This window comes from Phacochoerus africanus, chromosome 9 (assembly GCF_016906955.1).
Source record: "Phacochoerus africanus isolate WHEZ1 chromosome 9, ROS_Pafr_v1, whole genome shotgun sequence".
NCBI classification, from domain to species: Eukaryota; Metazoa; Chordata; class Mammalia; order Artiodactyla; family Suidae; genus Phacochoerus; species Phacochoerus africanus.
Genome location: NC_062552.1, coordinates 39,047,188 through 39,191,366, shown reverse-complemented (window position 1 = coordinate 39,191,366; position 144,179 = coordinate 39,047,188). Strand labels below are relative to the sequence as shown.

Genomic DNA, 144,179 nt, shown 5'->3' with positions numbered 1-144,179 from the left:
TAGGCTGCCTTTAAGTTCAGGCTTTAATTAAGCAATTTAGCAGATTATTACTTCCTTTCCCAGGTGCTGGAGCAAACACATTAAGTCCCAAATCCTGGAGGAGTGTCTGTGGCCATGCGTCTGGCCAAAGTGGGTCTTACATCCCACCCTCCTGGGTCTGTTTCCCTTAGAACCCTCTCCCACGCATGCTCCCGTGGCTCCTGCCCAGGCAGTTTGGCAGGGCCCGTCACTCTTTCTGTCTGGGCATTCTCCTGTTAGCGTGGGCCTTGTGCTTCTCCACCCAAGCTGGGCTGGGATCTACCTCACAAAAGGCCTGGGGTCAGGAGGGGTGGAGGTGAGAAGGTTTCTGAGGCTCATGTCCTGGGAGAAAGAATCACAGCAAGAGGATGTCTCCATAGATAAGACTTCAAGGGAATATAGAGGGTTCAGAGTTCTCAGCCATGTCTCTGTCTGCCCAGATGTCCCCCAAATGTCCCCATTCCATCTCAGAGTCTCACCCTTTCTCCATCAACACCCTCACTTGAGCGTAAGAAGCCTAGAGGGTTGAGTGTGTATGTATGCATTTATTCATTTATTTTTATAAAGCTGCACCAGGGGCATATGGAAGTTTCCAGTCCATGGATTGGATTGAATTTGAGCAACCTATGCTGCAGCTGTGGCGATGCTGGATCCTTTAACCCACCCACCATGCCTGTCTGGAGATCAAACCTGTGCCTCTGCAGCGACCTGAGCTGCTGCAGTTGGATTCTTTTTTTATTTTTATTTTTACGTCCGCACCTGTGGCATATTGAAGTTCCCAGGCTAGGGATTGATTGGAGCTTCCGCTACCGGCCTACCTCACAGCCACAGCAATGCTTGCTCTGAGCCTTATCTGCTACCTACTCAGCAACTTGTGGCAACACCAGATCCTTAACCCACTGAGCAAGGACAGGGATGGAACCCTCATCTTCCTGGACACTATGTCAGGTTCTTAACCCAATGAACCACAGTAGGAACTCCTCCAGTTCGACTTTTTTTTTTTTTTTTGGTCTTTTTAGGGCTGCAACCATGGCATATGGAGGTTCCCAGGCCAGGGGTCAAATTGGAGCTGTATCTGCCAGCCTGCACCACAGCTCACAGCAATACCGGATCCTTAGCCCACTGAGTGAGGCTAGGGATGGAACCCGTGTCCTCATGGATACTAGTCAGATTCATTACTGCTGAGCCATGATGGGAACTTCCAGTCTTATTCTTAACCCACTAGACCACAGCAGGAACTCTGAGGGCTGAGTATTTAATCAGCCTTACGAGCCCTCTGTCTGTAGAAAGCAAAGGACTCCTTCAGGGTCCCGTCAAGGAGTCCTAATTTCTCATTCATATTCCTCATCAGGCACTGATAACTCCCAGTTCTCCTTTTTCCTGCACGAGTTCTCTGAGGCCATCAGAACCCAGATGACTCCATGCCACAGTGAAGAAGAGCCAGAGCCGTTTCACCTCCCATCTCCCCACCCAGCCGTGCGGTACCCCACGCTTCATCCCAGGCCACCTCCAGTGATGGTGTGAGTGGTGGTGATACCTCTGCACGCAGTGGATTACCTGGGTGCGTTTTCCCCACTACGAGGAAGCTTCCCTTGTACTCCTTAAATTTATGAGCAATCCAATCCCAGTATTTGTTTGACTCTGTTCCTGGAACCGATTCCTGGATTGATGAGTAGGGGCAGCGAATAGATGACATTATTTTGGGTAATTTGAGGGAATTAATCAAAGGACTGCTTACAGCGTGAAGGGAAGTCCCGAGGGACAGTGCAGAACCTGGGACTTGTCACTGGCCTGTGGAGTGAGGAGAGGGAACAATGGCAGGCCCCCAAGGCCAGAGAGCCATGAGGAGGGACTCTGCAGCCAGCAGTGATCCAGAAGGGAGGGAGAGTGGAGAGTAAATGCCCTGACCGCCTTCTTTCTTCTGTTGGATCCACAGTTGGCCGAACCCAAAGCCAGAGGGTGAGGGAGCCTATTGCAAGTGTCTGCTGATGTCAGTGTCCAGGAGGCTGGGGGGACAAGGGTGGAGTGAGGACCCAGAGGGGCCAACAAGAGAGAGCCAGTGGGGAGTTGCTGTTGTGGAGCAGCGGAAACGAATCCAACTAGTATCCATGAGGATTCGGGTTCCATCCCTGTCCTCTCTCAATGGGTTAAGGATCTGGCATTGCTGTGAGCTCTGGTGTAGGTTGCAGATGCAGCTTGGATCCCATGTTGCTGTGGCTGTGGCTTAGGCTGGCAGCAGTAGCTCCGATTTGACCCCTAGCCTGGAAACTTCCATATGCTGTGATTGCCCACCCCACCCCCCACAAAAAAGAGAGAGAGAGACAGCATAACCACCCAACTGATAAGAATATTAATAGTTGTCCTTGTTGGGCATCATTCATTATCCCATTTAATCTGTTGGACATTCCCGTGAGGCACTGTCATCACTCTCCTTTTACTGATAGAAATCGGAAGCACAGAGAAGTGGAAATCGCTTGCTCCAAAGTCCCACAGCTTGTGAGAGCCAGAGGTGGCCTTAGGACCTGAGCTTGATCTGGCTCCAGAGTTAGGCATGGGCCAGCCCTGCAGGCTGACCCGTTGACCATAAGAGCAGCTTACACATGTGATCAAAACTGCTTCAAAACCCGTCTAAAGCATAGTCTGCTGATTTCAGTTGGCACATGACATTGTTACCACACCAGGCACTGCACTGCATTATTTATAGAGTAAATTCTATGATATCCATCATAATTATAATGATTTTATTCTGTGACTTTTTTCCTGAGTCAGCTGTGAGCCCCTTGAGGACAGGGATCTGTACACCAAGCAGTTGGCACCCTGCATGGCACATGGCAGGCTCTCAGTCAATGCTCGCAGTGACTTGAATTCTTTCTTTTCTCCTTGTGTTTATTGTAACAGTAGATTCGGTCAAGCAGGCATTTAGTTAACATTTTCTGAGCATCACTAGGTCTCCACAGGTGCTGGTCTGGGCACATTATGATACTAGGTGAGTAGGACTCATGGACTAAGTAAGAGAAAACTTGTAGGGAGTTCCTGCTGTGGCTCAGTAGGTTAAGAACCTGACTGCAACGGTTTGGGTTGCAGGTTTGATCCCCAGTCTGGCACAGTGGCATTGCCACACCTGTAGCACAGGTTGCGGCTGGGGCTCGGATTCAGTCCCTGGACTGGGAACTTCCATATGCCACGGGTGCAGCTGTAAAATTAAAAAAAGAAAAAGAGAGAGAGAGAAGGAGAGGCAGCATGTGAATGAGCAAGGGACTGTGGAATCGTAGAAAAAGTATCAGTTAATTCCATTTTTTTTTTTTTTTGCTTTTTAGGGCTGCATCCGATGCATATGGAGGTTCCCAGGATAGGGATCAAATTGAAGCTGCAGCCACCAGCCTATGCCACAGCCACAGCCATGCCAGATCTGAACCGTGTCCGTGACCTACAAGGGCAATGCCAGATCTTTAACCCACTGAGCAAGGCCAGGGTTCACACCTGCAAACTCATGGTTATGAATCGGATTTGTTTCCACTGAGCCACAATGGGAACTCCAGGATCAGTTAATTCTGATGGTAACGATGGGAGAGGTGGACCTACTGAGCAGCCTTTGAAGGATGAATGGGGCTCCAATTAATGAGGGAGAGGGAGGGGCATTTCCTGTTGAGAGGTGATGTTGAAAATCATGGGTGAGGAGTTCCCGTCGTGGCGCAGTGGTTAACGAATCTGACTAGGAACCATGAGGTTGCGGGTTCGGTCCCTGCCCTTGCTCAGTGGGTTAACGATCCGGCGTTGCCGTCAGCTGTGGTGTAGGTTCAGACGCGGCTCGGATCCCGCGTTGCTGTGGCTCTGGCATAGGCCAGTGGCTACAGCTCCGATTCGACCTGGGAACCTCCACATGCCGTGGGAGCGGCCCAAAGAAATAGCAAAAAGACAAAAAAAAAAGAAAAAAAAAGAAAATCATGGGTGAAAGATGGCTAATGAGTTATAAATGAACTCAGAGGTGTTTGGAGCCTGTCTCTACACCAGAGGTTGAATATGGCCTTGCTACCCCCTGCAGACATGACCTCTTGGTCTCCGGGGTCCTCACTGATGCAGGGAAAGGCTGTGGATGGGCCTGGATGGGAGGTATCTTTGCGCCTGCCCACGGGCTCACTCGATTTTCCTTCTTTTGCCTCCCTGCCTTCTGCATGCACATCTTCAGCAGAGCACAGTCTCAGAATGGCTGCCCAGAGGGCAGAGGCCCCTACACCCCATCAAGAGGCAGCCTGGGTTAGCAGTCAGTGGGCTGAGGATCCAAACCCAGCCCTTTCCACAAGCTCTGTTTATCTCTCTGTATATAAGTGGGTTGGGGAATTCCTGTTGTGGCCCAGTGGGTTAAGAACCCGTCATAGTGTCCGTGAGGATGTGGGTTCAATCCCTGGCTTCAATCCGTGGATTAAGGATCTTGCATTGCTGCAAGCTGCAGCATAGGTCACAGATGCATCTTGGATTTGGTGTTGCCATGGCTCAAGCTGCAGCTGCAGTTCTGATTCGATCCGGTCCGGGAACTTCCATATGCCACAGATGCGGCCGTGAAAAGAAAGAAAGAAAAAAAAGAATGTTGGGCTCGATTGTGCTTGAGGTCCCTCCTGACAACTCCTAACTCCTAGACTCGTCCTTGTCTATCCTATGTGCTGTGCTAAGGAGAAGATGAAAGAATGAGAGAGAAGAAAAATGATGACACTGAGACAACTCCCCACGTCCCAAACACAAACACATCACTGTCCCGAATTCTGAGAAAATTTAGTCCTTACTCAGCCTGAGAGGATACCCAAGGTCGGTTTTAATCTCGTAAAGATGTTTGCCTCTTGCACTTGGCTGGTAGGAAAGAAAGCAATGGTGGAGCAGAAAACCACAGCCCCTTGGCTAGGAGGTTGGGAGTGGAGAACTGGGGCCAAGGACCTCTGAGAAAGAAAGGGGACCTGGTGACCCAGGAGGGAGTCCTTAGGGCAGGAGTGCAGGAGGTCACCCAGAAACTGATGCCAGCCACAGCGAGAAGGACTTCTTCCTGCATCCGGGGTTCAATTAAAAACCCCATTCAACTCCAGTGTTAACTTCCTGTAATTAATACAGATCCCACAAGTCCAAGAGCACAGTCCCCACAAGACTGCTCTGAATCAGATGCCAGCTGCAAGTTCAGAGGGGTCCCAGGCCACAAGCATTTCTGACTTACTAGGTACGAATTTGGGGGATCACACCCCCCCTTCAGGTTCAATAATTCACTGGAATGACTCACAGAACACAGACCTCAGGAAAGTGTTATTCCTATGATTACGGTTTTATTAGAGAGAATATAGATCAGCTGGACCAGCCAGATGAAGAGGCGCATAGGGCAAGGTCTGGGAGGGTCCTGCATGCAGGGCTTCTGTGTCATTCATCTCCTGCTGGAACCAGGGCATGTCCCCTCCTGATACATTGATGAGTTCACCAATCAGGAAGCTCCACTGAGCTTTGTGTCCAGAGTTGCTTTAGGGGTTTTATTACATAGGCATGGCTGAATAAATCATTGGCTGGAGACTGAATTCAATCTCCAGGCCTCTTCCCTGGACCCTTCATGAGTCAAAGCCCTAACCCTCCAATCACATGACTGGTCAGCACCAATCCTGAAACCACTTAGGGGCCACCATGACTCACCTCCTTGGCATAAACTGTCAGGGCCCACCATGAATATCACTTCTAATACTTGGGAAATGCCAGGGAAAAAGGCCAGTCAAATTCTTCTTTTTTTGGGGGGGGGCGCTGTGCCTTCAGCAATGTGGAGGTTCCGGGGTCAGGGATCAAACACATGCTATAGCAGTGACCTGAGCCACGGCAGGAACAGCTCCAAATCCTTAACCCTCTGTGCCAGCTTCAGATACTTAACCCTCTATGCCACAAGGGAAGTCCTCAAATTCCTTATTATACAAGACTTGGTATGGGCAGTTTCCTCAAGACTGGCTTCTCAAGGTCACCCCTACTAACTTTTAATTTCAACAAGTTATAAACCATTTAGATCCACCAATTCCAGCAATTTTGCCACATTTGCTTTTTTTCCCCTCCCTTTTTCGTCGTGACATTTCACCCATAAATACTTCAGGATGTATCTCTTATAAACAAGGTCATTCTCTAACATAGCCAGAGCACAATTGTGTACGTAATTTAACATTGATATACAGTTAAACTGTATCATCTGTTATTAGATGATAACACTGTCATCTAATACACAGGTCAATTCAAATTTTCCCAAGGGTTAAAATGTCCTTTGTAACTGATTTTCCCCTCATCTAGATCCAATCCAGGATCACACTTTGTATTTTTCAGGCTCCTTTAGTCTGACACAGTTCCTCAGTCTTTTTCCTTCTGTCTTTGTCTTTTATGACACTGACAACTATAAAGTGTCCAGGTCATTTTGCAGAATGTCTGTCATTGTGGTTTGTCTACTCCTTTCCTCAAGTTTAGATTCAGAGTGAACATTTTTGGCAGGAACACTACAGAAGTGAGGCCGTGTTCCTACACCTGCAGCCCCTCTCAGTGCATCACTTCAGGAGACATCTGATGCTAGTTTGTTCTATTACTATTAATTAAGCTTTGCTCACTTGATTAAGGTGGTGAGTGTCGGATCTGGCTAGTTTCTGATAAACTTAGAAACCTGAGCTTTATTGACACTGACTTCCTAAGCAGGTGGAAGGAAGCTGTAGCAGCCTGGTCCACCTTCATTTTCTCTCTTCCACTATGGGAACACCAGCAATTGTCTTGAAGGCAGGGAATGGGGAGAGAGCCGTGGTGTCACTTATTCCCAGTTCTTCTGAAACCACTTGCAGACATTTCCTCTGTTATTTTCTGTCTGGTGCTGCAGGAGCCCCGGATGGAGGTTATCCTCCTGCCACGTATCTATGCAATAATCCCTGTACTCTATGCACTTCAGCGTGTGCATGAAAGCCGGTATGTTCGTGATGCCCGTGCATTTGTGAAAACTCGTGTCTTTTTACCTATATCTCCGTGTCAGCATGCACGTTCCATTCTGTGCAAGACTTCGGGGTTCTAAAGTTTTCAACGTTAGCGGCTCTTGGGCAGGGTAAGCCTTAAGTGTGAGCGAGGCGTTTCTTCGCGGAGCTGGTCGTCCAGTGCTCCCCCGCTCTCTGGGCTGCTTGGTACGGTCTATGCTCCCCCCTTCACTTCCTCCTACAATGGTTGCATCCATCCCTCCCGGAAGAGAAAAGCGCAGGTTCGGAGCCGGTCATGGAACAGCCAGACAGTTCGAGCCCTACCGGCGGAGTTCCTGCACTGGAGAAGTCAGCCCCGGCCTCGGTGACCCTGGCGCGTCTTCTGCAGCTGGTGCAGCAGGGCCAGGAGCTTCCGGGCCTGGAGAGGCCTCTTGTCGCGGCGACCCTCAGCGAACCCACGGCGTCCCAGCTCCCGCGGAGGCCCAAGCCCTGGGAGGTCTCAACCGAGGCCCCAGGGCCGCCCTTCCAGACCGCGGGCCACAGGCCTGCCGACCCTCCCTGTGGGCAGAGGAATCGCCTGGAGGAGCCTGACTCGGAGAAGGGTACTACCGGCGCCTTACTAGGTGGAACTTAGTGGATTCTTGAGGTTTGAGATCCTTTATAGCTGTGAATGAAAAACGCCTGTCAAATCTGCGAGGGATGCTGCAGCCATGAAGCCATCAGCCAATACTGCCGCCCACCCAGCGGCAGACCCAGATGGCTGCCTGCTGCCAAGCCCTGAGCCAACTGCGGCCACCCGGACGGGGGCACACTGAGGGAACTGAGACTGGGAACAAACAGGATACTGCCCCTGGAAAGCCAAGTGCATATCAAAGGAATGATTTAAGTGAGCCCAGACTCTGGCATCTTCCCATACATTGAAAAGTGCTAAATTCATTAACTTGAGATGTCTGGTTTTCTTTAATTAACACTACTCTTTTGATGGTCTGACTACCTGGTTTTTGTTGCAAAACTCCTGTATATCCTGGCGTCTCCCTTAGCTCTTTGGAGCTATTTGCGAGGCTGCCTTCTGGCCTTGAGTCCTCAGAAAGTCCACCAAATAAAGCATAATTTTCAAGTTTTAGGTTGTGCGGGGGTTTTTTGGTTGTTGCTGTTCTTTTTGTTTGTTTTCAGTTAACAGTTTTGGTCACCATGAAGGGACCCAGAGCAGACTTCTCTGCTTCACCTGAACTCTAGGAAGAGGCCTCTTGTGCCCAACCCCCTCCTTGGAGAGGCCAGGTGAATTTGGGTAAGTCCCTCCTGCTTCTCTGATTTCCCAATTAATGGTTCATGATCCTGAGTTTTATTTGATGGTGTCTATATTGCTTACTCCCCAGTTGAAAGATACTGGGGAATGACCCCTTCCCCAGTTGATAGATGCTAGGGGAGCTCAGTTGAAAGACACTGGGAGAAAATGCCCCACCAGCTGAAAGATAACTCGGGGAGATACTGGAATTTGCTTGGTTGAAAACATACTGAGCAGTCTGGGCTGAATGGTTAGGTAGAAGGCTGACCTGACTATTTCCTCAAATTGGCCACCTTAACAAGAATTTGTTGGCCCAGCGGAAATGAATCTGACTAGCATCTGTGAGGATGCAGGTTTGATCCCTGGCCTTGCTCAGTGGGTTAAGGATCTGGTGTTGAGCTGTGGTGTAGGTTGCAGATGCGGCTTGGATCCGTGTTGCTGTGGCTATGGTGTAGGCCAGGGACTATAGCTCTGATTAGACTCCTAGCCTGATTAGATCTCCATATGCCTCAGGTGTGGCCCTAGAAAAAGACAAAAAAAAAAACCAAAACAATAACAAAAAACAGGAGTTCTCTTTCTGTACAACGGGCTAAGATCTGGCTTTGTCACTGCTGTGGTGCAGGTTCGTTCCCTGGCCTAGAAACTTTCACATGCCGAGGGTTCGACCAAAAAACTAAATAAAACCCAAAGCAAACTAAGCCCTTCTAGGGGAACTTCATTTCTCTTCTGTGTCTTTGAGATGTGAATGCTCTACCCCATCTTCGGGCCTTTCATGTTTCTGTGTTTTGTGAACTCAGTCTCTACCATCGAGAAGGTATACTTTGAGGGTACCTTTGGCAGCCAGTTGAATGGACTAAGGGTCTGTGCAGTGTCTTGTCTGATATTACCAACTCTCGGGGGCTTTTTGTCATTTTAAACTCTGATTGCATCAGCTTGCATCAGGAAGGCCTTTACTTTTCTTGGATTATTTTTGGGAATAAATTTTCTGGACCTTGTTTAGGTGGCATCCTTCACACTCTGCTGTGGGGACTGCCTCTTGGGTCTTACTGGTTTGAGTCACACGTTTTGTTTGTTTGTTTTTTCTTGAGGGCTGCACTTGTGACATGGAAGTTCCTAGGTTGAGGGTCTAATAAGAGCTACAGCTGCCAGCCTAAGCCACAGCCACAGCAGTGCCAGATCCGAGCCTTGTCTGTGAACTACACTGCAGCTCACGGCAATGCCGGATCCTTAACCACTGAGCAGGGCCAGGAAGGGAACCTACATCCTCATGGATACTAGTCGGGTTCATTCCCTCTGAGCCACAGCAGAAACTCCTTGAGTCACTTTTAAGATACATCTCCTTAATGGCCAGATGATGGATCCTTTAAGTTGGAAAATTGGTAAAGTTTTACAGGGGGTCTCATAATCAGCTGTTTTGTTGGTACTTGGGAGAAAAGGGTGGAAAATACATATATTTATATAATGGTTAACCTAAGAACTCCCTTAGTTTAAAAATAAATCTAAAAAATTGGTTTGGGAAGCCTTATTGTGGACTATGCTTCCCCTCAGTGGGTCTTACAGATGCTGATAAAAACATTAGAATGATTGATGTTAATTAGGTTGATTAACAGGGAAATGAGGGCTCAGATGCCCTGTTGCTGTGGCTGTGGTGTAGGCTGGCAGCTGCTGCTCCCCTTAGATCCCTAGCCTGGGAACTGCCATGTGCCCCAAGTGCAGCCCTAAAAAGCAAACAACAAAAACAGGAAAGCAAGGAGGAAAAAAACTGAAGGAAAGTCTAGAGACTTTCCCAACAAGGTGGAAATTTTAAGGGGACTTGTCCCAAATGGATAAATAAATCTTTACACAGGGATCCGAGCCCAGTCTATGACCTACACCACAGTTCATGACAACACCAGATCCCCAACGCACTGAGTGAGGCCAGGAATTGAACCCTCATCCTTACGGATGCTAGTTGGGCTCATTACCACTGAGTCACAACAGGAACTTCCAAGAAATCTTTAGACGATGGTTGTTGCTTAAAAACTGGACAAATAGGAGCTCCTGTTGTGGCTCAGTGGTTAACGAACCTGACTAGCATCCATGAAGATGCGGGTTTGATCTCTGGCCTCTCTCAATAGGTTAAGGATCTGGCGTTGCATGAGCTGTGGTGTAGGTCACAGACATGGCTCAGATCCCACATTGCTGTGGCTCTGGCGCAGGCCAGCGGCTATAGCTCTGAATGGAGCCCTAGCCTGGGAACCTCCACATGCTGTGGGTGTGGCCCTAAAAGACAAAAAGGGGGGGGGGGGATAAATAGGAGTTCCCAATATGGCATGGCAGGTTAAGAACCTGACTACAGGAGTTCCCATTGTGGCTCAGCAGTAATGAACCCAACTAGTATCCACGAGGATGTGGGTTTGATCCCTGGCCCTGCTCAGTGGGTTAAGGATCCGGTGTTGCCTGAGCTATGGTGGAAGTCCAATCTGGCATTGCTGTGGCTGTGGTGTAGGCTGACAGCTGCAGCTCGGATTCAGCCCCTAGCCTGGGAATTTCCATATGCTGAGGGTGCGGCCCTTAAAAAAAAAAAGTGTTAGGTGGCTATGGAGATTGTGGGTTCAATCCCCCGCCTGGTGTAATAGGTTAAAGGATCCAGTGTTGGTGCAGTTCAGATTCCATCCCTGGCCCAGGAACCTCCATATGCTGCAGGTGAGGCCATTAGGGGGAAAAAAAAAGATAAATAAAACAGACATTAGTGGGATTAAATCAAAGGTGTGATACTACCCTTGGATGGGCCAGAGGGACCCCATTGGTTCTCAACATTAAAGGGCCCCCAGTAAGTCCACTCTTTTTAACCCAGTTTAAAGATATATATATTTAAAGTGTTGGGAAAAAGTTACATTGAGATGCTTGACTGACAATTACTGGGGGCAACAAGTAGGCCAATTAATGAAGTTAAAAGACTGGCAAGAGGGCCTGATTCCCTTGGCTCAACTCCTCACAAGGGGCCCCAGATCCTTTTATACAAAATAGATAACAAAATAGATAAATGGTTGGGGGATAAAAAGAAAACTTCTGAACTCCTTGTAAGACCAAAACTTGTTGACTGGGTCCTAATGAAAACTAAAATGTATAAAAGTTGATGGAACTGGGGGGAGGAAAGGAGGGGTGAAGTTGGGGTTTGGGATGGAAATGTTCTAAAATTAGGTTGTGATGATGGTTGTACAACGATAAATATAAAATTCATTATTTTTAAAGAGTTACAGAATTAAGATGAAAGTTTATGAAAATTATTTTTTTTGTCTTTTTGGGGGCACAAAATCTCTCTACTATAATTTGTATTAGCCCCTATTACTTCCCAGCAGTAGTTCCCAGGTTTTTTTTTTTTTTGTCTTTTTGTCTTTTTGCTATTTCTTTGGCCCGCTCCCGCGGCATATGGAGGTTCCCAGGCTAGGGGTTGAATCAGAGCTGTAGCCGCCGGCCTACGCCAGAGCCACAGCAACGCGGGATCCGAGCCGCATCTGCAACCTACACCACAGCTCACGGCAATGCCGGATCGTTAACCCACTGAGCAAGGGCAGGGACCGAACCCGAAACCTCATGGTTCCTAGTCGGATTCGTTAAACCACTGCGCCATGACGGGAACTCCGGTTTTTACTTTTTTTTTTTTTTTAAGGGGCCTACTCGTGGCATATGGAAGTCCCCAGGCTAGGGGTCAAATCAGAGCTGCAGCTCCTGGCCTACATCACAGCCACAGCAACCAAGGAGTTGCTGGATACTTAACCCACTGAGCGAGGCCAAGGATCAAACCTGCATCCTCATGGATACACTAGTTGGGTTCTTTACCGCTGAACTCCTAAAAATTGTTACATTTAAATAGGCTTCAGGAGTTCCCACCCGGCCTAGCAGTTAGCAAACTCTATAGCATCCATGAGGACACAGGTTCGATCCCTGGCCTCGCTCAGTGGGTTAAGTATCCAGCATTGCTGTGAGCCGTGGTGTAGGTCGCAGATGTGGCTTGGATCCCGTTGTGGTGTAGGCCAGTGGCTACAGCTCTGATTTGACCTCTAGCTTGGGAATCTGCAGATGCCGTGGGTGTGGCCCTAAAGAAAAAAGACAAAAAGACCAAAAAAAATAAAAATAAATAAATATAAGATGGTTACATCTCTTTTGCTTAATTGTGTTGCGGGATAGACACGTTTCACTGGAAATGCTTCCCTTGCTTAGTGTTAGAAGACGGGGCGTGTATATCTGCCCCTCAGGAAACATTAAACAACCTAAAGGAAACTTGTAGGGTTACCTGAGCCTATACAACATAAAGTAAAAACCTGGAGAGTTCCCATCATGGCTCAGTGGTTAACGAACCCAACTAGTATCCACGAGGATGCGGGTTCAATCCCTTGGCCTTGACCAGTGGGTTAAGGATGCAGTGTTGCCGTGAGCTGTGGTGTAGGTTGCAGACTCGGCTTGTATCCCAAGTTACTGTGGCTGTGGTGTAGGCTAGCAGCTACAACTCCGATTCCACCCCTAACCTAGGAACCTCTACATGCTGCAAGTGTGGCCTTAAAAAGAACAAAACAAAACAAAAAAAAAAGGAAAAACCTGGGAAGTGATATTCAGGGGCTAATACAAATTATAATAGAGATTTTGCTCTGGGTCTTACCTGTGCACCCATAAAGAGGGCCTTTGCTGAATGCCTTCTGCAAGCTTTTGAAAGCATGATAAATTACAACCAAAAATTCCAGAACACGGAACTCTTAAATTTCAGTTTATTATTTTTTAATTTTATTATTTTATAGTTGTACAACCATCATCACAACCTGATTTTAGGACATTTCCATCCCACACCCCCAGCCCATCCCTCCTCCTGCAACCTGTCTCCTTTGGTAACCATAAGTTTTTCAGAGTCTGTGAGTCTGTTTCTGTTCTGCCCATAAGTTCATTGCATCCTTTTTTTTTTAGATTGCACATATAAGAAATAGCATATAATGATTATGTCGCACTAGCTTCACTTGGCGTGAGAAACTCTAGGTCCATCCATGTTGCTACAAATGCCATTATTTCATTCCTTTTAATAATGGCTGAGTAATATTCCATTATGTATATGTACCACATCATCTTCATCCACTCCTCTGTCAATGGACGCTTAGGTTGCCTCCATGTCTTGGCTATTGCATATAGTGCTGCAATGAACATTGGTGTACTTGTATCTTTTCAAGTCATGGTTTCCTCTGGATAGATGCCTGGGAGTGGGATTGCTGGATCACATGGCAATTCTATTTTTAGTTTTTTGAGGAATCTCCACACTGCCTTCCATAGCATTTGCACCAATTTACATTCCCAACAGTGTAAGAGGGTTCTCCTTTCTCCACACCTTCTCCAGCATTTATTGTTTGTAGACTTTTTGACAATGGCCATTCTGACTGGTAGTACCTCATAGCAGTCTTGATTTACTTTTCTCTAATGAGTGATGTTGAACATCTTTTCATGTGTTTTTTGGCCATCTGTCTGTCTTCTTTGGAGAATTGTCTGCTTAGTTCTTCTATCCATTTTTTTAATGGGGTTTGTATTTTGATATTTAAGCTGCAGGAGGTATTTATATATTTTGAAGATTAATCCCTTGTCAGTTGCTTCATTTGCATAAATTTTCTCCCATTCTATAGGTGTCTTTTTATTTTCTTTAGGGTTTCCTTTGCTGTGCAAAAACTTTTTTTTTTTTTTGCAAAAACTTTTAAGTTTAATTAGGTCCAATTTGTTTGTCTTTGTTTTTAATGTCAATATTGATCTAAGAATATATTTCTGTTGTTTATGTTGGAGAGTGTTTGGCCTATGTTTTCCTCTAAGAGTTTTATAGTATTGGGTCTTATATTTAGGTCTTCAATCCATTTTTGAGTTTATTTTTGTGTATGGTGTTAGGGAGTGTTCTAATTTCATTCTTTTATATGTAGCTGTCTAGTTTTCCCAGCACCACTTTTTGAGGGGACTGTATTTTCTCCATTGCATTTTTCTGCCTCCTCTGTCATAGATGAGTTGATCATAGGTGTATTGGTTTAATTCTGGGCTTTCTATTCTGTTCCACTGATCTATATTTCTGGTTTTGTGCCAGTACCATACTGTTTTGATGACTATAGCTTTGTAGTATAGTCTGAAGCCAGGGATCCTGATTTCTCCAGCTCCATTTTTATTTCTCAGGATGGCTTTGGCTATTCTGGGTCTTTTGTGCTTCCAAACAAACTTTAAAATATTTTGTTCTAGTTGTAAAAAAAAAAAAAAAACAGCCAGTGGTAATGTGATAGGAATTGTATTGAATCTGTAGGTTGCCTTGGGTAGTATAGTCATTTTGACAATACTGAATCTTCTAATCCAAGAGCATGGTATATTTTTCCATCTGCTTGTGTCATCTTTGATATCTTTCATCAGTGTTTTATCGTTTTCAGAGTACAGGTCTTTTGTCTCTTTAGGTAGGTTTATTCCTAAGTATTTTATTCTTTTTGAAGTGATGGTAAATGGGATTGTTTCCCTAATTTCTTTTTCTGATCTTTCATTGTTAGTATATAGAAATGCAGTTGTATCAGGTAACTTTACCAAATTCATTGATGAGCTCTGACAGCTTTCTGGTAGCGTCTTTAGGATTTTCAACATATAGTATCATGTCATCTGCAAAGAACGATAGTTTTACTTATTCCTTTCCAATTTGGATTCCTTTTATTTCTTCATTGATTGCTGTGGCTAGGACTTCGAAAACTATGTTGAGTAGTAGTGGCAAAAGTGGACATCTTGTCTTATTCCTGATCTTAGTAGGAATTCTTTCAGCTTTTCACCATTTAGAATGATGTTAGCTCTGGGTTTGTCATATATGGCCTTTTTTATGTTGATGTAGGTTCCCTCTATGCCCATTTTCTGGAGGTTTTTTTTTAATCAGAAATCGGTGTTGGATTTTGTCAAAAGCTTTTTCTGCATCTATTGAGAGGATCATATGGTTTTTATTCTTCAGCTTGTTGATGTGGTTTATTACATTGATTTGAGGATATTGAAAAATCCTTGCATCCTTGGGATAAATCCCACTTGATGATGGTGTACAATCCTTTTAATGTATTGCTGAATCCAGTTTGCTAGTATATTTATTTATTTATTTATTTGTTGCTCTTTAGGGTTGCACCCGAGGCATATGGAAGTTCCCAGGCTAGGAATCGAATTGGAGCTACAGCTGCCAGTCATTGCCACAGCCACAGCCACATGGGATCTGAGCCACGTCTGTGACCTACACTACACACAGTTCATGGCAATCCTGGATACTTGACCCACATACCGAGGCCAGGATTCAAACCTGCATTCTCATGGATACTAGTCAGATTAGTTTCCGCTGCGCCACAACAGGAGCTCCTGTTTTTTTTAATTTCCTCTTAGCTTTCTTCAGTGATCTGTCGGTTGTTTATTAGTATGTTGTTTAGTCTCCATGGTTTTTGTTTTTGTTTTTGCAGTTTTATTCTTGTTGATTTCTAGTCTTATAGCATTGTGGTTGGAAAAGATGCTTGATATGATTTTGATTTTCTTAAATTTACTGAGGCTTGATTTGTGGACCAGAATGTGATCTATACTAAAGAATGTCCCATGTGCACTAGAGAAGAATGTGTATTCTGTTGCTTTTGGATGGAATATTCTATTAATATCTATCAAGTCCATCTGATCTAATGCATCATTTAAGGCCTGTGTTTCCTTATTGATTTTCTGTCTGGATGATCTGTCCATTGCTGTAAGTAGGGTGTTAAAGTCCCCTGCTATTATTGTGTTTATTGTCAGTTTCTCCTTTTAAGGTTGTTAGCAGTTGCCCATTGAGGTGATCCTATGTTGGGTGCATATATATTTACAATTGTTTTATGTTCTTCTTGGATTGATCTTTTGATCATTATGTAATGTCCTTCTTTATTTTTTTTTATTTTTTTTCAGATGGTCAAATATTTTCATTCTTTATTTTTTAATGTCTTTTCTTTTTATTTTTTATTTTTTATTTTCCCACTGTACAGCAAGGGGGTCAGGTTATCCTTACATGTGTACATTACAATTACATTTTTCCCTCAGCCTTTCTTCTGTTGCAACATGAGTATCTAGACAAAGTTCTCAATGCTATTCAGCAGAATCTCCTTGTACATCTATTCTAAGTTGTGTCTGATAAGCCCAAGCTCCCGATCCCTCCCACTCCCTCCCCCTCCCATCAGGCAGCCACAAGTCTCTTCTCCAAGTCCATGATTTTCTTTTCTAAGGAGATGTTCATTTGTGCTGGATATTAGATTCTAGTTATAAGTGATATCATATGGTATTTGTCTTTGTCTTTCTGGCTCATTTCACTCAGTATGAGATTCTCTAGCTCCATCCATGTTGCTGCAAATGGCATTATGTCATTCTTTTTTATGGCTGAGTAGTATTCCATTGTGTATATATACCACCTCTTCCGAATCCAGTCATCTGTCGATGGACATTTGGGTTGTTTCCATGTCTTGGCTCTTGTGAATAGTGCTGCAATGAACATGCGGGTGCACGTGTCTCTTTTAAGTCGAGTTTTGTCCAGATAGATGCCCAAGAGTGGGATTGCGGGGTCATATGGAAGTTCTATGTATAGATTTCTAAGGTATCTCCAAACTGTTCTCCATAGTGGCTGTACCAGTTGACATTCCCACCAACAGTGCAGGAGGGTTCCCTTTTCTCCACAGCCCCTCCAGCACTTGTTATTTGTGGACTTATTAATGATGGCCATTCTGACTGGTGTGAGGTGATATCTCATGGTAGTTTTGATTTGCATTTCTCTTATAACCAGCGATGTTGAGCATTTTTTCATGTGTTTGCTGGCCATCTGTATATCTTCTTTGGAGAAATGTCTATTCAGGTCTTGTGCCCATTTTTCCATTGATTGATTGGCTTTTTTGCTGTTGGGTTGTATAAGTTGTTTATATATTCTAGAGATTAAGCCCTTGTCGGTTGCATCATTTGAAACTATTTTCTCCCAATCTGTAAGTTGTCTTTTTGTTTTCTTTTGGGTTTCCTTTGCTGTGCAAAAGCTTTTCAGTTTGATGAGGTCCCATGGGTTTATTTTTGCTCTAACTTCTATTGCTTTGGGAGACTGACCTGAGAAAATATCCATGAGGTTGATGTCAGAGAGTGTTTTGCCTGTTTTCTTCTAGGAGTTTGATGGTGTCCTGTCGTATATTTAAGTCTTTCCACCATTTGGAGTTTATTTTTGTGCATGGTGTGAGGGAGTGTTCTAGTTTCATTGCTTTGCATGCAGCTGTCCAGGTTTCCCAGCAATGCTTGCTGAATAGACTTTCTTTTTCCCATTTTATGTTCTTGCCTCCCTTGTCAAAGATTAATTGACCATAGGTGTCAGGGTTTATTTCCGGATTCTCTATTCTGTTCCATTGGTCTGTCTGTCTGTTTTGATACCAGTACCACACTGTTTTGACGACTGTGGCTTTGTAGTATTTCTTGAAGTCTGGGAGAGTTATGCCTCCTGCTTGGTTTTTGTTTCTCAGGATTGCTTTGGCGATTCTGGGTCTTTTGTTGTTCCATATAAATGTTTGGATTGTTTGTTCTAGTTCTGTGAAAAATGTCAGGGGTAATTTGATAGGGATCTTTTTTTTTTTTTTTTTGGTCTTTTTAGGGCTGCGCACACAGCATATGGATTGAATTGGGGCTAGGGGTCAAAGCAGAAGAGTAGCTGCTGGCCTACGCCACAGCCATGGCAACGCGAGATCCGAGGTACATCTGCAACCTACACCATAGCTCATGGCAATGCTGGATTCTTAACCCCCTGAGCGAGGCCAGGGATGGAACCTGCATCCTCATGGATGCTAGTCAGATTCATTTCTGCTGAGCCACGATGGGAACTCCCTAACTGGTTCTTGTTGCAAAACTCCTATATATCCTGGCTCCTCATTTACCTCTTTTTTTTTTTTTTTTTCCTTTTATGTCTGCTCCTGTGGCATATGGAAGTTCCCTGGCTAAGGGTCATAGCTGCTGGCCTACACCACAGCCACAGCAATGACAGATCTGAGCTGCAACTGCAACCTACACCTCAGCTTGCAGCAAGGCTGTATCCTTAACCCGCTGAGCGAGGCCAGGGATGGAATCTGCATGCTCATGGATACTAGTTGGGTTCTTAACCTGCTAAGCCACAATGGGAGCTCTTCCGTTACCTCTTAGGAGCAGTCTTTCAAAGCTATCAGAGAGGCTGCCTCCCAGGCTTCAGTGCCCAGAAAGTCCACCAAATAAAACAGTTCTCAACTTTCAGATTGTGTATTTCTTTTCAGGTGACGCAGCTCTCAGATCTGGAAGGCATGACCATGCCCCACAGACATGGACCCTGGATGCTGGTCACTTTACTGTTCCTCTTTTATGCATTTACTGCCCCACCCCCAATCCCTCCATCCCCCACCCCTCAGCTGGACTTAGGCCCCCAGGAGTATCACTAGGGTTGTTTTGTATTTGTATCTCTGCTTTTTAGGGCCACACCTGAGGCATATGGAGGTTCCCAGGCTAGGGGTTGAAATGGAGCTTCAGCTGCTGGCCTACACCACAGCCACAGCCATGCCAGATCCGAGCCGCATCAGTGACCTACACCACAGCTCATGGCAACGCCGGATCCTTAACCCACTGAGCAAGGCCAGGGATCGAACCTGCGTTCTCATGGATGCTAGTCAGATTTGTTTCCACTGAGCCAAGACAAAAACTCCCAAATCCTATTTCATTCCTCGTATGTAATTTCAACAAATCTCGTACTTGACTACTTGCAGTACATAGATATGTTTTCATTTTTATAAATGCTGCTTATGACACAATGAACAGTTCCGATACACTGGGATTCCCACTTAGGAATGTAGAAGTCGGTGTTTATCTCCCAGCTCAGCTTATTCTGGTGGTTGTGGAAATGAATTTGGGATCCAAGTGGCATTTTGATTTTTTTGTTTTTTTCTTTTACAGCTGCACCCACAGCATATGGAAGTCACATTGGAGTTGCAGCTGCAGGCCTAGGCCACAACCATGGCAACACTGCATCTGAGCAATCTAGAGCAGTCTAGCTTGTGGCAACGCTGTATCCTTAACCTACTGAGTAAGGCCAGGGATCAAACCTGAATCCTCAGGGAGACAGTGTCGGGTCCTTACCCTGCTAAGCCACAATGGGTATTCCTCAGGTGGCCATTCTTCAGATAGGCAGTGAAAAAAAAAAGCTTGTCATTTTGGTGCCAAGTTTTTTCAATCAATGAAATCTTAAGACATAAAAAAGAGCCAATCAAGAAAAAAAACCCAAAAACCGATCAACAACCCCTAGAGCCCTAGGCTCTGAGAACCAGCTGTGTCAGGCAGAGGGATAGAGGGTTTAGAGCAGAGAAAAAGATTTACTTTTTTTTTTTTTTTTTTAGGGCCACACCTGTAGCATATGAAAGGTCCCAGGCTAGGGTTTGAACCCCAGCTGCAGTGGCTACCTATGCCACACCACCAGACCCAAGCCATGCCTGCCACCTGCGCTGCAGCTCTCAGCAACACCTGGTTGTTAACCCACTGAGCGAGGCCAGGGATCAAACCCGCAACCTTAGGGATACTAGTCAAGCTCTTAACTGGCTGAGCCACAATGGGAACTCCTGACTTTAATTACCTTCTAAAGTCAGCCTCTTATTTTATTGGAGTACAATTGATTTACAATGTTAATTTCTGCTATACAGCAATGTGATTCAGTTAAACACACACACATATACATACGTATATGTATACACTCCCCACCCTACCCCTGCTCCTGCATGTGTGGCATATGGAAGTTCCCAGGCTAGGGTCTGGCTGTGACAATGCTGGATCCTTAATCCACTGAACCATAGCAGGAACTCCCTATACATTCTTTTTAAAAAATATATTCTTCTCCATTATGGTTTATCATAGAACATTGTATGTGGTTCTCTGTGCTGTATAGTAGGATCTTGTTAGCAGCTTACATCTGCTAACCCCAGCCTCCTCCCCCTTGGCAACCACAAGTCTGTTCTCCTTGTCTGTGAGTCTGTTTCTGTTTTGTAGATGGATCATTTGTTCCCTATATTTTATTTTTGTCTTTCTAGGGCCGCACCCGAGGCATACAGAGGTTCCCAGGTTAGGGGTCGAATCAGAGCTGCAGCAGCCGGCCTCCACCACAGCCACAGCAACGCCAGATCCGAGCCTCATCTGTGACCTGCACCACAGCTCACGGAAACACTGGATCCTTAAGCCACTGTGCCGGGTCCGGGATTGAACCTGTGTTCATCAACATTCCCAAGATGCTGCCAATCCCATTGCACCATAGTGGGAACTCCTGTGACATATTTTAGATTCTCCATATAAGTGATATCATATGGTATTTGTCTTTTTCTTTCTTACTTAGTATAATCTCTGATTGCATCCATGTTGCTGAAAATGGCATTTTATTCTTTTTTATGGCTGAGTCACATTGTATGTATGTACTATACCTTCATCCATTTATCTGTTGATGGACATTTAGGTTATTTCCATGTTTTAACTATCATAAATAGTGCTGCAATGAACATAGGAGTGCATTTATCTTTTTGAATTATATATATATATATATATATTTTTTTTTTTTTTTGGTCTTTTTAGGGCCAAACTCACAGCATATGGAGGTTCCCAGGCTAGGGGTCTAATCAGAGCTGTAGCCGCTGGCCTACACCAGAGCTACAGCAATGCCAGATCCAAGCTGTGTCTGTGACCTACACCACAGGTCACAGCCACGCTGGATCCTTAACCCACTGAATGAGGCCAGGAACTGAACCTGCAACCTCATGGTTCCTAATCGGATTCGTTAACCACTGAGCCACTATGGGAACTCCTTGAATTATAGTTTTTAATGGATACCTCATTAGATACCTCATTATAGTTTTGATTTGCATTTTTCTAATAATTAGTGATGTCGAGCATTATTTCATGTGCTTATTGGCCATTTGTATTTCTTTTTTTTTTTTAATTATTATTATTTTTTCCCACTGTACAGCAAGGGGGTCAGGTTATCCTTACATGTATACATTACAATTACATTTTTCCCCCAGACTTTCTTCTGTTGCAACATGAGTATCCATTTGTATTTCTTCTTTGGAGAAATGTCTATTTAGGTTTTCTGCCCATTTTTCTTTTTTTTTGTCTTTTGTCTTTTTTGTTGTTGTTGTTGCTATTTCTTGGGCCGCTCCCATGGCATATGGAGGTTCCCAGGCTAGGGGTTGAATTGGAGCTGTAGCCACCGGCCTACGCCAGAGCCACAGCAACGTGGGATCTGAGCCGCGTCTGCAACCTACACCACAGCTCACGGCAACGCTGGATCGTTAACCCACTGAGCAAGGGCAGGGACCGAACCCGCAACCTCATGGTTCCTAGTCAGATTCGTTAATCACTGCGCCATGACGGGAACTCCTGTCTGCCCATTTTTCAACTGGGTTGTTTATTTTTTTGTTGAACTGTATGAGCTGTTTTTATGTTTTAGAAATGAAGCCCTTGTCGGTTGCACCATTTGCAAATATTTTCTTCTGTAGGTAGCCTTTTTTTCTTTTGCTTTTCAGGGCTGCAATTGCAAGTGCAGCATATGGAAGTTCCCAGGCTAGGGGTCAAATTGGAGCTGCAGCTGCTAGTCTACACCACAGCCACAGCAACGGCAGATATGCGCCAAGCCTGCAACCTATACCACAGCTCATGGCAATGCCAGATCCCTGGCCCACTGAGCAAGGCCGGGAATCGAACCTGAGTCCTTACGGATTCTAGTCAGATTTGTTACCCCTGCACCACAGCCAGAACTCCTGTAAGTAGTCTTTTAGTTTATGGTTTCCTTTGCTGTGCAAAAGCTTGTAAGTTTGATTAGGTCCCATTTGTTTATTGGTTTTTATTTCTATTACCTTGGAATATATGTGTGTGTGTGTGTGTGTGTGTGTGTGTGTGTGTGTGTGTGTATATATATATATATATATATCTTTTTATGGCCCCTGTGGCATATGGAACTTTCCAGACTAGGGATCAAGTCAGAGCTGCAGCTGCAGCCTATGCCACAGCAACATGGGATTCGAGCCAGGTTTTCTATCTATACCACAGCTTATAGCAACACTGGATCCTTAATCCATTGAGCAAGGCCAGGATTAAACACACATCCTCATGGATACTAGTCAGGTTCTTAACCCACTGAACCACAACAAGAACTCCCACCTTGGAAAATTTTTTAAAGTCAGTCTCTCTTTTTTTTTGGTTACACCCACAGCATGTGGACGTTCCCTGGGCCAGGAGTTGAACTCATGCCACAGCAGTGACAACACCGAATCCTTAACTGCTAGGCCCTCAGGGAACTCCAAAAGTCAGTTTCTTTAAATTGGCCCTGTGGTTCACCTCACCTAGTCTTGTTTCCTGAAACTAGGTTTTCTGTTCTCCCTATTCACAGAACATATCAGGTATTTATGTTGACTGCCATGAGCCCACATTAATAATCTATAGGCTATGGAGTTCCCGTTGTGGTTCCTTGGTTAACAAATCCGACTAGGAACCATGAGGTTGCGGGTTCGATCCCTGGCCTTGCTCAGTGGGTTAAGGGTCCGGTGTTGCCATGAGCTGTGGTGTAGGTTGCAGACGCAGCTCGGATCCTGAGTTGTTGTGGCTGTGGTGTAGGCCGGCGGCTACAGCTCCGATTTGACCCCTAGCCTGGGAACCTCCTTATGCCACGGGAGTGGCCCAAGAAATGGCAAAAAAGACAAAAAAAATAAAAATAATCTACAGGCTAGATAATGGGACTAGCTTTTGTCAGAAATAAGGACAGCCCCCGACCTTATTCCTGGAATGGTATATATCATGGTACGTGGTTCAAAAGTACATAATTTATGCATATATATATATATATATTTTTTTTTTTTTCTTTTTAGGGCTGCACCTGCAGCATACGGAGGTTCCCAGGCTAGGGGTCTAATCAGAGTTACAGTTGCCGGCCTACACCAGAGCCACAGCAACGCTGGCTCCTGAACCTCCTGAGCAAGGCTGGGGGTCAAACACACAATCTCATGGTTCCTAGTTGGATTCGTTTCCACTGTGCCATGATGGGAACTCCCCCTATAATCTTTATTTATATACAATTCTAAGTTAAAAATTGTTTTGCTTAATACATTAAAATTTTTTTTTTTTACTGGCGTTCCTGTTATGGCTCAGCAGTTAAAGAATCTGACTAGCATCCATGAGGACACGGGTTTGATCCCTGGCCTCGCTCAGTGGGTTAAGCATCCAGCGTTGTTGTGAGCCTTGGTGTAGGTTGTAGATGCGGCTTGGATCCGACGTTGCTGTGGATATGGTGTAGGCAGGCAGCTGCAGCAGCTCTGTAGCTCTGTTTCAACTCCTAGCCTGGGAACCTCCATATGCTGTGAGCATATGGAAGGTCCCAGGCTAAGGGTCCAATCGGAGCTGTAGCTGCTGGCCTACACCACAGCCACGTAGGATCAGAGCCGTGTCTGTGACCCACACTGCTGCTCACAGCAACGTCAGATCCCTAACCCACTGAGCAAGGCCAGGGATTGAACCTACATCCTCATGGACACTAGTCTGGTTCATAACTGCTAAGTCACAATAGGAACTCCCTGTTCTGTATTTTGCTCAGCACTCTTAATCCTGTGAGTCAGACAGGTAGACTCTATTAGCCCTATTTTATAGGCAAGGGTGGAAACATTCCCATATATAGTGTAAGAGAGATTTGAGAGATAAACCTTGGGCTTCCACACTCACAACTGCTCTTTTCCCACGACTTTTGAAGTAATCCAACTTCACAGTATTTTACAGTATAAGCAGGTTCACTCCCGAGCCAACTGTAAAATAAAATTCATATTTTATGGCAAGACAAGAAAAATTTAAACAAAAACTCTTCTCTGCCCTGGAGTTCCTATTGTGGCTCAGCGGTAACGAACCTGACAAGTATCCATGAGGATGAGGGTTAGATCCCTGGCCTTGCTCAGTGGGTTAAGGATCTGGTGTTGCTGCGAGCTGTGGTGTAGGTTGAAGATGCAGCTTGGATCTGGTGTGGCTGTGGTGTAGGCCAGTAGCTACAGTTCTGATTGGACCCCTAGCCTAGGAACTTCCATGTGCCACAAGTATGGCCCTAAAAAGACAAATGAAAACAAATATTCCATTTCTTTTTTTCCTTTTTAGGACTGCACCTTCAACATATATTAACTTCCCAGGCTAGGGGCTGAATCGGAGCTACAGCAACACCAGATTCTTAACCCACTGAGTGAGGCCAGGAATTGAACCTGCATCCTCATGGATACTAGTCGGGTTTACCACTGAGCCAAGACGTGAACTCCCTTCCATTTCTTAGATTAATTTTCGTCGACATGTGCTTGGTATAGGCAGCACATATTGGGGACACCTTCCAGAGGACGTCTGGAATCTACCTGGAACCAGTGCTTGGTACCAGGATGGGCCCATTGAGCCCCACTGGCCTCTTGGTACTTCTCAGGTGTTCTGGTGAGTTCTGATATTCTGGTGAGTTTGGGTGATGGCCCTTAAAATTTTGTTTGAGCTGGTATTCACTTTCAACTTGGAGTTTGTTTTTTAGTAAAAACCTCAGGTTTATTCTTGCATTCCTGAAATTCTTCCAGGCTGGTGATATTTAGCTCCTGCCAACATCTATTTTCACACTTGGCCATTGGTTTTTGCCCAAAATGTGTATTAAGAGAATCTGAGCCAACCAAATGCATAAATGTGTGTGCTTGTGCATGACAATGTTTGTGCACACTGTGGGCCTGCAGGACAGGTGTGGACTCCTGAGGGCCAAGCACCCACACCTCCCTGCAGCAACCGGCCAACGGGAGCCACATCAATGCTGTCCACCCCACTCCCACCTTTATTTTTGGGAGCTGAACAGGGCCAACCTCACTTGACATTTGGAGGACTGGAAAGGCTTGAGGGGTTGGCATGGCCTGTGGGTTATGACCCTGCCTTCAGTGCCTCTGTAGTCAGTGGAACTGGATGACTTCCCCTAGGCTGGCAGCCCCCACATGTTCTGCGACCTGTTCCAGCCAGCCTGCCCTCAATCACCCCGAGCACCTCAGCTACAACTTCCTGCAGGTAGGTGGGTGCCAGGCTTGAGGGGGTGGCCCAGGGGTCCTGACAGGCCTGGTGCCCCAACGCATCTCCTGCTGTACAGGTGTGCAACTAGTGCCTTGGCACTGGTGGGTCCAGCAGCCAATGGAGACCCCATGGCTCTGGAGACAGTGGACCTCTCTGTAGGTGTCTGCCAGTGGGATGGCAGTGGGGCTGAAGCTGGACTCCAGACCTTGGCTGCCCCCTCCATTCCCTTCTTAAAGCCCTTAAGAACGCAGCCTGCCAGCACGTGTCTCTTCGAGTCTCCTTGGAGTCCGGGCTGAGAGTCCTACAGAGACCCCGTCTGGCTTACCTGCAGGTGAGGTGATGGCTGTGCTCCAGCAGCACGTGGCCTACGACTTCACAGGCCACCTTGTGGAAGGCTGGGGGCCCTTCGAGGCCCGGGCAAGACTTGGAGTCTTATGGGGCATGGGTGCAGCTACTAGGCAGGATGTAGGGGGTCTGGCAAGAGGCCCAGGGAAGCATAGGTGGCTGATGTTATATTAAATTTGGCTTAACATTTAAAATATTGCTATATGGTCTGAACCAAGCGTTAATGAAATGAGACCAAATTATTCAGGTCTGAAGAATAAAGGGACATTTTGCACCTCCTCCCAGGTGACTGAGGACCCTGCAGAAGTGTCAGAGGATTAACCTCAGGCAGTGCAGGGGTCCAATAAGGGAGACCCCCTAGGACTGTTAAACACTGCTTGTCTTGGGGGGAGGCAGAGGCTGATCACCTGGGGTTTGGAGCACCAAGACGGTTCTAGGCTGTCACTGGGAGAAACCGAGCCATGTGACTCCTTAGGGACCTAGACTCCGAAGCAGCACACATGTGATCCAGCACACTATCCTCAGAAAATGGTTCAGCCCATATCCCCAACCTGAATTAGGCTACAAAATTAATACCGGGAAAGGCCAAACAGCTTGCATGCAAATAGCCACCTGTGGGAATACCAGCTGGGTTTATGTAGGCTTGCAAGTATTTGAGAACTAAAGGAAATTGGGCCCTGAAATGGCCAAATTGCGGTTCTTTTGACACTCCAAAACTGAATTTTTAGCATGCAGTTAAAATAGCAGTCTTCTAGATCTGTATTCGCAGGTTCTACTGGAAGCAGAGGTGTTTTTTCTAAAATTAGATTAGCAGTAGAAAATATTTGTAGGGCTAGCCCCATGGATCCTTTGGAGAAACATCTAAATTATTAAAAATTTTAAAGAGGTTTCATCTTAAACTATTGTGCCAATTTTAAGTGGTATCTGAAAACCCCAAAAGACTTCAAAATCCCCAATAGCCTCATTCAAAGATTTGTTGTAGAAGACTTATGATTAATGAGCAATCATTCTAGTCATCTTCTGAACTGCTTTTCCCACTAAGAAAGGCACTATTAAATGGTTACCTTTATTTTTTTTAATTCTTTGTTTTTAGGGCCATACCTATGGCAATGGAAGTTCCCAGACTAGGTGTTGAATCGGAGTTGTAGCTGCCGGCCTACACTTCAGCCATGGCAACACTGGAGCAAGGCCAGGGATTGAACCTAATGTCCTCATGGATACTAGTCGGGTTCATTACTGCTGAGCCACAGCGGGAACTCCCTAAATGGTTACCTTTAGAAATGGGAACACTGTGAGGCTCTAGGCAGGCCTCTTTAGATCAGAGGCTGAACTGAAAAACAGGTAATTTCTTCAACTCAAGGAGGATCCTCAAAAGTGTTCGTAAGATTAACCAAAATGGGAGGCCACCCGTCTAACTAAAATAACTTCAGCTAAAATTTGGAGACTGACAGTTTTGAGGGGAGGTCTTCGCCCCTAAGCTAAATGATGAAATGAAAAATATCCCCACATAGTTGAATGAGTGTGTCAGTCCTTTTACTTTGAGGAAAAAAAAACCTCTTTTTTCTACAAATCTGGTCTTTACAGGACCAGAAGTGTTTCCAGAAAAAATCTGAAGCCACCAACCCTTTTACTACTTCCTAAAACTTCCCTACTTACTTTTTTTGGTCATACCCACAGTGTGTGTAAATTCCCAGGCCAGGGATTGAACCTGAGCCATAGCAGTGACCATGCCGAATCCTTAACCATTAGGCCACTAGGGAACTCCCTCCTCTAAGTGGCTAGTAAACATTGCAGAGAAAATTTTTCTGGCCTCAGAGGAACTTGTCTTTCTCCTTCTATGCCTTTGAGATGCAAATGTTCTATCTGGTCTTCTCTGCCACCTTCTTAAAATGCAAATTCGGGAAAGGGCGTAGCTAACAGGGAACTTGACTTGACAAATAGAAACCTTTACCTTTTCCATAAATATTAGTAAAAAGGGTTTAGCCATCTCAACAGGTGATCTTGATTTGTTCCATCTGCCAGAAACCCATTATAAATCCAACTGCTTTGTAACTGATGAGTTTTTTACGTTGTTGTGTCTGATTCATGGTTGAATTTTTAGAATGGGAACTGTGAAGTCTCTGTACTTATTTATAGGCATTGTAGATGTGTGGGATTGCCAAAATAAATTTGTAAGAAGCTCTACTTAATTTGGTTAAAGGAATCAAACGCTTTATATAAATATTCAGAAATGTAAAAGAAACTAACCAGAATGAATTTTGGCTTGATGTGATCTGGGAAATCAGTATTGAATTTATATCTGATATTAAAGTTAGCTTAAGCTTATTGGTTTGACTCATATAGACAGGTCTTTAGTCATTAACATTGAGTACAACACTTTTTTTAGGGCCGCACCTGTGGCATATGGAGGTTCCTAGGCTAGGAGTCTAAGCGGAGCCTACGACACAGCCATAGCAACACAAAACCTGAGCCGTGTCTGCGATCTACACCACAGCTCACAGCAATGCCGGATCCTTAACCCACTGAGCGAGGCCAGGGATCAAACCCACGACTTCATGGTTCCTAGTCGGATTCGTTTCTGCTGCACCACAACAGAAACTTCAACATTGTATAACAACTTTTACTGTACCTAGGTTTACTATAAATTAAGTAAGACCATATTCCTGTTACAAAGTTTGTCAGTGGGAAAAATACAAAACATTTAAGTAAACAAAATAGAGGTAAATGACTACTAGAGTTTCCAGGTAAATTTTTTTTTTTGTCTTTTTAGGGCCACACCTGGGGCATATGGAAATTCCCAGGTTAGGGGTTGAATTGGAATTGCAGATGCCGGCCTACACCACAGCCACAGCAACACCAGATCTGAGCTGCATCCTGACCTAAGCTGCAGCTTGCGGCAATGCCAAATCCTTAACCCACTGAGTGAGGCATGGATACTAGTCAGGTTCGTAACCCACTGAACCACAATGGGAACTTTCAACTTTCTGGCATTTTTGATGAACTTTCTTTCCCAAACATAAAATTCTAAATGAAGTTTTAATCTCTAGCTAACTTTGAGGTTTCCCAAAGGATTCCTGGAACACCTCAAAATATTTGTTTTCTCAGAAGAGTAAACTACTTCGACTTATCTGGCATGTTAAGTGGGAAACGTTATTAAATAAGTGGTGACAAAACTTAGGTTATGTCATATGTGTAAAAATTAATATATGCATTCTAGGGAGTTTCCTCTGTGGCACAGCAGAAATGAATCCAACTAGCGACCATGAGGTTTTGGGATAGATCCCTAGCCTCGCTCAGTAGGTTAAGAATCTGGCATTGCCGTGAGCTGTGGTGTAGGCTGCAGATGTGGCTCAGATCCTCAGTGCTGTGGTGTAGGCCGGCGCTGCAGCTCCGAATGAACCCCTAGCCTGGGAACTTCCATATTCCATGGGTGCAGCCCTAAAACTAAAAATGTATATATTCTAGAAATTATATGGAACTCCTAAAATCTTGGTATGTCCTGATAAATGCCATCAGTCATAATTTTAGTGTATGTCCCAGTAATAATGAAGTTTCTTTCCAATTGCATTGTAATCAGTCTTTAACCTTGACTTTTAAAAAATCTTGTCAATTACACCTACGTGGTCAACCAGGTATTTGGTAGAAATGAGGATAATTTTAGAAAAATTGTTTCAGTGAATGTTAAAATTCTAGTTTGGTTGAAGTCTGTATTTACTGGCTAGGACTCACTTCCCAGAGAGATCCTTGTAAAGTTTAGTTAAAATGACATCCTTGTTTTTGAAGTTTATCACAGTAATGTAACTTTGAAGACTGAATTCACCATGACCTGCAGCCAAGATTATTCATACTGAAAAAGACATCAGATAAAGGACTCCTTGTAGCCATGCTGGAAGGGACAATTATCAGGCACCCCCGAATGAACCGAAACTCTTGTTTTTGACACTCAACTTTGACTAAGACCAGCACCACCAGACCAGGAGGAGATGATTTCTGAAGTAGACAGGTGACCCAGACCAGGCTTGTATAATTATTTTGACCACTGCTCAGTTTTACTTATGAACCAAATGTATGTCTTGGGCTCAATCATACACAAGTTTAAAAAAGCAACTCAACTGTTGGGTTTGTGGCCAATTACTTATGTCCAGCACTGCCAGGTTGCCTTGTGGATTGCTCCTCTACAAGGCTCTAATTGGATGGGCCTTAGAAATTTTGTCTTTTCTGCCCATAAACAGTCCCTTATATTAGAGGCTGAATACTGGGTAGCTCCTAACAGGACCCAGTGGGTTTATGGAAAAAGTTTATGACCTTGGGCTCTCCTCAAGTTGGCTGGGGAGATGCACAACTGGTTTCCCTTGGGCTCAAGTTCCCACAAAGGCAGCCCTGGAAACAGATCTTGCCAATCTGGCAATCTGCCTTGACTGTGGGCATGCTTGTTTCTATCAGTTTTCCAATGGTATAACTATCTGGCCACTATATTTGTTAACTCATCTTATGACCTGTGAAGTCTAATTCCTGCTCTGAACAATCCTCTTCCCGGTTTGGTTCAGGATTTTGGCTTAAATCTTTGCCAGTGACATTGTTGCTCCTACTACCAATTTAAACTACCGTTTGAGGAACTTATAAAGTGCTAAGTAGCTCATCTTTCATGCTGGGTGGCACTTGCCTGCACTAAGAAAATGATGTCTGAATTACGTTGAAACTACAGATAACATCTATAGTTTTCTATGTACATAAATGGACAAACACAATGCTCATTTGAGGAAAATTGGCTTAGTTCCTTATTGGACAACCTAGTCCCTCATAGAAAGAACCGGGCTATAAGGACCCAGCGTCAGGAGACCTTGATGGACAGAGTCAGGCAAGCAGCCACCCTAGTTTGGAGGAACCAAATACTTGATCATTTAATGCTTTCTATCAATGATCAATAGGGAGAAATTATGAAATCAAATACATTATTTTTTGGCAAGACAAGCAAAACTTAAAATTGTCTCTGCCCTTTGGCCGCCTCTCTTCCCTCGCTGTACATTGTATCTGTGCATTATGCATCAACCAAACCTTCCCTGTCAGCAGAAGCTGCTGAACATTCTCCTAAGACAACTCAAAGGTAACATTCTTTCTTGATAAGGAATCACAAGACACTCAGATCGGTTTTATGTAAATAGTCAATAATATGTCATATGAGGTAGAGCCCTCTGTCTCAATTGCTTATATAACTGTCTTGACTTTTAGTGGGTGGAACAGCTCTCAGAGCTTTCTGAGATGCTCTTCCTGGGTTTAACCCTCAAATTCAGTTGGGATAAAAATTTCCAATTCTTAGACTAAGTTGTGCTGATGAAAAACTAATTGCCTCATAATCTGGCACATTTTAAGGAATAGCTAATACCGCCAACTCAATCTCATAGTTATGTTGGAGGGCCCCATGAGCCAAAACTGCAGCAGAGCTGATCTTACGGGAACAGGGCACAGATGGTTATGCATGTTTTCAGCTCTTGAGCTGGGCTTGGCACACCCTCACCAATTGCTCAGATGGCAAACTGAGGCAACTGGTGAGTGACAGGAGAGGGAAGGCCCACTTAGGGGTGGACACTGATGACAAATACTAGCAGGATGAGGACCTCTCTCCCCTTTTGGGTCTAACATCTCCAAGAGCCCCAGTGTTAGTCTATAAAATTACCTGTAGTCAGTAGAGGGCAGTATTTCTGAAATCTAGGGCCGTTATTTCTGAAATCTAGAATATATCAGGGAAGAATCCAATTCAGTAGCTTGACTGGGGCCTAAAGATCAAATACTGTTAATTTCATCCATGCCAAACCAAGAAAATGGTTTACTTTTTCCTGATTTGGGTTTAAAGAGGACTGATCATCATGGAAATAAGAAAATTCCATCTTGCAGCCCAGGAGAAATAAAGAGTGGGCATTTCCCTGAGTCACACACAGTACAGGGGCTTAGCTCTCTATTACTGTGTTTTTGTTTGTTTTTGTCTTTTCTAGGGCCAAACCTGCAGCATATGGAGGTTCTCAGGCTAGGGGTCTAATCGGAGCTGTAGCCACCCGCCTACACCACAGCCACAGCCACATGGGATCTCAGCCGCGTCTGCGACCTACACCACAGCTCACGGCAACACCAGATCCTTAACCCACTGAGCAAGGCCAGGAATCGAACCCGCAACCTCATGGTCCTTAGTCGGATTCGTTAACCACTGCACCACAACGGTAACTCCATACTACTGTGTTCTTAATGGAAACAACTCATTTGGGTTGAAGAGCAAGAGCCACCTTGGTAAGCTCTGGTCTATACGTCACAGAACCAGAGGAGACCAGCTAGGTCAGAGCATGGGTAACCAAACTGGTAGAACAGGACTTCGTCACATAAGGCGCCTCAGTCCCTGAGACAGGTCTACAACCACCCTAAACTTCCAAGAAAAAACTGTAGTGTGTTCATGTTTTCCTAGGGAAAGAGTCCTTTCCTTCTCATGGGTTAAAATCCTGAGCTAGAGGAAAAAAAAAAAGCACTAAACTAGTTGCAGGAAAAAGTAAGGAAGCTACCAGATACACCTAGACCCAGCAAAGTGACAGCACATCAAGCTGTCACAGAAGTTAGAAGACAGACTCACAGCAGAGACAATGGAGCATTATTTTTGTGTGCTTCTTTCTAATTGTATTTCAAGTTCTTTCCAAAGCAAGGCCCGAGGAGCCCACAGGTTCAAGTATGCCCCTGGCTTTGGGCCACTGCTGTCTTGTATTCATGCTTGGGTTTTCCTAGAAGATGTGACAAAACAGGACTACGTTCTCCATGGAATGAGTCCTTTGCTGTTTTTCAGAGGTAGATGGCGGTCACTGCAGAAAATACACAGGAACTGTGTATTTCCATGGTACTGTGGGTGGGATGAAAAGTGCCTGCCGTGAACATCATCTTTCTCTGACTCTTCCACTCCAGCTTCTGAAGCTACAGCAGAAAATAATCTTCCTTGAAGATACTGGGTGATAATCCCATAAGACAAAAACACATGCTTCCAATGCATTGTGCTTTCAGGTATTCTGAGGAAGAAAAACACAACTTCACTAACACAAATTTACTGCAACTTGGGGACCTAAGCGTAATAACAATAAAAAGGAATTCAAAGAGAATCAAGAGTCCTCTGGAGGTCCTGTTGTGGGTCAGTGTAACCTGACTTGTATCCATGAGGACGCAGATTCAATCCCTGGCCTCACTCAGTGGGTTAAGGATCTGGTGTTGCCACAAGTGGTGGTGTAGGTTGCAGGCACAGCTCAGATCTGGTGTGGCTGTGGCTATAAGGCTGCCCGGCAGCTGCAGCTCCGCTTCATCCCCCAGCCTGGGAACTTCCATGTGCTGTAGGTGTGGCCCAAAAAAAAAAAAAAAAAAAAAGCCTTCAACGAAAGTGGTAATTTAAACCTTCAGATCCTTTTTGCAATTAGTTTTTTTTTTTTTTTTTGGTCTTTTTGTCTTGTTGTTGTTGTTGTTGTTGCTATTTCTTGGGCCGCTCCCGCGGCATATGGAGGTTCCCAGGCTAGGGGTCGAATTGGAGCTGTAGCCACCGGCCTACGCCAGAGCCACAGCAACACGGGATCCGAGCCGCGTCTGCAACCTACACCACAGCTCACGGCAACGCCGGATCGTTAACCCACTGAGCAAGGCCAGGGACCAAACCCGCAACCTCATGGTTCCTAGTCGGATTCGTTAACCACTGCGCCACGACGGGAACTCCTGCAATTAGTTTTTAATATTGTCTCCCTATCTCCAACTAACTGACCATGGCAACACAGAAGCTTTTTTGGTTACTCTGCTTTCTATCCTGTAACTCTGTACACCAGCCCCATGTCCTAACCAGGCATTCAGGGTTCCATTCCAAGCCCATCTCCATCCATTAGACTTGGGAATACCACCCTCCCTACCCCAACATTATTTCCATACACTTTTAAATGCAGAAAGCCTTTTAAGGGGCAAGGCCAGGCCCATAAGTCAGCCCAGGGGCAGTGTGCGGCCCCACCTCACCTGGGTTTAGTTCAATTGCCGGATGAGCTGATTGATGCGTTCACCACGGTAGCCAGGAGAGCCCACTTCCTTGAGGAAGCCCACTCTATTCTTGGTAGCATGACGGGCCACTGAGAGTTGGAAAGGGCGCAAGAACCCTGAGATCGCCTGAAAATTCTTCCCAGGGAAGGCAATCTCATGAATGAGGTCTTCCAAGCAAATGACACCAAACTTCCCTAAGAAACATAAGGTTCAGATTCCTTTCTTCAACGTCTCCCCAGCATACACGAGGGTCTTAGAGGCCTGAGCTGGGCACTCAGGCAGGTTCTGCTCTAACTGACCCCCAGGATGCTCACTCACCCAGATGCTCCTCAATCACTGTGTTGTCTGTCAGAGGAATGATTTTATTCTTGACCTTGGCTTGTCCCCGTTTTAAGATGAGTTCCCGAACAGACTTCAGATTTGGAAATCTGTGAGGCAGAATAAAGCACAACCTTAGCCCTCCACCCCCCGCATGTACTGGCCACAGTCCTGTAACCCAGCTAAGGAGTCTCCCAACACCCCCCTTCCCAGGAAGTGTCCTGCAACGCACTGCAGCTGGGATGCTGGAGAATACACCTGAAGGAGGTGAAAAACTACATAACTAGAAGTTAAAATTTACAGATACAAATGCTCACCAGGCAAAGATAATTCCCAGGCAAAATTAAAATCCTGGCTTATAGTCTAAGACTCTGGTCTTAGGTGTCCCTATTCAAGAGTTTGAAATTAAACCCAAGACCTTTTTGGATTTTAATGTTGGAAGGAGTATTAGCCTAACTCTGCTTTGAGATTCTAAGAATTAATCTCTCCTCTACTTGGCTTACTCAGCCTTAGCCTGTGGATGACCAAGCCCTGCCATGGCCCATTCTGACCATCATCAGCGGCACTGGCAGCCCCGCTCTGCCCACCCCACATCTCAAGATTCTTAAGGCTGGCAGCTAATTCCTGATGACTGCTCACAACAAACTGCTCCCTCGACACAGCAAAACAAGCCTTGGAGAACAGTACCCTGTGCATCCTAATGTTCTCAACATTTTCAAATAAAACTTAATGTGAACTCACACCAAAAAACCACACTCACCCCCAGGTCACATAAGGTTCCACTATACGAAGCGTTTTTATGGTTTGAGGGGTGACCTGCATAAAGACACCGCTGAAAATCTTCTTCAGGCGAAGTCTTGCAATGGTCCTCTGCACCACTGAACTCACCCCACTGATCCTGAAATGAAGAACAGAGCAAGTCAGGCTGGGTCAGCAAGCACCCACGAAATGTGTGCTACCACCGGGCACCCAGGGGGAGGGCAGGACACAGACCACGCCTCACAGAGCTCAGCTGAGTGCTTATCAGCTATGTAAACAGATCACGTCAATGCAATGCAGAGCAAAGGCTCAGGGGCTATGGGAATACAGATGGTCCCTGAATGTGTGTCTGTGCTGGGTTGTGTGTCAGGCTAAGGAGGCCGGACTTGCTCCTGTGGCAGTAAAAGCTATGGAAGATTTTAAGTAGAGGAAACATGACCAGATTTGTTTCTGACAATCACTGAGGAGCAGTGTGACACCAGAGTCTGGGAAACCCAGCTAGAAAGCTGATGTGATAGTCCAGGAGAGAGATGATGGGCAGTGGTTGGAGGTGCATACATATTTAAAACACAAAGGTTTGTGGTCTGATTGGCTGGGGAGGGAAACAGAAAGAGGCAGAGCTGGGGGTGCAGGTAGGAACGGGTAAGGCACCATCGAATGTGGAACAAGCTGTCCGTACTCTCCCCAGCACTGCATATGCTCAATCCACTCGACCCTGACTACCTCGAGGCTACCTTGATAACCCCACTTCAGGACTTTTTGCATCTATGCCTGGAAAAGCTTCCCCCAACCCTTTGCAGGTCTCAGCCTCAAGCTCCTGCTTCAGAATGCCCTCAACCACTGCACGCCACACGGCGGCCCTCACCCCACATCCAGCCAGCACTGAACCCTCAAAGCAATTAGAGTAACTTCATGTCTATTTGCCTAAGGTGAGGCTCCCTAATCTTGAAAATAGCAATCTGTTTCCTTCAGCCCTGAATTCTAGCACAACTTGCATTAGTGGCTTCAGGCCTACTATCTTTGTCATCTCCCTAAAGACAGGCAAAAGCTGAACCGAGAGGGAGGGAGTGGGGGTGGAGTGGGGATCTGGGTTAATAGATGCAAACTCTTCTTTGGAATGGATAAGCAATGAGATCCTGCTGTATTGCCCCGAGAACTATATCTAGTCACTTATGATGGAGCATGATAATGTGAGAAAAATTATATATATATATATGTAACTGGGTCACTTTGCTGTACAGTAGAAAACTGACAGAACACTGTAAACACCAGCTATAATGTAAAGAATAAAAATCAAAAAACAAAAACAAACAAAAAGACCACCCAAAAAGCCTGAACCAATAGTTTGCCCCAGCCTCCCAGGATCCAGCAAGTTCCCTACCTTTCGATGCGTACAACAAAGGCCAAGGAATGTTTATCTGGCACTTCCAAGCCATGAGGCTTCACTTCCAGTCGTCTGAGGCGCACTCTGTCACGTAGTTGCCGCCAGGAATCATGTAGGAACCATTCTAGTCGTTTAAACTTGAGTTCCTTTCCTTTCCTCTGCTACAGAGAAGACAGACCATCACCACCACTTTATGTCTCTAATTGTCTTTACTTCTGCAACAGTCATTCATTAGTCACTATCGGTAGAGCTTATTTGCCCTCTGTTCTGGAAAAGGGAGCAAACATCCTCTATTTTTTTTTTTTTTTTTTAAATAGCGAACCTGCCACAGACTAGGGGTCAGATGGGAGCTACAGCTGCCAGCTATCATCACAGCGTTGGCAATACCAGATCTGAGCTGCATTTGCGACCTACACCACAGCTTGTGGCAACCCTGGATCCTTAACCCACTGAGTAAGGCCACGGCTTGACCCTGCACCCTCACGGAGACAACGTCAAGTTCTTTTTTTCTTTCCTTTTTGTCTTTTTAGGGCCGCGCCCGCGGCAATATGGAGGTTCCCAAGCTAGGGGTCCAATTGGGGCTACAGCTGCCATCCTGTGCCACAGCCACACAGGATCCAAGCCGCATCTGCAACCTACACCACAGCTCACGGCAATGCCAGATCCTTAAGCCACCGAATGAGGCCAGGGATCGAACCTGCAACCTCATGGTTCCTAGTGGGATTCGTTTCCACCACGCCACAATGGGAACTCCAACATCAAGTTCTTAACCCACTGAGTCAATACAGGAACTCCCATCCCTCTTTTTTCTCTCTTTTTTTTAGTTTTCCCAGCATCATTTGTTTTTTAAAATGATTTTTTACTTTTTCCATTATAGTTGGTTTACAGTGTTCCGTCAATTTTCTACTGTACAGCAGTGACCCAGTCACACACATACATACATTCTTTTTCTCACATTATTCTCCATCATAAGTGACTAGATATAGTTCCCAGTGCTATACACTAGGACTTTATTCTTATATAATGGAAAAACAAGGGAAAAACCCACTCTGGTGGTTTTGTGGATTAAGGATCCAGTGTTGTCACTGCTGTGGCATGGGTGTTGGGGAGGGGAAACAACACCAACATACTCAAGTAAAGGTGAAATTGAGAAAACCTGAGAACTACTGGGGACAGTCCTTGTTGAATAAGCAAAAAACCAATTAGTTTACACACTGTCAGTCAACGTTTATTGGAACATAAGGCATCATAAAGCTCATGCCTCCCAAATATATATTTCTCCAAAACATTTGGCAAATAGCAAAAACTATTTCAGAGTTCCTGTTTTGGCTCAGCGGGTTAAAAACCTGATCAGTATCCATGAGGCTGTGGGGTCAATCCCTGGCCTCACTCAGTGGGTTAAGTATTCTGCATTGCTGTAGCTGTGGTGTAGGCCAGCAGCTGCAGCTCTGATTAGACCCCTGGCCTGGAAACTTCCATACTCCATATATGTGGTCCTAAAAAGAAAAACAAAACAAACAAAAAACGCAAACAAAAAACCTGGTACATTTAAAAAAAAAAAAAAATTAGAGTTCCCAATATGACCCAGCAATGCCACAGCTGTGGCTCAGACTGGAATCTTGGCTCAGGAACTTCCATATGCCATGGATGTGGTTGAAAAAAATAAGTAAAATTTTTAAGTTTTTAGGAGTTCCTGTCGTGGCTCAGCAGAAATGAATCTGACTAGTATCCATGAGGACACAGGTTTGATCCCTGGCCTCACTCATCGGATGAAGGACCCGATGTTGTGGTGAGCTGTGGTATATGTCACAGATGTGGCTGGGATCGGGGCTTGCTGTGGCTGTGGTGTAGGCCGGCAGCTGTAGCTCCAATTTGAACCCTAGCCTGGGAGCCTCTATGTGCCACACCTGCCGTCCTAAAAAGAAAAAAGAAAATTTTTTTTCTTTTAGGTACACAAGCATGTTCTCGAATCCCTTGGTATGAACCCGAAGGAACACTCTCCACTGGCTTTTTCCTTAAACTCTACTCCAGTATTTATTTTGCCTGCAGAAAGCATTTGATACATACTTGCTTTGTTTAGCAAATATGTATCATCCAGCTGATGGGGGAAGCCGACTGTCAGTACCAAATTAGTTCAACATGTGCTGGATAAAACTCACCGAACACAAATTCTCATTCCTTCCACCTGGTTCCCCACTATTACCTCTTTCTTTTCCAAAAGCGCTTGCTTTGCCTGGGTGGCTTTGAGGGCCTGATATGCCTTCCTCTTTTTCAAGAGATTTTCTGGAACCAAAGGGATCTTTTTTCTTTGCCTGAGAGAGAAAATGGAGAAAAGCGATAGTATTTAGGAAACAAATCTTCAATGCATTTTCAAACGATAGCTTGGGCTTCGGAAACATTACTGTCTAAAACCTCCTAAGGACCGCGGTCCCACCCCGCCACCTGTCGTTTCTGACTCCAGTTCTCAAAGCTTTCAAGAACCATGAACCCCTTAGCCACTGGTCCTCGTATGTCAATGGAGCTTTTACAGATACCACCAGCGATGAGATTCCGCCCCGTGGGGTTGGGGCGGGTGCGGACCCAGCTGCAGAGATAATACTTAAATCAGGCTGGGGAAACCCACCCTCCAGCCCGCAGCCTCAAACTCATTCCTCACCCCTTGAGGTAGGTAATCCGAACCTGACGAAGGCCCCCTCCGCCCGCCCCGGCCCAACACTTCCTCCCTCCTCCTTCGATAATCTGGAGCCTTTTCTAAGTCTCTCTTCAATCCACAAGGATCCTTATTTCCCGCCACCGAGAAATAAATACTGAGGATGGCACCGGATGCTCAAGGCACCACCCAGAATCTCAGAGCCCCTGATACTCACTCTTCCTCCGCCATTTTTCCAGCGCAGCTGCTACTGCTCACGCGTTGCCCCACGCATGGGAAGGAACCTCTCTATGGTCACTCGACCATAGAGATGTCTACTCTAGCTCACCCCAGGGCGAGCGGGTAGCCTGCGCCTTCTTAGCAGCAGTGAACTGAAGTTTTGCTAACCCTGATTCCTATCAAAAGTGGCTCAAAGCTTCCTGGGCGCCGCTTAGAAGCTTTTTAGAGCCCCGTCATCGTCAAAGACCGTCCCTTTTTATTTCAGCTGTATTCTCATAACGCCGGAAGCCTGGTCACAAACAAGGAAACGCTTCCCACGGACTTCCGGTAGGGAGTGAGGTGACGGTTTTCCGGTTTCTGCTCGCTAGGCTGCGCTTCTCTAGGAGGGAGACTGGCGGGATCCGGATATCCTTCACCTGGTGCGGAGAGCTTGGGGCTGCAGCTTTGGTTCTGTGTTGGTGGAGGTGTATGTGGACGACTTAGGGTGCTGGCAAAGGCATCTCTTATTCCCTCGGCCTGGCTTCGTCAGTGGGTCCCTGATCAAGTGGGTCCCTCTATCCCTTCGTTTCCCTTACCCAAAAAGTGGACGTAATAGCGGATCTTGCCTAATAGCCTTAGGAAAGTTATATGAGCTACTCCACATAAAGCGCTTAGAACAAAGTCCAGTAAGCAGTTAACACTGTGTTATTATTCCTGCTGCACCGAAAACGAGAAATTGCAACTTGCGATTTCAGAACTCCCTCATAATAGCTCTCACCATCTGGAATAGGTTTCCTTCTCTCCTGCTCTTCAGAAAGAAATAAAAACTCACGTCTTGTCTTTAATGGAAACCTCCAGACCAGTGTGTCTCAAGCATTAATGTGCATAGGAGTCACATGAAAATCTTGTTAAAATCACGTTTTTATTCAGGAGGGGCGGGGAGTCAATATTCTGCATTTTAAACGTGATTCAAAGTGATGGGGATGCTTCAAGTGCATTTTGACTAGAAGGGCTTTTTCTTTTTCTTTTCTTTCTCTTTCTTTCCTTTGTTTTTTGGCGGCCCCCTCAGTATGTGGAAGTTTCTGAGTCAGGGATCAAACCTGTGCCACAGCAGTGACCTGAGCCACAGCAGTGAAACACTGGACCTTAACCCGCTGAGCCACAAGAGAACTCACGACTAGCAAGTATCTTGAGAAGTCTCTCCTTTTTCTGAATTCCTTCAGCATGTTTATTTTTTAAGAATTCCTGTAGTGGCACAGGGGAAAGAATCCGACTAGAAACCATGAGGTTGGGGGTTCGATCCCTGGCCTCACTCAGTGGGTTAAGGACCCGGTGTTGCTATGAGCTGTGGCATAGGTCAAAGAGGTGGCTCGGAGCTGATGTGGCTGTGGCTGTGGCGTAGGCCAGCAGCTGTAGCTCTGATTCAGTGCCTAGCCTGGGAACCTCCATATGCTGCGGGTTCAGCCTTAAAAAAAAAGCAAAAAAAAAAATTTTTTTTAATGTTTCTCGGCATTATAGGCTTTTGGGGCCAGATAATTCTTTGTCCTGTTGGTTGTAGGATATTTGGCAGCATCCCAGGTTTCTACCCACTGCATGCCAGTAGCATCTCCATCCTAGTGGTGACATAGTTCTTGTCTCCAGGCATTGCCAAATGTCTAGCACAGTCTATGTATATTTATTTTAAGGTCTAAGGCAATGTCACTGTTTGACAGTCAGCACTTAAAGGCATCACCACAGACTTTATCCTGTATTGTTTGGTTTATTGTTTCCCTGATTAGACAGGGTTCTCTGAATGCAGGGAAGTCATCACATCTCTGAATCTTCTACAGCACCTCTCACAACAACAGGCACCTGCAGGGGCTGGTTAACCATCTAAACTCAAGGCATCACATTGGTATGTGCTATGCATCTAAGACAACCAGAAAGACAGTGCCATGCGCAGAATCCAGAACCTGATAAATAAATGTCAAAGGACAACATGGCCTTCAGAGTCACCAACTGTGGCTCAAGCCTCATGCTTACTCTTTCAGCATCTCACCATGTGTCTTAGTTTGTGAAAAAGCAAATAGAGAAGGGACACTAAAGTGTAACACATTCATTAAACAGTAAACAAGGAATGAAAATAAGTCATTATTTTGTAATATCCTTTGTCTATAGATAAAAGGTATTTCAGAGGTATTAACAATGCAACAATACTCCTGGCTGAAAAAAGACTTGGAGGTCAGGATTCAGGCAAGGCTTTCCAGTGCCAGCAGATGGTGCTAGGAGAACACTTATTCTCGGTGCCAAAGCCAAAGCCCGACCGGTCCAGAGAGAGAGATGGCGTTGTCTTCAACCCCAAAATGTTCACTAATACATGTTTACTTAGCATTGCGCATGTGCCCTGGGCACTGGGCAAGAATTGAGATTTTTTCTTAAATTTCAAAGTAAGGTTACTAAATGAGAATGGGGCATGGCCATTTGCAACCTGAAGAATCTTGGAGTTCTCTTGTGGCACAGGGAGGGGGTTAATGAGCTGGCATTGTCACTGCCATGGCTCAGGTTGCTGCTGTGGTACAAGTTCAATCTCTGGCCTGGGAATTTCCACATCTTGTGGGTGTGGCCAAAAAAAAATTATTCCTTTTAGCCTGTCCTGTCCTCATAGGCCGCAGTTCTCTTTTTTCTTGGCTACTTCAGTTGTGCATCATTAGGGAATGGCTAAATAAATTATGAAAGACTATGCAATTAAATGCAGTGAGGTAGGTCTTTATGTCCCAAAATCTCAGTAGAGAGTATTTTTTTATTTTTCGGCCTGTTGACATCCATCCCCATTTCTTTTCTTTTTTTTTTTTTGTCTTTTTGCCATTTCTTGGGCCGCTCCCATGGCATATGGAGGTTCCCAGGCTAGGAGTCTAATCGGAGCTGTAGCTGCCAGCCTACGCCAGAGCCACAGCAACGCGGGATCCGAGCCGTGTCTGCAACCTACACCACAGCTCATGGCAACGCCGGATCATTCACCCACTGAGCAAGGGCAGGGACCGAACCCGCAACCTCATGGTTCCTAGTCGGATTCGTTAACCACTGCGCCACGATGGGAACTCTCTCCATCCCCATTTCTTGACAGTATCCCATTTCTCTTGTGGACTGATCTCCTTCACTGTGTACATTATTCAGAGGGTGCGGCATCTAATCCAAATGATGGCCCTCCCAACATATAAATTGAAGGGGGTCTCTTTTCAACTCTTCTCACCTCCCCAAAAGACCCTTTAGGGTTCTCTCCTCCAGGTTTTGAATCTTTAGCAGAATGATTATGGAAGAAATGGAAGAGGTTTGGGGCAAGACTTTTTTTTTTTTTTCTTTTTAGGGCTGCACCTGAGGCATATGGAAGTTCCCAGGCTAGGGGTCGAATCAGAGTTACAGCTACCCGCCTACATCACTGCCACAGCAATGCCCGATCCAAGCTGTGTCTGAGAGCTATACCACAGCTCACGGCAATGCCAGATCCTTAACCTACTGAGCGAGGCCAGGGATCTAACCCGCAACCTCATGATTCCTAGTCAGATTCATTTCTGCTGGGCCACAACGGGAACTCCTGGGGAGAGACTTTTAAGGATTTCCACCTACTAAGATCTCCTGGAATTTTCTTATTCTGGTCTTTCTTAAGCCTGGAGGTTCTTCTATCTTCCCTTTAAAACTTGTCTTTCCTCTAAAACTCCTTTAGGCTGGTTAACCAACCAGACTGGTTTCTGTTGCTTAAAGCCAAAGATTCCAAGCTGTAATTCTCCCAAATATTTGGTTACATTTGAAAAAGCAAGATACAGTATAGCGTGTAGGAGTGTTTCACAGTTGTTTTCTTGTGTTTTGTTTTTTGGCTATAAATGTATGTATCAGTTTTGGAAGGGTATACAAGACAGTGTTGACAGGGGTTATTTTGGGGAAATGGGAATGGGGCCTGGAATGGGAGAAAGACATATGTTGTGGTGTGTCCTTTGTTTTTCACATATGCCTTAGTGTTTTTGTTTGATTTTGTTTGTTTTGTCCTTTTAGGGCTGAAGCATATGGAGGTTCCCAGGCTAGGAGTTGAATTGGAGCTGTAACTGCCAGCCTAAGCCACAGCCACGTCTGCAACCTACACCACAGCTCAGGGGAATGCTGGATCCTTAACCCACTGAGAAACGCCAGGGATCAAACCTGCGTCCTTATGGATACTAGTCAGATTCATTTCTGCTAAGCCACAAGGGGACTCCTATGCATTAGTTTAAGAAAGAGCTCTCTGGGCAATTAGGTTCTTGAGATTTGCCTGTTTTAGAAACCACTTGACTACATTTTTTTTTTTTTTAAAGACTCCTTTCAGAACCAACATTTTGTGGTTCTCTGAAATGACTCCAGGATCCCTTTCCTGAAATACTAGGAATAATATTACTTTCCTTACTGCAGTAAATTATTTCAGTATTGGCTGCATTTTGGGATTGCTTGGAATCCTGCTCTTTTTCACTAAAGAGATGGAGCAGTGCCTTCTCAGTAAGGCGAAACCCCCGCACCCCATATACCCGAAAGCGAATGTGGGCTCCGTTTGCCGTTTCCCATCTGCCCCAAACCTCTTTCTTGGACTATGACCTTTCTTGTAGTTGACTTGGTTTCCCGGTTTCCGTGTTGGCTTCCTCAGAGAGTGACATGGGGTAAGCAGAAGGCGGGTGGGGAAAGAGCAGTCTGACGCGCCTGGAGTTGGGGAAGACAACAGGGACAACAGCTTTGGGTCCCAAGGAGACACAAACAAAGGGAGCAAAAGTGGGAGGGGAAAAGGAGGGAACAGGCTGAGGGCAGCAGCCTGCTGAGGGTGGGGGCAGGCAGCGGAGAGCCAGGGTAGGAAGGAGACACGTGTGCCCCGTGGGCAAGTCCAAATGCAAAATGGAAAACCCCAAAACTTTCTGAATCATTTCAGGGATAAATGGAACATCAGTGTTTTCTAGCTTCTGTGCTTCATCAATAACACTTCACTTTACACCCCAAGAAGTCTTCCTCGTTTATAGGCAAGAACTTGCATGAAGGTGTCTGATTAAGTGTTAGGTGAGGTCCTGGGACCTGTTTCCAGACTCTGCTGCCAGATGCACCTCCTGCGCCTGCCTGCCCCCGACCACCCACTGGACTGCTTGCCTGGACTTTCATAGAGGCGATTTTTCCCTAAGGCTCTCTCTCACCTTTGCAAGTGTTTTCAAAGGCCGGGCTCCAGCACATGCTTACAAGGAATATAGATGAGGGACTCTTATAAAGGCGTTTTACCTGCAGCAGTGTAATTACAGGCTATTCACATTAGAGAATCCACTTTATCCTACAGATGTGCTCCTACAGGTTGTGTGTACACAGAAGTCGATTTCTCCACATGGTTAACACTCTAAAATTCCTTTATCTTCATTTCTGCAAAAAGTATACTTTTTTTGGAGTGTCTTTGTGGTGCAGTGGGTTAAGGATCCGGTGTTGTCACTGCAGCAGCTCAGGTTGCTTCTGTGGCACAGGTTCGACCCCCACATGCTATGGGCATGGCCAAAAACAGTATCCTTTCTTCCTCAAACATAACTCAGGAAACTGCACTAAGAACCATGGAAATTGAGGGGCAGGGGAATAGAGATGGCAGCTCTCTACCAGGTGGCAATCTGCAAGAATTTTAGCTCCCGTTTCTTCTCTTGATGTGTAGTTATTTGTGTGCTTGTTTTCTCTCTAGACCAAGCTCCTAGAGAGTAGTAGAAATCACACCTAATTGAGCCGTGATCCCTAGTACTTAGCACAGAATCTGGAAACTCCTCCATATGTGTTTGTTTTGCTTTTTAGGGCCTCGACCACCGTATATGGAGGTTCCCAGGCTAGGGGTCCAATTAGAGCTGCAGCTGCCAGCCTACACCACAGCCACTCGGGATCCTTACCCCACCGAGCGAGGCCAGGGATGGAACCCACAACCTCATGGTTCCAAGTCAGATTTGTTTCTGCTGCAGCAGACAGGAACTCCCTCCATAAGGCATTTGGTGCCTAAAGCCAGATGCCCCGATTCCTACCTCTGTCTCAAGAGCATGAAGGCTTGAAGCAGAGCCACAGCCTGCACCCAGGTCCCAGCCCCTTGAGGACAGCATGGCTGAGGCCTCCCTGAGCAATGCGGTTTCAGTGCCCCTAGAAGGTGGAGTTTCTTTTTTTCCCCTTCCCTTCCCCCAGTAATCCCCTGGCTACTGTCATCAGGGAGCACTAGGACCCCTCCCGGAGCATGGGCTCCCATCCACCGGGCAGAAGGCTTTAACCAGCCTAAGGGAAGGTATCTGGTCTTTCCTCTGGGAATGTCCCTGCAGAACCCACAGCCTCTGCTCCTAACTAAGCAGCCAGATGATCCTTCTAACTCTTTATCATGGGACACACCATTGCAAACGGCCTGAAGAGGCTGGAATGTCATGTTGGACACACGTTTGTCCTTAGCAGGAAGGGAAGCTCTGTTGCAGGACACCACTGCCAAAGAGGTTAAGGGATCCATTCACTGATGTAACTGTTCTCGCCATAATTATTCGAACTTCCGTTAGTTCCATGAGAACAATTTCCTAAGGGGGTGGCAGTGAGGGTGGGGGTTGGAGGGAGCAATTCAACCATAAAGGAGTATAAATATAAATTCTAGACCCCGAAGAAAAATTTGAGGAAACTTATACCCTCGCCCCCAGAAGTTTCCCCTCTGGTAGTTTCCCTAACATTTTGGGTACAGTCGCACTTGTGAGGGAAGGGCCTTCTGGGGCTGATTTTACAGATAAGGTTACAGAGGTGTTTTCCTAACGCAGTTTGGTCAAATGCATGAAGCCAAAGAGACAGGTGTTAATTCTGGAAAAAGTCTTATGTAAAAGAGCTTTTCATTTTTTACCTATCCCTTCGCTTTCTTGAACCTGCAGAAACAAAAGACGTATAATTATTCAGGGAAACTTCCTGCAGATTGAGGCTCATTTATCTAACTTGTTGTTCCCTCTTCCTTAAGCGCCCGTGTGAGCGGGGGAGGGAGACCAGAGATGTCCAGCACTAAACCTTCTCACAGACCAACTTTAATTTGTAACTGTGTGGAAAGGCTGAGCAATAAAAATCCTATCCCTTTGCTGGCTGGGCTACTTTTTGATAGTGATAAATATATTTAATAACAGAACTCCCACTCAACACTTACCGTTTTCTTCTGGGAAAAGCGGCCATTCCTCTTTGCAAAATCAAGACAATCACAGTTGCACATTTTCCCAAATCTTTGGCTGTATTGCAATGGTTGTTTCATTTTGTAATCTCCAACTAAACATTTCCTAACCATGGATTAACAATATAGTTACTGACTGGTTTCTTTTAACAGTATTTATCCAACATAACAAAATAAACTGCAATTTGTTATACTTTTTTTTACAAAACATTTTATAAATATTTTTACAAAATGTATACAAAGCAATTTCAAGTGAGACATACTATACAAATGAAGGTATTGAAGCAAATAAAGCCCACACCACACTGACAGTGAGTGACGCGTCCTCTTTAAGTCAAGTCAGTCTGTAAGGCCTCCCTAATCTAACAAAATCTACTAAATTCTTCACAGCTAAAATAGTTCTTTTTCTTAATTGCCAGTTTAAAATTTGCTTTTATCTTTAGGCAGTACTTAAGGACACAGAAAATCAAACGCTTAATAACAAATTCACGCTTTTCCACAACAACAGAAAGGGGGAAAAAAAGAAAGAAAGAAAATGATTTTTGTTACTGAGTACAAGTAGTTCTAAAACTGAATTTTGACTAAGGAACCTGAACAAGTGAATGTTGGCCATCCCAGGCGGAGCTCTAACCCTTTCCCAGAGGGGCCTGGACATGCGAGTTATGACCTAATCACAGGAGTAAAATACATTTCGTAATCGTCATTCGTCATTATCTAGAATCTTCCCTCAATAAAAAGTAAACTTACATACAAGGACACAAAAATTTACAAGTTTCATTTTGGTAAATTAGGCTCTCCGTTTGCTAGACAGGTGTCAGGGCTTAAAGAACCCTTTCAGATGGTAGATTGAAAAGCTAGGACTGGGGCGGCAGGGCAGAACAGGGCAGAAAGAGAGGTGACAACGTACATGAAGCTTATCTCGTCTTCTAAGAATTCCATTGATTAAGTAATTAATGTAACTTCATACGTGAAGGCTTCTGGGCACGAATTTCCACAATGAGAAGAATTTGATCGGGAGGGACCATCCTTAAGCCTTGCTAGGAATTAGGGGAGCATGAGGCCTAAGAGAAGAAGGGCCTCTGAAATCATGGGGTTCAGGGCAGGGTGTCACCCCAGGGCTGCCCAAACAGAAAGTTCCAACTGGCAACACCAACTTATCTTTCTAATATGTTACAATACAAGAAAAGGGGGAATCCGCAACTTGGACATTGGCACAAGGAAGGAAAACATGGCAACCGTAAAACGGCCCAGATTTTCCAATTTCTATTGGCTCGGGGGCGGGGGCAGGGAGAAGGTGAAGGCTGGCTGTCTTGAAGGGTTTCTTTGTGCAGGGGATGAAGGGGCGGGGAGAGTCTAGGTCTTCTGTTGCTGTGTTTTCTAGGAATCAGAAGCCTTCCTTTCCATCACAGGCCAACCTGGAAAAGAAATGCCCAACATGATGCCAGTGGGGTCGTCCCCATTCTGGGAACGGCCAGAGGCAGATCCTGGCAACGAGTTAGAGGAAGGGCCAGCGAGTGCTCCTCAAAAGCCAGAGAGATGGACAGAGGAAAGGAGAGCGCGGGTGGGCGTGTGCACACCGCAGCCAAAAAGACCTCCAGATCAGAACAGCCCAGACCCACGCACGCACGCACACCTGTACGTATGAGGGTACACACAACGCCACATGTGGCTTTCCCAGTGCTGGGAGATACTGCCGGTTACAATGACATTGAGGATGAAAGTGACAACAGAAACGCGATGGCCTGGGGCAGGTATACAAGAGAGGAAAATGGGGAAAGCTCCCTGAAAAGAAATATAAATAAATAAAGCACTAAGTCACGTTCACGAACGTGGACATGGGCCAAACACAAACCGTGACAGGGCTGTCCTTTGGCTCTCAAGTGGGAATCCCGTGTCTCAGATCTCTCCTCTCGGTGGCGGGCTGGCCGGCTGGCTACCTTTGGTTTGTCTGTGTTTTGGTAATGATCGCTGCGGGGCGGGGGTGGGAGGCGACTACTGTTCTCAGACAACAAGAAGCAGAAACAAGGCCAAAGTCCCCTTAACGTTTAAACTGAAAAATTACAACATAGTTTTCAAATGAAAGTGCTTTTGATGCGCTTGGCTATTTGTTGTGGGAGAGGGTGCGAAGAGAGGTTAAATGAAACAAAACCCAGCAACCAACAAAAACATACGTTGTATGTTGACTAGATCCAATGATAGAATGCAAAACGCTTGTTTTTTTTTCTCAATAGTTAACATATATATGCTTTTACATATATACATATTATATTCCTCATGGCTCTACCCCGGCTTCCCCTATACACTGTGCCTTTTAACTGGTTTCTCTTTGCCTTTATTTAGCCTGGCGAGATTACCTCGAGTCATGCTGTTGCAACTCAGAACAAAATGTTCCCTAGATGAGATTCAACGTGGATATGCGGAAAAGGTGAGGTTTTGCTCTGGGAGCATCAGAAAAGCACTTGAACGATGAACAAGGAAGCCCTGCGGAGCCCTGCGTGCGCGCTGCGGGTGCCCACGCCTGGGCTGTGGGTCCAGGCAGCCGGGACGGACTGCTCAGAGCCGGCTGAGGGGAGAGCCACGGTTCTCCCGCCCACCACAACCCCAAGACACCACCCCCCAAAGCCAAAATTTGGAGATGCAGTGGGATATTTTTTTTAAAAAGTATCTTCTATCAGTCCCATTTGATTTTCTTTAATAAGTCTTGTTCTTTTCAAATGACTTACGATTGTCAGGATTTTACCCAGGGCCAAGTATACTGTGATCTCACTGAGTTACAGTGTTTTCTTTCTTTTTTTAAATAAAACAAACAAAAAAGGACTCTAAGCACTTTCCAAACACTTGAAATGTGTAGGGCCTATCAGACTGCTTTCTAACAAGGATCAGTCTTCCTAAAGGATTTCCCTGTAACCATGACGAGTATTGCTCTGAAACAAAGGATGGGGTCGAGATTAGAAAGAATAACCTGTGATGAAAGATCAAGCAGGCTGGAGACAGGAGACCGTTTCCATCGCTTTTGCCAGGGAAGGATGTGACTTGTCCGCGGGGCGGGCGGGTCCCGGGCCGGGGCGGGGAGGACTGCGGCTATTAACACTCTAGGATGCTATTTACAGCTGCTTCTAAAATGGAGTCCGTTTCTACGACGCCTTCACTGTGGTCCGGGATGAACTTTTCCAGGCAGTTTTCCTGCGAAGCCATTGGAGAAAAGCTGGGGAAGTCTAACTCCACAGAGCCGCTAACCGTGGGGTCACTCTGGGGCTGCCGCCCAGCCTTTTTGAGTTCCAAGATGTTCTTAAACGTTGTCTCTAAGCTCTTCGTGAGCTGGAGATCCGGCTGCGGCTCGCCGGACCCTCGCATGATATCCGTGTGTAAAACCTCATTCTTTGGAGAATTCCTCAGAGACTTGTCCTGGAAGGAGCTGTTACACGTCAGCTCCAGGTGAGAGTCCGCTAGGATGCTGGAGGGTTTGCTCTCAGGACCGTGGTCTGGTCTGGACAAGTTTTTCCGGTGTCCTTCCGGGCCGGGCGAGCACTCGCTGCCTTTCAGGGAGTCTCTCCGGCTGCCTTTGTCGTCGGACGCACTCTGGTACGGAACTGAGCCCATTTTGTCAAATTTCAAGGCTCTGCCGAGGCATTCGTTTTTTTTGGAAATGCTTCCTTCTGCGGAGACCACGACGTGATTAGGCACTAGATGAAATTGGTCATGATTTGTTGGTTCTGCCATGCCTGGTTTGGCTCGGTCTCTGCTCTGGGCCTTGGCCGGCAGATGCACAGAACTGGCTGCTTTACTGCCTGGCTGGTCACTCCTGCCAAACTGCGTCTCAGGAGCAGCTTTACAGGGTTTGAAGGAACAACAGAAATCGGCCTGAAAACCCTCTGGAAAAGGGAACAAAGAGAACATTAATGAAAGAATGAGAGAAGAAGGCCCTCAGTGGGCCAGTGCAAACCCACCCTCTCCAGCCCGGCCCACCCACCGAGTCAGTCTTTCACAGTCAAGAAGGCTCAGAAGCACAATACCTGCAGGGTGGGGGAGGACAAACCTCTTTGAAAAGATGCTAGAGGGCTCTCTTGCTCTTTTTTGTTTTTGTTTTTGCTTTTTTAGGACAGAACCTGCAGCAAATGGAGATTCCCAGGATAGGGGTTGAATAGGAGCTGTAGCTGCCAGCCTATGCCACAGCCACAGCAATATCAGATCCTTAACCCACTGAGCAAGCCAGGGATCGAACCTGAAACCTCATTGTTCCTAGTCGGATTTGTTTCTGCTGCGCCACGATGGGAACCCCTCAACATTTCTTTTATAGGGCGGTGAAAGTATGTGTAAAAACAATATTCCATGAACTATTTTAATGTTACTTGATTTATTATTTGATTTATTTGTTTTCTTCTTAGGGCCCCACCTGTCCATATGGAAGTTCCAAGGCTGGGGTCCAATCAGAGCCGCAGCTGCCGGCCTACATCACAGCCACAGTAACGCTGGATACTTAACCTCCTGAGTGAGGCCAGGAATTGAACCTGCATTATCATGGATATTAGTTGGGTTCATTGCTGCTGAGCCACGATGGGAGCTCCAAGTTATTTGATTTAAAACTTTTTTTTGGCTATGCATGTGGAAGTTCCCCAGGCCAGGAATCAAACTCATGCTACGGCAGTGACAACAGCAGATCCTTAACTCATGGAGCCACCAGGGAACTCTGGGTTTAAAACATTTTAAAGGCTAGAAAAAAAATAAACAGAACTCATTTTTTTTTTTTTTGCTATTTCTTGGGCCGCTCTAGCGGCATATGGAGGTTCCCAGGTTAGGGGTCAAATCGGAGCTGTAGCCACCAGCCTACTCCAGAGCCACAACAACGCAGGATTCGAGCCACATCTGAACCTACACCACAGCTGACGGCAACGCCGGATCGTTAACCCACTGAGCAAGGGCAGGGACCGAACCCGCAACTTGATGGTTCCTAGTCGGATTCGTTAACCACTGCGCCACGACGGGAACTCCTCATTTTTTTTTCTTTTTATGGGCACACCTGTGGCATATGGAAGTTCCCAGGCTAGAGGTCGAATTGGAGCTACAGCTACAGGCCTATACCACAGATACAGAAACACCAGATTCGAGCTGCATCTGAGACCTGCACCACAGCTCATGGCCATGCTGGATCCTTAACCCACTGAGCAAGGTCAGGGATTGAACCTGCATCTTCACAGACACAATGTCAGGTTCTTAACCCACTGAGTCACAATGGGAAACCCAAGAATTCGTTTTTAAAAGCAGAATGTGGGTCAAACCTGGCACACATGCACTGGCAGGAAGCCAACAGGGTGAGAGAATGGTACCTACAAGGAGCACTGCAGTCTACCAGCCTGTGGGCAGGGACCAAGTTTCACTGATACACCCACCCCCGGGGGGCCTTGCACATAGTAACACCATCCACTGAGGTTTAGTTGCTTCTGGGAAGCCTTCTGACTTTCTTTAGTTCTCAAAAACTAGAGAAAGACTGAGAAGTTTGAGTTGACAATGGGAAGAAGAATCATTTAACTGATGCAAACTATTGCATTTGGAGTGGATGGATAAGTAACGAGGTCCTGCTGTGTGGCACAGGGAACTGTATCTAACCACTTGTAATGGAACATGATGGAGGTTTACATGAGAAAAAGAATGTATATTTACATGTATGACTTGGTCACTTTGCTATAAAGTAGAAATTGACACAACACTGTAAATCAACTATAATAAAAACATTAAAAAAAAAAAAGAATCACTTAATGGAATGGAAAATTGCAGTTGGGATTTTGCAGTACACAGACCTACTCAAGAGTATTCATATCTTGCTCGCCACTCTGGGTTTTTATTCCCCAGAATCCAGGATCCACCTTCAGGCCTCCTACCCCAAAGGTTGGTTCAGTGTCCCCAAAGCCTCGGCTCCTGAACCATGGCAGCAGCTCTCCTCTGCTTTTACTCTGAAGTTTCTTACCGGGGTCCACGAGGGCCAGACGCTTGTCCCGGGAGAGGGCAGCTCTCTCCTCCTGGTTGAACATTCTGTCGATCATCACCATCTCAGCAGAGGGATTGATCCGCTGCAAACGAGAGGCTGTAGTCATTTCAGATGCCTTTTTTTGTTTTGTTTTGTCTTTTTGTCTTTTCTAGGGCCGCTCCCTCGGCATACGAGGTTCCCAGGCTAGGGGTCGAATCGGAGCTGTAGCCACTGGCCTACGCCACAGCCACAGCAACGAGGGATCCAAGCTGCGTCTTCGACCCACACCACAGCTCACGGCAATGCAATGCCGGATCGTTAACCCACTGAGCAAGGCCAGGGATTGAACCTGCAACCTCATGGTTCCTAGTCGGATTCGTTAACCACTGCGCCACAGCGGGAACTCCTCAGATGCCTTTTAGCAAGCATACAAGTACAAACATCTCTCTGTGTCTTTGGGACAAAGGAAGCAATCAGAAAGGAGAATGTGGGCTTGGGTTGCAACTGTGGCTTGGATCTGATCCCTGGTCTAGGAACTCCATACGCCACAGGGTGGCCAGTAAGAAAAAAGGAACCAAAAAGAAAAAAAACAGAAAAGGAGAATGTGGTCTAAAGGTTCTGGTCCCATTTTGTTGCATGTATCCTTGCTACATATATAGGATGTACTTTTTTAAAAAAATTGTACTTTTGGGGAAAAGGTAATTTACAACATTGGTACAAACTTCAAAAGGTACTAAAGGAGATGTGAAAGTAAGCCTTCCTTCTTTGCCTCCCCAGCCTCGTGCCACGCAGTTTAATAAACTTCTCCAGAGATACTTTATGTGCACACTCAAATTTACATTCGTCTTTATTTTTGCACAAAAATGGCAGTAACTACACTGTTCTGTACTTTTTTTTCCCTTGGCTAGGCTCTCAGCACAGAAATTCCAGGGCCAGGGATGGAACCGAAGCCAAAGTAGTAACAAGAGCTACAGCAGTGACAATGCCAGATCCTTAATCCACTGAGCCATCATGGAACTCCTGTTCTGTACGTTTCGTATTTCCTCCTAAGAAATTTTCCAATATGTTGGAAATATTTTCTTTCTTTTTTTCTTCTTTTTATTTTGAGGGCGGCACCCTGTGGCATATGGAGGTTCCCAGGCTAGGGGTTGAATGGGAGCTGTAGGTGAAGCCTACACCACAGCCACAGCAACGGCAATGCCAGATCTGAGCTGTATCTGTGACCTATGCCACAGCTTTCGGCAACACCGGATCCTTAACCCACTGAGTGAGGACCCATAATATCCTCATGGATACTAGTCAAGTTCTTAACCCGATGAGCCACAAGAGGAACTCCTGGAAATCTTTTCAAAAGGATGTTTCACTTTATATTGTACTACGCTATAATTATATTTTTTTATTAAGGCTTTCCTTAGAACTATTTTTGGCTGTATAGAATCACATCTTAACTATAAGAACAACAATTTCAGACTTTGATAGTATAATTTTATTTTTATTATTATTAATTTTTTGCTGCAACTGCAGCACACGGAAGGTCCTGCGTCAGGGATCAAACCCGTGCCCCAGCTGCAACCTGTGCCACAGCTGTGGCTTTTTTTTTTTTTTTAATAAATATATATAAGTACTGTCACACTTTGTTACATTGCACTTTGCAGATACTATGTTTTTTGTTTTGTTTTGTTTGTTTTGCTTGTCTTTTTGTTTTATTGCCTTTTCTAGGGCCGCTCCAGAGGTATATGGAGGTTCCCAGGCTAGGGGTCTAATCGGAGCTGTAGCCACCGGCCTATGCCAGAGCCACAGCAACGCAGGATCCGAGCCGAGTCTGCAACCTATACCACAGCTGGATCCTTAACCCAGTGAGTAAGGCCAGGGATCGAACCCGCAATGCTGGATCCTTAACCCAGTGAGTAAGGCCAGGGATCGAACCCGCAACCTCATGGCTCCTAGTTGGATTCATTAACCACTGCGCCACGACGGGAACTCCCCTGGTTTTTTTTTAATTGAAGGTTTGTGTCAACCCTGAGTCAAGAGAGTCTATCAGCACCATTTTTTCAACATTTGCTCACTTCCTGTCTCTGCAGCCCATTCTGGTAATTATCCCAATATTTCAAAACCTCAGCCAACAAAATGATTACAACTCACTTGAAGGCACAGATGAGGGTTAGTTAGCATATTTTAGGAATGAATTTTTTAAATTATGGTATGCACATTGTTGCTTCAGATGCAACACTATTACATACATTGTAGAGCACAGCATAGTGTAAACATAACTTTTACATGCACTGGGAAACCAAAAAGTTTGTGTGAATCACTTTAAAGCGATATTCACTTTACTGCCATTGTCTATAACCAAACCCACAGTATCTCTGAGGTATGCCTGTAAATATATACATTTTAGTAAAAACACATACATACACATATTTATACTATACTGTATACACGATGTGTATAATGTAGTTTAGCTAATCTCCCAAAGTACTTTTTTTTTTTTTTTGGCTGCATCCACGACATGAAGAAGTTCCTGGGCTACGGACAGAACCCACGCCACAGCAGTGACTGGAGTCACAGCAGTGACAATGACAGATTCTTAATCTGCTAAGCCACTAGGAAACTCCCCCAAGATACATTTTTAAAGCTGATCTAAGACTCAAAGCCACTTAAGAGATCAATTTGCTAACGTCTATATGATTTTAGCACTGCTTCTAAAAATCTCAGACAGGTTTGGTCTATCATTTTCTGAGCTATCTTACTCCTTTCTCTAATTATCTAGTGCTTTAAAAACTAATTTTAGTTTTTATTTGGGGGCGATGAGAATGTTCTGGAATTAGGGAGTGGTGATGGGTGCACAGTCTTGTGAACATACTCAAATCCATCAGGTTGTACATTTAGAAAATAAGCGTGATTTTTATGACACATTAGTGATCTCTCAATTGAAAACAAGACGAAACTAATTTTAATGTCTGTCACCACCTCATCTTTTCAGATATTATTCTGAACGATCTTCACCAACAGTATTGCCAGGCCTCTCCCATGTCTTCCAGCTGGTGAGAGGCAGTAGACAGCCTTGGCGTGTGGGTGGGAGTTCGGTGGTCCTAGTCTGCATCCTAGCTCTGTTAGTTACACTGCAAACTTACTGGCCATATAATGTTGGGCAAATTGAGTAACCAACGCCCTAGCTCCTCACTGGGAACCAGGAAAACAATAGCACTGATTGTGGTCAACCATGTAAAGCATAGCAAATGTAGCTGCTGTTGGTATTAGGTACAGTCAAAGATAAGTTTTTTCCTACAATTTTAAGTGTCACTATCTTTTTTTTTTGGCCACACCATTGGCATGTTTAAGTTCCCAGGCCAGGATCTGAGTCCATGGCACAGCAGTGATAGGAGCTGCTGGAGTTACAACACCAGATCCTTAACCCACTGCACCACAAAGGAACTCCTTAAGTATCTGTGCCTTTTAAACTATGTTGGGAAAATGTAATTCCTTGAAGTTTTTCTCTCTGAATTAGGAGCTGTGACCTGTGGAGTTTAAGAAACAAATGTGCCTGGTAGCAGAACTTTACCATGGCGTCTTCCAGAAGCAGGCATCTGTACTTGTTAAGCATAGCTTGGGTCCTTTTTAGGAGCTGAGTGGCAACTGTTTCGAATTCATTGTCAACTTTAAAAAGAGAGAAAGGAAAATAGTAAGAGAGTGCAAAAAACCACCTGGTCTTTTACTGCTTAGGGCCGAAACGCTTTGCTCTTCCATTATTCAAACACGTCCGGCACTATCTCTTCTTGGTTTAGCTCTTCCTCGGTTAATCATCATGCTTCTGCACTGCTTCCCTCACTGTTCACTGGCCTGTGACCTCAGAAACTCATTACAAATTTTTTTGGTTATGCCACAGTATGTGGATGTTCTCAGGCCAGGGACTGAACCCACACCACAGCAGCAACCTGAGCCACAGCAGTGACAACACCAGATTCTCAACCTGCTGTGCCACCAGGGAACTCCAGAAACTCCTCTTTTTTTCCCCCATTTTTCACCCCCCTGCAGTATACAGGCCAGGCCATATCCCAAGCCAGGGATCAGATCCGAGCCACAATTGCGACCTAAGCCACAGCTGTGGCAATGTTGGATCCTTAACCTACTGTGCTGGGCAGGGGATTGAACGTGCTTCCCAGTTCTCCCAAGACACTGCCTATCCCACTGTGCCACAGTGGGAACTCTCTGAAACTCATTTTTTTTTTGTCTTTTTGCTATTTCTTTGGGCCGCTCCTGCGGCATATGGAGGTTCCAGGGCTAGGGGTCGAATCGGAGCTGTAGCCACCAGCCTACGCCAGAGCCACAGCAACGCGGGATCCGAGCCACGTCTGCGACCTACACCACAGCTCACGGCAATGCCGGATCCTTAACCCACTGAGCAAGGGCAGGGACTGAACCCGCAACCTCATGGTTCCTAGTCGGATTCGTTAACCACTGCGCCACGACGGGAACTCCTGAAACTCATTTTAAAACTAGTTTAACTTTACTCTAATTAGGATACCAAAAACATAATGCCTTTAAGATCATCTATAAAAGAAAACCAGACAAGCAGCAAACATCAGAGAATGATCTACTAATTTACGTGACCTAAGCCACCACTTCCTTCCAATAGCAAGAAAACATGAAATTGTTGAGACCGTGAAGTCCTACTGTCTGGGCTGGGAAGACCTGTTTCACGTAATGACACCAACTGGTCTGTGGCATCTCACAAATCATGGTCCTGTGGTCTGTCCTTTTGTGTCTTCAAAGGCCTCACCTTTTCTACTTCACTTTTCTCAGAGCCTCCACATCCCTGTTTAATGTTGGACGTGGCTGCTCTTCCCGGGACCTCCAGGAAAGGTCATGGGGACTGACTGCTGCTCTGATCAGAGACTCGGCTCAGGGAGCAAGACTGGTGGCAGCCGCGGGGAGATGAAGGCAGAGGAGGGCATGACGGGGTCAAGGCTGGGAAGGGTGGTGCGAAGGAGGGTGAACTCGGCTGCAGCACAGCTGGGAGAGGCAGCGGGGCCTGAGGTCAGAATGGGTCAGGTTCTAGGCTGGGATGAGGGACCTTATCGCTATACTTTTTGCCAGTTTCTTGACATATAGCACTGCTTTTTGGGGGCTATGACATCTATCTAATTCCTAAAACGGATAGTAACAGCTAAGGGTATGTATTCTGCTTAAACACAAGGACTGTGACTAAAGCACCATGCAGAGCACCTAGTCCGGGGCTGTCCTGTCTGCAGCCAGAGTCCAAACAATGCTCTGGATTCACTGCCCTCAAGTGTGTCCATAAAATACTCAGATATGTGGGGATCCTGTCACAGAATGTTGAGAATAAGAAGTCACAACCCTGAACAAGGACTGGGAAATCGAGTACGTTGGGGACAAGTTAGGCCTGGCTACCGTCCAGGGCTACATGGCTCTGGCTCTTCCGTGGGGCGTCCCTAGGAGGGCCTCTGGTGTCAGGGTGGCCCTCTGAGGCTCAGCCTGTTTACCTTTCCTCAGGTCCTCCTCCGTGGGCATGGAGCCCTGGCACACGTGGTAGGAGAGCAGCCTTTGCACCGCGTCGCTCAGTGATCGGAACTGACTCTTGTCGGGTGTCACCGCGTGGGCTTGGTCCCTCTGTAACTGCTGGAGAATGCTGTCAAAGAGAAATTGCCAATGTCGCTGTGAAGCCATGGTAAGAAATCTAACCACAAAGGCTATTTGCATGCAAAGACAATAAGACCCACAGGAACGTTAGTATTATAGCAGAGCAGCTCTGCTTTGTTTTTTTTTTCTTCAGTTTTATACTTTGTATACCATGATGGGCTTAGAGTTTAGTCTAGCCATCTCCACGGGGGACTCAAACTATGACCCTGGCCTCCAAAGCACAGTGTTCCCACCAGCCATTCAAGTTCAGGTGCTCACACAGGCCTTGGCAATGCCTGCCCATTGGTCAGCTAAGGTTATGGTAACATTTCTGTTCTCAACATGGGCCTTTATCACACCATGCTTCTCCTCAGAGACCCTGAGGCCAGTCAAAGGGTAAGCGTGGTTGCTGAAAAGACAAAGAACTATTCTCTTTAAGAACAAAAGGGTAGGAGTTCCCATCATGGCACAGCAGAAACGAATGTGACTAGGAACCATGAGATTGCGGGTTCGATCCCTGGCCTTGCTCAGTGGGTTAAGGATCCGGTGTTGCCGTGAGCTGTGGTGTAGGTCGCAGATCAGCTCAGATCTGATGTTGCTGTGGCTGTGGTGTAGGCCGGCAGCTGTAGCTCTGATTGGACCCCTAGCTTGGGAACCTCCATATGCCACAGATGTAGCCCTAAAAAGTAAAAAAAAAAACCAAAAACCCAACAAAGGGGTAAACAGTAGGCTCAAACTACATTTGAGGTACACACACACACACACACACACACACACATAAACACACACATATATATACACTCATGTATATATATATTCATACACACATATATAGGTCCTAATGGAAATATACTATAGGGAAAGATTTTCAAAGTATACTTTAAAAAATATATAGTATTATAACCTGACTTCTGCTGTATATTTGTTGAAGGTTAGGAACTTAGAAAAATGTTCAAAATGGGTCATTTCCGAAGGTAACTCACAAAGCTCCTTTAGTTAGTTGTTTTGCAGCAGGCCTCTTTTGTCCTCCCGAATGACCATCCACCTAAAGACAAAACACATCTCTTATTAGTCCCTTTTGTGGAAAAAATAAGTAGGATACAGTTACACATAAAGGTCACTATGTTTCAAATATTTTCAACTCCGTATTAAGACCAGATTCTAAGAATGCAGAATCTGCCCTGCTGAAAAATGAAACAAGGATGTCCACAGACCTATGTGGCAAAGTTGCGCTGGATCATGATTATGGAAAGCAGTGCTATCAGTTCCTTGGAAGGATGCAGCTTGGACCTTAAGGCCTCGATTCCCAACTCCCTCTATAAATGCTTCATTACATTTTTGAAGAAACATATTTGTAAGTACTGGCTCCATGAACATCTGAAAATTTAGTAGCTGGTCCTTAATTCATCTTCTCTGTGGTAAGTGAGGGAGCAAGCACTTCTGAGCTCCTGTCACATCTGGCCCAGGTGTGTGATCTACCAGGGCGTTTCCTAGATCACGGTAAGGAACATATATGCCTTAAGTCACACCTGAGAACTGAGCCAGTTCCTTCACTGAGTATTCCAGCAGGTCTAGTCTATTATGAATTTCATTAAATTTTATTTATGTATTAACTGGTGAGTTTGATGGGGAAGAAACCAAGGCCTTAGAAAACAAAACAAAAAATATCCCCCTCCTTTTTAGACCAGTGGATGGGTTAAAAGACCATAGGGACTGACTACTTCACACAATCCTGCAGGAAAGAAAAATCTGTATATAACTAAGAGGAACAGATGTACTTTTGACAAGATAGTGATCATCACCATTCAACAGTAAACTACATTTTTTGAGTGCCAACCATGTGTTGGCTGTTGGTATATTATTAATTCATGAGGAAATGACAGCACTGTAAATAAGAGAGCAATAGAACAGACACGTTCATCCTATCGACATTAACATAACGAGGCCCGGCCCCCAGAGAAGGTCTTCGGAGAACACTTTCGTGGGCACACAGGGCGACGGGGCTGACTGCACGGATGATGCCAGACACAGCTAGCAAGCAGAAGGTGACACGATCGGATTTTCTTTCAATCACGCTGAGCATTAAGAAGCAGTGCAAACTGGCTTCTACCTGTACAGCTGGCTGGCCAGGAGATGATCCAACTACTTTTTCCTGCTGTGGCTGTGTGGTTCCTAAGGACGCCGGTATAACTTTGCTTCCAGAATCCTGCCCTGTTAGCATGAACACATAAGACAATGTTCAACAGAAACAGTAAATCAGGCCCATGGTGTAACCCCAAAAGGCCAAGGTAACACTGACTCTGGAGCATCCGAGCGGGATTTCTTTATCATGGATGCTTATGGTGAGGAAGGAAAGCAGGAAATACATTCATTCATCTACCAAAGCTCTAGAGGCAGAGGTGGGGATTATGAAAGCTCATTTAGGTAATAAATAGAAATAAACACATAAATAAATGGTAATAAATGAAAGCCGTCGGGGTTCCAGTTTCAAATTATCTGAGGTCTAAGGAATCAGCCTCAAACTGGTAATCCGTCAGGACTAATGAACCCCAAAATACCCACAATTTAAGGGAAGAGAGGCCCAACTAGGGGACTGACTAGGAGTGTCCATGCTTTCATCTTTTCTAGCACTGAGTAGTGCAGGTGTTCAAAGCTTTAGAAGAAATGGAAGACACAGCCCAGGGTACTTTTTTACTTTCCATCTTGGGTGAGGGGGAGGGATTCTAACTATACACATGCAAAGCAAGGTGAAGATAGTCACCAAGTCTCACGTGCCATATGATACTAGATGTTATTGTTTCTAAGTAGCACATTTTTTTCATATCATTTACTGTGTTGTAATTTAAAGAGAAGTGCTTTCGTTTTTAGTGGTACATAAAATGGTAGTACAGATGCAAAATGGTATATATTATTTGGGTGGAAAGGAAACAGAAAGAAGAAAGGATCAGAGTGAAGGTGGGGTTGAAAAGATGAAAAGGACGGATGCAGGATGAGGGGTGCGCGAAGTGTTCCCAGGTGCTGGGAGGTCGGGACTGGCTGAGCAGAGCTCACGGCGCAGAATCCTAACCTGGCAGCGCAGTGCTCAAAAGGCCTGGGATGGGAGCTTGCCTCAAGCCCTCTGCAGTCTTGGAAGCAGAAATGGGGGACGTCTGATTCAAACTTTTTTTCTGAGCCTGTGAAAAATATTGCCCAAAGGGAAAAATTAATTTCATAGGTAAAAGCTTTAAGAGATCCCTTAATACGCCCACCAAGCCTGTCACAGACTCTCCAGCATCACTGTCAGGTTAGATTCTCAAACAAAAGTTTAAAAACATTATTCTCCTATCACATCGGGAAAACTGCCAAGATATCATCCTTACTGCTTCGGGAGCACATGACTTTTTTAAAAAAGAAATAAATGGCATTACCCGGCCTGATCTCCCACTTTATCAGACATGACCTTGAACGACTTACTTCCAGCTACTGGACAAAGAAAACAAAATCCATATATACATAAGTAGTACAACTTTAAGAAAAGCAAGGAAGAAATCACCATAAAAGACAGGAGAGGGGGTGAGGCTAGGAGGGTGCAGAGAAGGGGGTGTTTTGAAGGGAATGGTGATATTCTATTTCTTAAGCGGATAGATGCATGAGTATTTGCTTTTTAATTATTTGTTAACTGTACGTGTATGTTTCATACATTTTTCTCTAAATGTGTTTTTTCACAATACAAAAGAGTAAAAAGAAAAACAAAACAAAAAACCTCTGAACAATCTAATCTAATGTCAAAGCTTGAAAATTTGTCGTCACTGAAAGGGATAAAGTAGTGCTGTGTCTAAAAGCAAGGTACTACCTACAGGGGACATGTCTCGTTTGAGCAGGTTCTGGTTGCAGTGTGCCACAGCCCCCGCCTGCGCACCCACCTGTGTGGGGGCTGAATGCTGGCATGAGTGCATTTTGACCTTCCAGTTACTGCCAGTGTGCCTCATGGTGTCCCCTCCCTTGGGACCAAAAGGATCTCTCCTACTGTCCTGCTGTTATGTGGGGCAACACAGAGGTTGGGTGGGGCCGGTAGGGCCTGGGTGGTGGTAGAACCGTAAACTACTGGGCACTCGGTGTGGCCACCACACTGGAGTCCCCTCCATTCACCAGGTCTGTGTCTGGAAAGCTCTGCTGCCCCAGGCGCCATCCTCTTTCCAGATGTTTGCTGGTCACTGTCATTCTCAGTTCTCTTATTTTCAGAGCAGGAATGTTGTCTGCACCCCCGGCACCAGAATGGCCTGACAGCATAGTGAGCGCACAGTAAATAGTTGTTAAATGAAATTCCTACTGGGAATTCCTGTAGTGGCTCAGTGGAAACAATCCAGCTGGTAACTATGAGGTTGTGGGTTCAATCCCTGGCCTTGCTCAGTGGGTTAAGGATCTGGCATTGCCATGAGCTGTGGTGTAGGCCACAGAGGCGGCTCGGATCTGGCATTCCTGTGGCTGTGGCTGTGGCTGTGGCTGTGGCTGGCAGCTGTAGCTCCAATTCCACCCCTAGCCTGGGAACTTCCATATACCACGGGTGCAGCCCTAAAAAGCAAAAATAAAAAAAAAACCTAGAAAAGAAGTGAATGAATTCCATTGCAGCGTAAGCCATAGGGGTCTGGACTTCCTTCTAGTTCAATCCCCCTCCCCAGGAGCCAGCAACTTTCATTCCCCCAAAATTTAGGTTGCCCCAATTGACAATCTTTTCCAGAAATAAAATTTATCATTCTGTGTATTTTTTTCCTCTAAACTCCTAAGAGATTTGCTCTTGAAATGCATTTTCTCCATATTTTGATATTTTGTTAAGAACTTAGCTCTAGGAGTTCCCATCGTGGCGCAGTGGAAACAAATCTGACTAGGAATCATGATGTTGCAGGTTTGATCCTGGCCTCGCTCAGTGGGTTAAGGATCTGGTGTTGCCATGAGCTGTGGTGTAGGCCACAGACACAGCTCAGATCCTGTGTTGCTGTGGCTGTGGTGTAGGCTGGCAGCTATAGCTCTGATTGGACTCCTAGCATGAGAACCTCCATATGCCGAGGGTGCAGCCCCCTCCCCCCAAAAAAGAATTTAGCTCCAAGAACTCTGCTGGGATCAATGCACAATTTTCTTTTTTTTTGGGGGGGAGGGTGCTGTGGCATGTAGTGGCTTGATGCGGGATCTATTTCCAGACCAGGGATTGAGCCCAGGCCACACTGGTGAAAGAGCTGAGTCCTAACCACTAGATTACCAGGGAACTCCCTCAATGGACAATTTTAACTCTTTGGATCCTGTGCATCTCTTGATATCATGTGAACATAGAGAAACCCCCAGTGGATCAGGATCCTCTATATATCTGTGGTACACTTTATAAGACACCAATGACAAATTAGCACGATGACAGTCATTAAATAATACGCATTTGCTGAGTGAGGGAGGCCACTGGGATCTTCCCAGCCCACGCTCTTCTCTGGGAATTGCCCGCCTGCTACAGAAATGAGCAGGAGCTGGCACGCTAGAGAACACACGAAGGTCTGTCACCTGCCTTCCAGAGGGTGTTAACAGCTAGAGTCCAGGGTGCAAGCACCTTTCCCCAGTGAGAAAGTGCCAAGCCTTCCAGAGAGCAGCTTCTCTACCCAGAGGGGTGCCTTTTCCATCGTTGCTCAGAGGGGCACTTTTTCCTAATTTGAACTAAGACTCCATGGAGAGCAGCAGAGGCCCGGCATGGCCACCGCCTCCTGTAGCCCAGGCCTGGCTCCTCTGGTTGAGGCTGCCAAGACCCCAGGTGGGCCAACCAAACTCTCTCTCCTTGGAATTTAGCATAGGGAGATGGGGAGGGAATCCCAAGGGCAGTGGTTCTCAAGTTCAAGTCTATAGACTAATTAAATCACAATCACTTGGGAGAGCTTCTGAAAGATGTTTCTGGGTTCCATCCGCAAAGACTGATTCAGAAATCCAATGTAGGGCTTAGGAATCTATGATTTTAAAAAGCTCTCCAGTTTTATTTTTATTTTTATTTTGTTTTTTTAATCTCTTTAGGACTGCACCTTGACATATGGAGGTTCCCAGGCTAGGGGTCGAATTGGAGGTTAGCTGCCGACCTATGCCAAAGCCATAGCAATGCAGGATCCGAGCCGTGTCTGTGACCTGCACCACAGCTCAAGGCAACACTGGATCCTTAACCCAGGGATCGAACCCACATCCTCATGGATGCTAGTCGTGTTCGTTAACTGCTGAGCCAAGATGGGAACTCCTTAAAAAAGCTCTCCAGTTGATTTTGATGCATTGCTAAGTTTTGGAAATTACTGCCCTTGCCGGCCTCTGTTAAATGCTTGGGTAACATTATAAAGTTGGCCTGGGGTGGCTATTTTGGTCCAAAAGAGTGAGAGAAAGCCCTGAAGGAGAAAGGAGGCCAAGGGAATAGCAGAGAGCCTGGATTCTGACCTTTATAAAGGAGCTACACTACACAAAATGTTCTTCTTCTTCTTTTTTTTTTTTTGTCTTTTTGCCATTTTCTTGGGCTGCTCCCGTGGCATATGGAGGTTCCCAGGCTAGGGATCGAACTGGAGCTGTAGCCGCTGGCCTACGCCAGAGCCACAGCAACGCGGGATCCGGGCCGCGTCTGCAACCTACACCACAGCTCACGGCAACGCTGGATCCTTAACCCACTGAGTAAGGGCAGGGACCGAACCCGCAACCTCATGGTTCCCAGTCGGATTTGTTAACCACTGAGCCATGACGGGAACTTCAAGACGTTTTTTGCTAAACATGTTAGGGTGAATTTCTGAGAGCTGCAACCCAAAGCACCTTGACTAAGACATTTGGGTGTTAACTGTACACACCGCACCGTGGTAATCACAGAGAAGGCAGCCGAAGGACAGCACACTCAGTCTTTGCCCTCTGCAAGTTTACTGTCTGGAAAACACCCAGGCCCACCCAAACCCAACCCGGCAGCGCACCACAATTATGGCATCCAACCTCAGGCCCTCGTCCCTGACCAGCCATCTTCTCTTTCCCTGGGCCAGCTCCTTGCTCATTTTCCACAGAAGGCTATTTCATGGTCTTCAAACCTGTCAGTCAGGTGAGAATTCATTCAACTTTCTACCACCAAAGCCACAACCCCACCTGCACCCCCACTCATCCCTTCCCCCTTTTCTTGGTACAATGCAAGAAGCATCCTTCCTTTTTTCTACACAGAATCCCACCAATGTTCTGGAATTCATGTCCTTCTCCTTCCCATAAGCTTTCAAGAAAGCTCAATCCTTGCCCATGTCTTAGAAAAACAGCTCGTCCCCCGACCCCGCCTCCTCATTGGAGTGGCTGTCATTTTCTGGAGGGCATCTCTGCTCACTCAGCCTACTGCAATCTGGCTTCCACACATTTGTTTACACTCCGTGCAAACAAGTCTTAACCAAGGTCAACACCTGCCTCCTTCCTCCTCCCACCCGCTTCCCAGTGACACTCCTCCGCTCCGTGGACCCCAGCCCTCCCACCTGCCACGTTTTCCTTTCTTGCCTTCTAAAATCTTGAACCCTATTGGTTTTACTCCTCCTCTCTGGAATATTCTGAGTCTTACCCATGGACTCCTCTTTCTGTGTCCACCCCCTAAGTGCTGAGGTGCTCTGGGGTTCTCTTCTGGCTGCTCTTCCTCCCCATTTACACACTCATCCTGATTGTTTCATTGTAAGACACATGCTGCTCAACCAGCCAATCCCACTTTAGTCCACATTTCATGCTATGGACCAGCACAGGCAGCTGTTTCCCAAACAGCATGGTGGTCCCACACATACCTCACATTTGACAAACATATCCTAAATGAAACTCAGAACGTCTCTTCCAACCACAGTTTCTTCCCACGTTCTCTATTTCGGTGAACCTGGGTGTCACCACCAGGAACCTCTGAGTCACCCTTATTCCTCCACGATAGCCAATCAACAGTTCTATCTAACCTGCCTCAAATCCATGCACTCCCCACCATTACTGCTGCCTGTGGGCTAGTGTGAGTCTTCGCTACTTCATGCTTAGGGTGTGCCTCTGGCTCCTCAATATGACCTCAAGGGTCTGTATGATCTAGTGTCTGCTCACTACCTTTCCCACCTCCAATCTTTCCGTCTCACTTGAACATGCTTTCCTTCCCCCGCAGTGCCCTCTGTGCTCTCTTCTCTCTCCAGGCTTTGCACGTGCTGATTCCACTGCCTGAACGTTCTTTGCTCAAACCCTCCCAAACTGGCTAACTCTTCCGTCTCCCTTTGTAGGGCTCAGTCAGACACCACTATTTCACTGAAATCTGCCCCAACCACCCCACCTAGGTGAGAGGCTCCTTTTTGGACGGAGCCTGGTGCTCTGGACTGCTTCCCCCGGGGCACTTCAAGTACTGTCTTGTGGCTGTCGGCTCATCTGCTGCCTCCTGCCTGCAGGATTCTGGTGTATCCCTGAACGTGGCCCTGGGCTGCCAGCAGAGGCCAAATCAGTGAAGGAAATGGCACAGTGACTATGCACGTGGTGGGCAGTAGAAACAAAAAGTGCAGAGAAGACATCAGCAGAGGGACTGAAAAAGGGTTCATTCTTCCAGGGGCTTTAGACGCCCTGAGGGAGGGAGGCATTTAGACCAGTGGGGAAAGGACATTCAGTGAATACCCACAGCTAAAGCTGGAGGCTTGCGATGAGTCTGGCCTGTTTGGGGAACCATGAGGGGTCCGGCCTGGCTAACCTGGAGGGGGTTCAACTTGAGACCCTTAATGGCCAGCCTAGAAGTTTGTACTTTCTCCTGTGCAATGGGAAGCTCCCAGATGATTTGGTTCAGGTCACAGAGCAAGTGTCTGAGGAAGATTAATACGGTGGAAGCCAGACTTTAGGAAGAGGCTGAAGGCAGATTAATCACCCAGACAATTGTTCCGGTTGTCTAATTACAATATGAATGGGTCTTGGAAATCACCTAGCCCAGAGGTCTTCACTCCTGGTTGTACTTTAGAGTCACTTGGGGAGCTCTTGAAAAATGTTAATGTCTGGAGCCTTTAATCCAGATGGTTTTTTTTTTTTTTAATGATTTTAATTTTTTCCATTATAGCTGGTTTACAGTGTTCTGTCAATTTTCTACCATACAGCAAGGGGACCCAGTCATACATACACATATACATTCCTTTTTCTCACATTATCATGCTCCATCTTAAGTGACTAGCTCTAGTTCCCAGGGCTATACAGCAGGATCTCAATGCTTATCCATTCCAAAGGTAATAGTTTGCATCCATTAACCCCAAATTCCCAATCCATTCCACTCCCTCCCCCTCCCTCTTGGCAACCATAAGTCTGTTCTCCAAGTCCATGATTTTTCTTTTCTGTGGAAAGGTTCACTTGTGCCGTATATTAGATTCCAGATGTAAGTGATATCATATGGTATTTGTCTAATCCAGACTGTTTAAATCAGAATTTATGAGGGTGAGGAGTTCCCGTTGTGGCTCAGTGGTTAAGGATACGGTGTTGCCGTGAGCTGTGATGTAGGTCGCAGATGTGGCTCAGATCCTGCATTGCTGTGGCTGTGGTATAGGCTGGAAGCTGCAGCTTTGACTGGACCCCTAGCCTGGGAACCTCCATATGCCACCGGTGTGACCCTAAAAAGACAAAAAGACAAAAAAAAAAGAATTTATGGGGGTGAGACCCAGGCATCCATATTTTTACAAAGCTCCCCACATGATTCTAGGGATCCTCATTTTCAAGAAGAGAAAACTAGGGCTCCCAGTGTAAGCTGTGAACTTAGATCACAAGCCCAGCCACTGGCAGAGCAGGACCTGTAAGTGAGCTGTGACTCCTAATCCAGCTCTCATCGCCCCCATTATACTGCTGTCTCCTGTCAAAATCCAGCTCAGGGTCCAGATGTGGAAAGAAGAGAGACGGCTGCAGGCAACGTCCACCTTTACAGCAGCTTGCCCACGCTCTGAACCTCCATCTCCTTGACTGTGAAATGGGAACGACAATGCTACCAGTAGCCCCAAGATAAGGATTAGAAATAATACAGACAGCCCCTGGTAGGCACCAGTTGTTAATAATATGATCACTATTTTCATTACTATAAGAAAGAATGAATATGAGACATTCAAAGAAGAATCTGTAGGATTTGGTAACTGATTAAAGGTACAGAAGGAAAGGAAAAAACAAGAGTGTCTAGAGTGTGCAGTCTGAATGTCTGAAGAGACAGTGGTAAGGCAGGCAGGCTGAGCTGGACTGGGAGGGGCAGAGAGCACTGGAGACTTCAGTGGTGAACACTCCCGAAATCTCACACTCAGGGCAGGCTGGGTGCTGCTGGGGGAATTTGAAATCTACGAAACCATGTAGTGATCTGAAGAGATCTGGACTGAATTTATTTACTTTCATTTGATAGCCTAAATGCTCTTGCAAACTGTCCTCTTGAATCACAGACTTTTGAAATATTAATCCATTTATAAGGAAGTTTAAATTCTGTAAATGACTCCACATTAAGAGATTTAAACGCACAGGGCTCCTTAGAGAAATGGCTGATGTGAGGGCTGAGGCAAGGCAATCACAAGACATGCCTCCAATATCTTGTGCCACAAAGTGCTCAAAGGAGGTGGGGACGTGTCAAAAGTAGAGAAGCCAGCTTATTTTTTTTTTTTTGTCTTTTTGGGGCCACACCCACAGCATATGGAAGTTCCCAGGCTAGGGTCGAATTGGAGCTATAGCTGCCAGCCTACACCACAGCCACAGCAACCTGGGATCTGAGCTGCATCTGTGACCTATATCACAGCTCAAGGCAACGCCGGATCCTTAACCCACTGAGTGAGGCCAGGGATTGTACCTGCATCCTCATGGATGCTAGTTGGGTTCGTTAACTGCTGAGCCATGACGGGAACTCCAAGAAGCCAGTTTAAGTAAGCCTACGCTGACCAAATTTGGGACAATTTAAGCATCAAAAAGAATAAGGAAAGGAGTTCCCACTATGGTACAGTGGGTTAAGAATCTGAATGCCCCAGCTTGGGTTATTGCAGAGGTGTGGGCTGACCCCTGGCCCAGAGCAGTGGGTTAAAGGATCCAGTGTTGCCACAGCTGAGGCTCAGATGGCAGGTATGGTTCTGATTCAATCTCTGGCCTGGGAACTTTCATATACCACAGGTGTCACCATAATATTTTCTTTTCTTTTTTTTTCTTTCTTTCTCTCTCTCTCTTTTTTTTTTTTTTTGTCTTTTTAGGGCTGTACTCAAGGCATATGGAGGTTCCCAGACCAGGGATAAAATTAGAGCTGTAGCTGCTAAGCTAAGCCACAGCCATAGCAATACCAGATGGGAGCCAGATTTGCAACCTACACCACAGCTCACAGCAACACCAGATCCTTAATCCACTGAGCAAAGCCCGGGATCAAACCCATGGCCTCATGGATGCTATTTCCATGAGGATTGGTTTCCGCTGAGCCACAATGGGAACTCCTCCTAATTTTTTTTTTTTAATTTTAAAAAAGAATAATGAAAGTGAGAGTTGGTGTTGCTGTGGCTGTGGCGTAGGACGACAGCTACAGCTCTGATTAGACCCCTAGCCTGGAAACCTCCATATGCCATGGGTGCAGCCCTAAAAAAAAAGATAAAAAGACAAAAAAAAGAATAATGAAAACAATAGATTGTAACATTAGGTTTAAAAAGAATACATGATCTTTTAGAGATATACTTTAAGAAATTACAGATGAATTTATATGCCTGGATTAGCTTCAAAATAATACTGGGCAGAGGAGACAGTGGGGTATGGGTGAAACAGAAATAGCCATGAGTTGGTAAGCACTGAAGATGACTGAGCGCGGGGGCACATTACACTACCTAGTCTACTTTTGCTAACATTTAACAGTTCTGTTGTGGCTCAGTAGTAACGAACCCAACTAGTATCCATGATGACATGCGTTCGATCTGTGAATCTGGTGTTGCTGTGAGCTGTGATATAGGCTGGCAGCTGCAGCTCTGATTCAACCCCTAGCCTGGGAACTTCCATATGCTGCAAAGTGTGGCCCGAAAAAGACAAAAATAATAATAAAAAAAATAAAATAACATTCGCCATAATAAAAAGTTTTAAAATGAATGCAGAAAAACTATGATTTCATAGTGTTTTACACATACAATGCAATAAGAAGAAAAAGCTCTTCTTTATGGAAAAATCTTAGTCAATAACAATAGATAGGATAATTAAAGTCATTTTGCAACCACTAAAGTAACATACATCAATGCAGTTAAATCCCTGGATTCTCATCAACAACAGGAGAGTCATGTGGTCCAAAAGCACCATCCTAGAGGTCATTTCTTCCTTACACCAGGAACAAGATACCTCGTGAAGCAGCCTAGCAGGGACCACCTTAACCAAGTGATCACATCAAAATCACCCATAATGGGACAAACCATTATGTGCCTTGCCAAAACCATCTTGCGGAATCTAATCAGGAGGAAAGAGACACACACTGAAGGCCACTCTACCTGATGACTGATCTAGGCTGCTGTAAGCCTAAAGAGATGTGGCAATGAAAATCAGTGCTCTCTGACTGCTTGCAAAAGTGGGGCATTGTCATAAGGACATTATTGGGTCAAGTGGAAGAACTCTGACATAATGTTATTAAATCCTGCCATTTGCAACTTACTTTCAAATGATTCAGAGAAAAGAGCAGTTCGCTGCCTGCCTGCCTGCCTGCGTGGGTGCGTGTGTGTGTGTGTGTGTGTGTGTGTGTGTGTGTGTAGAGACACACACAGAGAGCACATGAGGGTGTGTGTGTGTAGAGAGACACACACAGAGAGCACAAGTTGCAAACATAAACAACTGGTGACTCTAGGTGAATAGGTTCACTGTACTCTTCCAAAGTTTCTGTGGTTTTGAAAGTTTTCATAGTGGAAAAGGAGGGATGGGGATGTAAGTTCACTCTGCAAGAAGCTGGTTACATTGGTTGCCTGCAGGCAACTGGGTGGCTAGGGGACAGGAGGAAGGAAATTTTTCAAAGTAGAATATACCTTTCTATAACTTTTGAATTCTGAACCAAAAAAGTATATTATCTATACCAAAAACAAATAAATTTTATATTAAAAAACTCATTCCTGGAGTTCCTACTGTGGCTCAGTATCCATGAGGATGCAGGTTCCATCCCTGGCCCTGCTCAGTGGGTTAAGGATCCAGCATTGCTGTGATCTGCAGTGTAGGTCGAAGATGTGGCTAGGATCCCATGTTGTTGTGGTTGTGGTGTAGGCCGGCAGCTATGGCTCCGATTTGACCCATAGCCTGGGAACTTCCACATGTCACAGGTGTGGCCCTAAAAAAAAAAAACAAAACCAAAAAAACCCCAAAACCAAAATCTCACTCTTGTCTAATATTGCTGAATTAAATTTTCCCAAATAGATAAGCACTGAAGGCCCCTGATAATGGTATTTTGTTCATTACAACATACTACAAATTAATTTATACAGAAATTATGAAGTAAAAGAGTCACTGTGGGAGTTTCCACCACGGCGCAGCAGAAACAAATCCGACTAGGAATCATGCGGTTGTGGGTTTGATCTCTGGCTTTGTTCAGTGGGTTAAGGATCTGGCATTGCCATGAGCTGTGCTGTAGGTTGTGGATGTGGCTCGGCTCCAGTGTTGCTGTGGCTGTGGTGTAGGCTGGCAGCTGTAGCTCTGATTAGACCCCTAGCCTGGGAACCTCCATATGCTGTGAGTGTGGCCCTAAAAACCAAAAAAAGAAAAAAAGAGTCACTGTGTTTTCGGATATCTGGGAGTTTAAAGGTTAGATGACACCTTAACACTACTTTTCCAACTTATGCTGCCTCCACGGCTGTGTCCTCCTCACTCACAACACCTGACACTTTCATTGTTCTGGAAAACCTACAGCAGGAACACATCTGACATAGTGCAACTGAGCCAGTTCCCAACACTCTTTGGCACTGGAAGTCACAAAAAATTACTTGGGAGCTGCTAGTATAGGCTTCTTGTTACTGTCAGATAATTGAAACTTGGGAGCGTCAGAGGGATTTTTTTCCCCCTCACTAAAGCATTATTGAAAAAAAAAAAAAAAAGGCAATGACCATTCTGTGACTGATTCTGTAGAATTCATGATAATAAATATTAAGCAGATCATATATACAGATATAAAGTGAGCCTCGAGCTACATAATTAAGTAAAAACGGGGATGGTGTGTTGCAGAGATAAGCTGCTATGTGACATTTCTTCTGTGTATACCAAGGACGTCTCTGGGGGAAAAGAAAAAACCTGGAAAGAGTGGCAGCCTCTGGGAGGGAAAGTTGGGAGAGGAAGACTTACTCTCTTTTTTTTTTTTTTTGGCCACACCTACGGTATGTAGGCCAAGGATTAAACCCACACCACAGTAGTGACCCAAGCTGCTGCAGTGACAACACTGGATCCTTAACCTGCTGAGCCACCAGGGAACACTGAAGAGGACTTAACATTTCACTCTAAACTATTCTAGAGCTGTTTTAATGTTTACCAGTGGCAATATTTTACTTGTTTTTTAAAAACTGCATCAATATGTTGATAAATGCTGTCCAGGTGTCACCTCTTCTACGTGGAGTAAGTTTTTTAAAACTAGGAGAAAACAAGGATAATCTGCAATTCCAGCCCCCAGAGGACCGCTGCAATGGACCAGTGCCTTTCCCTCTAATCAAGTTTCTGGGTGTTTTGTAAGCAGGAGGGATTTCAATTTTCTTTCTTTTCTTTTTCTTTTTTTGCTTTTGTTTTTTTCTTTTTCAGGGCCACACTCATGACATAGGGAGGTTCCCAGGCTAGGGTTCTAATCTGAGCTATAGCTGGGCCTACGCCAGAGCCACAACTCAGGATCCGAGCCATGTCTGCGACCTACACCATAGCTCATGGCAACGCCGGATCCTTAACCCACTAAGCGAGGCCAGGGATGGAACTCGTAACCTCATGGTTCCTAGTCGGATTCGTTAACCATGCACCACGATGGGAACTCCCTTAACCCCCTGACAGAGGCCAGGGATTGAACCTGCATCCTCATGGATCCTAGTCTGGTTCATTACCGCTGAGCCATGACAGGAATTCCCAACAACTCCCCATGGTTATTAATATAGATAGATAGATAAATAGCTGTAGATGCTAGGTATGTGTAAATATATATAATTTCCAGCTGAGACAGCCTCAGGAGCAATGGATATTGTTCAGCAGTGCTCAGATCTTGGTTTTTAATTATTGTTCTCCACCAGAAGGAGTAAGGTTCCTTAAAATAAATGGTTGATTCCAGTCAGGGGCAGGGAGAGTGAAAGATGAATGTGGAAATCTTGTTTTGGCCAGATATTCAAGGAAGTGCTCCAAGTATAACGGAAACATGTCAGATGGACTGGCAACAAATTTAGAGGGGCGCTCAGTGGTCATCAAATCAATTTGAAAATAAAAAATAAATGACTCTAACAATTGTTAACCCATTAAATACAAGAATCGATGAGTCCACACTGATATAAGCAAACATATAAGTAAAAGGAAGAGAAGGAAAAGCTCTTCCTAGTAGAATGCCAACAACTGACGCAGAACAGATGATAGAAAGTCTCAATTTGGTGACCATCAGGGTAATAGCTGACGCAGTAATAACTGACTCAGTCAGGGATTACCAACAAAAGCTTAAAATAGTATGAGCAAGTTTGATGTGAAACTGGGCATCTATATAGTCTCAGAATTTCTCCCAGAAGATGGAGTTCCCGTCGTGGTGCAGTGGTTAACAAATCCGACTAGGAACCATGAGGTTGCGGGTTCGGTCCCTGCCCTTGCTCAGTGGGTTAACGATCCGGCGTTGCCGTGAGCTGTGGTGTAGGTCGCAGACACGGCTCGGATCCCACGTTGCTGTGGCTGTGGCGTAGGCCAGTGGCTACAGCTCCGATTCGACCCCTAGCCTGGGAACCTCCATATGCCGCAGAAGCGGCCCAAAGAAATAGCAAAAAGACAAAAAAAAAAAAAAGAATTTCTCCCAGAAGAAATGTGTTAATGATGCATCAGACACCACCTTATGCCAGAGTTCAAAGCTAACACCCTCCAGGAAAGGACAAGTCCACGTTGTGAGAGCACACCACTTCTTAGGCTATCTTACCCTCAATGTACAACCTGAATCTAATCATAGGAAACAGCAGAGAAACCCAACTTTGAGGGACACTCTGCAAAACAACTGGTTGTTCAAAAAAAAATCAAGGACATGAAGGACAAAGAAAGATACAGAAACTGCTTTGGATTAAAAGACCAGACAACAGAATTAGGCAGTGATCCTGGGTTTGATCCTGGACCATAAAAACAAGACAAAATATATATATATATTTTCTCGTGTGCTGTAAGAGACATTACTGGGAAACTGACTAAATCAGAAGAAGGTCTATAGATCAGATGATAATATTGTTATAATGCTGATTTCTTGATTTTGATAGTGTACTGTGGTTATGTAATGGAATGTCCCTGTTTTTTGGGGTTTTTTTTTTGGCTGTGACCACAGCATGTGGAAGTTTCCGGGCCAGGGACTGAATCTGAGCCACAGCAGCAACCCAAGCTGCAGTAGTGACAACACCGGGTCCTTAACTCACTGAGCCACAGAGGCATTCCCAACCCCCCTTTTATGAGAGAGAGAGAAACAGAGTCCTGTGTGCTTTTACCGACTGCCCATGATAATTTACCTGCAAGAGTTGGCGAAGGTACTTGGTCAAATTGAGTGTCCTGGACCCCTCTCTCTATATGCACCCTCTGGAGTTCCTGTTGTGGCTCAATGGTAATGAACCTGACTAGTATCTGTGAGGATGTGGGTTCGATTTCTGGCCTCTTTCAGCGGGTTAAGAATCCGGCATTGCCAAGAGCTATGGTGTAGGCCACAGACATGGCTTGGATCCTGCATTGCTGTGGCTGTGGTGAAGGCTGGCAGCTGCTGCTCGGATTCAACCCTTAGCCTGGAAATTTCCATATGCCGCAGATGTGACCCTAAAAAGTGAACATATATATATATATGCACCCTCTGTGCAGGCCAGTTGGGTCACACTTGAACCCTTAGCCTTTCCAGCTGGCACCCAAGAAACAGCCAGGACTTCTCTGCCCTGTCCACAGTCATATGACCTAGTGGCTTCATATGATGTAAGTAGATAATCTAAAATAAGCTTTCCTTTCACGTGCTTATAATCCATTCCATCAAGTATATGTATTAATATTGGCTCTTATGAGTATGTGCCATCTGCCAGGGACTATGCTAATTATCTCATTTAATTCTCCAAATAACCTCCCAGGGTTGTAGTATGATGTCCATTTTACTGATGAAAAACTTAAGTCTAGAGAAGTTAAAGTAAGACTTGCTCTATGTCATGAAGCTTAGATTCAAATCTATGAGCGTGACTACAGTTTTCACTCTCAACCACAATGCTCTGCCAGGTACAAGATTTTAATTAAGACAAAAAAAGGCAATCGATTATTAAAAGTCAAACATTTATGATCATAAATTGGAAACCTAGGATGAAAATTACATTGAATACACATTCCACTTTTCCACCCTGTAATCATCCAAACACGCATCTGATAAGGAGAAGATTACCTGACAGAAGAACGGTTGCTGGGTTCCTGCTCCAGGTGCATTACTGAAGGTGCTGGTTGATTTGGAAGAAGGGACTGGAAGACGATGAGACACGCTGACTGGTACTGGAGTCCTGTTTGGCTGGGCCAGCTGATCTCCCGTAAAGTTTGATCCTGATGCACCAGACTGAACCGCGGACCCAAGGCTAGGATGGGCGGTGCTGGATGAGCTGACGGCAGGGAACCGACTAGGTCCTGACATGCTGGTCACCGAGGGCATGGTGGTGAACCCAGGTCGTCCTTGGGAGACGCTGCTCTGCCCAGGGGACAGGTGCAGCACGGTTGGTGATGCCTGCTGCAAGGGCATCTGTCCACTAACAATCTGAGACGAGGCATGATTGACGATCACCGGACTTCCAGAGGCGGCGAATGTCTGCCCAGACACTAACTGGACGGCGGTATTCTGGTTGTTAAGCATCTGTCCAGAATACGGTTGGTTGGTCCTGAGCATGTTGGAAGAGGTTCTGTTCAACATGACATGCTCCGAGGCCACTGGGCCAGAAATGAGCTGAGGGGGCTGAGTCTGAAGCAGTTGCCCATTTATGGTCTGGACGTGGTGTACCGAGCTGGAACTGACGGAAAGGCTTGTGGGGATGAGGAACTGACTCTGGGGCGTGTGAGGCTGGCCCATGGGAGAGTGAATGACGATACTGCCCCCGGCGCTGCTCACTGCCTGGGAGGTGACCGGCTTTCTTGGGTTCTGTTGGTTTACAATGTTGACCGACATGTGCGGACCAACCACGGAGCCCTGGGGTGAGCTCGCTGAGGCGAAGGAGATCCCTTGCTGGACGTGGTGCTGCTGTATTCCCAGATTGTTCACACTGTATGTGTTCTGCTGGCCCATCGGGACAGGCTTTGGCTGGATATTAACTGGGACTTTATTTGAATTTGGTGCAAGACCCCTTTGTATGATGATGTTATGCACGGGTAAAGACGTTTGAAAATTTGTGCTGTTAAACGGAACGGTGACAGGTTGTGCTACTGGACTGGAACTGGAGTTCCCAAACAAGGAGTTGCCATTAGGAGTCTGTCTGTGAACCAGGAGCCCTCCTCCACTCACATTTGATGGGGCTGGCTGTCCACTGCCCTTTAATATGATTTGCGATCCATCTAGGTTATTAATCGTCATCATGGAAGGCTGATTACCGAATGACCCAATTAACTGTATCTGCCCAGAACCACTAATCTGACTACTATTGGACAAATGCTGGCTGGGCACACTGATCCCCACGTGGTGCATAAAGCCATGGTGCACACCCACGGTATTGCTTGCAAACGATGTGCCAACAGGCACGTGAGTCACCCCTATAGGCTGCAGCGTCTGACCTGAGTAATTAGAAACATTAGAAGCCTGAGTAAAGGATGCTGATGAAGAGGGATGAAGTGGAGCTTGTGCAAACTGTTGGCTTGAACTTATACTGGCGTCCAGATATGCCTCTTCTGCCAATGTCTGTTCAGTGATATTGGCCTCCTGCAAGGATTTCTGAAGAATGTCGAATGGTTGGTCCTCACTGAGATCAGGAAGAGGAGAAGACTCAAGTTCATCTTCAAGAAACTGAAGGCTACTTGAAAGTGGCAGTCCATCACTGGGCCCTTCTCCAAGCTGGCTGCTTACAGCTTTGAGGGATGACTTAGGATCGGCATTCTAAAAAAATAAGCAGGACGGTACATGGCATATCTAACCTTTGAAAGAGATTCTTAAACAAACAAAGAAACAGACCTCACTTTTGAATATAAATAAAGAAAAACAGTCTGCTTTTCTGGCACAGCTCTTCAAACTGCTCACCTTATCCTGATACATGATTATTAATGATTAACATTGTTTTTGTAAGTATACGTAGTCATTGTTCTGGTAAATTAGTTTGTAGGAAACAGATCAATAACATGAACATACTCATGACTACCTGGAGTTTAGCTTTACTTTTTGAGATAGTGGCACAGGCTCTATTTTTCAGCATTGCTCGCAGGTAGCAGGCCTGAGTGGGATTCAGCCTGGGGCATGAGTGTATCCAGGAGACAGCCATGTCTGGTTCTTTGTACCACAGAAGTAGATGTGAGTTTGGGGAGTTCTGAGGGTGGTTCTCCTAGAGGTCCAGATGGTATCCCAGATTCAACCTTGACTTTCAAGGTTTCTCAGAACTCCCTGAGCTCTAACCTGCACCACTCCAGACAAGTCTGGATAAAAACAATCTTCCTGGAGTTCCTGTTGTGGCTCAGTGGTAATGAACCCAACTGGTATCTATGGTGATGCGGGTTCAATTCCTCACTCAGTGGGTTAAGGGTCCAGCATTGCCATAAGCTGTGGTGAAGGTCGCAGACACAGCTCAGATCCCGAGTAACTGTGGCTGTGGCCAGCAGCTGCAGCTGATTCGACTCCTAGCCTAGTAACTTCCATATGTTGAGTGACTTTTCTGTACTATTAAACTTATAAAATGAGAAAAGTTAAACAAAGAAACAAACAAGCTTTCCACATGAATGAGAGAATGGTCATTTGATTTCTTAGAAGTAATCAGCTTATTATGATGCTTTAAAAACCACTTCAGTGTCCTATCTAAAAGTAACAGTTGGTCAGAGGCTCAGCGGTTAACGATTCTGACTAGCACCCATGAGGACACAGGTTCGATCCCTGGCCTTGCTCAGTGGGTTAAAGACCCAGTGTTGCTCTGAGTTGTGGTGTAGGATGCAGCTCGGATCCTGAGTTGCTGTGGCTGTGGTATAGGCCAGCAGCTGTAGCTCTGATTACATCCCTAGTCTGATAACCTCCATATGCCACAGGTACAGCCCTAAAAAGCAAAAAAAAAAAAGTAAAAGTTGGTCAACATTTATCAAATGCCCACTTGTGACTTAGTGTCTGTCCGTAACGAGTCCTCAAGGACTGGACATTCCAACTAAAGACAACATAGGCACATGAAGAGAACTGAACACAGTCACTGATAAGTCGGAGACATTATGCCAGCTGGCAGTTTATCATGGGATGTGTCAAAATTATAAAAAAGAATGATGGACTCAGTAGCTATTTAAAATAAAGTGTTGACAATACGAACGTGCTTAACATTACTGGACTGTAAACTTAAAAATGGTTAAGGTGGTAAACTTTATGTTATATACATAAACACAATTTTTTTTTTAAATTTAAAGGTAAAGGAGTTCCTGGCTTAGCAGGTTAAAGGACCTGACTAGTATCCATGAGGATGTGGTTTGATCCCTGGCCTTGCTCATTGGGTTAAGGATCTAGCATTACGGTGAGCTGTGCTGTAAGCTAGCAGTTGTAGCTCTGATTCAACCCCTAGCCTGGGAACTTCTATATGCCATGGGTACAGCCCTAAAAAAAAAAAAAAAAAAAAAAAAGATGCGTCTCAAAAAAAAAAAAAAGAAAAAAATTTAAAGGTGAAGAAAATAATTAAAAATAGATCAATCAGGAGCTCCTGCTGTGGCTCAATGGGATCAGTAGTGTCTTGGAAGTGCTGGGATACGGGTTTGATCCCTGGCCTGGCACAGTGTGTTATGGATCTGGCGTTGCTGCAGCTGGGGCTTAGTTCATGGCTGTGGCTCGGATACGATCCCTGGCCTGGGAATTCCATATACCAAGGTGAGGCCAAAAAAAAAAAAAAAAAATCAAGGAGTTCCCACCATGGCACAGTGGGTTAAGAATCAGACTGCAGCAGCTTAGGGTGCTACAGAGGTATAGGTCTGATGCCTGGCCTGGTGCAGTGGGTTAAAGGATCCGGCTTTGAATCTTTTTTTTTTTTTTTTTTTTACATTCCGATTAGCAGTATATGAGGGTGCTAATTTCCTCACATCCTTGCCAATACTTGTTATTACCTTGCTTTTTTTTTTTTTGTCTTTTCTAGGGCTGCACCCATGGCACATGGAGGTTCCCAGGCTAAGGGTCGAATCGGAGCTGTAGCCGCTGGCCTACCCCAGAGCCACAGCAACGCGGGATCCGGGCCGCGTCTGCAACCTACACCACAGCTCACGGCAACGCTGGATCCTTAACCCACTGAGTAAGGGCAGGGACCGAACCCGCAACCTCATGGTTCCCAGTCGGATTCGTTAACCACTGAGCCACGATGGAAACTCCCGGCTTTGAATCTTGGATTTAATACCTGGTCCGGAACTTCCATATGCTTTGGGTGTGGCCATAAAATAAGTTATTTTTTTCGTCTTTTTAGGGCCATACCCAAAGCATATGGAAGTTCCCAGGCTAAGAGTCCAATTGGAGCTGTAGCTGCCAGCCTATACCACAGCCATGGCAAAGAGGGATCCAAGCCACATCTGTGAACTACACCACAGTTCACAGCAATGCCAGACCCTTACCCCACTGAGCAAAGCCAGGGATCAAAACTGAATCCTCATGGATACTAGTCAGGTTTGTTTCTGCTGAGCCATGATGGAACTCCGAATTTCTTTTTTTAATTAAAAAAAAAAAAAAAGATCAGTCAAGAATGAAAACTCTAGGAATTCCATTTGGCCTAGCAGTTAAGGATTTGGCATTGTTACCTCTGTGGCTTGGGTTCAACACCTGGTCTGGGAAATGAAATCCACATATATCAGGAAGCTGCAGCAAAAAATAAAAAGAATTGTGCATGTATAGAGATTCTCAGCCTAGGCTAATAAGGTGTTTTGAGGGTTAGATGATGGGATGAACCAGGCAGAAAAGCCAATCAACACCTGCCGTCCAATCGACATTGTAATGGTAATAACAGTTAGGTGGACACCACCTTAGGACTTGAAGAGTCATCCTTTAGGAAGTGGGGCAAAGAAACTTAAAATCGAGGAGGTTTTTGACTTGGGAGTTTTTTTGTTTTGTTTTTTTGGCAGAGAAATATCAAGGCAAAAGTGGATTATCTCCCAAGTGGTGATACACAATTTAACGTTTTAAAATGTACAAATTAACAGACCTTAGGTTTCAAATTCCATTATTTTCCAAAGCTTTTAAAATATTCCTACTGCCATGATGCAATCCAAGATCCCAATAAATATACACTGAATGAAGCAGCCTGAAAAGCTAGAATTAATACTCACGTGGAAGTAGGTGAGCTGGTAAGTGGGAACAGGCTAAATATCTACTTCATGGGTTTAATGGCATCACATTAGGTTATCACTTGTTCAGAATGAATTTCAGAATTGCTACTGATTTGCAAGCCTTACAGGAAACCAATTTTGTGACTTTAAAGCCACCCCTAGCAAGAGGAGAAGTCTTAAATGTTATGATCTGACACAATTTACACACTCAAATACTTTAAAGAATTGTGCATTCCCAAGGACTTTCTGAAAACTACTCATTTTACAGATGAAGAAAACAATGACCTTGATGATAAGGTGACATGAATTCCACACTCTACCAAGTGGTTTGCCTGGACGAGTCCATTTCTCTTAACCACCGTATGAGGTAGAGCTACCATTCTCCTGGAGTCACAGATATGGAAAATGAGCCTTACAGAGACTGAGTGATACACTCAAGGTCAGACAGCTGTAAGTGGCAGAGCAAAGATTCAAACTTGGGCAGCTGGACTCTGGACCACCATCCGTGGTAGAACAAAGCAGTTGAAAAGATTAGAGCAACAGGGGCTTAAACTCAGTAATCCAGATAGTTTCCAGGCAGGACTCCTTTGCCCCCCAGGCCAGGTTTCTTGTTTAGATGTTCCTGGAGCTTAAGAACACACACCCTGGAGCCTGGGAGCCGGGGCTGGAGTCCTGGCTCTGTGAATCCTGGCTGAGTAATCCTGGGTAAGTACCAGCCTTTAGTTTCTTCATCTTTAAAATATAGATACTAATAGCAGTACTTCATGGAATTACTGAAAGGGTTAAAGAGGTTGGTAGATGTTAAGCTCTTACTGCCAAGCATACTGAGTGTCAGCTACTATTATCTTTTTCCTTGTGTAAGATGAAAATGATTAGAAAGTAACTACAATTCATAACAATTACTTTAAAGCTGCCATAATAAGGTTCAAAAGACTCTAATATAACTCTCTCAGGTTATAATGTTTCTGAGCCCTTTTTTTTTTTTTTGGCTGCACCCATGGCATGCAGAAATTCCCAGGCCAGGGATCAAACTCGTGCCACAGGAGTGACAACACTGAATCCTTAGCTTCTAGGTCACCAGGGAACTCCTGAGTCATTTTAGAAAGGAAGCTGAAAACTTAGGAAATGGTAAAGCAAAAAAAAAAAAAAAATTTCTTCTAGCTGCATCTACGGCATGTGGAAGTTCCTGGGCCAGAGATCGAACCCGAGCTACAGCAGTGACCCAAGTCACCGCATTCACAATGCTGGATCCTTAACCTGCTGTGCCACAAGGGAACTCCATAAAAATCTCAATTAAGTTAAAGGAGAAGATACGAACATAAGTTAATAGATTTTCCTCCTGTGTCAATTACAAAAGACATGGTAAGGATTCCTATTATGATACGAAGGCAATTAAAGCTTCAATTCATCAGACAAATGCAACCCAATGAGACAGAAACATCTGATCATTGCATTCAGTTTCCAATACTCACACTAGAGTTGGCGAAAATTGAATTTGAATTGGCTGCAGAATATCCAGCATTAGTCAAGTCCTCATTGCTCTGCAAAGGCACAAGTCAAAAAAAGGGATCATTACAACTGTAAAGAAGAAACAAAATGTATACCTATGATGTCTGAGTATTACTTACCGACTTATTACTAGGTCCATGTAGAAAATAGTTCAATGCTTGCGGGTCTCTAGAAAACAACAACCAAAATGGAAACAACAAATAAATACATTACTTATATTTAGGGTTCATTGTTACTAGTGTAAAAAGAAAATGACATGTCAGTTTGAATAAAATCCTCTTCCTGTTTTAAAACCATCAGTAGTTTTTGTTTGTTTGTTTTGTTCCATTTTGAGGTTGTTCCACCTCCCATCATCACTCAGTTCACAATGCCTCCGAGGATTTCTTCAAAAATAAATTAAATAAATGATTACCTAATTATGACCCTATGTTAATCCATGTCACTTTGTCTCCCTACTATACCTATGAGAATTATTTAATTTTTATTTAAAAAATGCACTTGGTTTTAGTATGCTTATTAGGTTGTTTTGGGACAGCAAAGGTCACACATGTGATTTACCAGGATTTTGCAATGAGCATCTTACCCAATAAGATCAAGGAGACACGAGTCATCATCATCGTCCATGACAACTGTAAAGAAAGGGAATAAGAAAGCACCGTTTCAGCAAAGCAGATGAAAGCCAGTAGCATCCATGCCACACAAAAATATACCTTATACTTTCCTAGATAAATAACTGTAATTCATGTGAGTTTTCCCTCTAATTGCCTATTATGAATGGGATTTTTAAATTTCTGTGGTCATTCAAGAGATCAAGTATTCAATTTAAATTGTTTTTATTGAACGCACATCCTTAACTTAGAAGTCAAAAAGGAATCTAGACAAATCAGAGAGTTGGCAGCAACCCCCTCACACGCAGATTCCCCAAAGGGCCAGTAAACCATGAGCCATAACTTCCTCAACATGTAGAGTGAACAAAAGGAGAAATCATGTTTTTATTTTAGAAAAAAATCTCATGCATACAAAAGTCTTTGAATTTTGTGACTGGGTATTTCCCAACCTGGTGAGCAATCTGGATTTCTAGCCATATTTTGGCTGTCTTTAGGAAAACAGCAGAGTCGGTTCTCACTACTTTTTGAGACAGAAGAGGCACCACAGCCCCAGGCAGTTCTGCGGAGGCTTTGCCCTAAGGTCCCAAGTTCCTCCCTGAGCAGCAGCAGTGCCAACGGTACAATTCCAAACAATCTACATCCCAACACTAGAATCTTTAAAGTAGAAGATCTCAACCAAAAATTCACCCCAGCTCTAAGCCCAGAGCTCCCTCTCTTCCCAGCCATCGACAGCATCCAGCTCAGCCGGCGCAATCGCTGTGCTCTGGCTGAAACAATAACTGCACAAATTCCAAGTGCAGTTCTCCCCTCTTTCTTTCTCCTCCCTCCCCCGAGATCCGGGAAACTTACACTAGTGATCCGACACCTGGCAACACTGCTTCGCACCCATTTCGAGCCATGCGTGGAATAATTTACATCACGGAATGCCAAGGCCAAGAGTTCTGGAGCCGTTGGAAAGGGCAGTTGTGAACGGCAGTTGGACGGAGGAATGAAATCCTGAAGAGATGCCCAGAAGAGGGACACGCCCGAAGAAGGCAGAGGCAGGGTTTCGACTGAGTGTTTTTTCTTGGTTAAAACTGCCATCTCCTCTCCAGTTCCCCTCAACTTTCCACCCTATCAGTCACACAGCCAAACACATATAAAATGTATCCTGCCACGTGGAAGGAAACTTGCTTTCCTCGGAAGGGTCTGGAAGGGGTAAGTAGCCACCCCCCAGATTGGGACCTTCCAGCTGATGGGTGAATTGGTTCAGCAGCCGAATGATCTGGGTGATGATGGTCCATGTGAGTAGAATGTCAGTGGAGAAGAGATGTTGGGTGAGACAGGAGGAAGTCAGGGGAAAGCTTATCAAAAGGTAACATCGGAGTTCCTGTCATGGCGCAGGGGAAACGAATCCAACTGGGAACCTGAGGTTGCAGGTTCGATTCCTGGCCTCACTCAGTGGGTTAAGGATCCGGCATTGCTGTGAGCTGTGGTGCAGGTTGAAGATACAGCTCGAATCTGGTGTTGCTGTGGCTCTGGCATAGGCCGGTGGCTGCGGCTCTGATTAGACCCCTAGCCTGGGAACCTCCACATGCCATGGGTGCGGCCCTAAAAAAAGGACAAAAGACAAAAAAAAAAAAAAAAGCAACCCGGTAACATTCCCTGTGAAGACTGTGAAAGGGGCAGGTGGCAAGTGAAATTTGTGTCTAGGTCTCAGAGGCCACATTCGTCAGGGTCAAGCTAGCACAACACATTTTTTTCTCTTTTTTTTTTTGCAGGGGGCAGCACCCACGGCATATGGAGGTTTCCTGGCTAGGGGTAGAAACCAAGCTGCAGCTGCCTGCCTACGCCACAGCCACAGCAACCTGGGATCCAAGCCACATCTGCAACCTACACCACAGCTCATGGCAACACCAGATCCTTAACCCACTGAGTGAGCCAGGGCTCGAACCTGCATCCTCATGGACACTAGTCGGGTTTGTACCACTGAGCCACGACAACGGGAACTCCCCTAACCCAACTTTTGAGGAGTAAAAATGGGACAGGAAAGGAAAACAGGAAAACTTTCATTAAACAAATATGTAGAAAGCTGTGTGGAGGTTCCCTTGAAGCCGGATACTTAATACGGAGCCAAGCGTCAGCGGCTGCTCATTACGGTGCCGTGGGCTCATCTCCCAGGCATCGCAGTCACATGAACTAAGTTAGCCAATTAGGACCTATAATTAGGCCTATAACGTGGATATAATTTCTTTACTTCAACATGACCATTTAAATTGAGCTCCACTGTATCCTTTGCCAATTTATTAAGGGTCTAACAGTCTTCGGAACAAACTAATAAAAACGTACACAAAAAAGCTTACACCAAAGAAAAACCCTTTCATGACTCTCCCAGCTTCCCTCACGCTTTACACCTGTCCCTAGCTGCTCCACTGGAGGAGGTGCCCGAGGTCTAACACACACACACACACACACACACACACACACACACACACACACACACACGAAGGTAGCACCAGTCCCTCCTCCAAGGTGTCACTGCTACCGGGACTTTCAAGCACAGAGGACACTTGCTACCCCAAGTTCAAAGTGACAAGCTACTCCTTAAGCAGCCCAAATAAAGGAACAATTTTATAATATCAGATGACATTAAAAGCCTTTGTGCCTACCCCTCCCCCCACCAAACCCAGCGGGCTGCTCAAAGCCCTGGCCTGACAGAAGGCTCCTGGGGGACATCCGGCCCTACTGGGTGGCACCAGACCTACCAGACAGGCCTCCTCCTCCAGCCCCCACCCCACTCCAGGTAGAACTCTAGGAGCCTTTATGGTCAGGGGTACCCTGAGAATCCTACTGTTTAAGGGGCCCCACTCTTTCCTGAGTGAAGAGTTTCAACTTAGAAGAAAGGACTCTTCCCCCTACATGCCCAGCTCCACAGAGGGCCAGTCGTGGCACAGCCCAACCAGCATTCCTTTCCCCAGGAGGACGTTCGCCCACCGAAGTAACACGACCAAAGGGAAGTTGTGGAAACTGACTATGATTCCAAAGTGGGACAATAACCTGCGGATCAGAAACTAAAGACTCCAAAGTGAAGAGCTTCGTTTTCCTTGGAAAGATTTTCCCATTCTTTTTTTTTTTTTTGTCTTTTTGTTGTTGTTGCTATTTCTTGGGCCGCTCCCGCGGCATATGGAGGTTCCCAGGCTAGGGGTCCAATCGGAGCTGTAGCCACCGGCCTACGCCAGAGCCACAGCAACGCGGGATCCGAGCCGTGTCTGCAACCTACACCACAGCTCACGGCAACGCCGGATCGTTAACCCACTGAGCAAGGGCAGGGACCGAACCCGCAACCTCATGGTTCCTAGTCGGATTCGTTAACCACTGCGCCACGACGGGAACTCCTCCCATTACTTCTGAACTCTCGTTGAGGCTCTTTTCTTATGAAAGTAACAAACCTGGAATCACTAGCTGGGTCTCTGGTCACAGGTGAAACTTCTAAGGCTGTGTGTCAGCTGAGCCCTCTAAGGAAAAATCCCTAGATCAGTGGCTGAAAACGACGTCTTGGCCCAACACACTCGAGCAAGGCACACACCCTCAGTAATAGCAGTTTCCGGCAGTCGGATCTGTCGGGGGTGGGGGGAAGGGGACCGCCACTCTCACAGCATCCTGAGAGGCACCTCAGAGAGCAGAAATCCCTGGTCCAGACACCTGACTACCACTCCTAAAAAGTTAAAGCTACTATTTAAGATTGTTCTTACTGTTCTTAATCAAGAGGACACTGTAAAAGTGACATTTCAAATCAGTGGGGGAAAGGTGTCAGCCACCTAGAGAAAAGAAGACGGGTCCATACCTCACGACTTATACAAAAATAAATTCCAGATGGACATGAGTTAAATGGGGGGGGAGGCTTAAAGTACAGGAAAGTCTAAGTATGTCACAAGATGTAGAAATCATAAAAGATTGCCAAATTTGATGGCCAAAAAATTTTTAAATTCTCCATGATAAAAGAAAAAAAATGAACAAACTCAAAGACTTAAAAAAAAATACCAAAAACTTTACGTGGGGAAAATACTTTCAATTCATATCACAAATTGCTTTTCTCCCTAATATATAGAGCTCCTATTTTTAAAAAAGCTATTCAAAAATCAAAGAATATGAATAATCAGTCCACAAAAAAGACAAGTAGACCCTAAACATATAATCACCCTCAGAGTTCCCTTGTGGCACAGTGGGTTAAGGACCTGGTATTGTCACTGCTGTGGCTTGGGTCACTGCTGTGGCTCAGCTTCAATTCCTGGCCCAGAAATTTCTGCATGACACAAATGCAGCCAAAAAAAAAAAAAAATCACCCTCACTTCAAGTAAGAGAAATACATATTAAGATTACAATGGGATACTATTATTTGTCAGATGGGCAAGATAGTTTGGTTAAGGATGATGGTGGTCAGGAAGTGGGGAAATAGGAAATTTTATACCTTGGTAGTGAGAGAGCAAACTTACATAACCTTTAAAGAGGGCAATTTAGCAAGTTCTTTCAAAATTTTAAGTGCCCAAATCATTTCATCTAGCAAATATTTCCAGTACTTGTCCTGCAGAATATGCTTGCACATGTGTGAAATGAATGTGTGTAATATCCAGGGCAGCATGACTGGTTTTACAAAAGACAGTAAAAACCTAGAGGTCATGGGTATGGGGTTTCTTCTTAAGGTGACGGAAATGTTGTGGGATTAAACTACTGAGTTGCGCACTTTTAAAAAGATGAATTTTATGGTATTTAAATTATATTTAAAATATTTTTAAAAAAATCCCTCTGTGTCCATAACACAAAAGGTGCCCACCTTTCTTGTTCCTTTGACAATATATCTTTCCAAGTCAGTTTATATAAACCTGCCTCATTTTTCATAGCTGTGTGATATTCCACTGTGTAGGTGTATTATAATTGATTTATACTTTCAAGTATTGGGGAGGAGTATATAGAAGTGTTTGTAAATATTCAGACTCTGAGATGAGGCACAAATAACCAATAACACCAGCTGCTTCTAGGAGAGAAATTGGGTGGTTGGAAACACAGAGGAAGGTATATTCTTATACTTTTCTACCTCTTAAATGTTGTGCTACATGCATGTAAGGCCTTCTTTTTTTTTTTTTTGGCTGCTCTCATGGCATGTGGAAGTTCCCAGGCCAGAGATTGAGCCTGTACCACAGTAGCGATCTGAGCAGCTGTGGTGACAACGCTAGATCCTTAATCCGCTGGACCGCAAGAGAACTTCAAGGTCTATTTTTAAAAATAAATACAAAAAATAAAACAAAGAGGATGGGGAAGACCCGTGAAACACAAAAAAGTCAAGCCAGGCTCACTCTAAGCATACCCAAGATCAAATACTTGGGAAATTTTAAAGCAGCCTAGTGGCCTCAAGAATAATCTACATTAGCTATCCTAGAAGAGATATTTTACAGATAGTTTGATTTGCATTATGATCACAAATTTTAAAGACCCCTCCCCACCAAGCCAGAGATAAAAAGGAAGATGACAGGCTATTTAATTTTTTTCTCTCTGGGGTGGGGGGTGGGGGGATTGGTGGGTTGGTGGTAGAAAACAGAGCTCTCATATCAAGAAAGGTATTTGCTTCAAGAACAGCTATTTCAGGAAAGCTGGCTAAACCAATCAATTCTACTGATTTATATCTTAAACTAGCAGCAGTAGAAAACTATTAAGTCATAACACAGGATTTCAAAAACTTTACAAAATGAAATGTGGTACATGACTAACTTAACAAATATTTCTTTTTTTTGTTTTGTTTGGGTTTTTTGTTTGCTTTTTTTTTTTTTTTTTAGGGCTGCACCCGAGGCATATGGAAATTCCCAGGCTAGGGGTTGAATCAGAGCTACAGCTGCCGGTCTACACTACAGCCACAGCCATAGCCACAGCAACGTGGGTGGGATCTGAGCCGTCTGCGACCTACACCACAGCTCGCGGCAACCCTGGATCCCTAACCCACTGTGCGGGGCCAGGGATGGAACCTGTGTCTTCACAGATACTGGTCAGATTCGTTTCCACTGCACCACAACGGGAACTCCATTTAACAGCTATTTCTTTTCTCTCCCTTATATGCCTCTCAGTTCTTTTTCTTCTTCCAAAAACATTAACTAGTGAAAATGGTGACTAATGAGCTAAAACTTTAAAACTCTCACCAAGAGTCACTAAAATAATCTTTCCTCCCAACATACGAAAAATTACCGACATCTGCTTTACCTAACACCAATTTGATATAGCATCAGTGTGTGCTGTATCATCTATAAATTTACCTCTAAAAGGTGCTGAGGCTAGAGGGATCATGGGGAAATGTCCTTTAAGCCGTCATGAACTATGGAATGGTTGGTTGCAGTGTTCTCATGTGACCTCTGTCTGAGCTACAGAGGGTATAATGCCCTGCAGTCACTTTTATTTTTACTCACATGTTTACTAGTTCCAGTGCTATTCATGCCTTTGAGTAAATCCAGATTTTCATCTGGTATCATGTTTCTCCTCCTAAAGATTTTTGTAGTGCAGATCTGATGATGAACTCTTTGAGCCTTCATGTCTTTAAAAAGTGTTTATTTTGCTTTCATTTTTGAAATGTATTTCACTGGACACGTTCTAAATCGAGGTGTTTTTTCTTTTTTCTTTTTTTTCCCCTTTCTTTTGGTTCTTTAAAGATATTGCTACACTGTTTCTTTTATTTTGCTTTTTATGGAGGTTCCCAGGCCAGGGATCCAACCTGCATCCTCATGGATCCCAGTCAGGTTCCTTAACCACTGAGCCACAAAGGGAACTCTGCTACAGTGTCTCTTGCTTGTATTATTTCCAAACAGAATTCTTCTTTATTTTTATCCTTTTGTACATAATAGCCACCACCCCACCCCCACCAGCTCTGGATGCTTTAAAGATTTCTCTTTATCACTGGTTTTAAGCAATTTGATTATGAGAGAGCTTGGCATCGTTTTCTTCACGCTTCTTGTGCTTGGGGTTCATTAAACCTCTAGGATTTGTAGGTTTATAGTTTTCCCCCAATTAGAACAATTTCAGTCATTACTTCATGTACTTTGTGTCCCTATCTCTCCTACAGAGACTCCAATTGTCTATGACTGTGCTGCTTGAAGTGGTTCCACAGCTACTAGTGCTTTTTATTTATTTATTTATTTATTTATTTATTTTTGTCTCTTGACTTTTCAGGGCCGCACCCGTGGCATATGGAGGTTCCCAGGCTAGGGGTCTAACTGGAGCTATAGCTGCTGGCCTACGACAGAGCCACAGCAACCCCAGATCCGAGCCATCTTTGACCTACCACAGCTCACAGCTTCACAGGATCATGGCCAGGGATAGAACCCGCAACCTCATAGTTCCTAGTTCAGATTCGTTTCTGGTGTGCCACAACGGGAATTCCTAAAAAAATTTTTTAAGTGTTTTATTATCTCTTTGGCTTTCATTTAGGACAGTTCCTATTGCTATGTCTTCACGCAAACTAATCTTTCCCTCTGCAGTGTCTAATCTGTTTGTTTTAATCCCATCCAATTTATTTTTATTTTCAAACATTGTAATTTTCATCTCTATAAGATGGGTCTTTTTCATATATTCCATGTCTTTATTATCTATTTTTTGGTTGCACCTGCAGCATGTGGAAGTTCCCAGGCCAGGGACTGAACCCATGCCACAGCAGTAACCAGAGCTATAGCAATGACAGTGTCAGGTTCTTAATCCACTGAGCCACCAAGGAACTCCTTCCATGTCTTTATTATGTTTAATCTTTTTTCTACCTTCTCGAAAGTATGCAGAATAGAGATAACTTTTTAATGTCCTTCTCTACTAATTCTATCATTTATATCATTTCTGGGTCTGTCTGTATTGATTGATTTTTTTTTTTCCTTCTCATAATGGGTGGTATTCTCCTTTGCATGCTTGGTAATTTTTTACTGGATTTCAGACATTGCTAATATTACATTATTGAGCACTAGGTATTTTTGAATTCCTATAGATATTTTTGAACTTTTTCTAGGACACAAGTTACCTGTAAATGGTTTGATTTCCTGGAGGTTTGCTTTTTTTTTTTTTTTTTTTTTCCTTTTTTGGCCACCACGAAGCATACAGAATTCTGGCCAGGGATCAGATCCGAGCCATAGTTTTAACCTAGGCTGCGATACAGTAATGCCGGATCCTTAACCCACTGAGTAAGACCAGAGATCAAACCCACATACTCATGGATACTAGTCTAGTTCTTAACCTGCTGAGTCACCATGGAACTCCTTTCTTTCTTTCTTTTTTTTTTTTTTTTTTTCCCCCGCTTTTTAGGACTGCACCTGCAGCATATGGGGGTTCCCAGGCTAGGGGTCGAATTGGAGATGTAGCTGCTGGCCTACCCCACAGCCACACCAGATCTAAGCTGCGTGTGTGACCTACACCACAGCTCACAGCAATGCTGGATCCTTAACCCACTGAGCAAGGGCAGGGATCAAAACTGTGCCCTCATGGATGCCAGTCAGATTTGTTAACTGCTGAGCCACGACAGGAACTCCTATTTTATCTAATTTTTTAACCATTTTATGCAGGAAGGTAAATCCAGTCCCTGTTATTCCATCTTGGCCCCATACACATTTTTAAAGTTTCGGAAGATTCACTTTAGGGGGTAAGAACAACTTATATATGAGTTCACTGGAATGGAATGAATTTTATGATCAGAGCATCCTGAAAGAAGAAAGGAGGAGAGGAAGACAGTAAATTGTAGTTTTAGCCCATGCCACCATCTGTTTTCTACCCAGAAGAATAGCTTAGGGAATGGGGAAAGGTGCTTCTTTAATTACTACTATAATAAAGTTGTTTAGTGGGTTAAAAGAATTAATTAAGAATTTAACCAACATTTAGCACCCACTATGTGCCTGTTCCTGTGTTAAGGACTGGGAATATCAAATGAATATGACATAAAATGCAATAAGAAATGTAAATACCCTTAACATGTTTGTAGGATTGTAAAAGCAAGGCCAAAAAGTAAATTATTATTAATAATTATTATTATTTTGTCTCTTTAGGGCTGCACCCACAGCATATGGAAGTTCCCAGGCTAGGGGTCAAATTGGAGCTGCAGCTGTCGGCCTACGCCACGGCCACAGCAACGCCAGGTCCGAGCCGCGTCTTCAACCTACACCACAGCTCATGGCAACATCAGGTCCTTAACCCACAGAGCAGAGTCAGGGATCAAACCTGCATCCTCATGGGTACCAGTTAGGCTGGTTACCGCTGAGCCATGATAGGAACTCCCAAAAAGTAAATTTGTGTTTAAGTAAAAGCAATATCCTTTTTTTTTTTACATTTTACTTAAGTTTTAGTATTCTTTATTTTCTTCATTATTTTTATTGACCAGAGAATATGACATGGTTGAAGACAGAGTTTAAATGAATATCAGCAAAGAGTATAAATGAAAATTTTAGGGGGAGGGGTTGGTGGGAGGGTTAGCACACAATATTCTGATAAATGTCATGATCAAAAAGTTACACCATAAAATAGCTACTTATCCAGGGCAAGTAAAACTGTTTATGTCACCGAGGATCAAGAGTTCTTGGAGTTCCCACTGTGGCTCAGTGGGTTAAGAATCTGACTGCAGTGGCTTGGGTCACTGTAGAGCAATGGATTCAATCCCAGGCCCGGCAGCAGTGAGTTAAAGGGTCTGATGTGGCCACAGCTGTGACTCAGATTCAATCCCTGGCCCAGAAACTGTCATATGCTGCAGGTGCAGCCATTAAAAAAAAAAAAAAAAAAGGTATTTTCTCATCTTATTCCTTTTGCTATATTGTCATTGTTATGGGTGTTGAGTTTTGTAACTTCGGTTCTGTGTCAAACTTCCTGGCACGGTTCCCAATTTTAAGGCCCTCTCTTTTGGAAAAAAGATGCAACGATCCATCACAATGCAATGTGACAAGTGCTAGCATTTTTGATGGGGTTCCCAAGCTTCTTCAGGTGAAGTCACTAGGCACTTTTTGTGAAATAATATGACATTCTATCAGATGAAAACATGACTACATTTTCACAATTATACCCACTTTTAATAAAAAGATGCTGTCAAACTCAACATGATGGGTTCTGAGTTTTTCTGTTGTTATTCAACCAAGAACTTCATTTTGTCACAAGCTAGAGCCTACCAGCAGCAAGGAAGAAAGATGGAAAAAACTAAGAAATATTATTAGGAGAAAAACTGAGGAATCAAAAAAATTCCTCAAAGTCAGAGAGGATGGCCATTAATTAATGTAGGCAGTATCGGACCTTGGTTCAACTCGTGAAATACAGAATTTGAAGGCCTTAAAGCTGCTTTAGTCCCAACTTGGAATGAGCTAGGGTAGAAATAAGCGTAATAAATTGAGCAATCCAGCAGGCTAAAAAAAGCTCTATAACATGGGGGGAAAGAGTGACCAACTTCAGGGGGTCAAGGGGAAGCCTGGCAAGGCTTTACAGGGGCTGGGAACACAGGGTGGGAGTAGAGGGTGTGGGGGGGATTTGGAAGTCAAAGGCACTGAATTTGGAAGTCAAAGGGCTTGCTCTGGATACTGAATTCACTGACCAAGTGATCACTGACATGCTCCAATTTCTCAGGGCCCATTTTTTTCCACCCCCTAAATGAAGGTAATAGCCACATCAGTGGTTTTAAAACTTTGATCCCTGGAGACCTAGGATTCTCTGAGGGGTCCAGGAGCTGTCTTGGAGGCCTGAAGGTTAGTGGTGGAGACACTGTGATGCCCCACGTGTCGGCTTCAACTGAGTAACAGCAAAACTCTTATTCAACTGGGAGAAAACCATTTAACTTGTCTAACTCCTAGAACTCAGTGGTTTGATGTGTGCTGGAATGACCTTTAGCAGTGGTCAAACTGCCTGTGTATCTATCTAGTTACTTGTGATGGAGCATGACGGAGGATAATGTGAGAAAAAGAATGTATGTGTGTATATATATATATATATATATATGACTGGGTCATTTTGCTGTACATCAGAAATTGACAGAACATTATAAATCAATTCTAATAAAAATTTTTAACAGAAGATTTATACATAAAAAAAAATGGTCAAACTAAAAATGGAAACACAGGGGTCCACGGAAATCAAGACATTCCTAATTATTTTAACAAGAGAATAGTGATAAATCTTGTTTGATAAATACATCAAACTTCATTAAGATAAATTCCAACACAGTGATAATGATCTTAAGTTTACTGGCTACAGAACCATTAACCACACAGATCAGTGTTTCTCAAACAGGGATCTGAAGAAATAATTTTGGGTGGTCTGAATTCTCAAGTTTGAGAATCATCAGCCAGGAGAAATATACATGATGAAAATTTTCAGGGCTGATAAAAATTCTGCTTAACCAGTTTGCTAACGGCCTCTCCAGGTCTTGAGATCTAATGGGGATCTACTGACGGAAGACCCATGTATGTGTCATCTGACTGATGCAAAGATGGTCTTGAGGAAAACCTTTCCAGGCCTCTCTTCATCCTCCTTTAATCTCAACTGCCAATGTTGGGCCAGGCTGGGGAGAGGGGAGGGTCCCAGGACTGAAAAAGGAGAGCATCAAAGGAGACCACCGAGTTCTGAAAGCCTTTGATGAATCTAGATTCACATCTAAGGTGGTTCAAGAGCTAGAGATACCAAACTCAGAAAGTAACAACCCCACCCTGCAGCCTGGGAGGACGCTCTTAAGTGCCCACTCTTTCCCACTGCACAGCCAGGGGTGGGAAAGGGCGCTGGGTATTAAGTGATGGCTCAGGGACTGTGAACTGAAAGACTGACTTCAAATCTTGATGTCACCTCCTAGACATTCACAGTAATATAAGACAGTATGAAAGTGCTGCTCTCAACAGTAGAAACCTTGTCATAGTCATCTCCCTGTTCCCAGCAAATAGCACATAAACAGGTATAATAAATATAGGGTAAAGATCCAGAGCAGCTGTGTTGTATGCAAACACTGTACTCCCAAAGGCCTTGTGTAATTAAAAACTCACAGAATTCTAGCTTTATCCTGACAAAGAAATGGGTAATTTCCCAAAGTCCATCAGCATTGAAATGCTACAATTCTAGTGACTTATTAAATATATTCTGTTAAAAATTTTTAGATGTAGTAAGGAAATTTGGGTTATAGCTTTACCTTTCTTTTTTTTTTTTTTGCTTTTTAAGACCACACCCGTGGCATATGGAGGTTCCCAGGCTAGAGGTTGAATTGAAACTGTAGCCACCGGCCTACGCCACAGCCATGCCAACACCAGATCCGAGCCGCGTCTGTGACCTACACCACAGCTGAGGGCAACGCCAGATCCTTAACCGACTGAGTGAGGCCAGGGATTAAACCTGTAACCTCATGGTTCCTAGTCAGATTCATTTCCACTGAGCCACGACAGGAACTCCTGGGTTATATTTTTAAATAGAACTTGCAGAAGCAGTTTGGGTCTGGCATTGTTGTGGCTGTGACATAGGCCAGCAGCTGTGGCTCCAATTTGACCCCTACCCTGGGAACTTCTATATGCCACACCCACAGCCCTACAAAAATAAAATAAGAATTCGTATCTTTTAGAGATCCCATACTATAATAGATATGAATAAATTAATATGATGTCCGGGATTTGCTTCAAAATAATATGGAGTTAGTTATTACAAACATAGAAAAAAGAAAAACTTCAAGGAGTACCTGCTGTGGTGCAGCAGATTAAGGATCCGGCAATACTGCTGCTGTGGCTCAGGTTACAGCTGCGGCTCGGATTTGATGCCTGACGTGGGAACTTCCATGTGCTGAGGGCACAGCCAAAAAAACAACCAAAAAACCATGGAATCCTGTCTCCCCCTGCCCCCTCCAGAGCTGCTGATTCACCAGGAATCTGGGGTTACTAGAGGATTTTGCCCCCGAACCTCCGAGTTTAGCCATTCTCTTCCCCTCACGTTATTGCACACACGGGCACATTTCAGGCAAACTGGAGAACCTGTCCCCAACTGCAGGCAGGTGAGACCTGCAAACAAGGGCCTCTCAGCTCAGAGCCACAAATTGAAGCTGCCAACTCTCCAAACTCAAGGGAAGGGTGGTTTCTTGGTCGACTGACTGAAGGAAATGCTGCAGGCGAGATCTCATTTGAGGATGTCTCACTCTCAACCACCTTTGGCCTCAGTCCCTCTCCACCCCTTCCCCTCAATTTATTTCTCCCTTCTCCTCTTTACTATATTCGCTCCTATTTACATTAGAATGGCAGCTTCCCCAGGGGAGAGGTTTGTGTCTGTTCACCAATGAACCTCAGAATAGCACCTGACATGACAGGAGCTCCAGGAACCCTTTCCCCCCACTCAGCTTTATTGAGATGTAATTGACAAATAAGATCAGGTAAGTTTAAGGTATACCATCTGATGATTTGATATACATATATATTGTGAAATGATTACCACAAACACACCCATCACTCACCTATATAGTTACTTTTTTTATTTTTTTTTTAAGGTGTGGTAAGATCATTTAAAATCTACTCTCAACAAATTGCAGGTACACAATATTGGTAACAATAGTCACCATGCTACACATTAGACATCCAGAACTTATTCATCTTCTAACTCAAGGTTTGCTCTCTCAGACCACCGTCGCCCCCTACCCCCAACCCCTGGCAACTACCAATCTACTCGGTTTCTACAGCTTTTTTTAGATGCCATATATAAATGAATTACACAGTATTTGTCCATCTTGGTCTGACTTATTTCACTTAGCTTATGCTTCATCCATTTTGTCCCAAATGGCAGGATTTCCTTCTTTTTTTTATGGTTGAACAATATTCCATTGTATTATGTATGTGTGTGTATCTGTCCATATATCTGTATTAATAACAATTTCTTTATCCATTCATCCATCAACAGATACCTAGGTTGTTTTCCTATCTCGGCTACTGTGAATAACGCTCCAATGAACATGGGGTGCAGATATCTCTTCAACAGAGTGATTTCATTTCCTTCAAATAGAAGTGGGTTGCTGGATCATATGGTAGCTTTAGTTCTAATTTTTTGAGGACCCTCCATACTGTCTTCCATAGTGGCTGCCCTATCTACATTCCTACCAACAATGCCCAGGGCAGGGGGGGTTCCTTTTTGCCCACATCTTTGCCAACACATTATCAGCTCTTGTCTTACAGATAAAAGCCATTCTAACAGATATGAGGTGATATCTCATTATGGTCAATGAACATTTTTTGAAATGAACTTATCACCCTTTCCAACATGCTGGCCAGAACAGGGCAACACCTGAAAAAATCAGGCACACCAGGGAAAATGTGCTTATTCCTTGTTCCTTGAAACTTACTTCAGTTTTCCAAGAAAGCATGCTTATTTTGGACACCAGGTTATTCCTATGGGAGAACAATCTAAAGTGGAAAACAAAGAATGATATTTAAACCTAGACTGCACAGTGTGGCTAAAGTTATTTCCCACTATTCCCCTGTACTCTATTCTGGCCAAACTGTCACTCCCCCAGCCCCCAAAACACAATGCACACTTTCTCAGCACCTGACCTTGTCCCGGTGAAAATTTTCTTACCTGAGACGCTCTTCTTCCTCTTCTATATCTACTGAAATTCCACCCACTATTCAAAACTTAGTTTGAATCCACCTCTGAATCTTTCTTGGACAACCTTGGGCTGTTTTGGGGGTTTTCTACCCAGAATTCTAAAACCAACAACCGTGTCTTTCGACGCTGATCAGACATGGGTCTTTGCGATTACCTCCACGATGCCTATCTTCCGAGCCCAACAGAAGGCAGAGCCCAGATTTAAACAAAAACAGTATAAAGTGCTATGAGAGTACAAAGCCAGGCAACTTTTAGTATGGTTTTTAGGCATCAGGGAACTGAGAATACCAGTCCATCAAATAGGCCCTGACCTCATTTTGTGCCTCCTCCCCATCCCACCCTCCCCCTCCCCCATATGAGGAACCCTGTTTCTTTGCCATCTTGACCATTTGATGTTCCCTAAACCTATCTAATACCACTTTCTCAATTCTTGCTTTTTTAGTTTTTTGTTTTTGTTTTGTCTTTTTTTTTTTTTTTTTTGTCTTTTTGCCATTTCTTGGGCCATTCCTGCGGCATATGGAGGTTCCCAGGCTAGGGGTCCAATCGGAGCTGTAGCCGCTGGCCTACACCAGAGCCACAGCAACACGGGATCCGGGCCATGTCTGCAACCTACAACACAGCTCATGGCAACGCCGGATTCTTAACCCACTGAGCAAGGCCAGGGATCAAACCCACAACCTCATGGTTCCTAGTCGGATTTGTTAACCACTGAGCCATGACGGGAACTCCAACTCTTTTGTCTTTTTAGGACCACATCCGCAGCATTATGTAAGTTCCCAGGCTAGGGGTCAAATTGGAGCTGCAGCTGCCAGCCACAGCCACAGCCACAGCCACGCAGGATCTGAACTGCATCTGTGACCTACACCACAGCTCATGGCAACGCCAGACCCTTAACCTGCTGAGGGAGGCCAGGGATTGAACCTGCCTCTTCATGGCTACTTTGCTGCCACTGCACCACAACAGGAACTCCTACTTTTTCAATTCTTTGGCTTTGCACTTGTCCCTTTACTTAGAAGACAAAAGACTTCCCGCCCACCTCCAAGTGGTCAACTGACTGTGCCTACTTATCTAAGGCTTTGAGGAAAAGGATATTGCCTTTCTTTAAAAAAAAAAAATCCCCAAACAAAATGAACTGCTCACTAGAATGTCTGACATGTTACTAGATGTGACTCCCTCATCAGCTTATAAATTCCATGAAATTCCATTCAGTCTCTTCATGCTATTAGAGTTTAAGGCAATGGTCTGATACAAATGTGCCCAACTCAGTTAAATTACTTAGGAAAGATTTTGATTTAAAGTTCTCACAAGTTTCCAAGAATATGCAACTAGGCTACACATGAGCACTTTTGCACAATCATAAAGCCCAGGACTGGAAGGCAGGGTTGGTGGTCTGTTATCAAGGATCACCAGCTTATACTTGGCCCTGAAGCATCTAGCCGGGCACCCCTGCTGGGCAGGAAAAGCGTTGAGAGGTCAGCTGATCCCCCATCTCTGCTCCATATCAGATGGTTCAACTCCTGAGGCAGAGGGGAATGTCACGTATTTTACGATCCACAGGACAAAAAAAATGTGTACCCTTCCATGATAAGCAATTTCATATTTAATAAATCTCCTTAAAACAGGGATCTATGTACTGAACATAACATATTTCCTTGGAGTCCCCAAATCTTCAGCAGTAATTATTATATTAATAATAGTTATGTTCAAAATTACCCTTGTGGCACAGTGGTAAGGACCCAGCATTGTCACTGCAGTGGCTCGGGTTGCTGCTGTGGCACAGGTTTGATCCCTGGCCAGGAACTTCCATGTGTCACAGGGTGGGGCCAAAAAAATAAATATATTAATAGTTATGTTCATTAAAAGACTCAGAAGTGAAAGTCTAAGTTCAGGAGTCTCTGGTACAGCCATGTATAGCTCTTTGAGGGCACCAACATTAGCCCTTATAGAAAAGAAAAAACAACTCTAAATGTAGGAAAAACAGATGCCCTGTCAAAAATGTTTTCATAATTTCTTTACCGTGTTTTATGAGAGACATTTTACTGACTATGGAAAACAATACACAGGAAATGACTGAGAAACAAAAAAGAAATGCTGCAGCCCTGGTTGTTATTAAATATTAAGTAAAATTACATAATTGTGATAATTTATGATACTTCACTACATAGAATAATACATACTAAAAAGATGCGTCAGTTCTCTTCAGTTACACTACTAAATTTTAAAGAATTCTTGTATTATACTGCCAGATAAAAGCTGATTTTTCTTTTTCTTTTTTTTGCCTTTTCTAGGGCCACTTCTGCGGCATATGGAGGTTCCCAGGCTAGGAGTCTAATCAGAGCTGTAGCTGCCAGCCTAAGCCAGAGCCACAGCAACTTGGGATCCAAGCCGAGTCTGCGACCTACACCACAGCTCACAGCAATGCCGGATCCTTAACCCACTGAGTGAGGCCAGGGGTCCAACCCGCAACCTCATGGCTCCTAGTAGGATTCGTTAACCACTGTGCCACGATGGGAACTCCCATAAAAGCTGATTTTTCTGTTTCAATCATTGATTGCCAAATTTATTACTTTCTTGCACTAAAAATAATCAGTTCTTTAGAGAATCTGCTCCAGTGACATGCAGACTTCGCCAACGGAAGCAATGACAACACTGAAATAACCACTCAGGAAGATGAGCCTGGTCAAGTATCAACCAAAAACACATTAGAAAAACCTTTAGGAAGAGGAGTTAAAAACCAGAAAGGATGGAGTTCTTGTTATGGCTCAGCAGTTAACAAACCTGTCTAGTAACCATGAGGTTGTGGGTTTGATCCCTGGCCTGGCTCAGTAGGTTAAGGATCCGGCATTGCTGTGAGCTGTGGTGTAGGTCAAAGATGCGGCTCAGATCCTGCTTCGATGTGGCTGTGGTATATGTCAGCAGCTGCAGCTCCAATTGGACCCCTAGCCTGGGAACCTCCATATGCCACGAGTGCAGCCCTAAAGATGAAGAAGAAAAAAAAGAAAGAAAAAGAAAAATAGAAAGGCAAAACTAAGTCTTACTTGCATCCTCTCCATGAAAACAAACTACCTGAACATTAAACACAAACTACTCTTGACACAAATTTTCTAGTTTCATTCAGAAAAATATATCTTTTTTTGTTTGTTTTGATCTTTTTGTCTTTTTAGGGCCACACCCGTGGCATATGGAGGTTCCCAGGCTAGGGGTCAAATTGGAGCTACAGCTGCCAGCCTTCCCACACCCACAGCAATTTGGGATCCGAGCCACGACTGTGACCTACACCAAGCTCATGGCAATGCTGGATCCTTAATCCACTAAGTGAGGCCAGGGATCGAACCCGCATCCTCATGGATCTAGTCAGGTTCATTGATCGATGCGCCACAAACAGAAAAATATTATCTTTTAAGTGGAGATTTATCTAAGTGACTTGTATTTTTTTCTAATAGAAAAAAGACATTTAGAGAATATTTTATATGAAGTAAAAGAAAAAAAAAATCTTCCCAATGTGATTTTTTCCTTCTTTTAAAAACAATGGATATTACTGAATGATACCAATCATAAATAAAAAAAAAGGATGACTGTTTGTATTTCCACCCTACAATCACAAAATTTACTAGAATACGGTACAGTAATAATTAAGCTATCAAGAAATAAAAACTGCTTGATCTTTCTCTGTGTTTCCTCAAATACCATAAGACACCACTGCACTGTGTTAGTATAACTTGTACATGTTTTTGTCTCTAGGTATGGAACGGCTTTTAAAAAATACTTTTAAATGGCAATGATTATAAACAAAAAATATTTTATTGAGCTTTAGTATTAGCAATCTGGTTAAAGTTATTATGCAAACTCTTGACTCCCACTGCTCTCTGTCAGTGAGTAACATTCAAAATATTTTGGTTTTACGGCATGTTCCAAGAAAAACAAGCCCTATAAAAACAAGTAACAATATTAACAAACAAAATTCCATTTTACAAAGTCAACCATGTTACCAAGGAATAGATGCTGAGGATTCCCTTTTGTAATAATAGCAGACGCAAAAGGAAGATGTGTGCATGAAATCAATTTTTTAAGGAGGAGAAAATGAAAGGAACTTTTTTTTTTTGGAAGGCCACACTCATGGACCCCAGGCTAGGGGTCCAATCAGAGCTGCAGTCCCCAACCTACATCACAGCCACAGCCACACCAGATCCGAGCCGCGTCTGTGACCTACACTGCAGCTCACAGAAATGCTGGATCCTTAACCCACTGAGCGAGGCCAGGGATTGAACCCAAGTCCTCGTGGATACTAGTTGGGTTTGTTACTACTGAGCCATGATGGGAACTCTGGAAAGGAATTTCTTTATGCTTAAAAATGATTTAAGAAAGAATATGTGCAAATACATATGTAGCATGTTACTCCAAGCAAGATTACATAGTTTCTAAAAACATTTTAAAGCAGCTGAATTGATCTCACTCTTCTAAACTCCATTTAAGAAACATGAGCTTCTATCTAATGTGAAATATTTTACAAACTCTAAGAAATGCCACATAAACTGGAATTAAAATTGATAGTTATTTCTATCAAAAAACTGTAAGATACAGAGTTTCCGGTTGAGGAAGATGAAAAAGTTGGGGAAGAATGGTGGTGATGGTTACACAACAATGTGAGTGGACTTAATGCCACAGAACTGTACTTAAAATGGCTAAAATGGTAAATTTTAGGTTATGTATATTTTACCGTAAAAAAGGAATAAAGCATCTATGAATGTTCTTACGAAAGAAAAAACCCAAAAGGTTTGTTTGAAAATAACAAGTTGTAGATCTATGATCAAAAATGTTTCTATTTCTGGGAAAGCATAAAGGTTTCTATTTCTGGGAAAGCGTTCTCTTCCTCCAAGCTGGCAGCTTCGGGACAGATGCTCATTGAGGGGAGATGAGGGACCCATGGCTCGTCAGTCAATTAACCTCAATGAGCAATGGGGTGAAAGTCGCTGAGACAGATCACCCTCAGCTCCTGACAGGCACCAGATGTGGATGAAGAAAGAAACCCCACAAAGGGGAGGGTTCTGAACCTTGGGTGTGCCTTTTGGCTACCTGGCGGAGGCCATGGAGCCCTTCTCAGAATAATATCTCAAGGTGCATAAGACAGGTAAGATGTTTTGAAACAGTTATAAATATATTTTAAAATTGTAATATAGTTATATATGTGATTCCTCATCAATGCATTAATATACTAGATTTCACAGTGAGTCTAGTAACTACTATCATTTGGGAGATAGTCATCTTTCAAGATGTCTGCAAATGTAAGACTTATAAACAATTCTTCTATTGGTAACAAATTCCCAGGCTTTGTTTTTTTTTTTTTTGTCTGATTGTGCCCACAGCGTATGAAAGTTCCCCAGCCAGGGATCAAACCCATACCACAACAGTGACCCAAGCCACTGCGGTGACAACACCAGATCATTAACCCTTTGCACCACAAGAGAACTCCCCCCCAGGCTCTGTTAATACTACTGTGGTTGTTGGCCTTCATTCACAGATTTAGAGATTGATAAATTTCATTTGGAGTCCAGTGAAAATAACATGCAGGGTTTTTGGGTTTTTTTTTAAATACAAGTTCATGGGCCTCCCTCTCCCCAGTTCTAGTCACAGATCCTTTAGGGGTCAGTTCATGGTGACTTGCCCTGCTGGAGCCCAGGACATTTGTTCAAGGTGTGAGATGAATAAACTCAATTCAGTAACACAATGGGATTCTGAACATTTGAATATAATTCACAAGATATTTTTATACTTGCTAAGCATACAATGGCCATTTCTATACACCGAATGTACTTTTTTGTAACACTAAGATGCTGAAGGTGCTGCCAGATGCACAGGATTTCAACAGTGCAGAAAGAACACTCTTTGAGAGCATCAAAGTTATCAGAGAATTCGCCACGGGAAAGGTCAAGTAAAGTAATTTTCTGTGAGCTTAGTAGAGAGCAACAGAATTACATTTTCCAATTTAAAAGCCTGACACTGCAGTGGAAAAGCCCATCAACATTCTCAACCCTGCGCCAGAGGGAGATAGAAAGGCAAATTTCATCTGATGAACATGCAACAGTCTTTCCTGGAAAGCTTAGTCAAAATTCATACCTTCATTTCTCCCAAACATCCACTGTAGAAAATAGTCATATATTTATTTACTTTCCTAGTTTTTATATGAATGTTAGAATTGAACAGACACCTAAATTAACACCGTTTTCTACATTCACTTCTGGACTATCCTGCTATAGATTATTGAACCCTCAAATAAGATGGTCAAGTATCTTAGAAACAGTCTCTGGTGATCTAAGAATAAAATGCTACATTTTTTAAAAAGGCCAACTTAGTGTAATTAAAATATTTTTTTAACTTTAAAACCGCATTATTCTGAAGGTGGCGGTCAGATGTGCTAGAAGTAGAGTTCCCATCATGGCTCAGTGGTTAGCGAACCCAACTAGCACCCATGAGGACTCGGGTTTGATCCCTGGCCTGGCTCAGTGGGTTAAGGATCCAGCATTGCCGAGAGCTGTGGTGTAGGTCGCAGACGAGGCTGGGATCTGGAGTTGCTGTGGCTATGGTGTAGACTAGTGGCTGTGGCTCTGATTGGACCCCTAGCCTGGGAACCTCCATATGCTGCCAGTGCAGCCCTAAAAAGAAAAAAAAAAAAAAAGAACACCTTCTTAACTTGAGTATTTAGGTTCTTAAATTTTGCCTCACTTAGAAAAATAATTTTTCTATGAAGGTTTATCATTATTTAACTTTTTCTTAGACTTCTGATGAAAAAGACAACAAAACAAAAAAACAACTAATTTTAAAGGAGTTCCCATCATGGCTCAACAATTAACAAACCCGACTACCATCCATGAGGACACGGGTTCAATCCCTGGCCTTGCTCAGTGGGTTAAGGATCTGGTGTTGCTGTGAGTTGTGATGTAGGCCAGTGGGTACAGATCTGATTCGACCCCTAGCCTGGGAACATCCATATGCCGCGGATGCGGCCCTAAAGAGACAAAAAGACAAAAAAAAAAAAAAAACTTCTGATGAAAGCTTGCAAATTTTGTTAATGATTCTCATAATATTAATATCATAATTTTTCTTTAAGAAAGCACATTAAAATAGCAAGATACATTAAGCAGTACTATTATAATTTATCATACTACTAATAATGAGAACTCGATTCAATGACTATTTATCAAAATAAGCCTATGCTGGAGGAGCAGAGTAAAGGATTAAAGAAACATAAATAAATCCAACATAGGTATATAATATTTCCTGGCTCTCAAGTAGCTGATATCTTATTGAAAAGAAGAGACACCAACGTCTGAAATAATTTTCCAAACTGCAGAAAGCATCATAAATCACTCTACATGAAAACAAACATATACTAGCATGGATATTTACAGTAATATTAAGCCCCTCTACAACTGATTATTATTACTACTGCATAAAATAGAAACAAAAATCACATTAATTACTATTAATATACCATAGCACATGAGGTGAGAAAAACGGTAGTAAGAGCAGCTAACAAACACAAACTGCCTTCCCTCTGCCAGGCACTTTATACAGTTTTAATCCTTCTTAAACAGTCCTGTCAGGTATGTACTATTGTCCTATTTTTAGAGAGAATGTAAGACATTCGCCCAGCATTGCAGAGTTTGTAAGTAGTGAAACAGAGGTTTGAATTCAAATCTCTAATTCCTAAGTCCATGCTGGTTCTCATTTTTGTGGGTGGAAACATGATTTTGGAAAGTCTGATTTCTGTAAACGTTTCCCATGCCAAAAGATGGCAGTTGAGAATCTTAAAATACTTTCTCCCACAGCAAACCCCCCCCTTACTATTCCATCCATTAAAATTCTAAAATTTTATTTATTTACTCATTTATGTTTTGCTTTTTAGGGCTACACCTGCAGCAAATGGAAGTTCCCAGGCTAGGGGTCTAATCGAAGCCACAGCTGCCAGCCTACGCCACAGCCATAGCAACGCAGGATCCAAGCCATGTCTGTGACCTACCCCAGAGCTCACGGCAACACCGGATCCTTAACCCACTGAGTGAGGCCAGGGATCAAACCGGCAACCTGATAGTTACTAGTCAGATTCATCTCTGCTGTGCCACAAGGGGAACTCCAAAATTCTAACATTTCAAATCAACTTATCATAAGGTATTTTTGCTGAGGAAAATGAAGCATGGTATTGTAAATCTATCACTATAAAAAGGTATGCATGTGATGGGAGAAATACACTGGCACTGAAAGGAGCTGTGGACACCGTGGCTGAGAGGAGCGGCTTACAGTCTTTTCATGTAAGACATCAGGGGAAAGGAGTCCTTTAAGCAAAACAGGCTGGCAGAAGTTCCACAATGAAATAACTTTGGGAAATGCCTCATATCATACACACTTCTCAGTAATTCATAATGCACATTGGATCTCCTGCTTTTAAAAACTCATTGTTTCTAGAGTTCCCATTGTGGTACAGTGGGTAAAGTATTCAACCGCAGTGGGTTGGAGGCACAGGTTCGATCCCCGGCCTGGCACAGCAGGTTAAAGTTTCCAGTGTTGCCACAGCTGCAGTGTAAGTCGAAGCTGAGGCTCGGATTCCTTGGCCCAGGTCATTAAAAAAACAAACAAAACAAAACTCATTGTTTCTGACACCAACTTTGTCTGAGAACCCTCCACTCACTCCCAGCTTCATTCCCAATGCCTACTAATTGCCACGGGGTTTAGAGCAGCCATCTGTCCAACAGAAACATCATGAGTCCCAAGTGAGAGCCATACGAGATTTAAAATTTTCTAGTAATTTTTTTTTTTTGCTTTTTTAGGGCCGCACCCGAGGCACCCGAGGTTCCCAGGCAAGGGGTCAAATCAGAGTGACAGCTGTCAAACCACAGCCACAGCAACGAGGGATCTGAGCCACATCTGAGACCCACACCATAGCTCACGGCAACGCCAGATCCTTAACCCACTGAGAGAGGCCAGGGATCGAACCCAAAACCTCATGGTACCTAGTTGGATTCATTTCCACTGCACAACTATGGGAACTCCTCTAATAAATTTTTTTAAAGTGTAAATTTTTTTTGCAAGCACCCACAGTATGCAGAAGTTCCCAGACCAGGAATGAACCTATGCCACCACAGTAACCAAAACCACAGCAGTGACAATGCCAGATCCTTAACCCACTGAGCCACCAGGAAACTCCAAAGTATAATTTATTCTAATATACAGTTGATCCTTGAACAATATAGGTTTGAACTGCGAGGGTCCATTTAAACGCAGATTTTTTTCCAATATATTTACAAATATCTATACATAGAACATCATGTGCAAGGCTTGTACTGAAGTGGATAGCCTACCCTTACACAGGCATAAGGTGAACATTTAATGCAAACTTAACAATGTGTTTGCTTTCTTACTGTTCTATAACTTTGATTTCAAAGAATTACATTACGATAAGCATGCCTCTCTCTCTCTTGTAATTGGAGAATCTGCGTATCAGCCTATCGCCACAGGTAAGTGGCTTTTTAGAAAAACGGAACAATGTTTCTAATACTGTATTATGAATATGGCTGTAAAAATTTTAGAACAGTTCATTCATTAGCATAGAACCTAGGCTACTGTGAAGCAACTGTATCGATTACACTAGGCTACCATAAAGCAATCATTCTGCTGCTGCTTCATTATCAATGCATGAATCACTACACCTATACATAAATTTCTTTTTTTTTTTTTTGGTCTTTTTGCCATTTCTTGGGCCACTCCCATGGCATATGGAGGTTCCCAGGCCTAGGGGTCGAATCGGAGCTGTAGCCTCCGGCCTATGCCAGAGCCACAGCAACGTGGGATCCGAGCTGCGTCTGCAACCTACACCACAGCTCACGGCAACGCCGGATCGTTAACCCACTGAGCAAGGGCAGGGACCAAACCCGCAACCTCATGGTTCCCAGTCGGATTCGTTAACCACTGCGCCACGACGGGAACTCCATAAATTTCTTTTTCATGTTATCTTTTCATTTTTGATGTCCAGTGATAAGAGATACATGTAGCATCTACAGTATTTTGTATCATATAAAACAATATTGATGTAGATACTGAAAGAAAAGACAATCATGTAAACAGACATGGTAAACTTACAGTATGGGTATTTACAGTACAGTACTCTAAATGTTCTTTTTCTTCCATATTTGTTGTTGTTGTCTTTTTAGGGCTGTACCTGAGCCACATGGAGGTTCCCAGGCTAGGGGTCGAATCAAAGCTGTAGCCACTGGCCTACACCACAACCACAGCAATGTCAGATCTGAGCTGTGTCTACAACCTACCCCACAGCTCATGGCAATGCCAGATCCTTAACCCACTGAGTGAGGCCAGGGATTGAACCTGTGTCATCATGGGTGCCAGTCAGATTCATTTCCACTGAGCCACAATGGGAACTCCCAAATGATTTTTTTTTTCTTTTCTTTTTAGGCCCAAACATGTGGCATATGGAAGTTCCTGGGCTAGGGGTAAGATCAGAGCTGCAGCTCCTGACCTACACCACAGCCACAGCAACACCAGATCCATGTCTGAGATCTACACCATAGCTCACGGCAACGCCAGGTCCTTAACCCACTGAGCAAGGCCAGGGATGGAACCCATTTCCTCACGGATACTAGTCGGGTTCTTAACCTGCTGAGCCTCAACGGGAACTCCCCAAATATATGTTAATTGACTGTACGTTATCAGTGAGGCTTCCATTCAGCAGTAGGTTATTAAGTTTTGAGGGAAGAAAAAGTTGTATGTGGATTTTTTTTTTTTGGTCTTTTGTCCTTTTTAGGGCAGCACCTGTGGCAAAAGGAGGTTCCCAGGCTACAGGTCTAATGGGAGCTGTAGCCACTGGGCCTACGCTAGAACCACAGCAACGCCAGATCCGAGCTGCATCTGCAATCTACACCACTGCTCAAGGCAACACCGGGCCCTCAACCCACTGAGCGAAGCCAGGGATCGAACCCAAAACCTCTTGGTTCCTAGTTGGATTCATTTCCGCTGCGCCACATGGGAACTCCAGATTTTTTTTTTTTTTTTTGTCTTTTTGCTATTTCTTTGGGCCGCTCCCGCGGCATACGGAGGTTCCCAGGCTAGGGGGCGAATCGGAGCTGTAGCCACCGGCCTACGCCAGAGCCACAGCAACGTGGGATCCGAGCCGCATCTGCAACCTACACCACAGCTCACGGCAACGCCGGATACTTAACCCACTGAGCAAGGGCAGGGACCGAACCCGCAACCTCATGGTTCCTAGTCGGATTTGCGCCACGACAGGAACGCCCCAGATTTTTTTTTTTTTTTTTTAATGGTCACATCCTTGTCATATGGAAGTTCCCCAGCCGGGGAATGAATTGAAGCCACAGCTGCGGCAGCTGTGGCAGTATCAGATCCTTTAACCCACTGTACTGAGCCAGTGATCGAACTGGTGACATCACAGAGACAAGCAGGGTCATTAACCCACTGTGCCACAGTGGGAACTCTTATGTGTGTATTTTTGACTGCATAGGGGATTGGAGCTCCTCTCTCATTGTTCAAGGGTCAACTGTATTTTATTTCATCCAGAAGACTCCAAAATTATTTTGGACAAAATTTAAAGTTTTTAAAAATTTAGTATTTATTTAGATAATCATTTCAACATGCAATATAATTATAATGAGATATTTTACATCCTCTTTTTTCATACAAAAGTCTACAAAATCTGATTTACACTCACAGCACACTGCAATTGGTGTATTTCAAGCACTAATGACCACCACATTGGATAGTTTAGGTCTAGAGAATTTTATAGAATATAGTTTAGGAAAAACACTGGCCTAGAGGCTCGTTGGCCCTTGTTGGCCCTTATGGATAGCCACATGGTAGAAATCTTTAAGAGTTAAGAACAGGTGAAGAGGTATAAATAATATTTATATATGGACGGCTTCCAAGAAGTTTTTATTTATGGGATTTTTTTTTAATGATGGGGGGGGATAGAGGAAACAATTGCCATAATCCTTGTTTTCACCAGAATTTAATCCCCTCCACACACACACACACACACAAACATACACATTTAATTTGGAAAAGGAAAAATGTTGATTAGGTATCAGTTCCAAAAAATAACCCGGAGTTCCCGTCGTGGCACAGTGGTTAACGAATCTGACTAGGAACCATGAGGTTGCGGGTTCGGTCCCTGCCCTTACTCAGTGGGTTAACGATCCGGCGTTGCCGAGTGCAGTGTAGGTTGCAGACGCAGCTCGGATCCGGCGTTGCTGTGGCTCTGGCGTAGGCTGGCGGCTACAGCTCCGATTCGACCCCTAGCCTGGGAACCTCCGTATGCCGTGGGAGCGGCCCAAAGAAATAGCAAAAAGACAAAAAAAAAAAATAATAACCCGAGTCTAGCCACTGGACTGAAATTATCCTAATCTTCTGATTGTAGATGCCACTCACATGTAAGCAAAGGACTTTAATATATGTTTCTAAAAATAAGTTATTTTTTCATGTTTGTGTAAAATGATCTCAAATACATGAGAAAAAAAATCCAAAGGAAATTATCTGAAGAAAAAGCAAACTACTTGCTAAAAAACTAAAAATGATACTGAGAACTCCTGAACTCTCACATAAGCCTCCCAACTGGTTATTATAGCCCCATTTTTTGGGGGGGGGTCTTTTTTGTCTTTTTAGGGACATGCCCACAGCAGATAGAGGTTCCCAGGCTAGGGGTCCAATTAAAAATGTAGCCCCCAGCCTATGCCAGAGCCATAGCAATGCAGGATCGGAGCCATGTCTGCAACCTATACCACAGCTCATAGCAATGCTGGATCCTTAACCCTCTGAGCAAGGCCAGGGATTGAACCCAAGTCCCCATGGATGCTAGTCGGGTTCCTTAACTGCTAAACCACAATAGGAACTCGTGGTTCATTTTTATAAACAGGAAATCAAGACTTGTTCTAGGCTCTCAGTTACCTGGGCGTTTGATAAAACCCCCAACTCTCAGGCCCATGCCAGACCTATGGGATCAGGAACTCTGGGGGGTGTCAAACAAGCCACCCGGGTAATCCTGACGCACATTTATGTCTGAAAACCACTGTATCAACACAGAGCTATTGCTTACACCCAATCTGTTTAACTCCAAAAGCTATACATTTTTTAAAACGTTTTGGGGGTCCCTTTCTTTTGGAGAGGCTGGGAATTTTTGTGTGTCTATTTGTGGTGAAATACATGTAATGTGAAACTCACCATCTTAATCATTTTTAAGTGTACAGTTCAGTAGTATTAAGCACATTCACACTGTTGTGCAACCATCACCACCATCCATCTCCAGAAGGCTTTTCATCTTGCAAAACTGAAACCATACCCATTAACTGCTAACTCCCCCTTACCTGCTCCCCCCCGCCCAGCCCTTGGCAACCACTGTTCTATTTCTGTCCCTATGAATGTGACTACTAGGTAACTTATGTAAGTGGAATCTAGAAGCAGAACCAAGTTTCACCATCACTCTCAACTGCAGAATGTTTGAAAAGTATGAAAATGTAGAAAGAAAACGAAGATCACTTAGGATTCCGCTGCCTAGAGGAAACTGCCAAGGACTGAACTGTGTCCCCCTTACAACTCAGGTTGAAACTCTAAGCCCTGATATGACTGGATTTAGAGACGAGGTTTTTAGGAAGTAATTAAGGTTAGATGAGTTCATGGGGGTAGAGCCCTAATCCAAGACAGCTGGTGCTCTTGAAGGAGGAAGAGACTGCAGAGCTCAGGTGATGACAGTAAGAAGGCTGCGGTCTGCAAGCTAGGAAGAGGGCCTTCCCCAGCAAGCCAACTGGCTGGCACCCTGATCTTGGACTGCTCAGCCTCTAGAACTGGGAGAAAATAAGTTTCTGTTGTTTAAGCCACTCAAGTGGCCCTTGAACAACTCCGGGGTTGGAGCACTATCTGCATGGTCAAAACTCTGCATATAACTTTATAGTGGGTCTTCTATATAGGCAGTTGCTCTGTATCTGCAGATTCAACCAACTGTGGATCATGCTGTGCTTGTCATGTGTATTCAGAAAAAAAGACAACCACACATATGTGGACCCACGCAGTTCAAACCCACAATGCTCAAGGATCAACGGCATTTCACTACAGCAGCCCGAGCTAATAGTCTGTGGGTTTTTTGTTTTTGTTTTGTCTTTTTAGGGCTGCACCTGTGGCATATGGAAGTTTTCTGGAAAGCAGTATAAGAAAAAACCTCAGAATATTTTAAATTTTAAATTAATCTTAAAAGGATGGAAAATATTTTAAAGGTATATAAGATAAAGCATATACATGATAGCAAATCCATGTCATGCTCTGAAAAGAAAATATTTGCTTTGGGATGTTCACATGTCTGAAAACATTCTTGAGAGTCAAGCTCAATGTAATGTTTGGATAGTAAGGTAACTGGAACAGAGAACACATTTTAAATAATTGAGTTGAGCAGTTATGTAATGTATGACAAAAATAAAAGGTTAATGTCAAATAGTGGTTTTTTCTTTTCAGCGGCACTGCACCACAAGAGAATTTTTAATTTTAAAATTTTAACGTGACAGTGCAAATGAAAAAAAAATGTACAGTAATAATTTATTAGGCATAAAATATATTCAAAAGAGAAGTAAATCTTTGCTGGTATGCCCAGCATTTTACATTTCTAAGTAAGTTAAGGCTCTCCCCATTCCTCTTTTTCAAACAACAGTGTTACCCAAATTTCATTTTTCTTTGTATTATTCTCTTTGGACATTTACTTTCAGATTGTTTTAGCTACATAATATATGCTGTGACAAAAGAATCCAAAGTATATCAATGTGGCATATAAAGTCAGACTAATAAAGAGAAGCAAGTAAAACAGGTTTTTTTGGTTTTGGGTTTTTTGGGGACTGCCCCCACAGCATGTGGAAGTTCCCCAGCCAGGGATCAAACCAGGTGCCACAGCAGTGACACCGCCAGATCTGTAACCACTAGGCCACCAGGAAACTCCACAAGGGAAACAGTTTCAAAAATTAAAAAACAAAAACAACTCCCCCAAACAAACAACCCTAGAGAAGCAAAGAATTAGGGCACTAGTTGGAGGGAGAAGTGGGCTCAAAAGAAAAATCAGGAATCACGAATTCCAGTTGTGGCTCAGTGAGTTACAAACCTGACTAATATCCATGAGGATGTGGGTTTGATCCCTGGCCTCACTCAGTGGACTGGGGATCCTGCCTGAGCAATGGCGTAGACTGCAGACATGGTTCAGATCCTGAGTTTCTGTGGCACAGGCTGGCACCTGCAGCTCTGATCGACCCCTCACCTGGGAACTTCCATAAGCTGAAAGTGTGGCCTTAAAAAGCAGCAAAAAAAAAAAAAAAAAAAAAAAAATTCAGGACACAGGGAGCTATGTCCAGTCTCTTGGGGTAGAACATGATGGAAGACAGTATGATAAAAAGAATGTATACATCCGTATGACTGGGTCACTACGCTGTACAGCAGAAATTGACACAACACTGTAAATCAATTATACTAAAAAAAAAAAAATCAGGCAATCCCACTTGGGTGAAGTGGATTAAGAATCCCACTGCAGTGGCTCAGGTTGCTGCAGAGGTGTGGGTTTTATGCCCCACCTGGCACAATGTGTTATAGGGATCCAGTGGTGCTACAGCTTAGGTGTAGGTTGCAGCTGCAGCGTGGATTCAAACCCTGGTGCAAGAACTTCCATATGCCATGGGTGCAGCCATTTAAAAAAATAATAATTTACCATTTATTTTATAAAACTAGATCAGTAAAAAGAAATACCTAAAATAAATAAATGAAGTGAGCTATCTTGAGGTTTATGAAGAGAAACAGCTCCAAATATCCCCAGTCGTAAATCTGCATCTTTTAAGCGTGATCACACCTAAAAAAAAAAAGGGTGGGACTCTCATGGAGTCTCCAATCCTAAGATTCTCACAGATCTGGAGAATCGGAATACAAACATTTTGGTCAGTTTATTCTTACTTCTTATTTCTAAGTATATTTCTTTGTACTTCTAGGAAATAGAGTTAAAACAAATCTGAATATAGCAACATTCATTTTTATTTTAAATAAGAGAAATACTTCTAAATTAAAACCACACAATCAAAAATAACTTACTCTCATTAATCAGGAGAAAAAAATCTGATTTTCTTGTGGATAACAGTCTTTATACATGGAAAGAGTTACTTCTAAATCTGAAGACATTTCTCCACATTAAAAAAAAAACCTACTATTCTACTTCCCAGGTTAAGTCCAATTTAAAAACTAAAATTTGCTCTAGAAAAAAAATTTTTTTTTTGTCTTTTTAGGTCCACACCCATGGCATATTGAGGTCCCAAGCTAGGGGTCTAATCGGAGCTGTAAATGACGGCCTATGCAAGAGCCACAGCAACAGGGATCCAAGCCGCGTCTGCGACCCACACCACAGCTCATGGCAACGCTGGGTCCTTAACCCACTGAACAAGGTCAGGGATTGAACCCGAAACCTCATTGTTCCCAGTCGGATTCGTTTCCGCTGCGCCACGACGGGAACTCCTAGAAAACTTTCTCTTACAGTAATTCTAACTTTGTATGTAATACCTTTGTTTGCCAAACACAAATATAAACATTTTAATATCTTAGAATGCCATCCATGTTTCTCCAGTTCTACTATTTTTTTTGGGGGGGGGGGGGGACTGTGCCCTTGGCATGAGGAAGTTCATGGGCTAGGGATCAAACCTGTACCACAGCAGCAATCTGAGCCACAGCAGTGACAATGCCAGATCCATACCCCACTGAGCCACCAGGGAACTCCTCCAGTTCTACCAGTTATTGAGAAATAATTTCTGAAAAGAATAAATTATAAACTGCTCTAAGTTATTTTAGTCATCCAACCTTCACATACATTACATTAAAACTAAACATTCACCGGAGTTCCCGTCGTGGCTCAGTAGTTAACGAATCCGACTAGGAACCATGAAGTTTCGGGTTCGGTCCCTGGCCTTGCTTAGTGGGTTAAGGATCTGGTGTTGCTGTGAGCTGTGTTGTGGGTCACAGACGCAGCTTGGATCCTGCGTTGCTGTGGATATGGCGTAGGGTGGTGGCTACAGCCGCTATTAGACCCCTAGCCTGGGAACCTCCATATGCTGCAGAAGCGGCCCAAGAAATGGCACAAAGATTAAAAAAAAAAACAAAAAAAAAACTAAACATTCACCAACTATGGCATTTTTTTTTTAATTCAGGGGAGATGCTCAGAGCTTCAAATATTATTACTAAAAATTCACTGTTAGGGATGGCTCTAACACAGTAAAATATTCTCTAAGGAGAGCTGAATACAAACTCTGAAAAACTTAACCAAGAAACCAGATAAATAGATTATCTTTTTTAAAAACTTACAATAAAAATCAGAAATCCACTATAAGCAGCTTTTAAGGATGGATGATTTTCATACAGTAGGAGTCTCAATACTCCTTAGTTATGTTTGAAATATTTAGTCTACATAAATTTTGAAAGTCTCTTCCACATTACATTTACAAGATTTTGAAATTCTTTATCTCCCCAGTTTAGGCTTACCACTAATAAGTAGTGAGAAGGCTGGTTCTCATCGGGGGAGGAGGAAAATTCAAGTTAGTCCTGGCAGCCTGGCATGAAGAACTCACGCACTGCCTCAGACTGTTCAGAGAGCAACTTAACACTCAAGAGCTGTAGGTCAGCCTCAGTGAACTAAAAAAATCCACAAGGTGTTTCATGAGCTTTTATTACTGTTGTGCCTCAGGGCTAAGCTTTCTCAGAAAGTCAAGAAGGGAAAAATCCCTTTCACATGTTATCTTACTGGCCTTATATTCAACCCACAGTATGGCCTCTTTTAAAAAGATGGCCTCTTTAATGTGAACCACAAATTTGTAAATTAGTATTTTTCCCAAAAATCTATACTATGATTAGTATGCTTATGACACTGACAACATTCCAAGCAAGAGATCAACTTGAGCTGCAGCACATCATGTTTAACTAAGGTTCTAAGTTTTCACTTTCCCAGTCAGGATTTTGTAAGTAAAAGATATGATTCATCACTGATTGCCCCCAAGTTCAGAGCTAAAATGGGTCCCATGTTTGGGTCACCATACTATGCAAATAAAAACTGAATTACCTGCAGAAGGAGCAGAATAACTGCTCTGACCTAAAATCTGAGTATCAACATAAGATCCTGGGTTTTTTGGTTACCACTTTTATCAATACAACACTACTTTTTCTTATAACTCCTACTGAAACAAAGTTTATCCAATTTTAGGACCTCAAAATGTTTTAACTAGTAGGCATTTACAGATTGAATGGTATTAGTAATGGCAAAACATATGATGCATGGATCTGCAGAATATATTCAAACCCTAGTTCTGCCCCTTAGTAACGTAACCTTGGGCAAGATTTTTTTTTTCTTAATTTCTAAACCTCAGTTTCATTATATATAAAATGGAGACAAATCTACCTATTGAGTATTGCGAGAATTTAATAATGATAAACACCCAAACACCCACTGGGGCCTGAAATAATGTCAAGGTTTAACAAATATTATTTCTCCTTTCCCCCATCTTCTTTCTTGTGAAAATGCTTCAATTACAGATCAGGACACCACGTTTAATTTCTGATGATACAAGGAAGTTGCTGGATTTTGGCTGAACTGAGATAAGCTTTTCCTATAAAGGTAACACCTTTCATACCTCATTCCCTTCGCATTCTCATGTTCAGGGTTTTTATTTCAGGTGTTATGAGTGTTCACTGTGTTTGCAAGATAAGCCAAAGAACCCACAAAAACAGAAACTGTTCAATTTTACAACTTTATTAAAAAGAAATGTGTAATTAAATCACAACTACATAAATTGAAGTTGATTAGATCCGGTGTTGCTGTGAGCTGTGGCGTAGTTTGCAAATGCGGCTCAGATCTGGCATTGCTGTGGCTGTGGTGTAGGCCAGTGGCTACAGCTCTGATTCGACCCCTAGCCTGGGAACCTCCATATGCCGTGGGAGCGGCCCAAGAAAAGGCCAAAAAAAAAGGTGATTAGGATTAAGGGGAAGGGAAACTCAGGTTTAAGATCTGGTAGAGTGAGGCCTCAGGATCTTTTCCTGAAGGGAAGCACATTCGAGGTAAGGGGAAAAGAGCTCAAAGCCCCTAGCTTCTTCTCTCCAAGACCTCTGTCTTCCACTTTCCCACAGGACAACGAATGGTGACAGTCCCAGGCTCTTGACTGCACAACACCTGGGCAAGCCATCCCAGCTGGGTGACCTCCTGGGCCCACCTCCATGCAGCCAGAGAACACTGACGAGGTCTCCATTTAGAGCTTTCCTTTAAAGCCACACCTCATTCCTCCTGGGTCACAGCTCTCCCACTTGTCCGCATTCATCTAGCCACCCCCTCCTTTCTGCCAGCCCCTTCCCCCACCGTATTTCCACTTCTGCTGTACAACATTGGTGATCCCCAGGCCCTGCAGATGGAACTGCTTATGTCACTGAATTCACATGGCCTCAGTGTAGCTAAGTACCATTCCCTTTATTCAATCGTCCTCCGCCTACAGTACATCCCACAAATCTACTCCTCTCAAACTCAAGACCTTTTGCCTCTGCGCCTGACAAATGACCTTGCTATCTCCTCAGCAAAGACCACAGACCTCCATTTGGAATCCGATCATCTACCCTACTCTCCTCTAATTATACTTCACGGTTACTTTCTGTAGGCAATGTGGGGAACAGAGGAACCTTATGAAAAGCACAAAAGGAGTTCCCATCATGGTGCAGGAGAAATGAACCTGACTAGGAACCGTGAGGACGCAGGTTCCACCCCTGGCCTTGCTCAGCGGGTTTAGGATCCGGTGTTGCTGTAAGCTGTCGTGTAGGTCACAGATGCGGCTCAGATACTGCATTGCTGTGGCTGTGGCATAGGCCAGCAGCTGCAACTCCAATTAGACCCCTAGCCTGGGAACCTCCATATGCCACAGGTGCAGCCCTAAAAAGCAAAAAAAAAAAAAAAAAAAAAGGATGAATGACAGCATTCCCAAAGAAAGAATAAAGAAAGGGGAGTGCTACACACTTCTACTTGGTATTATCTGAATTAAAAATATATATATATATACTAATTTCCTCTAGTTCTCTCCCTCCCTTTAATCTGATTTTTCTCTTACCCACAGAGATCAGAACATATAAGGCATTGCTGATCTTTACTCATCTCAAAACCAGTTTTTTCCTTGGTTCCTATGATTCTACTCTTGCCTTTTTTTTTTTTAGGGCCTGCACCCCAGGCATATGGAAGTTCCCAGGCTAGGGGTTGAATCAGAGCTGCAGCTCTGGCCTGCACCACAGCCACAGCAACGCCAGATCTGAGATGCACCTGCAACCTACACCACAGCTCACGGCAACACTGGATCCTTAACCTACTCGGCGAGGCCAAGGATCAAATCCACATCCTCATGGATACTGTCAGCGTCTTAACCCTCTGAGCCACAATGGGAACTCCTGGGTTGTCTTAGGTATTTAGTCAGCAAGTGTTTACTGAGCGCCCATCTTGTCTTAAATGCTATGCTAAAGACCTAGAATAACAAGGAACAGGGAAACAAATACTACTTTGTCCCACTCCAGGATTTGTGTCTATAGATGACTGTTACGCCTACTCAGATTTGGGGCCATGATAAGAGGGGATACCCTCCTTCTTTAGTCTGAATAACTTGAGATTTGGTTTCTAAAGCTACTTTCTTCCACAGAAGAGTACTCTGCAAATAGTCCAAAACCCTGTGCAAATAACATCTGTACCTGCCACAAATGTTTAAATGTTAATTCATTTTTAAATTAATTAAACACACATAAGATTTACCATGTAAGTGGACAGTTCATTCACTTTAAGTACATTTACATTATTGTGCAACTGCTGTCACTATCCATCTCCACTTTTTCATCATCCTTGGTTGAAATTCTCTACCCATTAACTCACTTCTTATTAACCAAACATGATTTTCATGGTTACCTTCACCCCCAGCTCCATTATCTTCTCTTGCTTTCCTACCCTGACAATATTCCAAGGTTCCTCTCCGTTAATCACCCCCTGGCATCCAATCACAGCTGGGGGGCAAAATGCCAATCTTGGCTGAACTGATCACCTGGCTGCTCTGTCTCCCGTGTATCAGATGAATGTTTGTGGGAGAATGCCACACACTAACTGGGTTGATTGGTTTCACCTTAAATTCAGACCCCGCCCCCCAGCCTGCATCCAGACAGTCAATAATACCTAGCAATCCTACCTCATGCCCCAGTGAGCTCACTGTCCTGCTGTCCAAGGCAGTATCCTTCTCAAACCATCCACATTCCTTCTCCCTTCCAGCTGCTGGCCCTGCCTCAGACTTCACGGAGAAAACAGAAGCCATGAGAGCAGGAAGTCCCGTACTCCACCTCCAATTCCGAAACCTGCCTTCTCTCCTGCTATACTGCCAGACATCTTGCTCCACCAAAGGCAAGCCCTCTTCTTGAATTCCTTCTCTCTTCAAGAATTTTGCTCCTTTGGTAGTCTTATCTCTCTTCTGCATTAGTCTCTATCAGATATTCTCACTAGCTTATTTGAAAATGCTCTTCTATTTTCCATCATTAAAAAAAAAAAAAAAAAAAAGAGGCGTTCCCGTCATGGCACAGCGGAGATGAATCCGACTGGGAACCATGAAGTTGCGGGTTTGATCCCTGGCCTCGCTCAGTGGGTTGAGGATCCGGCATTGCCGAGAGCTGTGGTATATGTCTCAGCTGTGGCTCGGATCTAGGGTTACTACGGCTGTGGCATAGGCCGGCAGCTACAGCTCCGATTAGACCCCTAGCCTGGCAACCTCCATATGCCGCTGGTGCAGCCCTAAAAAGACAAAACACACACAAAAAAAAAGGAAAAAAAAAGTGCTCTTCCCTGACCCCACCTCTCTCTCCAGCCATTGCTGTGCGGTTCTGCCCTTTACAGCAAAACTTTCCTAACAAGTGGTTTACAGTCACTTCACTCCATTCCCTCAATACATTCCAATGTGGCTTCCATCCCTGAACGCCACTGAAACTACCTGTCAAGAGAGCAAATCCAGGAGTTCCCGTTGTGGCGCAGTGGTTAGCGAATCCGACTAGGAACCATGAGGTTGCGGGTTCGATCCCTGCCCTTGCTCAGTGGGTCAAGGTTCCGGCGTTGCCGTGAGCTGTGGTGTAGGTTGCAGACGCGGCTCGGATCCCGCGTTGCTGTGGCTCTGGCGTAGGCTGGCAGCTACAGCTCTGATTCGACCCCTAGCCCAGGAACCTCCATATGCCGCAGGAGCGGCCCAAGAAATGGCAAAAAGACAAAAAAAAAAGAGAGAGCAAATCCTGAGTTCCCTTGTGGTCAACTGGTTAAGGATCCAGAGTTGTCACTGCTGTGGCATGGGTTCAATCCCTGGCCCCAGAACTTCTGCATGCTGTGGGCCCAACCAAAATAAATAAATAAAAGAGAGGAGTTCCCATTGTGGCTCAGCAGTAACAAACCCAACTAGTATCCACAAGGACGCGGGTTCAATCCCTGGCCTTGATCAGTGGGTTAAGGATCTGGCGTTGCCGTGGGCTGAGGTGGTCGGCTGCTATAGCTCCAATTTGACCCCTAGCCAGAGAACTTTTATATGCCGCAGGTATAGCCCTAAAAAATGAGAGACAGAGCGCCAGATCCAAGAGGAATCTTCCTCACTGTTCTCAAAAACTTCTCAGTAGCATTTGGCAAAGCAGATCATTCCCTCTTTTCCTGAAAAGGATAATTCACCCTCCTGCTTTAATACTAATCCTTCTTAGTTTCCTTTGCCCAACCTTCACCCACTAGAACTTTTAGAGGTTGAGCCTAAGTTTTCTATGATCCGAACAGTTCCATGACATACCATCTCTGCTTGTGACTCCCCAAGTTTATGTCACTCCTCTTAGCTCAACTTGAAAACTCGCCTTCTTGACTTTCCACTTGGTTGACTCACAAGTATTTCAAAAACCTAACAGGTTCAACATAGAACTCCAGTTACCCACCCTCCTCGTTCTTCCTCTCCCGATCTTCTCTACCAGCAGATGGCACCATCAACCATCAAGGCTCAGGCCACGAACCCAAAGGTATCCTTAATTCCTCCATCTCTTTCTCCACAGCCAATCCAGTAAGAAAACATTTTTGTTTTAATGGCCACACTCACAGCATATGGAAGATCTGGGGCATGCGGGGGGTGGGGGGGGGGGCCTGAATCAAGCAGCAATGTCAGATCCTTTAAGCTACTGCTCCAGGCTGGGAATTGAACCTGTACCCAAGCTGCTGCAGTCAGAATCTTAATCCACTGTGCCACGGCAGGAACTCCCCAGTAATCAAATATTTCTAATTGAAACTTCATCTAGGCTGCTCCGTCTCCACTGCCACCATACTATCAATCTTGGGCTGACCACTGCCAATAGCCTCTTAACTGACTTCTCTGCTTCCTCTCTTGCTTCATAGAGCAGCCAGTTATGTTTAATTTATTTTATTTTATTTTTAGGTCTTTTTTTTTTGCCATTTCTAGGGCTGCCTCTGCGGCATGTGGAGGTTCCCAGGCTAGGGTCCAATCGGAGTTGTAGCGGCCGGTCTACACCACAGCCACAGCAACATGGGATCCGAGACAAGTCTGCGACCTACACCACAGCTCATGGCAACGCCAGATCCTTAACCCACTGAGCAAGGCCAGGGATTGAACCTGCAACCTCATGGTTCCTAGTTGGATTCGTTTCCACTGTGCCACGGTGGGAACTCCAGCCAGTGATGTTTAAAAACAAAAACATATCACTGCCTTAATTGAAGCCCTAGAATAGATTCTCATTTTTTCATTTTTGGTCATACTTATGGCATATGAAGTTCCTGGACCAGGGATTGAATCTGAGCTACAGCTACAACCTACACCACAGCTGCAGCAACACCCAATCATTAACCCACTGCGCTGGGCCAGAGGATGGAATCTGTGCTATTGCAGAGACAATGCTGGATCCTTAACTGGCTGCACTACAGCAGGACTTCATTTCTCATTTCATTAAAATAAAAGCCCCAGCCCTCGGACACCTCAATACAAGAAGCCCTGCACAATCTAACTCCATCTCATTCCATTTTCTTCTTGCTTCTTCCATTCCAACATCCATGCCCGTCTGTGCCTTTCAGGTCTCTGCACTTGTTACCAGGCCAGGAATGTCTCCCCAGCTTTTCATATGGCTAGCACAAGATCGTGCTTCAAGTCTCAGCTCAAATGTCACCTTTTCAAAGGGACGCTCCTTGACTCTTACTAGCCAAAATAGTCATCCTCTACAATTCACTCTTTTAGATCCACCAGCTTATTCACTTGTAAGAATTTTTCTTAATCAGAAATTATTTTGATTATTTGTGTGTACTTTTTTCCAGTTTTCCCCACCATACCATAAATTCAAAGAGGGCTGAGATCTTGTCTGTCTTGAAATTCACTAATGGCTAGCTTAAAATAAAGAAGCTACTTTTTCCCTCTGAGCAGGTTTATTTATTTATTTATTTTTGCCTCTTTTTTTGTGGGCCACACCCGCGGCATATGGACGTTCCCAGGCTAGGGGTCTAATGGGAGCTGTAGCTGCTGGCCTACGCCAGAGACACAGCAACCCCAGGTCCGAGCCGCATCTGCAACCTACACCACAGCTCATGGCAATGCCAGATCCTTAACCCACTGAGCGAGACCAGGGACTGAACCCACAACCTCACAGTTCCTAGTCGGATTCATTTCCGCTGCACCATGACAGGAACTCCTGAGCTGGTTTACTTTAGATTTCCCCTCGTTTCAAGCTTTTCTGGATTTTAGTCAAAGAAAATAATTACTCTGGCATTTACCATGAAAAAAAAAAACTAGGGGAGAAAAACCACATGAGACAAGGACTACAACTCCCGCCCCCCACCCAAAGTCTAGACTGGACACAGACAACACACAGGTATCCAACAGCTGCTCTTTATAAAACTTTTCAAAATGTGGAAGGACAGAGGAATATGGGTGTAGGCAAAAATAATATACTTGTGACACCTGCATCAAAAATTCAAGTTTTTCAACCATTCCCCTAGCAATCACTAATCACAATAGTGATTTGGTAATAAAGAAAGAAAAGCGCAAAATAACTAAAATATGTGATCCTTGCTCCAGAGAGTGATTTCCTCACTGACTTGGTTCTCTCTCATTTTGGTCTAGTCAGCTATTTATCACCTGTTCTGGATGTTTCTTCCTGACATTCTGTGCCTTTAACACATACTCTTTTCTTATGAAGTCTCATGATTAGAGTAAGTTCCCCATTCTACTTCTTAAAACCGAAAAGACACCTTCCCAATTCCAAATTCAAAAAAGAACACTTTCTTTGAAGGATTTATCTCTAGTTTTTATTTCGGGATTTTTTTCTACCCTATTTCTATTTTTTTAATCAATCCTAGGTTCAATTCTGTTTTTGTTGGATGGCTGTCTTGACTAAACTAGATGGCCAGGCTAGACCTAGAAGCCCATACGCTATTTAACTTCTCAAGAAAATGAAATGACCAACTTTTTTTTAAATGTACTGAGATTCTGAAGTCTTAGGATACTTAAGCTTTCTTTCTGTAAGTAGTTTCAACAATTTGATAAATGGCAGAGGAGAAAAATGAAAATGAGAATAACCTGAACAATAAAACTGTGTTGAAACAAAATGGTAAGCACCTCGAGTCTCAAGTTCCAATTACAGAGCCAGCAGCACAGGCAAAGTATAGTACAGGGATTTCTGAATGTCTCTGTGCCACAATGGCATCACCCCGAGAGTTTTGGAATAACACAGCCCTACAGATTTGGAGTTAGGGGATCCTGGATGAGCCGGAATTTCAAAATTGGAGAGTGTTAGGGACATCAAGAAATTGAAAATCGGAAGCTTAAAACTAAGACTGCCTAGCACATTAGACCCTTGAAAAAAACCCCAACTGTCTCTAACGGATAGCAAATGTTACAAATCTGTATTTTACAACATCTCCCCAGTAGATTCTGCTCAGATTTGGAAATCACAGGTACAAAGCCAAGAACATGGCTTTTGAGATCCACTGTCAATTCTACCACCTCAAACTTTAAGACCTTGAACAATTCGATTATTTCAGCACACTTATTAGTTTCTTCCCTGGTAAACAGATAATATTTATCTGTGTTAATATTTAACACCCAATATTACAGGGGTGATATGATAAATAAATAAGAAATAAAGCACCAAGCACAGTTCCCGGCACACAACAGTCTTCAATACACAGTATGTCTTAAAGGGCCTGAAACATGCACCACAGTGTTTATAAATACAAGGACACACCTAATGGTGCCACTATGTTACTTTTATCCACCAGAAGTTAACTATTCACTTTCCATCTCTGTGGATTCCTAGAGAGATTAGAGCTTTACAGACTTTTTTTTTCCTCCCAATAATCTTTTCAGTAACAACTGAAAACAAAGTTAAAACCCACACGCACCTTGATATAAGCTACTACAGGACAAATAAATACTTAAATGAATGCTTTTAAGGAAATACTTTAAATATCGAGTGGGGGAACTGAGAAGTCTTATACTGATGAGACACAGATTAAAGCAAGATACAGTGCTTTGGGGGGGTTATTTTTAGAAAGGGAAAGGAAAAAAGTCTCTGGGAGTGTTTCAAGGTAGGTTTAATTTTTCTGGTCAGGGTCTAAGAAATTCTTAATTGACTACCATTTGGAATAGGTAATACGAAAGCCAACAAGAAGTTTCTAATCACTGGAACCTTCACCTTCCCACAATGTGACTACAGAAATATCTCTCCAGGGTTGCTTGAAAACACAACCAACTAAAAACTAAAACTAACATAAGGGATCTATACAGAACCACATTCCCGAAAGGGAGACAGACACCGTCCTAGACTTTAAAAAAATTTTTTTGCAATTGTGTAACCTGGTCTGTCTGACTCTACTCTCGAAATGAGCTGGAAGAGAATGAAGGAAAAGCCTCCATGCCCTGCCCTAGCCAGGCCCAGGGAAGGAAGACAAAGGGTCCAGGCTGCAGCCTTAGGAAGGCGACAGGAGCCTTCACCTCCAATTTTGACGAGGTGGGAAGCAAGTTCAGGGAGGGAACCCCTCGGCTTCAACGCCCGATCCTCAGCCCACGTCCTCGCTCAAAGGCAAATGGTAAAAGCAGCAAGACGCCGGCGCCCCCAGTCCCTTCTCGCTCTGAGCCGGCGGCCTCGTCTTTTGGGTCTGGGGGCACCGGGAAGGACCATGCTACGCGGCCCCCGGCCCAAGTACGGCATTCGGCCCGGGAGCGGAGCCCCCACACCCCGGACCTCCAAGCGCTGAGGCCGAGAAGCATCCACGAAGGGCGCCGCCCGCGCCGCCAGGAAAGATGGCGCCCGCGGAGCAACTGCGCCACCAGCCCTGGCGACGGGCCAGGCCCAGCGCCATCTTAGCGCCTTCCAACCGCCCCCACCCCACCCCACCCCCGCAAGAGCCCGCGTCCCGGCCGATGCGGGGGACGCGAACCGCGTCGGGCCCGCGCAATCTCGGCCAAGAGTGCCACCGAGCTCCCGTCTCTTCGGACCCGCCCCGCGGGCCCCGCAGCAGGCGCCTGGCTGGGCCGCGGGTCCTCCGCGCGGCGCGAGGGCTTGTTCGGGCCCGGCCGCGGGTCGTCGGTGGTGCTTCGGGCCCAGGCAGCGAGGCAACGGGGAAAGGCCAGTCCCGCCGGCAGGCGCGCTCCGGGAACCGGGCCGGATCGGGCACCGGGCCGGGGTGGTCGGCCGGCCCCAAGCTCTCCCGGCCGCGGCCGCCCGCACTAGCGGCGGGAAGGAGGAAGCCAGGAAGAAAAATAAACCCCGTCTCCGCCGCCGGCTCCCTCCCGCCCGCTCCCCTCCCCCCTCGGGACGTGGGGTCCATTTTGCCGAGAAGAAAGAAAATGCGATTCACACCCAAGAGCTTCCGAGAGAGAAAAGCAACGAGGGGGGGAAAACCGAGGGGAGGAGATTGGAAAAGCTTATTTTTCTTCCTCGCCCGCCGTCACTCCTGGCCCTCCCTGCCCCCTGCTCGCGGCCCCGCCGCGCCGTCCTCCCCTCGCCGAGCCCCGCTCCCTCCTTCCCGGCTCCCGGCGGCTCCGGGGGGGCGGAAAACACACTCACACTCGCGCACACAACTAATTTTAAACCGGCTCAATCAATGAGTCATTAAAAGGCTTCCCTCCCCTCTCCTCCCCACCACCAACCGCCACGCCACCCCCCTTCCCAGGCTCTCCCTCTCCCCGCTCCAGAAATTTGCATCCGCGGAAAAGGAAAAAAAAAAAAAAAAAAAAGGCGCCGGGCCCCCACCCCGCCGAAGCGCCCCCAGCCCGGCCCCGCCGCCCCCTGCCCGCCCGCGCCCCGCCCGAGACACTGAACTTGGTCTTCCCGGGGCCCGGGCATCGCTGGGAAAGACATAAACACTCGATTCCCCTTTTCTCCGTGTCCATTAAACATCCACCCACCACCACCATCACCCACCCACAAACCCACCCCCCCCAAAAAAAAAACACAGCCTTAGCCAATAGCTCTCTGGGCTGAAACCTAATATCCTGGTTTTGGCAACTCGGTGTTTAATTTGCTCCTCTTTCTTTTCTGTCTGTCTGGAGATAGATCTCCAGCCCCCCCTCCCTCGCTTTTCCCCTCCCCGAAGGAAAGAGGCAGAGGAAGGAGGTTGTGTGTGTTTTTTTTTTTTTCTCCTTGAAATTTTTATCACAAAATTATAATACACTCAAAGGGAAACTCACCGTCATGAAAAAGCAGTGCCTTGTCAACGGGGTTTCTGCGCCATCGCACCAGGGGCGGCGGCGGCGGCGGCGGCGGGCGCGGGGCGCGGGGCGCGGGCGCGGGAGCTCCCGGCCGAGCGGCGCCGGCCACACGCGCTCCGCTCTCTCTCTCGCTCACCCCCGCGCCGGGCGGCGGGCGCCCGCTCCCCGCGCCCGCCCGGCCTTCATGCTCTGCGCCCGGGCAAACCGCTCGCCTGCTCGTCTACCTCCAAACTTCGGTTCTCGCCTAGCAAAAAACGTGGAGATTAGGATTTTTTTAATTAAAAAAAAAAATTTTTTTTTAAGAAAACCCAAGCTCCAGAGCTGTTAATTCCTGTTTCCTTTGGGATTCTTTTTAACTTCAAGAAATGTAGTGGTTTATTCAAGAAACAGGGTTTTTTGGCTTTTTTTTTTTTTTTTTTAAGATCTACAAGATGCGTGCTATTCTCCGCAGGCGCTCTGCGCGCACACACACACAAACACACACACACACAATCCAGTTTTAGCCAGGGGGAGGAGAGGCAGGAGGGGAATTTAAAAACAAAAAACAATATTTCTTTATAACTCTAATTAGAACAAGTCCCAGTAAGTACTTTTTTGCATATGCTTAAATAAAAAACCCGAAAACATCACTTTTAGTTATTTGGCAAATAATTGATTTCATTCTAACTTTTAATTCTACTAAGATTTCTTTTGCAACACCCTCTTTCCATTCCAGAATGCTGTGAAACCTTATCTGTAAACCTGTATTTCAACATTGAAAGGTAGAAAAAAAAAAAAAAAAACCCAACTGTAGCGGCCAAGATGAAGGTGAGGAGCTAAGTCACTCTCAAAACGTGCAATTCCAACTGCTTTCTTTTTATGTAGATACTTTTATCCCACAGTTGTGGAATCTTCATGATGTGATCCCCAGTCTTAAAAAGAGAGCTACTCAAAAATCCAGAGAAATAGAACAAGTTTAAAAAAGAGCAAGCTGCCCAAACTTTTAACACTATTTAGTCAAGTATAATTACCACCCGTTTTTAATCTCAAATCTCAAATTGTTGAGATGTCTCCATTTAACCATCCAGCACCCACAGCATATAAATAAATGTGAATTATGACAATGTGGATTTTGGGTGGGTGCCTTTGTGGTCTAGGTTAATTACATTTACTTTTTTCCATAAATGCCCACAAAAATATGGTGGGGGTTTTGTTGTCTTTTAATTTAAATAACCATCAAGGTAAAAGATCAATTGTACAAAAATGTGATTCGGATTTTTTAAAATACTTATGTAATCCCTAGAAATATCGTAAAATTTTAAATTATTTTGTACTACTGGAGTTCCCCTCATGGCGCAGCAGAAACGAATCCGACTAGGAACCATGAGGTTGCAGGTTCAATCCCTGGCCTCGCTCAGTGAGTGGGTTAAGGATCTGGCGTTGCCATGAGCTGTGGTGTAGGTCGAAGACTCGGCTAGGATCTGGTGTTGCTGTGGCTCTGGCATAAGCTAGCAGCTGTAGCTCCAATTGTACCCCTGGCCTGGGAACCTCCATATGCCATGGGTGTGGCCCTAAAAAGACAAAAAAGACCAAAAAAAAATTAGTTTGTATTACATATAGCAATGAAGTTCTACTGATAAACAGAAAGACTACCCCAGATAGTTGATGGGTTTAAAATAAAATTATCCCTAGATTTAAATTATTTAAGTGAAACTGTTCTCTCTCTCTCTGCTTTTTTTAGAACTGCAGCTGGGGCATAAGGAGGTTCCCAGGCTAGGGGTCAATCAGAACTATAGCTGCCAGCCTCTGCCACAGCCATAGCAATGCAGGAACCGATCGGTGTCTGCGACCTACACCACAGCTCATGGCAACGCCGGATCCTTAACCCACTGAGCAAGGCCAGGGATTGAACCTGTATTTTCATGGATGCTAGTCAGATTCGTTAACCACTGAGCCAAGACAGGAACTCCTAAGTGAAATTGTTTAGTTTCTAACATAATATCCCCTTAGCATTAAAAAGCATAATGGTATCACTCCTTGTTGCTTTTATAAGAATACTGTAACTGTGCTATTTTATTGCACAAAATAAATATGTCAAGGTTGGCATACAATGTTGTCATATTCAAGATAAAAGATCTTTTAAAAAAACAAACCATATCTTGTTCCAGTTACTGCCACTCTGTCATTAACCACTTGTGCTTTGTATTTAGACGCCTTAATAATACAGTCAGTGATTTAGTATCACATAGTATCATCAAGGTGTTTGCTCAGAACGTGTGTAGTGTGCGGTCACATTCAGCCAAGGCCTTCCTGGAACAGTAGTCTTTGCATACATTAGCATATTTCTCTACACTTGACAGTTGGACCAAGCAGTTTTCTAATTGGCTTGGGAAATTTTTAAACATGTTTCAAAGTGCCTTTGGATTGGCTGGAGTTTTAATTATAATACACGTTTTGAAGAATTACATTTCAATAGATTCCATGGATTATTCATCACAATTAGGGCCCACCAAGCAAGTTTTACAGCTGTTGCTCCACAGCTCCAATGAAATATTAATGGATTTCAGAAAGCTTTTCTCCTAAGTAGGCCAAAACCCTTAAGAAAAACAAATCTGACCTTATTTTTTTGCTTTTTAGGGCTGTACCCTCCACATATGGGGGTTCCCAGGCTAGGAGTTGAGTTGGAGCTACAGCTGCCAGCCAACACCACAGCAGTGTAGGGTCCAAGCTGCATCTTTGACCTACACCACAGCTCACAACGCCTGGATCCTTAACCCACTGAGCGAGGCCAGGGATCAAACCTGCAACCTCATGGTTACTAGTTGGATTCATTTCCACTGCTCCACAACAGGAACTCCACAAACCTGACTTTAAAAGATCACCCAACAAAGCCGAATTTATACACTTCTGAAGAGTATAGGGCATTGTGGATTTTTTCCACAAGTGTCTAAATATAAGAGCACCGACATTTACTGAGGGCCTACTAGGTGCTACCGGGCATTATTCGAGATACTCTAATATTCTATCCTTGCATGAACCTTCATGCTAACCCATAGAATAATGTTTAATTATCCAGATTTTTTTTGCAGATGAAATCTCCCAATGTTTCAGTAATTTGCCTGAGGTCATCAGTCTAGTAAGAGCTGCTGGGGGAGCCCAGGCCTAGTTGACGTCACAATTTACCCTCTTTTCAAGTCTCCCAAAGGATCATGGGAACAAGCAGTTCTTGCTGTTTCAATATAAACCAAGTTCAGTGGTGTAGTACAGGCAGAGGGGACCACCCTTTAACGAGGGAAGACCTACTTTGACAATGCCAGTTTTCAAATCTAATTTAAAATATGTGGGGAGGGGGCCGATACTGGAACAGCAGTAAGGAGAATCTCAGATTCACCAGGTAACAGCAAATTGAAATCAGTTAGTAATAAAACAAAAACAAAATTTTGGCTGTGCCCATGCATGCAGAAGTTCTAGGGCCAGGGACTGAAGCCTCACCACAGTAGTGACCTGAGCCACAGTAGTGACAAGGCCAGACCCTTAACCTGCTGAGCCACCAGGGAACTCCAAAAACAACTTTTTTCCATATGAATTTAAAAAAAATTTTTTTAAATAAGTGATATGCCTTTGTACATAAACTTTTAAGTTATGGTTTATACAGACAGGATTTGGGTATCTGAATGTAAGATTGGGAAACTTTTAAAGAGGAAAGTTCTTAAAATGGTTTGACTATATGCAAATAATTTTAACTCTATTGCCTACAATTTAATTATGTACAATTAAATGGTCACTCCAATGATTCTCATCTGTGTATATGACCTAGAAAGAAGGGCAAGTGGACACAGAAAAAAGAAGGAAAAGAAGATGTAATTATCATTGAAATGTTCTAGCATGTGTTTGGGCCTCTAAATAAACAAGTGTCCACATAAAAAGTAAAAGTGGAAATGTTTCTGTTTTTTTGTGTTCTTCCTCTAAATGTTCCCCTTGGTTAGTTGGCCATGCTCTGAGGCGGAGAATGCAAATGCTGGAGCGTAAGTGATGCTATGCATGACCAGATGTGTCTAGACCACAGAGATCTGAAATATACCCCATGAGTTACTAAGGGCTGTATACTGCATGTGTGAAATAAAAATTTTAAAGTTCTCCATGTACATAAATAAGTAGGGACTCTTATGTGTACCTCTAGAGATACTTAGATTCTTAGGCTTAAAGGCACTGGCACTGTACTCAGACTGACTTGAGTTCAAATTCCACCTTTGTTACACAGCAGGTGTGTGGCTCTGGGCAAGTCACTTCACCCCTCAGAGGTTTGACTTCCTCATCTATAAAACAGGGATAATTATAGCACTCATGTCTGAGAGTTATTTTAAGGATTCAGGAACCAGTGCATGTAAAATGTTGAGCACAGCACCTGAAATATGAGAGGTCAGTACACTCAGCTAATATTTTATCGCCCTGTTTGGGTATAAGCCTGGTTGAACCGGGTGAACTCTCCCCATGTAAATTTCCAAAGGCACTCTCACAAGATTCCTCCTATTATATCTCTCTTATGGTCTGTCCTGGATCTGGAGCTCCTCAAGGCCTTTTTCTTTTCTTAGGCCCTAGCAGAGTACTTTGTATATCGTTATCTCTCAGTCAGCACTTGTGGGAGAAGAGAAAAACAGCCCTGTCCACAAAATGTATACGATACAAGGAATCAGCATATCTCTCCCTATATGTTTACGTGATATAGTAAATCTCCCTGAACCACATACAACCACTGCCCGGTTGATCACAGGCTGTATTGCCTAATGGTTTAGAAGTTCTCTGTCTCCTTCTCATTCTCTCTCTCATCAGTTGGAGCTTTATCATTGCCACTGTTTAGCCATGTGATCTTGGCCTATGTTTTACAATTCTATTGGAGTTCCCAATGTGGCGCAGTGGAAATGAACCCAACTAGTAACCGTGAGGTTGTGGGTTTGATCCCTGGCCTCACTCAGTGGGTTAAGGATCTGGCATTGCCGTGAGCTGTGGTGTCGGTCATAGACATGGCTCAGATCCTGCGTGGCTGTGGCCGTGGTTGTGGCATAGGCCGGCAGCTGTAGTTCCAATTTGACCCCCAGCCTGTGAACCTCCATATGCCATGGGGCGGCCCTAAAAAGCAAAAAAAAAAAAATAAAATTCTATCACCTCATGTTTACTCATATGTAAAAAGAAGGTGACAAGAGCCATATCTCAGGTCAGCAGGGGGAGAGGTCAGTGATACTAGGTATGCAAAACCCTTGCTTTAGTGCCTAGTATATAGTAAGTATTCAATAATAGTTGGCATTATTGTTGTGGTTGTTAATACTATTGCTAGAAGAAACCTGAAATTGTTTTCAAAGCAATGGTAAGTGAGCAACCTACTGGAGTGATTACAAATGTTTTTAATACCTTGCCTACATTATTATTTTATTTGCTACATGAACATAAACACTAAATCATCTTGGTAGAGACTAGGGCTATTCTAGTCCTGACATATTTCAAGCTGGTTATTTTCCTTGACAGACTTGGGAAAAAAAAAAAAAAAATCTGAACTCCTACAAGCTTCTAGTACAAGGATAAGGAGTAGAGCAGAACTGCTTAAAAAAAAAAAAAAAAAAGAAGAAGGCATCAGCACTCCCACTGGCCTTGCTGTCTTACACATCCAGCCTGTTTCCCCACAGAGTATATGAGGGGGTGGACAGCCATCAGGTTAGGAGGAAGGCGGGAAGGCACCAGCTCCCAGCCCCCGCAAAGGTGCACTGCCAGAACTCCCGTCCTCTCCTCAACAGGGCCTTCCTTCCACTCCACCTTGCCCAGGGTGGTGGGTCATGGAGGCAACAGAAGAAAGGTCTTGTAAGCTCAGAATCTGGTGACAAAGTCAGCCTTCAAGATAGGAAACCCATGCAAAGGGGCTTGCTCAGTAAATAAATGTCAGTGTCCTCTCTGAAAATGAAATTCAGAGGGAAGACATCTGAAGAAGGAATGACCCCTAAAAAAATGACTGGTAAACATAGCTGAAGACAAAGAAATAAGTAGGTACGAAGCAGGCACCAAGATATAACTGGAAGAAAAAACTCAGGGAGTAGAAAACACTGTATCACCTCCACAGATCATCTCTCAAGAGCCACGTTCTTAACTGAGCACAGCAAAGTTAGTCAGGCAATTCGAGAGCCCCCATGAAATACCCCTCACACCATACAATTCTCTTTCCTAAACCTTCTAATTACTAGTGACATTTTCCAAGCACTCTGATACTGAGCAAAGGTATAAATATTTTTGTACCCCAAAAGGTTTAGACACTTCCCTCACTGTAAATCACCAATCAACTAGCAGTTTGGGTAAAGTGATCAGTCTCTTGTGAGTCAGATTAACTTGAGTCAGGTCTAAGACCACCAAGAGGTTGTTCAGAGATGGGCAAATCAGAGCAAAGGACATGTACTCTGTACATATTTTAGGACCATGATTCCTTCTTTTTCTTTCATCTCCTTTAACCCGTGCAAACCACCTCCAAAACTTCCCTTAAATCCAGCCATTCTTCTCCACTAACCGCCTCATCTAAATACACGTCCTCATCTTTGGCTTGGCCTCCCATTTTACTGCCCTCCCATCAAACGTCTATCTAAATTACGACCAAACATCCCCAGGGAAGCTTATTAGAAATACAGATTCCTGGAGTTCTGATTGTGGTGCAGTAGAAACGAATCTGAACAGTGGCCATGAGGTTTTGGGTTCAATCCCTGGCCTTGCTCAGTGGGTTAAGTATCCGATGTTGCCCTGAGCTGTGGTGTAAGTCTCAGACGCGGCTCAGATCCTGTGTTGCTGTTGCTGTTGCCGTTGCCGTGGCTGTGGTGCAGGCTGACAGCTGCAGCTCCGATTTGACCCCTAGCCTGGGAACTTCCATATGCTGTGGGTGCAGCCTTAAAAACAAACAAACAAACAGATTCCCGAGGCCAAAGCCATCACCAAAGAAATGGAGTTTCTGGGGAGAGCTGAGGCCCTGATATTTGTCCTTTCCAGTGGTTCATTAGCCCCACCTGGCTTCCCAGGTGCACCTCCAGCCTGACGTCCAAGGAGTTCCCATTGTGGTTCAGCAGGAGTTCCCATTGTGGTTCAGCAACTAGTATCCCTGAGGATGCGGTTCAATCCCTGGCCTGGCTCAGTAAGTTCAGGATCTGGCGTTGCCGTGAGCTGTGGTGTAGGTCGAAGGAGTGGCTCTTTTCCCTTGTTGCTGCGGCTGTGGCTATGGTTGGCAACTGCAGCTCCAATTCAACCCCTCGCCTGGGAACCTCCATATGCTGCAGGTGCAGCCATTAAAAAAAAAAACCCTGCAGTCCAGTCACAGTGAATACCTACCCCCGAACAAACTTATCTCCATTTGGGCACATCCTTCCCTCTGCCTGAAATGTCCTCCTTCTTCTGTGGTAAGCCCACCATTCTCCAAGGCCCAGATCAAATGCCACCTCCTCTGGGAAGCCTTCTTCCATCCCTTACATCAGTGGCTTTCAAACATTTCTGCCTGAGACTCAATCTCAAGAAATAGATTTCACATTACAACGTAATAGAGGTATAACCGAAATGAAGCTTTCAGAAAACAGTACCTAAACTTACTATGAAGGATGTAACTCAATCTATTTCATTGTATTATCCTATTTTATTTAAAAAAATTTTTTTTTAAATTATTTTATTTATTTTTTTGTCTTTTGTTGTTGTTGTTGTTGTTGTTGTTGTTGTTATTTCTTGGGCCGCTCCCGCAGCATATGGAGGTTCCCAGGCTAGGGGTTGAATCGGAGCTGTAGCCACCGGCCTACGCCAGAGCCACAGCAACGTGGGATCCGAGCCGCGTCTGCGACCTACACCACAGCTCACGGCAACGCCGGATCGTTAACCCACCGAGCAAGGGCAGGGACCGAACCCACAACCTCATGGTTCCTAGTCGGATTCATTAACCACTGCGCCACGACAGGAACTCCTATTTTAAAAAATTTTAAATTACTTTTTATTTTTTTGATCATGCCTATGGCAGGTGAGATTCCTGGGCCAGGGACTGAACCCACACCACAGCAGGACTTGAGCCACTGCAGTGACAACACCAGATCCGTAACCTGCTGCACCACAAGGGAATCCTGTATCCCATCTTTAATAATGCTGTTTGCCCCCTTATAATGGATTTCATGATCTATTAATGGAAGCAACCCTCTTTTGAAAAATACTTCTTAAAGTGAATAAATGACCCCCTTCTCTATGCATGTGATTCATAGTCTGTTATACTATTTATCACACTCTACAGTAACGATGTTTGCAGCCTGTCTTCCTCCTAAATATGCACGCACCACCGAGAAGTCAGCACACCCTTGGGCAGTTACCCAGCCGTTGACAAATACAGAAATGAGAATACTGGAGAAGAAAAAATTTAATTGCTTTTGCTCGTGTCTAATTTTCTTTCTTTCTTTTTTTTTCTTCATTTCTGGTTATGGTTCACAGTGTGGTCTATCAGCAACTCCCAAGAGGCTGAGCCTGGAAATCATATTAGTTTCAATCCTTACATTAACAGCAATTTAAAAAACAGCCATTGTATTCCGGTACAATTTAACCAAGGTGTAAATTTTTCTTCCCCTCAAAAATAAAAACCACGTATAGGCAAAACCAACCAGAAAAATATTTTGTCGGGTTGCTAGCTTGCCAAGATAGCACAAATGTGGGCAATCAAATCTCTTACTTAGATACTTAGAAGCAAATATTCAAAAACCTCAAAACCCTCCTTCCGTACCACTTCAGAAAGGGAACCCCCCCCCCTGCAGGGCGGGTGCAGATAGAGGCCTTTCTATCTGTGCTGCCTAAAGCTCCAAGTCTCACCAGGCTGTTTCCATCAATACAAGCCCATGAAAAAAGTAGAAGAAAACAAAACAAAACAAAAAGAAACCAGAGTAGCTCAAATGAACCGCACTAATGAACCGGGCAAGTACCGGTGTAAATGGTACCTGTGATGGATGTTGGGGAGACTGCAGCCACAGGGGGAGGGAGCCTTTTTCTGCAGCACGCGGCTCCGTCGACAGGAAACCTGCCTGCAACACCCCCCAACTCTGCACACTGCTCATTTGCAGTACCATCATTTGCGTGATGCTGATTTGCTCAATGTCTTCCTAAACGTCCTCAGAGATTCACTGGAAGTATTTGTAGGCTTGGGGCAGCTGGCCCTAGGACAGGCTGGAAGTGGAGGAGGGGCCATCACCAAGTGTCACTGAAATGCTCTAGGGGCCAGAAGACAGAAGAGGCAATTCTGTTCAAGGAGACAGGGGAAGAGGAGTCACTTTAAAGCTGGGTTTTAAAGGATGGATAAGAGTTCTCTGAACCATGTAGGGAAGGAGAGGAGAGAGCTCCAGAGAAAGGAACTTTACCTGGGGTAGTCACTATTAAAAATGAATGAGGGGGGTGCCAGAAGGGTAGATGGTGAGAGGCTTGCCCATGGCTGAGAGTCTGGATGATTCTTTAGGCTGCCCCTTTCCATAAGTTGGATCACAATGCGATAGGTTGTGAAATCAATAAGATTGTGACCAGCTTTCGTAAAAAATGAAATTTCAGGGAGTTCCCTGGTGGTCTAATGGTTAAGGATCCAGCGTTGTCACTACTGTGGCATGGGTTTAATCCCTGGCCTGGGAACTTTGCATGTTGTGGGCACAGGAAAAAAGGAAGAAAGAAAGAAAAGAAAGAAAGAGAAAAGAAAAGAAAAGAAATTGTCTAGAATACAATATATCTGAATCCATCCCGGGTAGTGACGGTGTAAACTCTTGTGACATTTGTTTCCATTATGAATGTGTCTACGCATGTACTTGTTTGTGCTTAACCACTAGGCTGCCAAGGAACTCCCAAGTTTTGGGGTACTTTGTGACACAGCAAAAGACAACTAATAAACTGAATTATTCACGAAGTCTAGAAGAGCTGAACAATAATACCAGTACAATAGAGTTATCCAGGGCTTACATCCCACTCTACTAGAGTTACCTGGTACCTACATCATTTTTTTTTTTTCCCCAAAGAATCTATCTTGTCATATTTTCAGCCTGACTAGATTAGGGAAAGCCTCGCCCTCCCCCCGCCAAACAAACCCAACCCAACCTGGACAATGAGACCCTCTCTTCCGGAATTCGTATTTGAGATGCACAGACTGGGTCAGCTATGAGGGGCAGACTGTAAGTCTGGAAAGACAAGGGGGTCAAGGTCACCATTTTGGAGGAGTTATAAGGGGGCCCCCGTAAAGTGGCTGGGAAAGCAAAGGCCAATGTGGGAATTCCCTGGTGGCCTAGCAATTAAGGATCTGGCATTGTCACTGGGTCACTACTGTGGCAAGGGTTTGACCCCTGGCCTGGGAACTTCTGCATGCTATTGGTGAGGACAAAAAAAAAGCCAATGTATCTGGAAGAAGAAGAAAGCAGATTCTCAGTGGGCATGGAGGGAGGGAAGAGAAAGTGCCTGACAATGTTCTAAGTCTCATGAGGTCTGGCTGCTTTTCTAGTATTTGGGTTGGAAGAGTCCCCTTATGTATAACTATTTCCCATTCTACTTGCTCATCGAAGTGAGTTCCCTTTCTTGCAACTGAAAGATCCCCGAATATACCTCCAGCCAGCTTCTCTGCAGTGCTGGCCAGGGCAGCGGTTCCTCCTGCCATGGCAGGCCAAGGCTCCCTCCAGAGAAGAGTTAACAACTCGCCAGAGACTAAGCTATATTATTTCTGCCATGCAAAAAATGGTTATAGATCAAGAGAAAGGTCCTTTCAGACCATCCAACTCCTTTTGCCTTAACTCCAGTTTCCCCGAATAATCCTTTGATTATTAATGTACTTCAATTTAAAAAGCTGTGTTCTGGCCAGCAGACCTAATCATTCGAGTGGTTGGGTAAGTTCATGCCCATTATAAATTCGCAGATTGGCTTTCAAGTACAAATCATTCTGGAGTAACCTCCACTTCATTTCTGCTGCCCTCAGTCAAGCCCTGCCATTTATCCAATGACCCACTGTGGTCACCTCCCCATGGCACTTGCCCTGCTCCAATCTATCCTCTTCAACTTCTCTTCCTAAAACACACAGAACCTCATGCCTTGCCTCGCGCCCTGCTCAAAACCTCTGGTGCTCGCCAGCACCTTCGGAAAGACTGCAGGCTCCAGCCCCACCTTCTTCCAAACCCCTGAGACTCTTCCCGACTCCTTCTTGTCACGTGCAGGTGCAGCTGATGCCAACCTGCTCTGCTCAGGTCCTTCCTATCACTGGCATCCCTTTCCCTGGTCCCTCCCCTGTGTGCTCTCTGTCCCACATGCCCTCTGAACCTCTCCTCCCTCTTCCCTTTGACTTCCACAGACTTCCTTCTCCTCTATAATACACACTACAGTCACTTGACTTTGGAGTAGTTGTCTTCTTGTCTAGCCCTGGATTGTGAGCCTCAAGAGGTGGACTGTGCTTTGTTCGTATTTATCCTCCCCTCATCCCAAGGCCAAATAAGGCATCCTGCATCAACACTTTTTTTTTTGTCTTTTTGCTATTTCTTGGGCCGCTCCCGCAGCATATGGAGGTTCCTAGGCTAGGGGTCGAATCGGAGCTATAGCCACCAGCCTATGCCAGAGCCACAGCATTGCAGGATCCGAGCTGCGTCTGTGACCTACACCTCAGCTCACGGCAACGCCAGATCATTAACCCACTGAGCAAGGGCAGGGATCGAACCCGCAACCTCATGGTTCCTAGTCGGATTCGTTAACCACTGCGCCACGACGGGAACTCCAACACTTTTTTTTTTTTTTTTTGGTCTTTTTGCCATTTCTAGGGCTGCTCTTGGGGCATATGGAGGTTCCCAGGCTAGGGGTCTAATCGGAGCTATAGCCACTGGCCTACACCACAGCTCACAGCAAGGCCGGATCCTTAACCCAATGAGCGAGGCCAGGGATCGAACCCACAACCTCATGGTTCCTAGTCGGATTCGTTAACCACTGAGCCACGGGATGGGAACTCAATGCATTAATACTTTAACATGCACCGAGTGTTTTCTGTATCTAGGCACCTGACTGGTGTTGGAGGTAACACGTGGCCATGAATTGATGACAGCAAGTTGGGGTGGCACAGACAAGTCTCCCCTGGACCTGATGATGTTCAGGTGAGGTGCCCAGCTGGCCTCTGCATGTAAGTACAGAGCCGAGAGAGTGGAGTTAGACTCCTGGTGGCACTCATGGTGCAGCAATGAATGAATAAACCTCAGCCTAACTTTTTGGGTTTTGCCTTTTTGGGGCCACACCCATGGCATATGGAAGTTCCCAGGCTAGGGGTTGAATCAGAGCTGAAGCTGCCGACTTACGCCACAGCCACAGCAATGCCAGATTTGAGCTGAGTCTGCAACCTATACCACAGCTCACGGCAACACGGGATCCTTAACCCACTGAGCAAGGCCAGGGATCAATCGAACCTGTGTCCTCATGGATCCTAGTCAGGTTTGTTACCGCTGAGCCGTGATGGGAACTCCTCAGCTTCACTTAAAAAAAAAAAAAAAAAAAAAGCGAGGCACAGAGTTGCCGCTATGGCATAGTGGGTTAAGGATCCAGTGCAGCTGTAGTATAGGTCGAGGCTGTGGCTTGGATTTGATCCCTGGCCCAGGAACTTCTATATGCTGTGGGGAGAAAATAGCGAGGTGCCATTTCTCATATCTTGATAAGCTAACCTGCCGCTCCCCTCTTCTTCTCTCTCCCCCTCTTTCTACAGTTGCAATTATGACTCACAGGCACATTATCGAAAGCAAACTTTAGGTCAACAATCACCCGAGAACAGGAATGGGATGGCTGGTTATCTGGTTTACATATTTTAGAAGAAGGGCACCATACATAGGTCAACCCACAAGTGATTTTACTCTAGTTCTTTCAAGAGTCAGCCTCTATATACGAAAGTCGAAGCAGAATCTGGTCCTGATTTGTCCACTGACAGCCCCTGTCCTTCCCCTAATTCTTCCTCTCTCTCCCAGAGCTGTGGGAAAGTCTTGGCTCTAGGCAGACTCCAGATACACAACCCAGAATCTTAAAGAGTGTAACCACTCAGATAATAGCAGGGAACTTCACATAGTCATTCCTAAAGCAATGCATTAAAAAGTTTGGGAATTGGGAGTTCCCGCTGTGGTGCAGTAGGTTACGAATCCAATGCAGAGTCTCGGGTTGCTGTGGAGGTGCGGGTTTGATCCCTGGTCCGAGAACTTCTGCATGCCACAGGTGCAGCCAAAAAAAAAAAAAAAAGTATTGCAATTAATAAGCAACAAACAGGGGTTCCCATAGTGGCGAAGTGGAAACAAATCTGACTAGGAATCATGAGGTTGTGGGTTTGATCCCTGGCCTCGCTCAGTGGGCTGGGGAATCCAGCGCTGTTGTGAGCTGTGGTGTAGGTCGAAGACGTGGCTCAGATCCTAGGCGGCTGTGGCTATGGTGTAGGTCGGCAGCTGTAGCTCTGATTGGACCCCTAGTCTTAGGACTCCATATGCTGCGGGTGCGGCCCTAAAAAGACAAAAAAAAGACTAAAAAAAGAAAAGAAAAAGGAAAAGAAAGAAGTCCCTGTCGTGGCTCAGTGGTTAAAGAATCTGACTAGGAACCATGAGGTTTTGAGTTCGATCCCTGGCCTCGATCAGTGGGTCAAGGATCTGATGTGGCAGTGAGTTGTGGCGTGGGTCGCAGACTCGCCTTGGATCCTGTGTTGCTGTGGCTGTGGTGTAGGCCGTCGGCTACAGCTCCGATTAGACCCCTAGCCTGGGAACTTGCATATGCCGTGGATGTGGCCCTAAAAAGACAAAAGACAAAAAAGAAAAAAAAAAAGAAAAAGAAAAAAGAAAAGGAAGGAGAGAAAGTCACAGGCCTGGTTGAAACGCAGATAGAAGTCAGGGGGTGGGGCTCGCTCCTGAGCCAAACCTCTGTCTCCTTATCTACAGGCCTCCTGGGACATTCTCAGATCTGTGCCCCAGCAAACTTCAAACTACAATAGGTCATGGACCACTGGATCCTGCAGGGAGCAGAGTCACACAGGTCTTATCACCTCCTTTAGACATCCACAGATCTAAACATTTTTTTTCTCCTTTTTTCTGCTTCCCCCTCAGCATATGGAAGTTCCTGGGCCAGAGACTGAATCTGAGCTGCAGCTGGCACCTATGCCACAGCAATGCCGAATCCTTAACCCACTAGGCGAGGCCAGGGGATTGAACCTGCGCCTCCACAGAGACAAGCCAGATCCTTAGCCCACTGCACCACAGTGGGAACTCCCATAGTTCTGATCCATATTGCCTTATCCCTATACCATCATGACACAAAGACGACCCTTTAGCCACATCAGTGAGCACATCTGAGCATCACAACATGCAGCATCATTCACCAAAGCATTTCCATACTTCCTGGACCATAACCTATAAAGAGAAATACATTTTATCTCACAAGCAGTGTATATATAAAATAAACCTATTTATGCAATAAAATACACTTGGACATCTACTATTCTATTTCTTTTGTTACTTAAAAAAATGCAGGCGTTCCCATCGCAGCGCAGCAGAAACAAATCCAACTAGGAACCATGAGGTTGTGGGTTCGATCCCTGGCTTTGCTCAGTGGGTTAAGGATCCGGTATTGCTGTGAGCTGTGGTGTAGGTCTCTGACGGGGCTCGGATCCTGCATTGCTGTGGCTGTGGCTGTGGCCAGCAGCTGTAGCTCCAATTTGACCCCTAGCCTGGGAACCTCCATATGCCGTAGGTGGGGCCCTAAAAAGGCAAAAGACACACACAAAAATAAAATAAAATAAAAATGCAGACTTCCATCCACTAAATGGATTTCAGGAATTTATTGGGTTGGAACCTGTGCAGGTTTTTTTTTTTTGGCTGCAAACATAATATGCGGAAATTCCTGTGCCACCAGGGACTGAACCCGGCCATAGCGGTGAAAATGCTGGCTCCTTTAACCACGAGGCCACCAGGGAACTCCAAAACCTGCAGTTTGAAAACATGAGTTTGTAGTATTTCACAGAAAAGTGGCATCTCACAGCATATAGTGAAATCCAATTTATTTATTTATTTATTTAATTTATTTATTTTGTCTTTTGTCTTTTTTTTAGGGCCGTACCCACTGCACATGGAGGTTCCCAGGCTAGGGGTCTAATCAGAGCTGTTGCTGCTGGCCTAGCCACAGCAACGCCAGATCCGAGCCACATCTGCGATCTACACCACAGCTCACGGCAACGCTGGATCCTTAACCTGCTGGGTGAGGCCAGGGATGGAATCTGCAACCTCAAGGTTCCCAGTCTGACTCATTTCAGCTGCACCACGACAGGAACTCCTGGAATCCAATTTAAAGAGAAACGTTCTGGAAGCTCCCTTTGTGGCTCCATGGTTAACGAATCTGACCAGGAACCATGAGGTTGAGGGTTCGATCCCTGGTCTCACTCAGTGGGTCAAGGATCTGGTGTTGGTCGCAGATGCAGCTCGGATCTGGCATTGCTGTGGCTGTGGTGTAGGCCGGCAGCTATAGCTCTGATTAGACCTCTAGCCTGGGAACCTCCATATGCCTCAGGTGCATCCCTAAAAAGACAAAAAAAAAGAAGAGAAACTTTCAAATTCTAGGCAGAAGAGTTGAGGAATTTTTTTTTTTTTTGGCTATTTATTTAACTGCCAGGACATTTTAAAAGCATTTTATGTTATCATGGACAGACAATAAGATTCTACTGTATAGGAACTATATCCAATCTTTTGGGATAGACCAAGATGAAAGATAATATGAGGAAAAAAATGTGTATATACATATGACTGGGTAACTTTGCTGTACAGCAGAAATTGGGACAATACTCTAAATCAATTATACTTTAATTAAAAAAATTCAAATTAAAAAATCAGAGTATTTGATCTCAATAAATGAGCACTTCTACAAAAACCTATCTCAAAACCTGGTGGCTCACTTTTCCTTTTACACTGAAGAAGAAAAAAACCTGAGGTTGAATAGCTATTTTCCCCCCACCCCCTACCTGTATGAAAAATGCACACCTGTTTGGGCATTAAAATTTGGCTGTATCTTGTAAAGAATCTTAAAATTGTAGTTCCTTCAAATTATGACTCTCCTGGTAAGGTTACCTTGAAGATTTTTTTTTTTTTTCTTTTTAGGGCCACATCCAGGGCATGTGGAGGTTCCCAGGTTAGGGGTGGGTAGAATCAGAGCTATAGCTGCCGGCCTACGCCACAGCCACAGCAATATGGGATCTGAGCTCTGCCTGCAACCTATACCACAGCTCACAGCAACACCAGATCCTTAACCCACTGAGCAAAGCCAGGGATCCAACCCACATCCTCATGGATCCTAGTCGGATTCATTACTGCTGAGCTTCGACAGGAATTCCAAGGTTACCATGAAGATTAAATGAGATAATATGAGGGGGGGATGTGCCCATAGTTCCAGCTGTCCTTCAGCCTCTTGGATTATCTTTTCCTGGATGTGGCTGAACTCTGTGTCACCTGGGGGCTCATGCTGGGCAACAGAGGACAGGGGATCCCTCAAGGAGCTTATAAACACTACACAAACTAGGGCTCTAGAGTGCCTGGGCTTTTCATTTTTCCTTCCAACACACATTACGATGAGCCTTCCATGCCAGGCAGAACGCCGTGGGCACAGATGATGGCGTTTAAACAACATCGGACACACCACAGCCCTCACAGAGCCTAGAGTCAGCTACAGCTTAGGAAATACCTCACGTTCCATTCATGTTACACGACTTGCACAGTTTTATGCTCCCTTATCTGTAAAGTGTGGTAAGATTAGACCCATGGTTCTCAAAACTGAAGATTTCACAGATAAAAAGCCTTTCATAAAAGAAGCTGAGAAGGGAGAAAAAGAGAAAGAATGTGATCTCACAATTCTTTAAACTGAGTGAATTGTCATTTTTTAAAAAAATCACTACATATCCTTATATTTCCCTTTTACTGCAAGATAGCTTTTGTCCTGGAATTTAAGGCTCCCTCAGGGCTTGCCTAGTTCTGACTTTCTAGAAATTTCTGGTTTTCTTTTGCAATACTATTTACATGTAAATTATGCCCAAAAACCCCCCAGAAATGCAGAAAGGCCAAATACCCCCCAGAAATGCAGAAAGCGAGCCAAGGGATTTATTCTGTTAGCTCCACACTCTGTATTGCTACATCTTTACAGAAATAAATGAAACTTGTGAGAACACCATGGAAAGCGATAAAAATATTAAAAAATAAAATAAAATAAATAAACTACAAGTATATGTTACACAGCACAGGGAATATAGCCAATATTTTATAATAACTATAAATAGGATATAACCTTTAAAATTTGTGAATTACTATGTTGTACACCTAAAATTTACATAATATGTCAACTATACTTCAATTAAGAAAAAAAAGATCATTCGGATAGCTGGCTACATATCACTCTAAGCAACAGCAGCTTTCCAAGCCAAAGCTGTAACCTGAGTGACAACACCAAGTTCTTAACCACTAGGCCACCAGGGAACTCCCTCAGAGCCTCTTTAATGAGGCCTCTTTCCTGATTCAGCTCAACAAATACCCCTCCTCTCTGCCCCTGGATCTTTCCATCCTTTTCCCTAGAAATGAGAACAGGAAGCCCCCAGATCCATTTCTTTTTTTTTTTTTTTTTTGCTATTTCTTTTGGCCGCTCCTGCGGCATATGGAGGTTCCCAGGCTAGGGGTCGAATCGGAGCTGTAGCCACTGGCCTACGCCAGAGCCACAGCAACGCAGGATCCAAGCCGCGTCTGCGAGCTACACCACAGCTCACGGCAACGCCGGATCGTTAACCCACTGAGCAAGGGCAGGGACCGAATCCGCAACCTCATGGTTCCTAGTCGGATTCGTTAACCACTGCGCCACGAAGGGAACTCCCCAGATCCATTTCTAATCACACTTCTGGGAGAGGTCTTGTCTCTGGCCCACTCTTCATCCATTACTCAACTATTTAACAAGCGCGAATTAATGTGTACCAGGTGCTGGGCTAAGCAGAGGGTGTGGAATAAAACACATCCCTGGTGGGAGGAGCCCAAGCTGCAGAACAGATATCTGTAAATACGGTCAGGATCCTGACTTCACAACCTAACCAACACTCAGCCAGAGCTAATGGAGGGGAGAATCCAGAGAGACTTCCTGGAAGAGACAATGTGTCAAACAGATTTTGTAGGAGACCAGGGCTCTATCATGCGGAGAAGAAAAAGCACAGAATCACAGGCAGAAGAGAGCAAGCAGCAGGTCCCAAGTGGATCCACCAGCTCTTTCTCCAAACCTGCTCACCCTGGTGTGAGGCCCCCTACAGTCCCAGCT

General features: G+C 44.5%; 3 protein-coding genes across 5 annotated transcripts; all 3 read right to left on the bottom strand.

Moving 5' to 3' along the window:
- Nucleotides 1-32,308: 32,308 nt before the first annotated feature.
- On the bottom strand, nt 32,309-39,339 carry RPL7L1 (ribosomal protein L7 like 1). The gene is made up of 7 exons (XM_047796577.1): nt 39,040-39,339; nt 38,376-38,484; nt 36,170-36,333; nt 34,790-34,927; nt 34,030-34,139; nt 33,691-33,905; nt 32,309-32,714 (listed from the first exon to the last, which is right to left on the bottom strand). The coding sequence occupies exons 1-6, from the start codon at nt 39,051-39,053 to the stop codon at nt 33,697-33,699; spliced, it is 744 nt and encodes a 247-aa protein (XP_047652533.1). The 5' UTR covers nt 39,054-39,339; the 3' UTR covers nt 32,309-32,714; nt 33,691-33,696.
- A 6,897-nt stretch (nt 39,340-46,236) lies between these two features.
- On the bottom strand, nt 46,237-126,155 carry BICRAL (BICRA like chromatin remodeling complex associated protein). Of its 3 annotated transcripts, none has more exons than XM_047797667.1 (12): nt 125,856-126,155; nt 82,488-82,533; nt 82,024-82,072; nt 81,868-81,936; nt 75,333-77,015; nt 60,867-60,972; nt 59,910-60,010; nt 58,783-58,844; nt 57,664-57,809; nt 55,722-55,816; nt 52,160-52,262; nt 46,237-50,069 (listed from the first exon to the last, which is right to left on the bottom strand). In XM_047797667.1, the coding sequence occupies exons 2-12, from the start codon at nt 82,526-82,528 to the stop codon at nt 49,282-49,284; spliced, it is 3,243 nt and encodes a 1,080-aa protein (XP_047653623.1). In that variant the 5' UTR covers nt 82,529-82,533; nt 125,856-126,155; the 3' UTR covers nt 46,237-49,281. The 3 variants fall into 3 exon arrangements, with proteins under 3 accessions (XP_047653623.1, XP_047653624.1, XP_047653622.1); XM_047797668.1 differs by lacking the exon at nt 125,856-126,155 and adding an exon at nt 96,824-97,394; XM_047797666.1 differs by lacking the exon at nt 125,856-126,155 and adding an exon at nt 83,362-83,955.
- LOC125136835 (translation initiation factor IF-2-like) lies at nt 122,038-125,160 on the bottom strand. The gene has a single exon (XM_047797670.1). It carries the CDS (start codon nt 124,991-124,993, stop codon nt 124,346-124,348), a length of 648 nt encoding a protein of 215 aa, XP_047653626.1. The 5' UTR covers nt 124,994-125,160; the 3' UTR covers nt 122,038-124,345.
- Nucleotides 126,156-144,179: the final 18,024 nt, after the last annotated feature.

Coding starts and splice junctions, on each gene's coding strand:
- RPL7L1 (XM_047796577.1), bottom strand. Junction 36,334..38,375: donor CGCTTTTGGAAAAGAAAGAG/GTAATAGTGGGG, acceptor TCTTCTCTGTAG/CAGAGGAAAGGAAAGGAACT. Junction 34,928..36,169: donor TTTGTTGTACGCATCGAAAG/GTAGGGAACTTG, acceptor TCTTCATTTCAG/GATCAGTGGGGTGAGTTCAG.
- BICRAL (XM_047797667.1), bottom strand. CDS start 82,528: ATGGACGATGATGATGACTCGTGTCTCCTTGATCTTATTGG. Junction 77,016..81,867: donor CAATTTTCGCCAACTCTAGT/GTGAGTATTGGA, acceptor TTATTTTTTTAG/AATGCCGATCCTAAGTCATC. Junction 58,845..59,909: donor CTGGCCAGCCAGCTGTACAG/GTAGAAGCCAGT, acceptor TTTTGTCTTTAG/GTGGATGGTCATTCGGGAGG.
- LOC125136835 (XM_047797670.1), bottom strand. CDS start 124,993: ATGGACCCCACGTCCCGAGGGGGGAGGGGAGCGGGCGGGAGGGAGCCG.